Source organism: Mchenga conophoros, linkage group LG15 (genome assembly GCF_057382185.1).
Source record: "Mchenga conophoros isolate Kocher_MC1m ecotype Shallow Benthic linkage group LG15, M_conophoros_male_GT1.1, whole genome shotgun sequence".
NCBI classification, from domain to species: Eukaryota; Metazoa; Chordata; class Actinopteri; order Cichliformes; family Cichlidae; genus Mchenga; species Mchenga conophoros.
Window position 1 is genome coordinate 14,097,831 of NC_140540.1, and position 108,191 is coordinate 14,206,021.

The following is a 108,191-nucleotide window of genomic DNA, read 5'->3' on the forward strand; positions in this document are numbered from 1 at the left end:
AGGCCCATTAGAGTCCTATCTACCATGTGCATGTCATAAAGCACCTAATGCTTTGAGACGTGCTTTAATATATGCTGATAACAAACTTTAAGCAGGAGCACACTAGCAGCAGGCGATATAGGTTCACATGCTTGAGTCATCTATGAGGCAAAGGTGAGCGTATGTGAAGGCGTTCGCATACTTGCAGTACATCATAGTGCCACAATTGTGTTATAAGCTATATTTTGAATCGTATGAACGTTCATGCAGTCATAAGTTTGAAACAAAGAAATAATACTCAGAAAAACTTTATTAATCCCAAAGGAAATTCTGTAAAATCAAAACTGAAACCTTTCTCGTTTTGAACTGATTGCCTCTTAGAATAATGGCACACAGCGTTGAAATGAAAGTCAATAAAATCCTGATACTACCAAATGTTTTTGTGACCTGAGCTTTGAATGCAACATACAAACAAAGTTATTGATCCATGAGGATTAGTACTTACACAACACTGATGATGGTTATTAAAAATGTTAGCTAGCAAGAGTATATTAATGTTGTAATAAAATAGAATGATATATGATAACACATAAACATTAGTATTATCCTAGTACCACAAAATCTATGTTGTACTGCACTATATTACTTACTAACACATAAAGTAGTACAGCACTAAATAATAAATTATCTGCTAGATACAAATTGTCAGGGGGAGGGGGGGGGGGGTGTTTTTTGTTTTTTTAACAATAAGCATTAGCATTAGCATTCTATATTAATGACCTCAGGATGATCTCAAACCAGAAATAATAAAACAACAGTCATTTAGAATAATCACTGGCCACCCCCACCCAGTGCTGACAGACAGTCTTTTTACCTTTGACCTGCCACAAGGACTGCTCAGACTTTGGAACCAGGGCAACACATTTGCAAGTCCCTGCAATCACATACAGTATGTCGTGAAAGCTATAAAAGCCAAAAGGCGAAAGCACAAGAATTAGTCTTCAGAGAAAGAGGGGGACTCTTCTTACCTTAAGGCTTCCAGGAGCTCAACCCATGATGTTGGGTTACAAGCTCTGCCTTGTGCTGTTTCTGGGCACATGCACACTAGCCCGTGAGTACAATATTTTTTTCCATTTAAAGGCAGTGGATTTTTAAAACTTAGACCTGTATGTGAATTAAATCTGTTTGTTTAAAAATATGTAACGAATGCTTTTTTTTAGCTTTGTGAAAAGTTGGCAACTTGCTCTGAAATGGAACACATATTTTACAAATTTGAGACGATGATATTTGATACTGTTTATGTCTCTTACGTTTTTAAAATAGAGCAAAACAAATGTGTAGCTATTTAATTAGACTTCGACATGTAAAAATTTACAGTAAATATTGTTAGTTTGTGTTAAGTGTTTTGCAAGGCACTGACAAATAAAATTACTATGTTTTTTTTATTAGTAGTATTTATTACTGTATTTAACATGTAGCTTAAACATTCACCAAACAAAAATCCCCGGTTTCCCCTCGGGTTGGAGACTCAAATTCCTTAGGGCTTGCATAAGACAGCGTATTTGGCATAAAATCTGCCAAATCAAATGCGCAGAGACTCACGCTTGGAATAAGAGAGCGGCCAAATGTGGCATAATTACTGTATTCAATCATTTGCAATTGTGTTGTTGCACTGTAATGGCAGCTTGTGCGTTTGTTTGGGGTTTTTTTGTTTTTCAGAGCAAGATGTTGGAAGTGTTGAGGAACCATCTCCAGCCTGCTTTTGTGAGTGTCTTTGTTGTCATTGTTTAAAAGTAAATATTTTACAATGTGTAATTTAATATTATAAAACGGGAAAATCAAAATGGGAAGCTTGAAATATTTAATTTCCATTATACCTAGAACGTATATAGAGAACTACGCATTAAATATTTGGCTTCAGTTCCATAAGTCCTGGATGTAAAACTTTGGTTTGAGTGGAGCTAGCCTTGAAGTTTTTATTTTAGTTTAGCATTTGATAAACTGGCTGTTGTTGTTCTAACTATTGCTGTAAATGCTTTAAATACTTTTCAGTGGCCAAAAGATACAGGCACTTCAGAAGATTTGTGTATGACTACGAAGCTGAGACCTTTAACACTGTGAATGGAGCTACAGACAATAAAAGCGGCCCCAAAGTCTCCTGCACAGTAAGTCTTCGAGCTTAGATCATTGCTGAGGAAAAATAACAGCAATCTCATGACCCTGAATGTAAAACAAGAAGTCCAAACAAACTGTTTATTCTGCTGCACAGGTTGAGGTTGATGTGCCCCAGACCTGTAGCTTCATCCTCCGCACAACAGACTGCTCTCTGAGCGAGGTTGTTGGCGTTGACGATGAGGGGAATCCACTGTATCGTCCTGCTGCTGGAGCTGAGGCTTTCAAAGCTGCCATGGAGAAGTGAGTCATCTTGTTTGTAGGAAAGATTTATGTATTTTGTTAATTGCTCTCAGAAATTAGGATCCAGGGTAACTGAGGAAATCAAAGAGTGACCTGAATGGCAGGCTGTAAATGATGATCTGTCCACGTCAACAGAAACACTCTAAAGATCACAGTTGAAGGACAGACAGATGTCAGGCTGTACCCTGAGGACAATGAGCCCGTCAACATCCTCAACATCAAGAGAGGAATTGTCTCAGCTCTCATGGTGCCTGTGATGGAAGAGGAGAAGAACAATGAAATGGTAGCTCCCCTCACTTGTTTATTACTTGATTTTTTCTTTTTTGGGAAAATTTTCATAGCTTCATAGTTGGCAATTAAATCACACCAAGTAGAGCCTGATTCAGTTTGTTGTTTAGTCATGCATAGATAAGTTGCACAAGGTGCAGATAAGCTGGCCCAGTCAAAGGAGATAAATACACTGTTGTAACAGCATGTTCCAACAATGACAATTTTCAGCAACAGGTCAAAGTCCTAGATAACTTTATCTTGTTATTGACATGCGCTGCTCTCATAATGGAGGTAATCTTTAAGAATGATTGATTACCTGATTTAAGAGATAAGTTAAAGGAAGGAATGCACGTCCATAGGTCCAGTTCTTACAGCTTGAATATTGAATTGTTTTGAACATCCTAATCATTTCCAGCCCACCGTGCACGGAGTGTGCTCCACCGACTTCACCGTCAACAACAAACAGGACATTGCTACTGATGTGACAGTCAGCAGGGATCTGTCCAGATGTGACTGGTTCACTGCCCGCAGACAGGACACCAGTCCCCTGGCTCTCGTCTCTGGGATGGTAAGAGTTCAACAAAAATCTGACACTGCCATCACAAACTCAGGCCAAGAGTCAAAATATCAGCACTCAATCATCAGGAAAAAAATATGGTCTAATTGCATTATTAAATGAACCCAAGCTATATTTCCATAGTATAAAACCACAAAGCAAACATCCATCCCTTTTTTCTTCCAACGTCAAGCCACAAAGTACATCTACATTTCCCAGCATTCTACATTCTCCAAACTTCTGACAAAACATTAATTTTTATTTATTTATTTATTTATTGCCTGTCAGAAATACGGCCTGTCCAAGCTGATCAGGAGCACTCAGAGCTGTAACTACAGGTTTGACAACCAGAAGAAACACATGACCAGTGGAACCTGCACAGAGAAACACATCTTCCTGCCCTTGTCCCATGAGTAAGTTTTATTTTGACTTTTTGTAGATTTTTCATGAATAATTTTGTGAATTCTCTTTGAAATCTAACGCACATTTGGGGATTTCTCTCTTCTGAAAAAAGAAACCAATATGGAATTTCTGCTATGGTGAAGCAGACTGTGACTCTGAGAGCGACTGCCAAGATCAATGACAGAATCTTTGATCACAGTGAGTGCTTCTGTTGTGTGAAAACAAATTTAGTAAAAAATAGGGGGGAAAAAACAATATAAATATTTTACGTGTGTCTCTAACATCCAGATTCTAATAGATTTTCCACTGCTTGTGATTTATTTCTGTACAGATGAGGACAATGTCAGGTACTTGCCCATGGATGTTGTTGACGACAAATCCCCAGTGCAAACCATGGATGCTGTCGCTGCCACGATGCAGAAGCTGAACTCTCTGTCAGAGACCAACGAGGGCGAGAAGCGCGCCGGCCTTTTCCGCCAGCTGGTGTCAGAGTTTCGTGGCCTGAAGGGGGACACCCTGAACTCGGCTATTGTTGAGATGACAGACATTTCACCCTCTCTGACGTGGCAAGCTCTGGCTCAGTGTGGTACACCAGAATGCACTAGCGCCATGCTCAAGCTTCTCAGGACCTTTCATGAAGCTGCTGTTGAGGTTGATGCTGTTGTCTACGCCCTGGGGCTGCTGCCCAACCCTTCACAGCAGATGGTGAAAGACTTGTTGGCAATGGCTCAGTACAAGCAGAGCAAACCCATCATGTATGCTTTGAGCAATGCAGCCAGGAAGTAAGTGAACATAAATATATGACATTCTGAAGGACGCTCTCCTCGATGCAGTAACACTGAATTGTGGTACCTGTTGTAAATTAATACATAATCCCTAATGTCTGTCTTTTCCTCTAGACTGTATAAATCTGAGGGAGTCACTCCAGAGATCACAGCTGTCTACAACTATATTGCTTCTCTTCTGGGTGCAGACTGCGCTGGTGACAAAGACCTGACTTTCCTGACTTTAAGGGTAGGTAACAAGACGTGAATAAGACTACATTTTCATTCAAGAAACTTTATTATATCAAGACAATACAGAGGGGAAAAAACACATGATCCCACATTTCCTGAGGACAAAGATAGAAAAGTTTTAAAGGGAACATTTAATTGCATGATTTATGATTTGCTTTCATATTCTGTCCAGGTTGTTGGCAACATGGGAGACGCAATGGAGGCCACCGATCCTGCTATTAAGACCACCCTGCTCAAGTGCATGAGACAGCCCGCAACCACTTTGTCCGTGCAGCTGGCCGCCATCCAGGCTTTCAGGCGCATGTCTGTGACAGATGAGGTAACTAACCACATTCCTCTTCTACATGAGGAGTCTCCTTGCTTCCCGGTTTTATAGTGGAGACAAACTGCAGCTACAAAGACCATTAAGTCACTGTTTTTTCAAATTGTTTTCCTGTCCAGATTCGTGCCAACCTCCAGAGGGTCAGCCAGTATCCCAAGGGCGCTGTGCAGAAACGTCTGGCAGCTTATCTGATACTGATGAGAAACCCCGAGGACAGCGACATTGAGGTGGTGAAGAAGCTGCTTAACCAAGAGCAGAACGAGCAGATCAGGGCTTTTGTGTCCTCCCACATCTACAACATCATTTCCTCAACTGATTCAGAGACCAAAAAGTAAGAATGAAGCATTTTTCAGCTTAATGTGTTGTTCTATACTAATATAGCGCCGATTTGGGCACCCATCTATTTACACTCAGCTAATAGTTTTACTTTTAATCTTCACTCCAGGCTTGGGGAGAAAATAATGGATGCCCTGCAGGACACAGAAGTTTCTACACACAGCGACTACACCACAAAATCTCGCAACTATGAGCTGGGAATGGCACATGAGAGCATGGCGGCCAAAATTCAAGGCAATGTCATTTTCGATCCCAGCAGCACGTTGCCAAGAGAAGTCTTGCTGGAAACTACCCTGAATGCTTTTGGTTACAGCATGGATATTTGGGAGGTATGTACAGTGCTTCTCACGCACAATTATTTATGCCATTTTTACACCTTTAACGCTGAACTTTATTCATGGGGATTCATTTTATTTGATGGGACCTAACCCCAACAACTCCTGGTTCATTTTTGTATTCATATTATTAAATTCTTTTTGGCAGGTTGGCATGGAAGGAAAAGGCTTTGAGCCAACCATTGAGGCTCTGTTTGGCAAGAATGGATTCTTCCCTGACACAGTGTCCAAGGCTCTGTACTGGGCTGAAGAACAGATGTCACCAAAGATCAAGGAAGTTCTGGAGAAATGGGTTGCTCCACTGAAAATAGAGGGGCAAAAGGTATATCACTCGCATAACTGTTTCTGTTAAACACTCTTATTCTTAATGAACGTATCATTGTCACTCACACCAACGTATCTAACATATTGGTCCCTTTTTCTTAAGGCTCCTGAAAACCTTGCAACAGAAATTGTCCGCAACCTCAACAAGCTGGTAAAAGACCTGCAGAACCGAGAGTCCCCAGAGGCCATGGCCTACCTGAGGCTAATGGGAGCTGAGCTTGGCTACATCAAGAGCAATGAACTGAAGTCTATTGCTGAAAATGCAATGATGTATGCAAACATTTTCATGAGGATAGTACCTACAAAGGTAGTGTTCTGCAGTCATTAATATAGTGTCTATATAGATTTATTTTTATTTGCAGCTGAAAAACTCTATTTGTTAACTGTATTTCTCCCTGTCAGGTCATGTCTAACCTGATTTCAAGCACTCGCAATGAGATTTTTGCCCATTACATCTTCATGGACAACAAATTCATGATGTCAACAGCATCTGGCTTGCCTCTGACATTTGCTCTGTCTGGCACCTTTGCTCCTGGTGCAAAAGGAGGTCTTCGCATGACTCCAAACATGGTAAGGTTTCCATCTACTGTATTTAACCTGTGTTTAGCACCATACTAAAACAGCAATTGTTATTACAATGTTGCTGTTTTAATTGTTTGTTTCTGTGACATGTACGTAGAATTCTCAGTCATATTAATCCTGACTGTTGGTCATTTTTTCCCCACACACTTCAATTTTTCTGTGATCCCCTTTGTTTCCAGGAGCTGGTGTTCATGCCCGCAATTGGAATTGAGTTCATGACTCAGATGGGAATCCATGTGCCTGAATTTGTTGTCTCTTCAGTTGAGATGCACACCAACATGTACCATGAGAGCTCTTTCAATGCCAAGATCACCATGGAGCAAAACCAGGTCAAACTTTCCATCCCTGCTCCACAGGGCACCATGAAATTCTTAAGAATCAGGTAAAAAAAAAATCTGATAACTTACTTTGTGTAATACAAGTAAATGGTATTAATTGATATTGATTATTCAATCAATATCATATAAATATTAATTATAAAGAACACTACCAACAGGGAGCGTATTGCATTTCATATATTCTGTGTTTTTAATAATGTTGTTAGAAGTTGTAAAGTAATTTTGCTGTTCTTTGTTTGAAATAGCAACAAAGTTATGATTGTGGGTGCTGGACACGCTACAGTGATCCCACACAGACTAGCCGACTCCAGCTGCAGCCCTCTCTTCTCTGGAGTCAAATACTGCACAAAAACACTTCATGGTGACGCTCCTGGCAAAACGGCTGCTCCTTACTTCCCTCTGAACGGAGAGACTGAGTAAGATGTCCTTTAAAAAGTCAGGTTTTGCTTTGTTTCTTTGTTAAATAAGAAATGGAAATGCCTTAAATATGATCATGTAACATATTTCCATTTAATGCTAAATATTGTTTAGTATATGGTGGTACAGTTGAAAAGAAGATGGTTAGATACAGATAAGAATAGGTCAAGATGAAAAGATTTTAGCTCATCTCAGATGGTGGTTTTAGCTGGATATATGCACATGAGATTATAGATTTTATTGCTGCACAGTACCAAATTGCATTAGAAGAAATAAAAATGTACTAAAGACTTTATTTTTACCCAAGGTTTGCTCTGGACATCGAGCCTACTAAAGAGGTCTCTGAGTACACAGCCAGTATCACCTATGGCGAAGAAAAGGACGGACGCCACAAGGTTAATTCTGTGAAGATGACCCTGAGAGCCGAAGGTATGAATATTGCTTTTTTTTAATCAAGAATTTTATTACATGTGCTGCCTCTTTCTTTTCTTTTTCTTTTTTTGAGTTATACAGATAAGTGATTAACCTTTTTCTGACTCTGTGACGTCAGGTGCTCAGCCTACTGAGGCTACAGTCACCATGACATACAACAGGAACAGAAATGTCTTCAGCACTCAGATCAACATACCTGACTTTGATGTTGAGGCGGGCGTCAAGCTCGGCATGACAGATAGCAATGCCGGAGGCAAATCTATTACCCTCGAGATCTCCAACAAGAACGTGCCTCAACTCACTCTGACTGGCCGTGCCAAGTGAGTAAACCCAGCAAAATATTTTCCTAAACCGTTCCGTTACTTTACTATAATTCCACTGACCTCATTGCAGAAATTAACTGCTTTTTTTATTATTAATTATAGGCTTCAGGCTATGACTGATGGCATGCTGCAGCTTCAGCTGTTAGTCCCCTCACTCAGGACAGATGCCACAGTCACTGCTACCATGAGCAAAGCCGACGGACTCACCATGGAGATCAGAAGTGATGTCAAGCTCCCAGAGATCTCCTCCATTCAGGCAGTCACCTTCAAATATGGTAATTTTGCTCAAGAAGAGTGGCAATGGAGCTCAAAGAATGGTCATGTCAGGCACAGTTTAAAACACTGTCTTTTTACTGTCACAGGCGAAGAGCAGGCTGAGGTTCAGCTGATGTCCAACATGAATGCTGAAACAAAAGTCCCAGTGCATTACACTAAGGTCGTCCAGGCCTGGCTGAGGAAGACTGCAGAGGATGTTATGGACCAGCGGGTTATCGAGACTGATATGAAACTACGACACATCCTCAACAAAGGAATTGAGGTAAAAAGAATTTTATACTAACTGAATGTTTATTTCGTAGTTTTTAGTCTGTCCAGACTGAATCATAAGAAATATGATGTGTTTTAATCAGGCCAGCAATATCTGGATGGACAAAGTCTCAGCTGATTGTCCCTATATGGCGAGACTGAGGAACAGCTTAGCTATGATGGAAATGCCATCTGTGCCTGAAAACCTGTTCATGAACCTGTAAGTGAAGCAAAAACATTAACTAGTATCTTCACAATTGTTATTATAATAAAAAAAAAACCTTTCAAACCTTATACTGAATAAATACAACATTTTAACAAGTTCCCTACTCTCACCATTTCAACAGTGAAAGCACACTGATATACCAGTTCAACCAGGACCGTCTGACTATCACCATCCCAGTTCCTTTTGGGGGCAAATCATCTGAGGAGCTGAGGATACCTCAAATGGTCACCACTCCACACATTTCCATGCCGAAGTTGGGCATAGATTTTGCCTCACGAGGAATCCAAATCCCAACTTTTAACATCCCATCTGACTATGATCTCACCCTGCCTCTGATGGGCATGGTGGAAATGGCTGCCAAGGTCGACACCAACTATTATAAGTGGGAGGCAACAGCGTCTGCTGGTAACAACACTGCAGAGTCTCCTAACTATGTGGCCAAATTCAACATTGTGGCTGACAGTCCAATCAAATTCCTCTCATTTTCAGCTGAGGGTAATTCTTTATTCTTTATTCTTATAAACTATACATTTGTTATTGAACAGTGCAGAAAAAACATAGACGCTGAGACGAATTGTTAATTTTTTTTATTTGTCTGTTCTAAAGGAGCAACCAAAATCACTGACACAGAAGTGGAAACTATGGAATTCACTCTTGATGGTTCCCTGAAACACATGCTGATCACCACAGGTTTTAATGTTCAGGAAACCATTGCAGTCACAGACAGTTTGATGTCAACTGGCCGCTACAACGTGCATGCTGTTGCCCCTGTGGGTCTGGACACCTCCCTGACTATTACTACCCAGATGACCCTTGACTCTAAAAAGTTTTTTGGAAATGTTAACACAAATGGAAGTGTCACTGTTGGACCCATGACCGCTTCCACCACCTATCTCTACACCTTCTCGGTCGACCCAGCGAAGAAAGAAGCAATAATGCAGAGTTCACTGAATGTGAAGTCTGAAGACCTGAAGCTTGAAAACAAGATGAAGGCATCATATGCAGAGGAAGAGCTTCTGTTTGACTCTAACACTAAAGTGAACAGCGACCCCATTGTGCACAACACCAAAATTAACCTTAGGTACAAGGATCTCAAGTTTACCATCCAGTCCAGCTCTGAGACACAGGCTGACGAGAGGATGCTTCGGAGCCAGATAGATTTTGCTGCCTCTAGAGGACAGGCCAGTCTCAGAATAGAGAATCTAGCCGATGATACAAGCAACCGTATCTACTCACTGCTTACCGGTTCCCTTAATCCCTCTGGCATGGAGGTCAACACTGAGGCCTCCATGAACATCTTTTCAAGCATCGCCTCTCACAAGGCCGCCTTTTCCCTGAACACCAATGGCCTGACCACCAGCTGTACAACAACCGCCCAGCACAGTCCATTCACATTTGAGAATATTTTCCATGGTACAGTTGACACTTCAAGTGCCACCATGTCTCTCACAACAAAAGGAGGCATTAAAGAAAACAAAGCAGAGCTCACCATTGGAGGCAAGATTGCAACCACAGAAGTCTACTTTAACAGCAACTTTGAGGCTAACCTCTTTGATATTAACAGCAGGAACAGAGTGAACTTCAGAGTGAATGAAGATGGCTTGACTCTCTCTAACAACATGGTTGGATCTTTCAAGGAGATGAGGACTGAAAACACAAATGCACTGTCTCTTACACTGAGATCTTTTACCCTGCAGTCCAAGACTGACAACTTGCTTGACAGCAGCAACTCTTACAAGCATGACATCACAGTCAACATGGGCCGTTCTGCTGCCTCAGTTATTGTGAAAAATGACCTGAAGATAATGGAGGTTAGCTTCGTGAATGATGCCCAGTTCAAGGCAGAGCCCTACAACCTGGAGCTGACTGGAACAGTGATGGGAGCTTTCTCAGAGGAAGAGCTCAGACACACCTATGAAATCAAGTTTATTGACATGGTCCTGTCTGCAAAGTATAACACCAACGGTAAACTCCTGGGAACTCAAATGACGCATACCACTGATATCGAGGTTGCTGGCCTGACCATGAAGTTCAACAATGTGGCTAACTTCAACTCCCCATCTCTTCATCTGGACAGCAAAGTTGCAACTGTGGCTGCACCCTTCACCCTGAACATTGATTCCATTTTCAATTCAAATGGTGCAGTGAATCTGTATGGAAAGCAGAGTGGCGAATTATACAGCAAATTCCTCCTGAGAGCACAACCCATGTTTTTCACACAGTCATTTGAGTACAGAGCTTCAACCACACATGAACTAGAGGGCAGACCAACCATTACAACAAATATGGACAACAAGTTCAGCAGCATGCTGAACCTCCAAGAGCAAAGTGTCGCACTGAAGGTGACATCTAAAGTAAATGAGCACGCCTTTGAACAGGAAATGAGTGCCTACAACAATGCAGAAAGAATGGGTGTTGAAATGGCAGGAGCAGTCTCCACTCTCCTCTTCAGTGAGTCCAGTCAAAATTATGCCATCTCTGGATTTGTGAAATATGACAAGAGCAGTGACAGTCACTCTCTCCAGATCCCATTTATTGAGCATCTGCCTGCATTCATTGAAAAGATGAAGAGCACAGTGGTGGTACTGATGGACAACAGCATTGAGATGCTAAAAGACATCAACAACAGGTATGAGATCAGTGCCAAGTTCCAGCTCAAGGTGGCAGAACTAAAGGAGGCCATTAACAACTTTGACTTCAACCTGTTTGTCCAAGACCTGAGAAAATTCATCAGCTCAATGGAAAACTACATCACCAACCTGACACCCAAGCTCCCAACTGAAAAAGTTATGAACATACTGAAATCTATCAAAGACACCATAATGGTTTGGATGAAGAAACATGACATTGAAAACAAGTTCCAAGTGATTTATACCAAAATTGAAGAGATTCTCTCCAGCTTTGAAGTTGAAAAAACGATTGGAGCCTTCATGGATGAGATTGTTAAAATGATGAAGCAGTATCAGGTCAGAGAAAAGATTCAGCGTGCATTTGATGCTCTCAGGTCAATTGACATTCAGCCTGTGATGAAAAACATAATGGTACCTGTTCAGGAGCTGTTGAATGAGCTATATGCCTTTGACTTCAAACAGCTAATTGATGACATGAGTGACTATTTCATCAGAATGATCCAGAAAGTAAGGTCCTTTGATTATGACACCCTCACCATGGAGCTGAAAGAGAAAGTGGCAGAAATGAGCAAGATCCCCTGTTTTGGAAAACTTTATGGAGAGTTCAGAGTTATTTCACCTCATTATAAACTCACAACCACTGCTGACCTGGAGAACACCACAACAATTTCTGATACACCAGAGTTCAAAATGAACCTCATCTCAAAGACTACATCTACTTTGCGAATCCTTGACTTCGCTGTGGAAGCCAGTGCACATTTATCTGTGCCCAAGATGAGTCATGTGTCCATCTCTGAGCTCATCAAGGTTGATCAGTCGTCTTTTGAACTTGACCACAAGGGTCAAATGACCTTCTATGGTCTGACAGCTGAAGCTTCTGCTGATACTATTGCAGCAGCAAAAACTGAGCTCTACTCTGCAACCCTTGTTAACAATGCAGTCTTCAACATGGAAAATGGAATTTCAACCACCGTAGTCACTACGTACGTACATGGCATCAACATGCCTGCCCTTAACATCTTTAGTGAAATGGAGATTAAAGAAAATGTAGTTTTCCTGCTTAAAGATGGCTCCATCCAACTGACCTTTAACAATGTGGCCAGAGAAAAATATGCAATTCGGGACTTCTCAGATGAGGCACGCCACAAGAGCGACTTGTCAGTGGTCATGGATTTCCATAAAGCCAAAGTGAGTTTCACTGGAACAACAGACAGCAACTTTGTGAAAATGAATCAGAATGTTGGTGCTGAAATATGCATTTTCAGCCACGTAGTTGTTGATGCCAAGGCTGAGACTGAAACACCTTTCATTAAAAACAGCGTTGCAGAACTCAAGTTCGAGGCAAAGGTTGAAGACATGAAAATTGATTTCTCTGCCTCTCACAGTGCACAGCTGGTTGGTCAGGTTGAAGGAACTCTCTCAAACTCAGCCCTTGCTCTGGTCACACCTAATGAGCTTAAGCTTGATACCAAGAACACAGCAAATACCAAAATTGCCCTTCCATTAAAGCTGTCTGGAAAGATAGATCTCCAGAATGACATTGCTTTCACCGTGAACACCGAAGTGCAGCAGGCTAGTTGGACAGGTCTGGCTAGATTCAACCAGTACAAATACTCCCATTACTTTGCTGTGGACAACAGAGAAACAGAAATTAACCTGTATTCCCAAATCAAAGGAGATGCCAATCTTGATGTATTGAAGCAGCCTATCACCATTCCTGAAATTACCTTGCCATTTGTTGACATGAAGACACCAAAAGTGGAGGACTACTCACTGTGGGAAGACACTGGTCTGGGCAATCTACTAATCACAACAGAGCAAACATTTGATATGAGCTCCAAGCTGAAGTACACTAAGAACCATGAGTTGATCGCCATTAACATCAATATGGATCCAGTCATCAATGCGTTTAACACCAATTTCAAGACACTGCACAAGAAAATGATGAATGGCAAGGATAAGGCTGCTGCCATACTCGCTACATCATATGACAAAGCAAAGGAAGAGTATGAAAAATATAGCACTGAGTTGCCTAAAACTATTACTGTCCCTGCCTATAAGGTTCCCATGATGAACATTGAGACATCAACATTCACAATTCCCCTGCCTGACTTCACCCTCATCACAATGCCCACTCTGCGTGTGCCCTCTGCCCTGCGCAAGGTAACTCTTCCAAAAATCACCCTGCCCAAAATTCAGAGCATCAAGATCCCAGTTATGGGTGATATGACCTATGAGATCTCCATGAAGACACCAATGATCACTCTCAAGACTAACGCAAGCATCCTAAAGCAGGACAGCATCGCCATCAAACTAGATGCTTCTTCAACATCTGAATTTGAGATCCTGAATGGAATGATTGAGGGCAACACCAATGTGAACGTGATGGGTGGATTTAAAATGGCCTCTCTCCTCAATGTGAAACATTCAATGCTAGAGGGACATCATGACAGCACCATCTTCTTAACTACTGAAAATGTAGCTATCGCCATCACAAACACAGCAAAGGTCAACATTCTTGACCTGACCATGGAAATCTATGAGGAGATTACTGGAAATCCAGAAGAAGGCCTTATTGTCTCAGTTTCCAATCCATCTGCAGGACTCATTGCAGTTCAGATGCAGGCTAAGCGACCGGCACAAGTGAAAGCAAGACTCTATGGTCGTTACCCGGTAAGATGATAGTCTACTATCGATGCACTTTCTAATAAAAGCTGATTTTTTTCCAACCTAAATGATGTATTATTTAAATAATTAACTTATTGGTTTTTATGTGTCCTGTTTAGTCTGAGCCATCCACAGACATTGATATCTTGGGTCTGAAGATGTCTGTGATCAACTCTGAGAAGCTGAACCTTCAAACAACCTGGAATATGGAAATACCATACGAGATGATGCTCGGAGCAAAGAAACAGGTGCCTGCGGTCATGGAAATAGTGTCTGAATCTGCTGTCATAACATACAAGGCGGTCAACAAACAAGTTAGAAGACTCGAAGGTTCCTTTGCACAGGCTAAAAAGCAGGGTAATGTGATGTTCAAGAGGGCTATTAACAGTCTTGAATCAGTAAAATCTTGCAAGATTGTGACCACTGTCACAGATAATACTGTTTTAATCCTCGAAAACTACCAGAAGAAAGTTGAAAAGTTCCTTGATGCTGTTGTTAAATTTCTGAGAGCGACTAGGTTCCAGATTCCTGGCTATAAAGAGAAGCTGTCTGGGCTTGAGGTCTATCAGAAATGTACTGCTTTTGTTGCTGATGTATCTGAAGAAGCAATCCATAAGATTCCAGAGTACCTTTCTTCCATGTTTGCAACGGCACTTGATTATTTCCAAGCCACTGAATTCACCTTCCCAGGTTCTAATCGCATCGTCAGTGGAAAGGAAATTCTTGACGATATGTTGGTAGCTTTAAAGAAAATCCAGGACCAAGTGGTTGTTACTGTGAGAAAATTTAGAGATATCCGGCTGGAGGACATTGTAAAGAAATTATCAGCAATCATGCAGTTTACCATCCAACAGAGTGAGAAGCTTCTCCAAACTCTGAAATCCCAGAATCTGGAGACACTTTCTGACTTTGTGAGTACTGCATACAACGATGCCATGAACTCTCCTGTTATGGCTGGCGTTATCAAGCCGGTTGAAGAGGTCTGCAGAGTTGTAATGGAATATCTAAAAGCTGTGACTGCTAAACTCCAAAATATTTTGGCTGACATATCTAGTAAACAACTCACAGCTGACATCCAGTCCTGGATTAATTCAATGGTGAAAGGCATTAATACTCTGCACAACAATGCCATTACATCCCTGAAGGAAAAAAGCAAAAATGTTGAAAAATATGTTAGAGTAAGTGACCAAAAAGTAGAGGTTGACATCCCTTTGCCATTTGTTGCCAAATTCAACTAAGCAACCATAGCTAACAATGATATAGGATATAGTGTCTGTATTGACTTTCTGTGTTTTGTAACCAACGGTGTAATAGTGAATCTATTTTCATAACAGCAAACCAAACTGAGCAATAAAAATTATGCCTGTATAATGTTTGTTCCTTTGTTTATTATTTCACAACAGACGCCCAGTGCTCCCTTTGTGTCTTGTACTATTTAAAACAAAAGCCCTGTCTGGGTATCAATAAATACAGTTTGTACTGCATTCATGTCTGTGCATTCTTTACATAAAGTTTACCTTGACTGGTTAAAAAGATTGGAAGCTAATGGACTATAAATATTTCTTCATGTAGTTTTATGTTTTCCTGTACAGATTTAAAACAATAAAAAGCTTACTCCCTAAAGATCACAGCAATACACCCTTGCTAGTAATTTTTATCCTCTGGTCTAATTTTAGATCGGACACAAATAGTTTCTGTGATACACACACACACACACACACACACACACACACACACACACACACACACACACACACACACACACACACATTTCTTATAATAAAACAATCACAATATAGAAACAGAGTCATTTTGACCAGGGTTATAACAATAGTTAGAAGTCAAGTCTCAAAATGTACTGCCCCTTTGGAATAATAGGATTATTTTGTCTGGGGACAGCTACAGGCTATGTGTCATCATGAGAAGTGGTGAAATAAGTATACAGCTTATTGACTCGTATAACGTGATAAATAAGTCATTAGAAGTATAAACAAACTTAAATCTTTAAAGGGTTTGCAAATAATATGAGAACGAGTAAACTATGAGACTCTTAAAAGTAAACATATTCATAATAATGGGAACGACGACAAATTTATCAGACTGTCTGTCATAAAAACAAGAAAATGCAAATATTTTTTAAATCTATCAAAAATATATTTATAACTAAAACAAATGATGCTGTTATTTATTATTTATTAGGCAAATGAAAAACTGAATCCAATGTTTTCTTACCCAAATATGAACAAGTACACTGGACTTCTCTGAGATCTCAAATATGAACCAAACATAACATTCAAACACTAAAATTGATTTTTCTATTCAGGAATGTTTGTAAATAACTGTAGTAAAAATAATAATAATGTGCTTTAAATATTTTTTCAGCTTTTCTGTAAAATGGTAAAAGTGGAAATTCATGGCTAACAACAATAATTATATTTTAGCAGTTAAAATATTTATTTTTAACATATTGTAATATTAACAAAAAAGGATTTTTACAATTACCAGTACTGTTCATTTTGGGCATTTAGGTCATAAATCTGTATAGTGGGGTAGAATTATTCATTTTCGTATAAGTGTTATTTAATGTTGTCACTTGTTGAAGAGCAGGTATTTTGAACTAGCATAAATTTCTTTCAGCAAAACATACAAAAGTTAACTGCAAATACACAAGTACATTAGAGTTACTCTTGTTTCAAAGGCCTGAATCAAAGTGATGGTTCAGTGGATCCTGATTAAAGCAAATAAAGAAAGAAATACTAATAGAGTGAATTTTCTAAATTTACCAGCAGGTTCCAACTATTTTATCAGTATACGTAATGTTTCTTTGTACGATAAAAGGAAAGAAAGCTGTGTGTCAGGAAAATGCGACAAGAGTGGAAAAAAGTGCAGTTAGTGAAACACATTGATTTTTTTTTTATTGACTTTCCCAGAACAGTACCACTTGTTCCCTTACATTCTGTTTTTTTTCCCCCTCTTTTAATTGTACCATTCTTCCACAGAAAGCATTGTGTAATTACACCAATGGCATCAAATAAACTCTTACAAAGAGATATGTTTGGCATATTCCACAATTTCCTTTTGTATGAGGAGACGCAAACTGTACCATCTTATCACAAATACTAACCTAAAATCATTGCAAATCAGAGGCACATGAGGGGGGCCGGTGTGGGAAATTAACCAGTCCAGCACAATGCATTCCTGTGCTGTATGTCAGCAAAAAAAAAAAAAAAAAGACAGCAACAGACAGCAGACAGGAGGAATGTGACTTTTAAATGCCACTGTAACTTCGGCTGGAAAGTATTTTTAAACACAGATGTGCCTGCAGCGCAGTTTCTTAGTAAAACACAAAGTAAGTGTTTAAAGCAAAAAAAATCCATCTTTTTTTGTTTCCAATAACAAGTAAAAAGAGCAAAACATGAACAGTAAGAGTTTCACCCTTAACAACAGTCTCTGTAACTGATGTTCACAGTCATATGAACAAACACTCCCACTATCAAGCAAGAGGACAGTTACACAACACTTATGTTGACACTGAAAGAAAAAAAGAAAATCTGAATCCTTTTCACAAGAATGAAAAAAAAAAAAAAAAAGTCAGCTCAAAATACACTGATTTTAGCTTTCAGTAACATTTTTTGACAACATAAATTTAAGGTACATTCACTGTCATAATGGAAGACATTGAGATTTTAAGAAAAAGGGAAAAAAAAAACAAAACTCTTTCTCAATTGTATTTAATTCAGTTTAACAGCTCTATAATCATTAGTACTTCACATTTACCGTTTTCTCATGTTTTAATAATCAAAGGGAAGCCCTTTAGTTTAAGTGTGTGTCACTATTACATAAGTGTTCTACTAATAGAATTGCATGAAACACTTTCAATAAAGTGTTGCCATCAGATGGCTTAATCCCACATGAGCGTGTGCTGTTGGGTCATAAACAGCAGTTTCATGACACTTTGAGAAAACGCCCTTCACCGAGCAAGACCATCACATGCCACACCGTCTCAAGTGCTTAATTGTGTCTGGGAAATATCCTCCGTGCCACTCTAAATGATGCTGTGCCCAAACAGAAAACTTCAAGCTGTTCCCCCCCCCCATGTGTTTGATAGAACAGAGACAGCTGGATGGAAATGGGACTATATACTGTATGTGCTTCAAAAGATGCTGTTCAGATGTGCTGTACAGAAGACAATGTGTTTGTATAAATTAGCCAAAATGAGTTAAAACTTGTGTAAAAGCATGCTTAGCAACATAAAAAAAACTAAAGTTGTAAAACATGACTCCCACTTAATACTGACAGAGTTTCTGTCTGAAAACCTGCAAAACTACAGGACATTGTGGTTAGCCCTTTTCAAGACTGGTCCAGGTGTAGTCTTGTCAACCTTGAATCAAATCTAACCTGCTGCATAATTTGAAAGGGAAAAAGACATTTAATACTGTGGAATCAAAATTATACGTTATTTTTAGCTGTGCTCCAAACTAACAAACTCTAAAAACATAAATAACCAATTACAACCTTTAACTATGAAATGTCTTTGCAAAAGTGCCCTAAAATATCACAACCCCCCCCCCCCCCAAAAAAAACAACAAAAAACCAACAACAACAAGTTGGCAATACTTGTAGTTTTAACAAGCTTTCTTTCTATGAGTTGCTGTAGCATCCTGGTCTTGTGCAAGATCAAACTTCAATTACCTCATATTAAAAATTACAGTGCATTTGTTCTTTTTGCTTTACTTGTTACACAGTATAACCTTGGCAATAAAGCTTGTGGCCTATGCAAACTTTAAAACACAAAAAAAGAGAGCAGAGTCATCTCGACTCTCCAGCAGGCCTTCTCGTCTACACGAGAAGATGCAGAAGGGGATTGAAAAGTCGCCCACTGAAATCAAACGCTTTGTGATTTTTTTTTCCAGTCAGACTGGGATCATGTGACCCCAAAAAGAACATGCCAACATGCCATAACCAGTGTATTTCCCCCCCACATTACACCCGCCATCAGATATTCGTGTGTGTTCCAATCAGCTCCGTTTGCAGTCATCGGTTTTGGTTCAAGCAAAGGCATCCGACTTCGAGGGAGTGTCCGAACAATGGTCACTGCCCTCACATGCCCAGACACAGACCCCAACGCAGGAAACGTCTGTTCTTGCGCGTCCCAGTAGCCCCCCGCCCAAGCCAGAGTCAGTTCACATTAAAACACAGCATTTGAAACAGCCACCTGTGGTTGTTTGTCGTTTCTGTAAAGCTGCCCGTGTTGCCGTTTCAAATACTTCCCAGATCCCCTCCTTGGTTTTAGCTGAGCACTCCAAATAGTCATATGCGCCAATGCGCGTGGCCATGGCCCGGCCATCCTCTGTTTTCACTGGCTCCAGCTTCAACCGAGACAGCTCATTCTTCACGTTCTCGTCGTTGCGGAGATCCCTCTTGTTGGCCACTAATATGATGGGTACGTTCGGGCAAAAGTGTTTCACTTCAGGGACCCACTTTTCAGGGATGTTTTCCAACGAGTCCGGGCTGTCCACCGAGAAGCACATCAGAATGACGTCGGTGTCCGGATAGGAGAGCGGCCGCAGCCGGTCGTAGTCCTCTTGTCCGGCTGTGTCCCACAAAGCCAGCTGGACTTGCTTGTTATCCACTTCTATGTCCGCCACGTACGTCTCAAACACAGTCGGGACATACACTTCTGGAAATTCGTCTTTGCTGAATACTATCAGTAGACATGTTTTCCCACATGCACCGTCGCCCACCACGACAAGTTTCTTTCGTATGTCTGCCATTGCTGCCTCTCCCAGTTCTCGCTCTCAAACGCGGCTCAGTCCAAAGTCGGCAGTTGTAAATATTTAGTCGTGTCAAGTCCAGTAGCTTTTAAACTCTAAGCAGATACTGGTCAAACTCGTCCCTCAAGTCAGTCCTTTCCACTAACTCCGGAGCCTTTTGCCACAAACTACAGCAATCTCTTTATAAAGCGTAAGGCGTTTTCCTAAATATAGCAATCCAATCGGAAATGGGGAGGTGAGATCACCGTCTGTAAAGGAAAAGGTGATTGGGTCCCGTCGGGTTTTTCTCGCGTTGGAGGAGGGAGGGGTCACTGACCACGAGGATCCACCCGACTGAGAATCAGGCGAAATCAACTAAAATCACAGCACGATGACGATAAATATACACGTACTTCTTCTTTGAAACCTCCCTTTCAAATAAGCTTCCCGGACACATTGGCTTGCTACTTTTATTACTGAGTCAGCATTTTGTTCACAAAATGACATGAGCCGGCTGTCTAATGAGGATTCATTCAGACTAAGCCAGTTTATCCTATGAAATGTGAGAGTGATTTTGGGTGGGGAAGTGTCTCTGAGACTAATTTCTATGATACCACATATTAGGTTGCCTAACACAGGGGGGTTTGGTGCTCAAAAGGCACGCTGGGAAGGCAAATTGATACTGACATTGTTATACGCATGTCTACGTAGTTCACGCTATTTACAGGGAGGGGGCACTAGCGTAGACAAACTGTTAGCTTTGACTACCAAGCTTTGCTAAATCACCGCTCTCTCTCCAAGGAAACAAAACAATATAGAATCGGGTTGACGGCGTGCAACAAGCACAGATCCTCTCTCGACACGACAACGCGTGAGTATGCCCTCACATCTGTTCACAACCGAATCCAAAGCTGTGTAAGGGGACTGCTTTGGAAGCGGTTGCCGCCGTGCGAGTATTTCCCCTTTTGTTTAGCGGTTAAGGCCCCTCTGTTTGGAACTTGAAGGGGGGCCATGTTGTTTAGCCACTCAGTGTTTGGCTGATGTTTTAGCTAACAACAGCAACATGGCTATTAGCGTTTGTTAGCTCTCGGAGATGGCCGTAACGTGTTGTGTACAGTGAATATCGGATAATAAGTCGAGAAAATGTGTTCTATTTAACATGCAAAGCCAACCGCTGACTATAAAACAGCAGTGAATTAAGCGAATTTCTTTGATGTCTCACCAATAATAAACACAACAGGCCCTTTGCGGTTAGCACTAGCTAGTTAGCTCCAGAGAACCAATGGTTAGCTTTAATCATGTTCGATTTCCGCTAGCAGAAATACATGAGGGGGAAAAAGTAAACAATAAAAAGAAGCGAGGCAACAAACCACAAAGCAAACACAATCTAATAAATAAATAAATAAACATTTACGCAAATCCCCGCTGAAAGTCGTTAAGGTAGCTTCCTTATTATTACAGCGGCTTGCTTGCTGCTGGCTAGGCTAGGCTAGCTAGCCAAGCTGCTAATTGGTGTGCCACAATGAACAGTTTCAAATTTGAATACGTTGTTGCAAGCTCGTTACATCATCTCAGGAATCAGTCGTGGCTATCGCTGAATATTTGCATTTATGCGTGTATGTCTGTGTGGTAGTCGAAGCTTTATTGCTGGTATCCCCAGTCGTATGGTCACCAGCTAGAATTTGGCTAACGACAACGTTACCGAGCGGTGTTGCTCTTATAAGCCACCAACATCGATGTCAGTCGCTTGTTTCGTTCTTGGCCCGATCTTTTTAATTTAACAAAACATTACTAACCTGTTGTAGCACAAATAGTTAAGCAGAATTAGACAACTATATCCCTGGCGTGTTGTTAGCAGCTCGGGAATTAGTCTTGTCCCAGCGAGGAAAATTAAAAGCATTAGTTATCATTTTATTATTCTTTTGGATGAACATCTTTAATGGGATGTAAAAGCTGATTTTTGTCTGAAGGCTCAAGGAGGATTTAATAAGTCCACGATGGTCGCATTATAATAGCATGGGCTTTCATAAAAGCCAATTATGATGCCGTAAACACCAAATTGTAATGGGTGCTACATTACATTGTATAATGAAATTAAAATTACATCTGAGTCTTTTATAGCCTAGTGTTTCTTATTGGTCATTTATATGTAATTGTACAGGACACACAGAGATACTATATCCTCTAATAAGATTTCTTTCAATTTTATGCAAGTGAAATTGAAATAAGAAAATATACATTTCAGTGAGTAAATCTTACTTTGTCTGTTTTTTTTTTTTGTTGTTGTTGTTTTTTAGGCTTTCCCGTGGAATGAGCATTCCATGCAGCATCCTAGGTATGAATGACGTGGCCTGGCAGGAGACGAGAGGTGGGATGCTGCATGCAAATGGTGCTCCTGAGTCTGGGGGTGTCCGAGTTCATGGCGGAGGGCCCCTAGCCACAGTTGGCGGAGCTGGTCAGGCTCCTGGAGGGCCACACATACAGGGCATGGACAGGGTTCCTAACCCTACCCCAGGTACCCCACAGCCCCCGCTGAGCGGGAGGTCTCAGGATGACGCCACAGTAGGGTACTTCTTTCAGAGGCAGCCTGGGGAGCAGCTTGTAAGTTGCACACCTAGCAAGCATCGCTGGCCTACTGGGGATGCCAATCATATCGATCAGGTAAAGAGTTGGTTTGTTTTTTGTTTTACTGAGCTAAGGCATGCGGTGATGTGCAGTTTAGTATAATTACCAGACAGAACAAGTCCTCAATTTTCACTGATTGTTATATTGGTATAAACAGCAAGTAAACAATCTGTTGTTTAAATGTAGTACTTTGTCATTATTGGAGTTACAGACAGGTCTGTCCACAGCCGTTTGCCCAGTCAAACGTGAGGTGAAGGTTGGAGTGCAGATTTCAGAGATCACCAGTCTGTTACTACAAGTATTAAAAAGCCATAGCACTGCTTCTGATTTACAACAGACATCAGCAAGATTATAGTTTTGGCCATTGTGTCAGCACAACAGGGGTGTGAGTCTCACCATGTTGACTGAGCCAGAGTTGTAATAGAAAGTGTGGTTATTAAATAATGAAATAAATGCTGCAATTAAACTTTAATGAAGAAAGCTTGTCTTTTAATTCTGTTCCCCTTCAAATTATTCCCCTTCTGCACCTACAGACTGCTGCACTCGGGGCTTTCAGTGATCAAAGCAGCGTAGTAAGTCTTCTTCCATTAGTGGTCTAAGAGGCTTCATGGTTTTATTCTACACTGTTGGATCAGACTTGGAAGTGCTTCTCTTAAACGCAAATGTGATTTTGAAGGAAAATAAATAAAGTTGCGTGGTACTTGGATCAGATTAATAAGGAGGATTGACATGTAGTTGGCCAGAAATGGCTTCACTAGGATAGCTCAGCATACTGATATGGATGGAGATATTTTCCCACAGCTGTGGCTTCTTTTTTGCTGACCATATATTGAGAAATGTCTATAATCTGTCTGTAGTAATGTTAAGCCAATGGTGCACTGGAAACCAATCCTCTTTTAATTTCAAAACCTGTCTTTGTGTTGTCATTTAATAGCCACACCTCACATTCTGTCTCAACAGTAGTTTAAGCTGCTCTGCAGCTTTTTTTGTTGCTACATACAAAGCCCCGTCTCGTGTTTAGGTTATTTCATTTTTTTTTTTCTTTCAAACTTCATTCAAACTATTCTGTTTCATACAAGCAAGTTATTGTGCCCTGCAGAAGAACGAGTGTAATCGCCTCTCTTTATAAATCATCATGTGTAGTCTGTGCAGATGTTTTTTTTGTATTTAGCTCTGCATAGGTCCTAGTCTAAAAATGTTTTTTTAAAAAGGTCCTTCTCAGATTTTTATTTTCATTTTCATTTTTCCTTAACACATCGTGTATAGTGGGCCGGGGGGCGGTCATGCAATAACCAAAGCTAAATGATCGTGTCAGATACCTTAACATAAGTCGAACAGTCAGGACTATTTGCTTTGGGATTTCATGTAAGAGAATTAAACAACATTCTCTTATTGGCTTAACAGCATATTCAAAATGCTGTATAAGTCATAATTCATGTCTGGCTTATTTCACAAAACCAGAATGTTATGTAATGTAAAAACAATTGCACAGATTAAAGAATAAATGTTAGTTTTTTGCTATGAATGTTTATGTATTCTATTGAATTGTCACATATTCTTACAACAAGCACTCTTTAGCATTGCAGGTACAATTTTACAGTTTACATTTTGTTAAATCATTGCTGTTTAATTTAAAATGTTCATGAAAAACCTTTTTTTTTTTTTTAAATCTGTCTCAGGTCCGTGCAGTGGATGAAATGAACTATGATTTTCAAGCTCTTGCTTTGGAGTCGAGGGGGATGGGAGAGGTAAGAACAGTTTTTGTCTGCATATCGTTCACTCTCCTCACTCTTATACAGTTTTCTGTGATTATTATTTAATTATTTTCTTCTTTCCCCGCCGCTCTAGAATTGAAAAGTGACTGTACACATCCGCAGGTTGCTATTTTACAGAAACTATAGAAATGCTGAATTAGTTTTAAAGCTTCAATGTTTGCACCACCACCACCACCACAGAGTCTTTAAAATACAGATTTATTGTAAACTAGTTCATCTTACCTTTGATTGAAATCCATTAAACCCTCACCTGTCCCTGTTTTATTGTTAGCAAGCATATGCACAATACAGAAACAACTGAACAACAATAAATGTTTGTTTTCCTAATAAAGGGTTTTCTGAAAGCTTTTTGACTTAACGCTATTACAAATAATTTTTTATAAACGATAAACACCTTGTGCTCCTCTGTGTGCTACACTGATGTAGTTACATTTTCTCATATTTTATGTCTCAGACCCCCCCACCCCCCAGGCTGCTGCATGTAAATCTATGTGCAGTGTACAGTGATGGTAAAACTGTGTTGTATAGGAGTGTTTTTCTCATTTTATGAAACAAGAAGACTAAAATAGCCGGTTCGCTTAAGCAAATAAATTGTTTACTTGGTGTTTGGTTAAAGCATCAATTGCAGCATTGACTTTCTTACTAATGACAAATCTTGTTAACAATGGTCATAAAACTTGGCACGACTTTCCTAGAAATCTTCAAGCTCAACCAGCCTTTTTTCCTGGCAGTGTGGATTGGGTCATTGACTTGTTTGCCTCGCCAGAGCACTCTAGGGGGAAAAAGATTCCAGTTAGAATTTAATCTGTTTTAAGAGGAGTCTGAAGCAGAAAACCTGTACGGATTCTTTAGAAAAGCATTATTGAACTGACTTGAAGTTAACTGAGAGTTGCTCAAAGGTCTTGAGTGTAATAGCCCCAATTATAGGTAATTAGTGTCTATAATAGGTAATTAGTCCAACTTACACTAAATAATAAACATTTGAATCCTATGTCAATAAAAAATTCTTATGAATTAGTAGTCAGTGACTCCCCATGTCTGTGTACAAATACAGTCTAATTGAAGCTTAGATTGTTCAATTAAGTGATTTCTCCTGATATCTTCCAATTATGCCAATTAATTATTAGTGAGTTTAACTTGTCCTCAAAACATTCTGTTCTCAAACATCTCATTCACATATGGAGTCGAAAATACGTCTCCCTTTGCACTCGCAGTTTGGAATCATAAATGCAAATGGTTTTCTACACCATTCAGAAACGCTGTTTATGTTTTTTCTTAGCTTTTGCCAGCAAAAAAGCTCTGGGATTCTGATGAGCTGGCCAAAGATGGCAGGAAAGGAATGCTTCTTGGAGAAGAGTGGAGAGACAATGCATGGGGATCATCTCGTGAGTCTTCTAAAATGTCTTTTCTCTAATTAATTAATTAATTATTACATATGTGGTTAAGATATCTGTTCCAGTCATGTGTTTGGGAATGGAATATCTCAGTTTTCACAGGTGCCTGCCAGCTATAACGTTTTGATATAAATACTATTAGAATGATATAAATACAGTGGCAAGAAAAAGCAAGTGAACCCTTTGGAATTTGTCTTAAAATCAGGTCAGATCTTCATCTGAGTTACAATTATAAACAAACCAGGGTTTTTTTTTTTTCTGCTTTTTTATTTTTTGTTGAAATTGCACACACACACACAATTATTTTCAATTATATATCATGGTGCATTTTGACTAGGCTATGTTAGAAAATGGTAAACATCTCCCTTCACGAATACCATCTATAAATCATTCCTGGTTAGGACAGTAAGGACTGATTCTGATCTGCAGTGAGTGTTTGTAGAGCCTGTGGTGTAGCCTGTGTAAGTGCCTGACTTCATTGGCGGCATTTACACTTGTGCAAAATACATTCTGTGCGGATTACCTCATGGTTATGTCCTAGTCATTTATATGCGGAGTCATCCAATAGAAACCAATAAAATGGTGGGGCTTTTTGTCCCGTCTTTAATTCCCACTCAAGTTTTTTTTTTGTTTTTTTTTTTTTTCACCTGCTGCATTCCCTCACATCTATTCTGATAGGTTCAACAACCTGCCTGCAGGAATTTGCAGACATTTGTGAATCCTTACATTGATGCTATGATCATTATTCCTTATATTGAAGTGATGACAGTTATTCTCTCACTGATGAATTAAGAAACTACAGCAAAAAAGCAGCTGGACATGCACAGGAAGAATCGGCAGTACTGAACAGGCCAATCACAATCGTTGCGTGGACATGATGGGTAGTTAAATCGCTGGTTAGAACGCCACTGCTGTCCATAAAACCTTGCCTGATATTTGCTAAAGGAGTACTTTGATCCTTTACAGCACTACTGCAGTACTGAATGATGTAGCTAAACTGCAAAGTAAAGCCTGCGCTTCCTTTGCCTGAGTTCAAATTATTCTTCATTTATCTCATTTGTCCCTTTTTATCCAACATTTATCTGATTGGTTGTCCCTCGTAAACGGATGGTTAGAACAGCAGGTGAGTGGAGCTGCTGAGCTTGCAGCCAGATATGTGTGCATGAGATGACCATATTAAGCACATCTGCTCTAAGTGACCTCACACAGAGCTAAGAGTGGGGGGAAAATGAAATTAACCATTTAGAACAGTCTGAATCCTGAGCGTATGGCATTAAGGGATTACTTACTAACCGTAGCTGATTATTTGAAATAGGCATGTTTATTATGAGCACTGACCATTGTGCCCATTCACATATGGCTGAAAATGAGCTAAAGTATAATAGGTTCCTTTTACAAGAAGAAGGTCTAACGGTTCAGTCAGAGCCCAGTTTCTTAATCTAATAGAGGTGCTGAAGAATGACCTCGAGGATAATTCACGCTAGAGATTCATTCCTGACAACATGGCTGAAGTGAGACAATTCTAGAAGAATGACTCAAACTTCCTCCTGATTGTGGCTGCAGAAAACCTTTGAAATCACTGCTGCCACAGGAGGTTCAGTCACTTGTCAAATCCAAGGGTTCCCTTACTTTTTCTACCAGCAATCTAAAGTTTTAATAGAATAGAATAGAATGCCTTTATTGTCACTATACAGTTGTACAATGAGATACAGAGCATCTCCTACTCACTGTAAACATGCTGGGGGGGGTGGTACAGTTCTGCAGCGCTATGTACATATGGACAGTATTAACATAGGGAAAAACCTCTTATGTCCTTCTAAGAAGGACATAAGAGATTGTTTGGGTCAAACATCACGTTTGTGTTTACTTGTGACTCAGATGAAGATCAAATCAGATTTTCTGACCAGTGAACGCAGAAGAACATGTAATTCCACGGGTTCACTTCGCTTGCCACTGTATTTGATTACGACTTTTCGTTCAGATCATTCAGTGTCTCAGCCAATCATGGTGCAGCGACGGCCAGGCCAGGGTTTCCATGGCAATGGTGATGCCAATTCTGTGCTTTCACCTCGCTCAGAAGGCGGAGGTCTCGGCGTGAGCATGGTGGAGTACGTCCTGAGTTCGTCCCCTGGTGACAAGATGGATGGCCGCTACAGGAATGGAGGCTATGTAAGCCAAACTCATGCATCTCATCGATCTTACCAAAAGTGGAGATTGCATTTCTTTGTCTAAATGTTTTTCTGTCTTTCGTATTTACACAGGGTGCAGGAGATGCTGACCAAGATGGGAGAGAGAAAAGTGATGCGCAAGAGAAGGTGTCGCCTTTTGAAGACGACAAAAGCCCTGAGATGAAGGTGGGAGAGGAGAGTGATCCTACTAAAGCCAATGGAAGAGGTCTGCTGAACGGCATGGACAGAGACTGTAAAGACTTCAAGTAGGTTTTCCTTTTACAATGGTACAAGTTAACATTTTTTCCATTTTCTACTGGTTATCTCTAATATAGTGTATATAGCTTTTCAGTTAAAAACTAAATATAAAATATCAGACTGTGTAAATATGAACATTTATAAGTTGATTTGAGGGTTTTTAGACTTTTGTTTCGCCCCCAAATAACAGTTGTGTATAAATATGGTGGTCCTTTTTAAACTCGTTTTTTGTTTTTGTTTTTTTGTTCTTTTAGCCCAACTCCTGGAAGCCGTCAAGCTTCTCCCACTGAGGCTGTGGAGAGGATGGGTCCCAGTCAGACAGGTTTGGAGATGATGGGGCAGCACCACCACCCTCATGCTCTCCAACAGCAGAACCCCTCCCAAAACAAGGTCCAAGCTGAGGATTTCCAGAACCAGGAGGCCCAGAACATGGGCGGTATGGAGCAGCAAGCTGGTGTGGAGTCCTTACAATTTGACTATGCTGGTAATCAGATTCAGGTGGACTCTTCAGGGACTCCAGTTGGATTGTTTGACTACAACTCTCAGCAGCAGGTCTGTTAAATGCACAAAGTCTGTTTGGTAGTTTGCTCTGCAGGTTGTGAGCAGTTTGTTGATTTTTATTTATTTATTTTTTTCCAGTTGTTCCAGAGGTCTAATCCATTGACTGTTCAACAGCTCACTGCAGCTCAGCAGCAACAATATGCACTGGCTGCAGCCCAGCAGCAGCATCTTGGTGAGACAGATTCTTTTGCAGTATTGTTTAACTGCTTTGTCTCTCAGGTTGTCTCTGTTTGAGTTGCGTAGACTTTTGAATGAGAATTATATTGTTGTTCTTCCTCATGTTACTCAGCTGGCCTTGCTCCTGCGTTTGTGCCAAACCCTTACATCATTAATGCTGCCCCACCTGGAGCTGATCCCTACACTGCTGCTGGGTTGGCAGCAGCAGCAACGCTTGCAGGTGATCACATGGCACATGTTCATCCGCAAGTTCTCATTGAAATCCAACAGATCATTATTATTTTATTTCTTTTACTCTTGATTATCTTCTGCCCAGATCCAATGTATAACTTCAGATGTGTTTTTTTTTTTTTTTTTTTTTTTTTTTTTCTCTCCCCTCCTCCAGGCCCCACAGTTGTTCCACCACAGTACTACGGCGTCCCTTGGGGTGTGTACCCAGCTAATCTTTTCCAGCAGCAGCCTGCATCTACTGCCAATCACTCGGCCAATCAGCAAGCATCCAGTCAAGGGCCAGGGCCAGGGCAACCACAGGTAGGAATAATTTCTCTAACCAGTATTAATTCCCTACTTCATTGGCCTCGTATGATTGTATGAAAAATGTGCGTCAGGATTTGGTTTCAGTCATCTGTCTGTGACCAGTTATCATGTGCAGAATGTTTATGATGACAGGATGACCCTGAAAATGAGTCATCCATGAAGACCTGCTGTTAAAATTTAGAAAAGTTAAAAGTGGGCGGGGCTTCTGCGGCGTAGATCCATCAGTTGTGCATTTGATTCAGAACTGTCCTGGGGTTGGTTGTATATGTTTCCAAGCAACTCGTGACGTCTGATCAAACCACACAGTCGTGGTAAAACACGTTAGCTATATTTTAGCTGTTCCTCATTTAGTCACTTGTTTATTTTTTGTCGTGACAACAAGTTGAGATTGCTTCCCTTTCAGTACAAAGCCAGTAACAGTATTTTTAACCGTTTCTGCCAGGTGATGCGCACTGGAACCAACCAGCGACCTCTTACACCTGGGCAAGGCCAGCAAAGCCAGCAGGAATCCCTAGCTGCAGCAGCTGCTGCAAACCCTGCGTTGGCATACACAGGAATGCCTGGTTGGTCTACCATTTCATACTTATGCTATACTGCAATGTAGCCAAAGACACTCACAAGCAAATACTTTTTTTTTTTTTCCCTTATTGGTTCACATTAAGTGTATACAGTGTGTGAGTAGTAGTTACAAAATACTGAAACACTGTTTCTAACAACACTCCAAGTATGTTGTGTAGTAGTAGTAAACTGTAATTACTAACTCTCTCCTCTTTGTGTGTCTTGTTTCTTCCTCAGGTTATCAGGTTTTGGCCCCTGCAGCTTACTATGACCAGACTGGAGCTTTGGTAATGGGCCCTGGTGCCCGCACCGGTCTGGGTGGGCCTGTTCGTCTAGTCCAAACCCCACTTCTTATCAACCATGCAGCGGCACAAGCTGGTAGGAATTTTTTAAAACATTTGTTTTAATTAAGGAATTCTTTCCTCTCCTGTGTCACCAACTGTTTGCTCAGAGGGGATCTGTGGATGGTTTGTTGTAGGGTTTTTACATTGCATTCAAGTGCCTTGGGGTAACTGTTGTGATTTGGCACTATATAACTCACATTTAGCTAATCTAATTGCATTAGAGATGATTATTTGGAATTCGGTGACTGTATTTTATCTGATTCAAATCTCTAAAAAGATCACTCTCCATCTCCTGTGGACTATGTCTCCTATTTTGTCCACTGACACCTTCACAAAACCAAATGTGACGTTGATCAGATAAGCAGATCACATAGTTTGGTTTAAATTTGGTCTGTTCGCAGTGTTTGTCTCCTGCAGTTACCACTGCTGTCTCTACTCTGCGTGTGGGGAGGACACACACCGAGCAATGTTTCATTTAGCTATTTTAGTGAATAAATTCATTACTTTAATATGTTCCCAAGCCTCTTACCCCGAGTTTAATCACCACACATAAGCAGTAACCTTTAAATATAGGTGGAAAAAATGATTCAGCCAAGAAGTCCCAGCTTCTACAAAGTGTGTTCACGCTGATGGTTTAAAATGCAAAAGTGGCTCTCCCAAAAATAGCTGAATATGTTTATGTTTAATTCTGCTTTTTATTATTTGTTTATATTTGAGCTTGTCATTTGTGTTTATCTATGGTAAAACGACTTCACCCACTTAGCAGTTCTCTAGCAATCTGCCAGATCTGCTGTTTTGAGTAGGCACAGTTGCATGCACACATGTAGCGATCTGATTTGTATAGATGTCCTCTTCTCAAAATGATAACTTAATGAGCGCTTCTGTGTGGTGTGTTGTGCAAATGATGTGTGTGTGTATTATTAATAGAGATGGGATTTTTTTTTTCTTCTTAGATATGCCTACTATAATGTCTGTCCCGCACACCCACTTCTTTCTATTCTTACTTGATTAGTACCACTCATGTGATCTTTCCTCACTTTTGACCTCTCACAATAATCTCTCTCCATCAGCAGCAGCAGTGTCTGCATCTGGCTCCGGTAACAACATGTCTGGTCCTCCAGCCAACGGACTGTACCGCTCCATGCCTCAGCCTCAACCTCAGCCACAGCAGCAGCAGGCTCCTCCACCCAGCAGCGGCCTGCCCTCCAGCTCATTCTACGGATCTGGATCAGTCCCCAACACCTCTCAGAGCAGCTCTCTTTTCTCTCACACCTCTGCTGCCCCACCACCCCCAAGCTCCTCCCTGGGCTTCAGCAGCACCGGCGGATCTCTTGGCGTTGGCCTGGGCTCTGCTCTTGGGGGTTTCGGCTCTTCTGGTCAGTGGCTAAACAACGTGCTGCTTGGAGAGGAAAATGGTCTTGTGTTAAATTTAAGTTTTGTGTTCTAAAAGTGCTTTGTTTATGATTTTTTTCAGTATCCAGCTCGACCAGTAGCAGTGTATCCCGCAGGGATTCCCTGTTGGCAAGTTCTGACCTATACAAACGAGGTGGCAGCAGTTTAACTCCCATTGGGCAGCCGTTTTATAACAGCCTGGGTTACTCCTCTTCACCCAGCCCCATTGGCCTTACACCAGGTCATTCCCCACTCACTCCTCCGCCATCTTTGCCCTCTTCCCATGGATCCTCTTCAAGCCTTCACCTAGGTAAGCCTAAAGAAGGGATGTTTACCTTTTGGTCGACTGTTGCTTTTGAGGTAGAAAATAAAGAAGCATTTGATCCTGTTCGTAAGTGAGGATGTGACTTAAATAGAATAGAACTTTAAGTTGTCATCCCCTGTTAGGGGCACCTTCAGTGAAATTGATGCTTGTAAATGAAATATTAAAAATTGTCTTATTTAATCCTAGGTGGCCTGACAAATGGCAGTGGCCGTTACATTTCTGCAGCTCCCGGAGCCGAGGCCAAATACCGGAGCACAGGCAGCACGTCCAGTCTGTTCAATTCCAGCAGCCAGTTGTTCCCTCCCTCACGGCCCCGCTACAGCCGCTCTGATGTCATGCCATCTGGACGCAGCCGCCTATTGGAAGACTTCAGGAACAACCGTTTTCCAAACCTCCAGCTCCGTGACTTGCCTGGACACATGGTGGAGTTCTCTCAAGACCAGCACGGATCCAGGTGACGGACCTAATTTAATGCTTGAAAATGCCACCGCACAATTAAATATATAGGCTTTTGGGAAATAATGCATTTCTTTTAGGTCTCGTAAATTTAAGCCTTAGCCAAAAAAGAAAACGTGCAAAAAACTACATTGCAGTGTTACACTTTTTATAATGAGTCCACTCTTTGAAGTGTCTTTTTAATCGTTCCCTGCTTTCTCCAATCTAGATTTATCCAGCAGAAGCTAGAGAGGGCCACTCCTGCTGAGAGACAGATGGTGTTTGGAGAGATTTTGCAAGCAGCATACCAACTGATGACTGATGTATTTGGGAATTATGTCATCCAAAAGTTCTTTGAGGTTGGGAGTGTTAAAGTTCATCCATGTGTCTTTTGAGTAACTGCACAGTATAAACTAAACTCGATTCCATTTATAATAAATTACTCTCATATTGTAATAGATTCCGGCATATATATAATATATTTTTTATGTTGTCTCAGTTTGGAAGTGCAGAACAGAAACTTGCTTTAGCGACCCGTATCCGCGGACACGTCCTTCCCCTGGCGTTGCAGATGTATGGTTGCAGGGTCATTCAGAAAGCCCTGGAGTCAATTTCCTCAGACCAGCAGGTAATTGTAAGTGAGATTTCACTTCTTTATAACAGTTTTATTTTCTATTGAAAAGCATTTTATTCGTCCTTCATATTAAAGGCTTTGATTTAATTTGATATCATTTTCTTCCATTTAGAGCGACATTGTCCGTGAGCTTGACGGCCATGTGCTGAAGTGTGTGAAAGACCAGAATGGGAACCATGTGGTACAGAAGTGCATTGAATGTGTCCAGCCTCAGGCTCTTCAGTTCATTATTGATGCCTTCCAAGGACAGGTGGGTTTTTATTTTTTTGTTTTTTAGTGTTTGTTGTTTTTGTTTTTTAGAATAGCTGCCATACAATAAGCTGCCTTATAACGTAACTACCATTCAGTATAATTTATTTTTTGTAGACTCATGTGAGCTGTAGGGTTGCATTAATATCTAAATCCTCTGATGTTCTTTCACTACATGGTACAATAAGCACTGTTTTTATTTTCTAGGTTTTTGTACTTTCCACACACCCCTATGGCTGCAGAGTTATCCAAAGGATCTTGGAGCACTGCACCCAGGAGCAAACTCTGCCCATCCTGGAAGAGCTTCATCAGCACTCTGAACAGCTGGGCCAGGTGTGCACATCAGTTTCCTCTCTGTCCCATTTTAAACTTCACGCTGACTACCTTATTTTTGCTAGCTGCGACTGATCGTTGTTGACATTTATCATTTTATGTCGCGTATTTGCATGCGTCCTTCATGTTTGAACATTTCATATTTTTAGCCTGTCATTGTTCCTGTGTAGTTGTGGTCTGCTAAGTGTAAGGATGAATGTAATTGTGCTGTTAGCTGACATTACATCTGACATATGTGATTATTTAAACATCCACCTGCCCCCCTCACTTATTCCATCTAGAAATATCAAGGCGTTTCATTGGAGATGACACCCAAAACATATTATACAGTGTCCCGTGATGCACTGTTCAAGGTCAGAGCAATTTGCCTCTATCGCGGATGTCCCTGTGCTCACTTCCTTTTTCCCTCTTTATTTTTTTAATCTTTTCTTCTGTAAAGAATCTAATTTAACATTTAAATAGTTTTCCAACTCCCAACCCTTATGGTCCTTTCCTAACCCACTGAGCTGCCTGTTCTTCCTTTTTCCTCCCTTCTTGCTTTATGCCAGAGGATTTAGGGACATGCTAATCTGCTGTCTGATGATCCCTCTTTTGCCTACAGCATTTTTTGATCAGTCTGTTTTTCCCTTTTTTCTTTTTTTTTCTTTTTTTTTAATTCTCATTTTGCTAAAATTATAATTGTTTGATTCAAATCTAGGAGTTTGAAACTCTTATAACCAAATAGTTCACAAATGGTGTTTTAAAACCAACATAATGCAAGTTCATGTTAAAACAGATTGACAGAAAATGGTTTGGGAGGCAAATACTTCAAATTTAAAGGTGGAGTTCGCATTACCTACTCAACAAATTACCACTTTAACAAGCTTGGCAGTTGAGTGGTGTTATTTGTTGTTTGGTCAGTTCATTTTTTGTCTCCATCTTGCCGCACTAAAATTACACCCGTAACTGTCTATCACCCGTTTCTGAAGGGGCAAAGATGCTATTGGTTGTGTTACCTGGTCAGCAACACAAACCAGCAGCATCTGTTTTGTCTGACCTTCCGCAGTGATGACGTAAGGGTATTCGAAATACTACAAATGGAGGTGTCGCTCATTCATCGGCCAATCATTGTAGAGTTGCATGATTACCCTATCAATCGAGGCCAATGGGGGTGAAAAAGTAGTGCATGAGTATCAATCATGTTCAGTTGTATCTCACAGTTTGTTTGTTTTTTGTTGTTGTGATTAATCTTGTTGGGATGACTTTGCCTTGCCCTTACACCTCTGTTGCCTCCTGCAGGATCAGTACGGTAACTACGTCATTCAGCATGTTTTGGAGCATGGCAGACCAGAAGATAAGAGCAAGATAGTGGCAGAGGTGCGCGGGAAGGTTCTTGTCCTGAGCCAGCATAAATTTGCAAGGTAAGCTAAGCAGTCTGTATGGATTAAGAGTGGGCTGTATATTGTTTGCGGATTTTGACATTAACAGGGCAGACCGTGAATATTCTAAAGTTCATTTCGTGAAATGATTGTGAAAATAAATAAATATTCTGTTGTGGGAGGGAAAGCACTCACATTACTGTCAATATTAGAGCAGCTGTGTTTCTTCACACCTCTGCTGGTGTGAGGACAGAGATGTGAGTGATTTGCACTAGCATAACTAAGGAACATAAGTTGATGCATATCATCTGAAGATCAGTCGATACGCTGTTGTTGTTCTGCTACATCTTTCGAGTGTTTACATTTGTAAAAACCGGTTAATAGTAGGTTTATAACATGCAGTTTAACGACTCACGTTTGGACCTGATAAGAGATAATTTATCAGTAACCATGTGGTAACAATAGCAGGAAGTTCATAACCTAGATCTTTCTTGAGTCGAGTAGGATGGGAATGCTGAATTTTAGGTTTCTTTGTTTTCAAAGCAGAGATTGTCCAGGGCAAGTGTCCATTTGCTTAGCTTGGAGTAAATTCTTTTGTAATGTATAGGCGGTGGCATGATGGTACAGTGGTTACTGCTATCACCTCACAACAAGTGAATCTCCGGTTTGGCTCAGGCCTTGCTGTATGGAGTTTGTAAGTTCACCTTGTGCTTACATGGGTTTCCTCGAGCTTCCTCTCACACTCTGAAGATATTCATTTTAGGCAGGTACAGTGCTTGAAGTGTATAGTATAAAATTATGATTGAATGCTTGGTTAAGATGAGATATGCAGTGAAGTGCCTTGAGTGGTCCATAAGAATAGAAAAGTGCTTTCTTAATGTGAGTACATTAGGCAAGTAGATATTTTAAAAGACAAGTCTATGTTGAACTAAATGTGTCTGCACGAGTTGTTATGGCGGTCATGTTGGTTTTCGCTCTTGTGGATGTGATGTGTTTGTCAGTGAGCAAACATGACTTTAGGCCGACTTTGGACCTTTAATTTATATTAGTTTGAGTAATTTAATTACATGGCTCACGATAATTGTGAATATGCGGGGCAAAGGATGTTGGCTAAGTAGGCGAGATGGAGGCAGATGATCCACTGTGGGGATCTTTAAAGGGAGGTGCCAAAAGATGAGGGCAAATCCTCTACTGGTAGCCAGTACTACAAAATGACTTCCACGTTCAGTTCCTGTAGTTAAACAAAAGTGGTTGTCTACTTGTTTCGTAATACAAGGTTTTCCAGTCTTGCTACCATTAAAAATGGTGGTGTGTGCCGCCAATTTGTAAAAATACATGTCTGCTGGCAGCAGAGTGGTATATTTTATACATTTAAAAGATGAGCTGTAATATTAGGAAAAAATAAGATGCTCACAAACTTAACATAACTGCTGCAATTAAACAGCACTATACAAGTGTATGAGTGTTTGATGGGAAAAATGATCCTTGTAACTTGTAGAAAAGTGCTGTAAGAATGTGTAAATGACTAATATCCTCTTTAGTGTAACATGGAGCAGTGGGTAAGACTGACTCAGTGGGCCATCATTGCATATGTTTAGAGTTTTGTGTTTCATGTTTCATTTCTTTGGAAAAAGTTTGGAATTCTAATCAATAAATGTTCTCAGCTTTAGGAATAAATTGCTGTGTAAAACTGATCCTGTTAGCCAACAGGGGAAAAAAAAATTAAGCTTGGAATAGTGGTCCCCTCTCCTAAAAACCTGTCTCTGGTAGATTGTAAGCTGATAGACAAAGGGCTTAGACACTCTAACAACTAGATGCTGTTATTGGGATGGTCCAGTGGAGGATTAACTGGAATTTTCTATAGTCAGTAGGTGGTAATGTTGTACATGTTGTTTTCTTATCAAACATAACCTGTTCCTGCACGTGTCAGGTGTAAAACTAGGTCATAGTAATCCTCCTTTATATTTCCCAAATTCAAGTTTACCCCATTAACAACCAGCCCTTGCCTCACAGTTGGGGTCAGCAAAACCTTAAACGAATTGAGCTGTTTGAACACTTATCCAGTCCACTGTGCCCAATAATTACAGTTTGCTAACACACATGCATACATACCACGTGATGCCAAAAACAAAAGAAAATGATTCTAATATGCTGGCATCTCTCTGCTTCCATCTGTTCAGTTATAAACTTGAGTAACAGTAGCTTATTTTTCCCCCAGTAATGTGGTGGAGAAGTGTGTGATCCACTCCTCGCGTGCAGAGAGAGCTCTGCTGATAGATGAAGTGTGCTGCCAGAAAGACGGGCCCCACAGCGCTTTGTACACCATGATGAAAGACCAGTACGCCAACTACGTTGTCCAAAGAATGATCGACATGGCAGAACCTGCTCAGCGTAAAATCATCATGCACAAGGTGAGTCGCCTACTAAATGTGCTCATGTTAGTGTTAATGATAGTGGGTGGATCGTGGTCCATTTGATCCAGTGAATTCTATCAGTGTTCTGTAAGGTTTAGCAAAGCTTAAAAAGTCTAATCTGTTTCTGACAAGTGGTCAAATCGACTTGGCTGGTAAAAGTTTAGCTGTGAAGTTTTATCAGTGGTATCCAGGGGGTTGACAGCTCATTCAGATCATGAAACAGCCCAAGTTCAAACAAGTGCCTGTGTTGGTGCTTTCAAGGACCCTTGATATGTGAAATATGACCAGAAAGACCTGTTTTTAGTCATGTTATCAGTGCCATTATGTGTACAGCGATTGTATTTTGCATGAAAACAAAGTAATAACTAGGGTGTGCACTTCCGTATCTATCTGCCAGCATTGTGTCCATTGTTTACATATTTTACATTACTCTTTGTGTACATCAGTGCAGGCTTTTGTCAAGGCTCTTGTGTTGACATCAAACTAGTTAATGCTGTTTTTGTTTTTTAAAGAACAATATAGCTTGGGTGCCAAAAATTTGCCAAAATATCTGCATTCTTTCTGCTGGCCAACAGGTGGCGACTCCTGTGGTTCCAAAATTAAGAAATTTTTGTAGATTACTGCAAGAAAATCACTTAACTCATGAATTCAGTAACCCTTTTACATACACAATCTCCATCAGCAGTTTCAAGACTTACTTAATGTAACATGATATGCATTTTGTAAATTATGCTACCCATTATTAAAAAGCATGCCCATTCTTTACCCCTACTTCCAGATTTAAACTCATTTGAGCTTCTTCAGATTTTAAATGCCTTTATCTTCTTCTCTTCTTTATTTAGATCCGGCCTCACATTGCCACTTTGCGTAAGTACACCTACGGGAAGCACATTCTAGCTAAGCTAGAGAAGTACTACATGAAGAGTGGATCTGAACTGGGTCCAATCGGCGGTCCCGCGAATGGTCTGCTGTAGTCACGTACACATCCCAGGTCCCCTGAACAAGTGGAGGAGTAGGAGCCCCAAACCCCCTGTTCTGTCTGAGATGTGCTCCTTAGCCATAGGGGTTAGCCTTTGACACCCTCTGTTATCCCATCAAGTGGGGGGGCAAGTTACCAAAAAAAACAAGACAAGTCAACTTCACCTAAGAACGCTGTGACAACTGACCCCTGCCACTCTGCCACCCCTGGTGCAGGTCCCCAGCATGGCCCCCAGGGGGTGCACAGTCAGCAGGCTGTTTATTCTTTTTGTTTTTCTTTTGTTTTCCTCCTTTTTTTTTTTTCTTTTCTTTTTTTTCCCTGGGTAAAGCACAAGCCCACTGTTAATGATGTAATTGATGTATTTGACTGGTTTTCATATTATCTTGTACATTTAGTTTTTTACCTTGTAAATTCTCTGTAGAAAAAGAAATTATTACACATTTGCTGAAATTTACAGTTCTTACAATTAACACCAGCAAGTGACTTTATAAAGGCTAAACTGAGTGATCCTTTTAAAACACGATTCCATTTGTTTTTGTAAACAGACAGCTGTTCTTATTAAGCTTAGGCAATTTATTATAATATTTGTATATTATCCCACACACAGTTTAAAGAAAAAAGAAAAAGGAAAAAAAAGTGTTTTCCCATGCCAAAGCAGCTGATGGATTAGTTTTCAAATAGCATCACATAGTATGGATGGACAGAAATCCTTCCATCCACAAGCGAGTACTATGCGTCACGTGCCACAGTCACCCAGAGGTCTTTGAGGCCGCTTTGCCAGCTCGGGGTTTGGAGATTGGTGCTTTACTCTAGGGTAGCGTTTGCCAGTGGTGTTTTTTTTTGTTTGTTTTTTTTCTTGCCTCGTTTTTTCTTTTGTTTGTTTCTTTTGTTTTTTCCCCACCCTTTGCGGGAGTGTGTGCGTGTTTGGTTACTCCAGCAGCTCGTGGCCTGCATTATGTTTTGGTACTGACAGACTGAGCTGCTACATCCACCGAGCACCATTTGAGCCGTCTTACTCTCCCCTCATGCAGGCGATCACTTGATTTATTTTTTTTTATGCAGGAGGAAGTAAAACGCTACCATTTAACTTAAAGAAGCAGAGCATGAGGTTTGGTTGTACAGCGGGCGTATGACCTGGTTTAATATTAACATAAAATGACCATAGCTTTGGGTGGGGTGGGGTGGGGCTTTTTGCAGGGATAGCAGGGTGGGAGTGGGGTACGCGTTGGCATGCTGTAATAGGTTTTAATCCTTAGAATGATTTTTTTTTTTCCTTTATGTTTTGTGTAACATCTTATCTGTCTTGTAGTTTGAGATGAACACTGCCCTAGAAAACAGTACCTTTATGTACTGAATAATCATCTCGTGTGTGTAGAAGTAGTTGAGCAATGTATAGCATCTTTATGTATGAGAAAATTGTTGCTCTTTTTTTGGTTGAGGGGCTTGCAGCAGTGATGGGAACCCCCACCGCCTGAAGGTCAGAGCAGTCCAAAAGATTATTATTATTTTATTTCTGGAATTTGGTCAGTTTTGTACATTTGAGGTGAAATAAATTAGACGTAGCTGAAGAAAGGGATGCTTAAAGAACCTTTTTCTTTTTTTCTTTGGGTATGTAAGTGGATTGGCGGAGGCCGGTGGGGCCATCAAAAGCTATACAATTCACCTGTAACGCTCGTAGTGACGGCTTCTTTGCTTCATATGAATTGTAGAATAAATGTAGTATATGTGCAGTTAATAAGTGTAAGATTATTAGTTTCACTAAAAAAAAGTCTAGTTGTGGTGTTTGACAGGCCTTGCTCTAAATTTGTAGTGATGCTTTTATTTGTCTGTACAGTTGTACATTTGTAAACGTTTATGCTGTAAATGGGATGTCTTTTACACTTTTTCTTTTTTTTTTTTTTTCTTTTTTCTTTGGAGGGGGGAGAAAAAGGCTAATGTGCATTTAGATGTGTGTATATTCATCACTCCTTTCCCCTTGAATATAATGTATACAGGTTTTATTTGATCAAGTGTTATTTTAAAGGAAATGAAAACTTAATAGCTTCACAATCTGGCATGGTTTTTGTTTTTAAATCTGTTCTGGGCCAGCCTCTATTTGTACTGAAGCTGTAACATCCACTGTTGATAGTCTTTCTGATGTGTGACAGTTTAAAAAAAATAGAAAAAGGAAAAAAAGAAACACTCTGTACTAAAATCGAGGCTGCATTTAGTCCTCTCTGCTACCATGGAAACTTCACAGGATATGACGAGAATTATTTTTGTACAGAAGAGTGCTGTATTTTGAAACAGCTACTACCTTGTAAGCAAAAGCAATGTAAAATATTGTCAATTATATAAATATGAACATATGAGTTTTGTCACACTGTCAAAGTCATGTACATTTTCAGGTGGCCTTATGTACATTTCCAGATGTTAGATGAAGAAAACGAACTCCTTTTTCGAAGCAGAATTGTGACATTGTATGATTAAACTGTTCTTCTAACATTTGACCTTAATTATTGCCGAGTTGTTTTTTTCCTCCTTATATGTTAATGATTTTATAATCATTTCAAGACACTGGATTCTAAACTAATGGTGAAATAAGTGCCTAAAAGTTGGTTTACATCCATCCATCCATCCATTTGCTTCCGCTTATCCTTTTCAGGGTAGCGGGGGTTGCTGGAGCCTATCCCAGCTTTCATAGGGCGAGAGGCGGGGTACGTCCTCATCCACTTGTATCAGTATGTGCCAGACTGCGTTGGAAAGATTAACATTAATTTCTGCTTTCCAAAACAATTAAAAAGCCTTCACTTCACTGAAAACGCAGCAGCTGCAGAAGTTAAAAGGGAACTTGTACCTCTCCTGTATTGTTCTTCATCAGCTTTGTGGTAAATCAAAAGTTACATTTATATTCCTCCTCACGTATGAAATGCTGAATGACTTAAAGATATCTTGGCATTTATCTCAGTTTCCAGCCTTGGTCTTAGTTACTACAGTTACAAGTCTTCAGGTCCTTTTTATGTAGAACAGCTCCCACTCTGAATCCGGTGACCCTGAACAGTCCCTTAGTTATGCTGCTATAGTCTCAAATTGCTTATGGACTTCCTATGAAGCACTGAGCACTTCTTTTCTGAGGTGGATTGATGCTGGGGCAGCCGTAGCTAGGTAGATAAGAGACTACTATTTAGTGTCCTTGGGCTGGACACTCAATGCATTCATCATTTAAGAGCACATGAATGTTTGAGAAGGAGTTTAGGCATGAAATAACAGAATAAATGATGCGTGGAAGTACAACCCCAGGCCCCAAAATGTTTAGATGTTGTGTAAATTAAAGTAGAATGCAATGGTTTGTAAAACTCATAAAGCCATGTGTTATTAATAATCAAACAAAGAAAACATCAAATGTTTATAATGACACATTTTATTATTTCGTGAAAAATATTTGCTCATTTTGAATTTGACGGCAGGAACACATCTCAAAAAAGTTGGTTCGCGGTGCACAAAATGCTTGAAAAATACTGAAAAAGAGAACATTTTTCAACTAATTAGGTTAACTGGAAACATGTCAGTTACATGATTGAGTATAAAAATCAATCAACGGAGAGTTTCTCAGAAAGGAATCTGAGCCGAAACTCGGTGTAAAAAAAAGTCTAAGAAAATTTCAGGTAAAGTACAGGTATTACTGTAAAAGTCTTCTGAAAGCAGGTGACTCATAGTGTGTCATAGTATTTACAGCAAACATGTTTTTCAATGACTTATTAGGACTCATTGTAATCAATGTTTTTAACAAACAGACAGATAGGGAAAGTAGCGATGTTTCCCTTACATTTTTATTTCATTTTAGTTCGTTTTTCCAAGTTCAAAAAATCATTTTAGTTAATTTTTTTTTTCAGATTTCTTATTACTACCATTTTAGTTAACTAAAATGTTTTTTGTTTTTTCGTTTTTTACATCTAGTTTTAGTTTTAAGTTTAGTTTTGGTTAAATAGATATTTTATTTTTATACAAAGCCAACAGGATCCTCACGCGATATGATAGATAAAAAGATAGTTTTAAGGGTCAAACTACAGCACGAATAAACAAATTACAGTTTTGCTTTTATTTCCTCCTACGGTAGGTTAATTTATTAATTAACTTTTTATTCATTTATTTGCTCTTACCCAGGGGTCTGTCTTATGTACAGACTCCAGCGTATGAGCCCTGCCACCTGTTATCAGCTACAGTTAACGTGTGTTTTATTGGTGGGCGGGATTTGGACACAGTGACACCGGGAGAAGCTGGAAGTTCAATAAAAACACCTTCGCAGGCAGCTCCGGAGAAGAGCAAAGCGGACACCAGCTCAGCTAAAGCATGCGGCTATCTTTGGCAGCTTCTTTATTTCTCTCTCTGGGATTAATACATCCGGTGTGGACGTCGGTAAGTCATTTTTATCTTGTTCAACACTTTTAAAAAGCCATACGTGACGCTAAAGATCTCGCGCTCACCTTTCTCACTTCCTGAAGTTAACCGGGCTGCATTAGACTTTCGAGCAAGAGATGTTAATGTGTACATTTTCAGCTAAGAGTGTCTTGTGGTTTGTTTTTATTTTTAGGAAAAGTCAACTGAAGATAATACCAATTAAAGACCAGTTTCTGGCTGTTGTAGAGTCACGTGACTGCAAAAAACAATAACACACACCTATTATCCACCATATTGTTATCGGTAGCAGTGATGAAGTAGTCTAATTCTATTAATCAAAGCTGAAATTCTTAACTATAAAAAATAACATAGAAATAATCAAAAGTATTAGGAGGCTTCTCGCTTGTTTATAACGATGCATGGTGTAATGTAAAGGCCGTAAAATCAGATTATTGTATCTGGAAAGCAGGTTTCAATAAATTGTTCAAACCTAAGAATCCGAAAATATTAATTATTTATACAAGAAACCGTTTTTGAATCAGTCGAAATTTCTTTATGAGATATGGTTTGATCTTTTCATGTAAGCCTCGTTAAAAGGCAAACTTGTGTCTTCTTCAGGGTTTCGATTGGAGCCTTTAATCCTCCCTGAAACGTACATGATGTATGAGGCCTGTTATTACTAAGGCTATAAGCTTAAGTTGGGTTAGCGTCACGACTCTGATTTGGCCTCCATAGCATTAGTTTTCTTCTCGTTCAACCATTCTGTTGTTGATTTACTTGTGTTCATTATGTCTGGTTTCAACATCCAGCCTCTCCTTACCTCAGGGCATATACACCTGCTGTGACACATGACTGAAAAAATATTTTGATGCGGTCTTAAAGTTAATTATGATCTCAGTGACTGAAAGCCCTCCAGGCCCTGAGCACCTATAGCAGGATTGTAAGACTGGTTCTTATACAGTGCTTTCCTACTCCGGTTGAGCACTCAAAGCACTTCCTTCTATGTTTAGGTGTATGCAAGCGTCGGAGCACTTTAGGGTTCAGTATCTTGCCCGATCATGCAGACAGGGATCAAACCATTAACCTTCTGATTAGTAAACAGCTCCACTTCCTGAGCCACAGCCAGAAAAGATGTTATGTTGTTGTGGAGTCCCCCCCCCCCCCCCCCCTTCTCACTTTTTGCCAAAATGTTAAACTTTAGTGTCATTTCTTCATGAGCATTGTCATAATGGTGGTGTAGAGGCTTCAACAAGTATTTTTCTCATAACCTCGGGTTCTGTTTACCACCTTCTTGGAGGGCATCCACAATCTGGGAGAGCATCAAGGGTTCTGATTCCATCCATAATAATACTGTCTGTCATACTCAAGTCATTGAAAATGGTTTATTCAGTGAATGTTGTTCATGGTTCAACCAATTTTCTTGAGAAAAGCAAACTTTCCCAGTACAGACTCTGTATGGTGGGTCATGTTTACAACCCACGTTCCATATCTCATCTCTAAAACTGGAACACATGAATTCAAGTAGCTTTTGGAGGCTGTGCTATGACTCAGTGGAGCCTCTGTTTATTGGCTTAGTATGACTGTGTTTGCCTGTAACTGTAACAGAGCACATTTTATTTGTGATAATGCAGAATACCGGTCAAAGAGTACACAAACTCTTTCTTGCAGCTGTAGAATGGCTTCCTTATGAGGCCTGTATCTGTTCATTACACATAAACAACAGATTGTATATGTTTTATTGTACTTTGGGTTCTGAATTCACTGATTATGAGGACTAGACATTCCCATCTGATTCCCATCTGATTGTTCTAGCTAAAGATGTCACCTGTATTTATTATTACTCCCTGAAGTTGTATTTTGTTAAGTTTAATTACTTTCCAAATGGGTGGAGTTGTATTCCCGCTTAAAGTCATCTACTTGACACTACATGCCAGTAACAATCTAATCACTTGTGCCATTATGGGCTTGTCAGCCACAGTGTGTGTGTTTCAGGTTATTTATTTTGTTGTGGGACTTTGTATCCTGGACATGATTCATGTGTTTATTGGCTTCTTAAGGAAAGTACCTTCGTTAGCTTCCTTCACCTCTTGTATGTTTTCATATTTAACAATATAACAGGAAGCAGTCAGCATGTTTAAATACCCTCTTGTGTTTTTTTCCCCCCCATGATTAGCTTTCTGTCCCTCCAGAGGAATTGGAGGGATCAGGCTATGACCTGGATGGTTCTGGTTCCGGTTCTGGAGATGGGTCAGAGGAGGGTAATTCTTCATCTATAAAATGTTAATGACCCATTTTACATAATGTACATGACCACTGTATGTTTCATCCTCTCTAACTGCACTCTTGCCAGGTGTAACTGAAGATCAGCACAACAGCAAAGACGGCAGAATTCTGGCAGAAACCAGAGACGAGACCAAGATTACTTTCCATGTATGACTTACTTCAATCAGTCCCATGATTTCTTCACCTGTTGATGTTGGTGGTGTAACAGGAAGTGATCGTGTGTAACTGTCTTGTCTTTTGCTTTAGGGCTTTTCAGACAAGACGTTTGGCAACATGCACAGGTCAGCAGCAGACGATGACTCTGGATATGTTGCTATAGCAAACAGCAGGAGCTACTTTGAGAATAGTGAATTCCTTGCAGGTACTTTGCAATATGGCACAATGAGAAAGCTATAAGCTGCGACTTTCTAATATAGCTCACCTAGGTTTATGTTTACAGGTGTTATTGCAGGGGGAGTAACGGGATTGGCTCTCGCAGCAACTGTGGCAGGAATATTAATCTACAAATGGCAGAAGAAAGAGGAGGAGGACCGATACAGTCTGGGCCCAGAGAAGGCTTTAGATCATAATTATCAGAAACCAAACAGGGAAAAAGTATTCCTTGTTTAACCACACCTGCATCTGATAACTGTAAAGCTGTTGTTTGAAAAGTTGATGCTACTTGGCAATTTATGTACCTCAAAATCTACTGTAAATGCATACTTTACTCGTGGTCTCTGGAAGGAAGGTGGGGTTCATATTTCTTATGCACTTAAAGTGAAATATGCCTATTGTTGTTGAATGTATTTATATTTAAGATAAAACATGAAAGATTTTTGTAGTCGATGATCTTCCAGGTGTCCGTCTTTTAAAAATAATTGTGATTCCTTCGTCGTACACTGAGTAGCTGTAGCACTGGGGTCGTATCCTCTGAGTTTTGGGTGATGTGGGATTTTGTTACGATGTGTAATTTTAATTGCCTTCAGTGTGTTTGGTTGAATGAAGGTAAAGCAAAGATGCACCGTTTAATATGTAATTAGTTATCATTATATGAAAGTTTCTGTTTAATTGTTTTGAAGAGGTAGCTTATTGTAGCATTTATATTTGCCTTTAAATGGGCAAAAAAAAATATCTACTGCACTTCTAAAGAAAATGGAGTGAAGCAGGCCTGTCCACCAGACATTCTGACAAATCATAATGCAATAATAAAACACAAAAAAACAGGCAAATTAACATTTTTTGTAGAAACTTGGCTACTCTGTCATGTTTTACAGGGACGGGTGAATAAATGAGAATCATTGTTAAGTTGCCAGAGAGTGATAATCAAAATTTCTGTAATGTGGTGACCATTGATAGGCAGGAAAATCTCTGTCATTCACCATTACTTTAAGCTATGTGACCCATGTGATAGATATGAATTGAAGGGGCAGCTCATTTAAGAGTGCATAACACCGCTATAGCTGCTGTAATGCAACATGTTTTATGTTGCGTATATGTATGTCTATTTTTGCATGTAATAATCAATAATAAAATAACTTTGTAACAATTAAAATCTGATTTTTTTTTAATGTTTTCTGTGCAGAGGTGGTTTCTTTGAACCACACAGTTTGCTTATACGTGCATATGACTGAGAGTTTGTGCATTTTATTGCATGGCATGTGTTACTACTCAAAGATGATCAGAACTGCAGAGCCTTGTTTAAGTAGAAGGTGGTTTTATACACTGCATCCTGTAGGCTCAATATGAACTGAAAGGCTTTAAATTGTAATACCCTAATGGGTAAATATCATCTGTAAGATATTTTGTGTTAGTGAGCTTGATTATTTGCAGCATGGCATTATTATTATTTTTTTGTTATTATTATTATCATCGGAGATATAAGAGCGACAATGACAGTAGTGTGGTGTGCAGTAGTAGTGATTTAATTTACAATGGAGATGGACTGTGGACTATGATGTTTTCAGATGACATAGACCAGGTAAAAGAGAGCGTGGGAAGGTGGGGATTTGCTCAGGAGAAAAGAAGAATGACAGTAGAGGAAAGTCAGAATATGTCTTTGGAGGGGGAAGATGAAGGTAGATGAGTTTAAAAACCTGTGGTCAACCTTCCAAAGTGAAGAAAAGAACGCAGGCAGAATGGAGCGGATGAAGATGTGCGTTAGTGATAGCAGCAAGTCTAAAAGGTAAGGTTTACAAGATGTTAGTGAAACCCGCTATCATGTATGGTTTTGAGACAGTGGTAGGACTGACAAAAAACACGTGAGGTAGAGCTGGAGGTGGCAGAGTTGAACATGCTGAGAATTTCACTGTGAGTGACGAGGATGGGCAGGATCGGAAATATGCGCATCTGAGGGACAGCTCAGGTCGAGGAGTTTGGAGACAAAGTTAGAGAGGTAAGACTGAGATGGGTTGGAAATGTACAGAGGAAAGTTATTTGATCTTGAAGATAGAGCTGGTGGGTAGGAGGTTTATGGATGTAGTGAACGAGGATATGCAGGGGTTGGTATGGCAGAGGAGGATGCAAGGGGAAAAAGTGAGGTGTGTGCAGATGAAATACAAATAACAATTTATGAACATTTTTGCGTTGCGGAATATTCAGTAAAGTAAATCTATTTAGGCCTTTTTTTTATTATTTCTTTGCGGCCAATGGTTGAATCCTCTGTCAATCAAACCCTGGTGTCTCTGCCTTTTCCTGCCCGTCAGAGGGTTTGTTTTCATGCGCGCTGCGCGCAGGCCGTCAGGGAAGTGGTGGGCGTTCCTCTTCATTCGCTCGTTGACTGTTGATACTGAGAAGAATTTCTCCTCCGCAATCAGCTCTTCAGATGTTTCTCCCTACGCTTGTAGAGGACATGCATCATTTTAAACCCAGTCGAGACAGACTGTACACCACTAGGTGTTGCGGATGTTGCCACGTCCGAACGGGGACGATCATCCTGGGAACATGGTACATGGTACGTACTGTGGTTCGCAATGATAGGGGTCAGTAAGCTAACGTTAGCTAGCACTTTACCAGTTCCGTTAAGTTCCCCAAAGTAGGAAGTTATGCAACGAAGGATGTTAATACAAGGTGCAAATGGCTCTGAGAATTTGTTGCAGTAGTTTTTAGGGACTAAAATATGAAGTAGCTGTTACTCTGGACTCTTTATTCGTCGAGTTAATGTTAACAGAAAGCTAGGGTTAGCAATAACCCGCTACCGCTGTCATGTCGGATTTTGCTTTCTGTTAGTCTCAAACTCGCACAAGTTTGAAAAAAAAAATCGCTTAGTAAATTAAAACAGAGAAGACGTAGTGGTTCATCATTTTTTCGAAGTCATCAGCAGCTGGTTGGTTATTATGCGTATTAAAATACATGAAATTTGACTTGCGTAGCTGACATTTCGCTAACTTGCTAACATGGCGTTTATCAAATAGTGGCCATAATAGCAACCCAAAAAAGCAAAAACGCGCATTTAACACAATAACTAATTATTGTGTCTCACATATGTGGTGATGGCAGTTGTATTAAAGTAGTCAAAAGTAAAGTAATTGGGCATGCCCACGTAGCTAAGGTTAGCCAACTGTTTTTTGCGCATCTTGTTGCTGCAGCTCTGCTGGCTGGTTAGAGTTAAATCGCTCACTGAATTAATCCCCTTTTCCTTTGCCCACACCACGTAGCAGATGTTGCATGCTTTGGTTGCTTATGTAAATCCCGTTTTGCTTTTTTTTATCCCTCTGCAGCTGCACAAAATTTGCCTGGTTTAATCACGTGAACTGCGACTCCCAAATCACTCGGTCGTGTCCATAATGCTCTCTACTGCAGTCGGATAAATGAATAACAGTCGTAATCGACCGGGGTGTCATTTTTACATTATTAAATCCCACCGTTACAACGTATCAGATCAATGTCTGGTAGATAAATAAATACTAGCAGTTAAACACATTAAACCAAGCTTATTGTCTCAAATTAATATCCATAAATACTTCGATGGAGTTTATAAAGTTAAGCCCTCCACTCTTTCCTTTGTTGTTTTGTTATTGTTTTTTTGTTTTTGTTTTTTTAGCCCAGCTCAAGCCGTATATTTATATGTTTGGTATTGCTCACTATTTCGGGTGGGTGATATAGCCTCAATATTACGTCGCAGCATTTCAAGAAAATTTGCAATAATTATATTTCTGACAATATAGAAAAAAATACTAAACAGTGTGTTTTTTTATATTTGCAGGCGGCTGCATTTGTAAGTTGATGACCCAGTTCCTAATTTTAGGTGTGAATCAAATAAAACAAGACGCAAACAGCAGGATTATAGTTCAACAGTTGTAATATATCTAGTGACAGCATAAATCAAATGTCAGCACAAAAGTAGCTTAGGTAGTTTTCTCTTGGGATATTTCAAGTAAAAATAGAAAATGTCTGCTTAACACTTTAGTTTAGATAAAGTAGTTTAACCCTGTAATACTACAGGAGCTGTACAATATTGTCAGCAAAAAAAATCTACCTGAGATGTTGTATCTTGTGAGCTTTTTAACCAGCTGTTGAAGCCCTACTACAAGGTAACCACACGAGTAATTTCCAGCCACTGTTTGCTCTTCCTGTAATGTGTAGTGCATCTAACAAGTTGCAGTGCTGCTTGGTGGAGTCATTTGTTTATATTTACATTGAACTTCATCAGCTGTTAGTATCTCCTCCTTTCCAGAAATTTGATTCTGTTCATTTGGATTTTAGTAGGTGAACTGTTTAGTCACTCATCCAAGTGAGTGGATATTATTCATCCTTACCTGGATGATTAAGCTTGCATCAAGACATATATCCTGCCTTGTAGCCTGGTTGTACTCGACTGTGTATTTTTTATTTATTTTCTTTTTTTCTTTTGAAACAAGTGTGTTGTTTCCACCTTTAGCGGGACCATTTTTCTAGCATATTTTAGTACTGCAAGTACTGCACTTTGTTGGAGGATGTTGAAGTAGCTTCCTTTTTAAGTAATAAATTATCATTGGACCCGTGGCTCTTGCTTTCATGTTCAAGCTTGTATCCTTGTTGCACACTGGGGAACTTTAACACATGATGTTGCTGTAGCAGTGCTATTGTGATATGACACTTTTATAACACGTGGTAAAAATGATCATGGCTGTTATAATATGGCACAGCTCTACTCACTGTGCATTCAGACAGCGCTACACAACAGCAGGCTCTGTAATTTTCTATACAGAGTATGTACTAACATGGTCTTTAATGTGGTTTCGGCGTCTCAGGCTTGTTTGTTGTTACCATTAATGTAAAAAGCGGAAGTAGAGTTACTGAGAGAGGCGACATGAAGACGTACCTACTAGCTGGGGACTTTATTATAGTTGATGCAGCATAGTGGTGCAGCAGTTAACAGTGTTGCTTCAGCCAGAAAGTTCCTGTTCTGAATCTGCTGGCCAGCTGGGGCTTTTCTGTGTTTAGTCTGCAAGTTGTCCTTTTGCTCGTTTGGATTTTCTCCAGGTGTACAGACTTCCTCCTACAGTCATGCACGTTAGGTTAACGGATCCTAAATTGCATGCATGCTGGTGTCAGCAATGATAGAATGATTTAAACTAAATATTCACCTCTTTGTCAGTAATTTTGATCTAGAAAATTTAAATATTGTGTCTCAGATGTGTCGGAGTCACTTAGTCTTACCAATACATATGTGGTCACATTCAGTAAAGAAACATTAGCTGCAAGTAAAGATAGCTGGTAGTACTAATTGGTAAGCTAGTGTCATACATTACAGATTTTAATTATTGAAAGGTGTACTTAGTTTTTTGTAGTGTTTCTTTTTTAACAATTTTGAACTGTTTCTGCTTAAATTGTGCTACTTTAAAATGTTTGGGGATGTTTTGTTTACTTTCAAGCTACAGTTTTCTCAAGTGCTTATCCAGCTGGGGCTCCCAGTTGTCAAATAGCAGGTGGAGTCCATGGAGGTCCATGATAAAGTCAAACTAGTTGAAAGTGACTTTGATCACTTTAAGATAAGGAGAGTGTTTTCCTGTTTCACTGTCCACAAATGAGTCACCAAAAACATTTTTAAAATGGTGTTTGGTTTAACCTGTCAGTATGTGGGCTGGTTTTTCAAAGGCACCGGGTCAGAACTGGTCCCGTGGCTCATTTGTGGGAAGTCGATAATGGTGTGTAGCAGTGATTAATTCGGGCATCCACATTTGGCATAAAAATGATTTTTCAAGCAGATGATATCAAAGGAGAATTTGAAGGCTACATAACAGAGACCCAGTGTAGGTTTTATTTATGTCAGTGAGTAATTGGAGCATAAGTTGAAGGGCACAGGTGTAAGGGGGCTTCCAGATTGGGTTAAAATGGCCTGTATTTATATAGCGCTTTACTAGTCCCAAAAGACCCCAAAGCGTTTTACACATCCAGTCATCCACCCATTCACACACAGGTGATGGCAGCTACATTGTAGCCACAGCCACCCTGGGGCGCACTGACAGAGGCGAGGCTGCCGGACACTGGCGCCACCGGGCCCTCTGACCACCACCAGTAGGCAACGGGTGAAGTGTCTTGCCCAAGGACACAACGACCGAGACTGTCCAAGCCGGGGCTCGAACCGGCAACCTTCCGATTACAACTCTTGAGCCACGATCGCCCCACATTGTATGTTCATCTACTTCACTTAATATCTTTGGGCTTAAACAGTATGTGCTAGACTCCTAATTTTGAAAGCATTCAAAGAAAACAAAAACAGAACAGTTTCTGAAAGATATTGTTGTGCCTTCTTGAATCATGGAAAAAGACGAATACCCAGATAAGGCAAAGAAGGAGGTTTTGCAATCTTGTTGTGATCTTTATCTGATCATACAAGTTTACTTCTCTCCCTTTTACGTAACCAGTGGTTTCAGTTGATCTTTTTCAACAATATACTTGTTGCTGTGCCTTTCAGCTTCAGTGTTGGCATGTTTCTGGAATCTAAAATGTGTCCTGGTAATTGTATGTTCATCTACTTTTGGTGAAGGAATACATATCTATGTATTTTAAAGCCCATTTTAACCTTCTCTTTCCTCCACTCAGGTAGTGAACCTGTTGATGGGCATCCTGCTCACTGTCGCTGTGACCCACCCAGAGAACGTCCCCACTATCGACCTGCAGTATGAGGTCATTGACCACTATTTTGCTTCTGACCGGATGTCTGGTAAGTAAAAACAAATTGTCATAAAACTAATTTCATAACAAAAAAAACTGGATTGTATTCTGGTTAGTGGATCATACACCAGTATTAACTTTCAAAGGTTGGTCTTTGAATTGTACTGTGTCCTATGACAGTAAGGGCTTGTGCTCTGAGGTAGAATGAGTGAAACATTAGTTCACTCCATTGGAATAAATAGTGGAGCCATGCCTTTTCTTTTCAGTGCTTTTCACTAACTCATGAGTCGCTGTTATTCTGTGGTTGATCGTGTGATTCATTTTCCACTGGGAGATCAGCTCCACACTCACTGCAAAACAAAATTTACAAGGACAGCAGAACACTGTTAAGTTGTTTACGTGTCATCTTAAAATGTAGTTTGGGGTGTGGTGCCACTGGTGCTACTTCCTTTGTGATTCCTTGAGGATTTATGTTTGTTTAGATATTTGTGTGTGCGCGACGGGGCAGGGCTGGCAGGACTGAGTGCGTGTTCTGTTTAGCTGGCAGTTGTTTTGTTGGTTGGCTTGGTGAAGGCCTCTTCATTTTAATAAAACAGTGACTCAGCGAGAGAGGAGGGGCCACATCGGCCATGTGGTGACCTTCCCATAACAGGCTTGTGCCAGCACACAGGACATTGGAGGATGTCCACTGCTTGCAAAGGCAATCTTAATATTCAGATGGGTTAAGTTGTTAAAAGTCGTGGCCATTAGGGCAGCTTCATCAGCCTCCACTCATTCAGCAGTTGAAGTCATTTTAAAACGTTGTGCAGCTGATAGAAAGAAGGGGTGAAAGTGGCTCTGTGGGTTTGAGGTTAAGGTCATTTCTTTAAATACTCCTTTTAGATATGCTGGTATAAATAGGAAATCCTGTGTTAATAATATCAGAATTATGAGTTGATGAAATTTTAGCTGTTCGTCTTCCTGCTTTAAAAAATATATTATAATATATTATTGCGGTGTGTGCGTTTGCCCCTATCAAATTTATTTTTCTTGAGCGGCAGTCCCCTGTCAGGTTCATGCATCAGTGAACATGTTGTTCTGCCTGAGCTACTGAATAACGGAAGATTTTGTCTGGACCGCATTTCTGTAGTTGCTCACTCACAGGCATCTCCAGTGCAACAGGCAGAACAGTTCAGTATGAGAGAGACTGAGTAAGTGATGAGGAGAGAGGAGGAGGATATGAAAGGCAGACCTTTTAATTATCCCAGACTGAGTTTCATTACGTCTTTACTGACTGAAAGCGAGAGGCTTAATGCTCCCCAGAGCTGGAAAGAGAGAATCCCTGGAGACTGTTCACTTAACCCTGAATGCAGCTGCCTCAAAGACCACAGGCAAAATGTTTAACAATAAAGCCAGTGCTGTAGTAAAATGTAGTAAAATCTTTAACTGTATTCATTCAGTGTATTCCTTCTGTCTTTTTCTCATACAGAAAATGCCTGTGTTGGATTTGCCATCTCTCTCTTGATGCTCACTATCAGTGCCATGATGGTGTACGGAGCTATTACTGTAAGTGTGCACTGTAAATAAATTTTTTTTCTTTTTAAATCTCTTTGACAGCGTGTAATATATTTAAAGTGTTGTCGTGGTTTGTTTTTTTTGTTTTTTGTTTTTTAATGCAAAAATGTAATCCCAAATGTCGTGTTTAAAAGTGTGAAAGAAAAAGAAGCAGGATAAGAGGTAACCAAAGGAGAAAAACATGCCAAATAACCCTGATGTCATGGGGCTGAAGCACACAATACTGTGATCTTATTGCCTGTCGTCTTTACCTCACAGGCTTGCCTGATGGCATCAAGACTGACAGGTTTGATAGCGTTTTGACGTGGACCTGTATTTAGCTGCTAGTATGGATGACTGCACAGTAAAAAGTATGACACCCATCTGCAGGCTGGGTATACTGTGCATGCTGGTTACTGTGCAGGTAGAAACCCAGAGACAAATGTGGCAGATACCCTTTTCCACTGTAGTATACCAGGTACCCCTTTTAGATTCCACCCTCCCCATTGTAATAAGTATTTAATTATAGTGTACCAAATCCAAATTCCTACTTAATGTTAGCAGTGAAGAAGATTTTCGTCAGAACCTGAGTACACTGTGCTTTGGTAGAAAGAAAATGTATCAGAAAGGACTGTTTTGCTGATTTAAACCTTCTCTGTATATATTTATGATAATGCCTGTTTATATCCATGGGTGCTTATTGTTAGCTGTTTGTTTACCTCAAAGCACATCTGATATTTCAATCTGAGCAGTGGAAAATCTCAGAATCGTTACGTTTAGAACTTGGAAGAAGACTTCTTAAGAAATGAGTAGTGCACCCACAGCTGTAAGATTTGTAGATCTAAATAACATTAATATGTTTAGGGTTTATCTTAACTAAGACAAGTGTTTAGAGATAAGGTTTGAATCTGCACTATAGTTCTTCCAAAATTATAAAAGATCTGCCCAAGTGATTCATTCTTTTAATCATCTTTCTTTCTTTCTTTCTTTCTTTCTTTTTTTTTTTTTTTTTTTTTGTTTTAGCACCGTGAGGGCTGGCTCATCCCATTTTTCTGCTACCAGCTGTTTGACTTTGCTCTGAGCTGCCTGGTGGCCATCAGTTCTCTCACGTACCTACCCAGGATCAGAGACTACCTGGACCAGCTGGTCAGTTCAAAGTCCGATGTTATTTTTCACAATATCTCAATCTGACTACACCCTTTCCATGACAGTATCTTTACAACTTCTCACTTGGCCCTCATCCAGTATCGCCCTCTTTGCTCTCTCTAAAGATTTAGTGATTCACACCATGCCCAGTTGGAAACTGAGATTTCGGACACTTATTAGTCAACATTTTCCATAAGTGCTGTTGCATAAATGCAAAGGTTGTTAAGGAGGTAGTGTACTTTTGTGTCACACTGGAAGTCTCATGGACACTACAGCGTATAAATGTAACTGGCTCTCTTCCACAGTCTGTCTTTTAACCTGTCTTCCTCCCATCACCCCCAACCGGTCGCGGCAGATGGCTGTCGCTCCATGAGGGGAGGGAGTTTTCCTCCCCACTGTCGCCAAGTGCCTCTTCAAAGAGCGTTGTTCGATTTTCTCTCCATTATTGTAGCGTCTTTACCTTACCATATAAAGTGCCTTGAGGCATCTGTTTTTGTGATTTGGTGCTATATAAATAAAACTGAGTAAATGTGCACATTTATACATCAAACACTCAATTACTAAACAGTCAGTATTTATAGGGAGTCCTTTCAGATGCAGCCATGACCAATGAAGCAACAGTCAACAGTCGCCGTATCCACAACCTAAGCTTTTCATGCTTCTAACGATAATAAGAGAGAGAATTCTGATTTTACCATACGATTTATCTCTACACGTACAGAGATTATTTCCTAGAGGGAAAAAAAATGTAAGAAAACAGATGAGCTCATTGTTATTCTTTCAGTAAGGGTGCTTCCAGAAGAAAAAAAAGAAAACGATAGTAGTCTTTTTACATTTCGAGTGTGGAAATGCTGACAGTAAAGTGAGTAAGAATCAACATTTTGTCTCCTTTTCCTCCTCAGCCGGATTTCCCATACAAGGATAACCTCCTCTATATGAACTCCAGCTGCCTGCTGCTCGTTGTGCTGGTCTTCTTTGCCTTCCTCATCATCCTCAAGGTGAATCTATCAATTATTCACAGTCAGACACAGTTATATTAGGATGTTTGTTTGGTTTTGGCATATGTGTTCATTTAGGAGGAGGAGACAGGAAGCTGTCGACTGTAACGATACAAATATTTTTCCCTCTGCTTTCCAGGCTTATTTGATCAACTGTGTGTGGAACTGCTACAAGTATATTAACAACAGGAACATGCCAGAAATCGCTGTGTACCCTGCCTTTGAAACCCCTCCCCAGGTATGCAAGCCACCTCAGCATCTATGAACAGAAAGTATTGAGGCACTGGCACCGTGATGCTGTAGTTGAGGCAGCAGGCGACACGGTGTCTCCACACTGAAAGCTGACCTGCTGAGAGGATAGTCTCACTCCAGATATTCTTTACGCCATCTTTAAAGAAACATTTAATATTACCGGTAGTTATTATTTAGGTTGCACTAAAACATGCTTCTACTATGGTAAAATTAATTCATAACTCAGGCTAAAATCGACAATATAAATGATTTAGTTTGCCGGTTATCTTCTCAGTTATTAGACTGAAAATGTGTCTGTAGACAAACAGAAGTTGCCAGCATTCACATTTAAAAAGCTCCGATTCACTTTGTGCATTTTCCTTTATTTTTAATCGAGTTTCAGAATAATTTCAAACTAATTTTAACTTCACTGATGCTGCTCTGCTCAGAATGTGCTGAATACTGCAGATGGGCCAGAGTTCTGATGTCATCGCAGCTTAATTTCATTTATTGATGTTGAATTCAACAAAGGAACTGAGAGTCACAGAACATGACTCTCAATTCCTTTTTTCAGAGACATGCTTGGTTGGGTTTTTGGTTTCATGTTGTCTTTTTTCCCCCTCCCTGTACAATGAGCCCTCACTACTCTTTAAATGTTTCTCTCTCTTCTTTAGTACATCTTGCCTACTTACGAGATGGCCATGAAGATGCCAGAGAAGGAGCCGCCTCCTCCTTACATGCCAGCCTAAACACCAGCCCTGTTGCCAAAACACACACGCACACACAGCCATCATATGCATTCCTTCTTGCCCTCACCTGATCCCCGACCCCTCTGACCTGTTGTGTAAGTGTAAGACCCCTGAAGATGTTTAGTTCAACCCTCCCACCTGCCCTCAGCCGCTGTATTTCTATAGTGTCTATAGAGCGTTCTGGAGATGAGAGGAGAAAGGTGGCAAATGAGAGCATGACTGAAAATGAATGAATGAATGTGTTTAAAAAGAGGCACAAGTGTATCCCTGTCCCACCCCATCTTCTGCCAACATTTTTTTTTGTTGTCTTAGTAAAAGGGATATATGTGAAAGTTAAACTGCTTGAAATGCTCTTATCAATCCAGCACATCCCATTAATAGATTGATATATGAAGTTTAAAAGAAAAACAAACTGACAATCCACTTACTATAGCACTTATTGTTGCATTGTGTTACAGTTTTCCCCTCAATCATTAAGAAGTAAATGATTCTATCTCAGTCTTGAATGGAGTCTGTAGCATTTTTTGTCTGTTATTTATTTAGCTTCACTGTAATTAAGTTTTACCCCCACCTTAGACATCATCACCACTCTCTGCTGCCCCTATGTGTTGGCTAAGGTAGTAAACTGTGTTCCAGCTAAGATAAACGTGTGGGGGCAGAGGGCACTGATGGTGGATCATTTTCTCTGCTTTTTCTTTTTAACTTTTACCTGGTACCTGTAGAAAACGGCTAGTCTTGTGAAAATTAGTTGTTGCATGCTTATCGGCAAACCTTACCCTCGTTCCTATATTGGTCATATGATTTATCCTAGTAGAAATACATTTGACTTCAATAAACCTTTCAAAACTATTACATCTTAGTTCTCGTCTTTTTTTCTCATCATAAATAAACTGAAGGAAAATCGAGAGATATTAAAAAGGAGCTCTCACTACAAGTCTTGAAATAGCGTTAAGGACAAAAAAAACAACCACATGGTCTCATAGACTCATATGCTGGTGATTGATAATACTCATACGCCATCTAGTGTCAGCAGGTAGTAATACAGTGTTTAGGGACGTCCTCAACCCAGCCCTTATTTGTTTATTTTGTTTCCAAGTAGCCAGACTTTCTTTTAATTTTTGAAAGTGGTCTTAAACAGTAATTCTTCAGAATTTTTTAAGCTAATGTGTTATTGTCTATAGCTCCACAGGTTTTATAGTAAGTTATTCAAACTCTGGACTTTGTTGGTAGAGTGTATTTCAGACAGCATGTTTAGATCAACAAAATCACATATTTACCACTTTATTGTCCCAAATGTTTTTCATTATGCTAAAACAAGATTTGCATATTTGCAGCACTGTTGCAAAACATTGAAAAAGTAAGAACAAAGAAACATTTTTGGCTCTTCTATACACCTCCTGAAGTTCATGACCCACCTTTTTGGGGCAGACAGTTTGACGTGTCTCACTCAGGTCTCCTCCTACTCAGTGGCGGTTTGACCCCCTGATCCTCACAGACAAAGTGTTCAGAGAGGTCAGACCACAGAAGGCGCTCTGCACACTGAAAGGATGAAGGCTTTTCACTGGATCCTCCTGTACTGCGCTGCACCCCTGCTGTCTGATGTACAGGGCACATACCACCTCATGGCAGGGGATCCCGAGCTAATGGCTGCTCAGAGTTACGCTCAAACCAGAAATAATGGGCACCCACCGCTCAGGACCCTGAATCCAGCAAGTAAGTCTTTAATTTTTAGTATTCTGGTTTTACACAAAAGTCTAGCAGTGGTGGAATAGGTAGGCTAGGAAAACAAATACAGCAGCTTACAAACATGTAAGACATTTAAAATATCAGAGAGCAGAGCAACTAGAATTTGACTCCCAAGTTTAGTGGAGTTGACAAAGTACAAGATACTTGAGTGAGCATACTTTGTCCACCGCTCCTTTCTAGCAGTATTATTTTGCTTTTTTCCACAAAAGATTAATGCACATTTTTTGTAGTAAAAATCATTCATTTTTAATATTACAGATATTTCATTCATAAAAATTCATTCTAACAAATAAATTTTACACTCTTCTCAAACACATCCTGCATGAATTCTCAGATCTTGGCTGGGGGTTTCACAAGCTCTGTGCAGACTATAGTAGAGGCTTGTCTGAAACAGCCCGGATGGCTGAATGCACATACTAATAATTTGTCTGTGATCCAAAGTAAACAAAAGAGATTATTGCACAGTATGTTTTACTTACTACACAATGTCAACTTACACAACTTTCCTGTTTACCTTCTACCAACCTACTAATGTTCTCATCACTTTTCCTTTCTGGTGGCCTCGTAGTTCACAGAAGTGACTACACGTATAGAGAAAGGTATCACTACCACTACCAGCCACCAAGGATCCCTCCACCGGTAGTGTATCACCCCTTTCCTCTATCTCCACCAGTGACTTACCACAGACCCCCAGTCCCTATATCACCTTTTCACCACACATTCAAAGGCCCACATATGCATCACATACACAAAGCTCTCTCACCACCACTGGTTCGTCATCCCCAACATGGGATCAAAGACCCGTTCCCTTACAAAGTGAAAGGTCTCTGCCCCTCACCTGTGGTACGCCCTCCAACTGAACCAGAACCGGCAATTCTACCAACCCTGCCAGCGAGTACAGTGCCACCGGTGACCGCTGTGCCGCCAGGGAAGACCACCACTCCTGTGACGCTACCGGTCAGTACCCAAAGCGGCTTCATCACCACCGTCAGTCCTGTGCCGACAGGTAGAATATTACCAGTTAGGTTTGCTTTCCAAACCAACCAATGCTCTTTTTTCAGGTCAGATATTTTAGTTCCATTTCATCAGTGATGTTTATGTAAAGAGGTAAACACTCCAGAAATGATCTAGTTTAATGTATGTGTGTAAAACTGGACTGGCAGGGATTCTAACTGCCATTGACATGCCATTTTTCATGTGTTGGGCATCCTTTTCATTCAGGAAAATGACATGAAAGGATAAAGCATGTCTCTGATGGACTGTTGAATCCCTGAAATGATGCATAGTATGTAAAATAGCATACAATATCATTTTAGAGGAACCACCGCGGCGATGCTCAATTGTTTCATTGAGTGCATCCCAAAGTATTCTTTCTTCTTTTGTGGATGAATAACTACATAATGACCTCAGAGAAAGTACAAATGTTTGTCTGAATAACGAACTGAATTTTTTTTGTATTATATCGATTTAATCCTGCCATGGTTTGATCACAGAGACAGACTCTCAGTGCAGAAGCCGTTCCCTGGACCTGGTCTTCATCATTGACAGCTCTCGCAGCGTGCGTCGAGGAGAGTTTGAGAAGGTTAAAATCTTTCTGGCCAACATAGTCGACACCCTTGAAGTGGGCTCAGATTCCACCAGGGTGGCTGTGGTCAACTACGCCAGCACGGTCAAGACAGAGTTCCTGCTCAAAGACTATTTTAGCAAACTAGACTTGAAGAAAGCCATCTCCCGCATTGAGCCTTTGGCGACTGGCACCATGACCGGCCTCGCCATCAAAACTGCAGCGAATGAAGCTTTCACCGAGCAGTCTGGAGCCCGGCCTCGTTCTAGGAATATCTCCAAGGTGGCCATCATCGTGACAGACGGGAGACCTCAAGACCAGGTGGAAGAAGTGTCTGCTGCAGCCCGGGGAAAGGGTATCGAGATCTACGCTGTCGGGGTGGACCGTGCAGACATGCGATCCCTTCAGCTGATGGCCAGCACCCCTCTGGAGGACCACGTCTTCTACGTGGAGACCTACGGCGTCATCGAGAAGCTCACGTCCAAGTTCAGAGAGACCCTGTGTGGTAGGACAAAGCCGGCCTGCAAGACCTTTTTCCATCATTAAGTCTGGGGGAGGCTTTTATGGGTCATTGACAGTTATTGGTAAAAATGTGAAAAAAGTATTAGAACAGATGGTCTCAGCCCCCGTATGGACTGCAGATGTCGGCTCTAGAACGTGCTTGTAGTCGCCAATTTAAACCCACGGAAAGTCTTAAGACTGTCAGCTTCTCTTTAAAAAGCGAAACGTTTATATGGTGATCATAGATTAATTATTTTTGCAATCAAAGCGTCCCGGTTCTCTGAATTTTTCCTTAGTCTGTGTTGAAAATAATTAAAACGTAGAGTAAAACCTCTCTACAAAACTTTTAAACATTTGGAAAACTGATTAGAAAGCATTCAGATGAACATAACATGATAAGTGAAATCCATCCATATAAGCTGATTTTATTCTTTTTGAAACATAAGAAACATCGAATTTTCAAAGTAAATTTATCAGACACAATGATCAACTATCAAAAACAGTTTGCTAACTTGTGTGACTGCTCTTCAATTACATTCGTGTACTAAAAGACAGATGTTGAAGGTTTGAAATGGATGTTTTGCTGTATTGTTTCTCCATATGTGTGAATTTGTGTGCGTCTGTTCGTTAACTGTCCAAACTGATGTGCTTTGTTATGTTACCTCAGTTGTCCAACACACAGCAGTTCACAGATGCGGTGAAGGTGTTTCCGCCACATGTGTGGTCAACTACAAATATCTTCGAAAAGTTTCCAGTCATACTTTTTTAACTCGTGCATGCAGAAAAAAATCATAAAATTCCAAAATGTGAAGTAAAAAATAGCTTCTATCTTTTTTTAGCATAGTCTTACGTTTCACAAGCTACCCACCTTGCTTGCACGCAAAAAACTGTACCCATGCTGCCATCCCTTAATCCTGGCTTATTCTAGGTGTGGACCCCTGCTCCATGGGACACGACTGCGAACACATTTGTGTCAACAGCAACGCCTCGTATTACTGCAAGTGCCGGAAAGGTTATATCTTGAATGCGGACAAGAAAACATGTTCCCTGAAACGTAAGATCATACTGTGTGGATTCCTGCAGCTCTTTGGTGTCATACTAATGCTCCTCAACAGTTTAAAGACGTGTAGATACCCAGCTTGGATTCTGATCAGGGCTTCATAACACTACAAAAATCCTGAATCTGTAGCAGATGGTTTTTTTTTTTTGGACAGTTTACATGAAATTGGTACTTTTCTGCCTTAAAAAGCTTCCATTCATTTAAGCTTTGTTTTGTTCTCCATCAGCAGTCTAGTGGGGGAAAGTGGCGTGGGTGGTGCTCTGTGTGCTTTTTCACTCTCTGCGTGATCTGTTACCCTGATGTGAAATTTGCTTTCTCCCGGCAAAGAGGTGAAGGTCGAGGTGGTGGAGGATCCCTGCAAATGCGAGGCTAGACTGGCTTTCCAGAAGCAGATGCAGGCAGCCATCCAACAGCTCGCAGCCAAGCATATCCAGTCTGTTGTTTCAGATGGATGACAGTTTATTATAAACAGTCTCTGCAGCTGACAGCTGATGGTTTCTTCGTGTTATTATTGTTACTGGTGTTATTGCTCCATTGTATAATTGTCAAAAAAAAAGTCCTTGACTCCTCAAACTTGCTGACGTGACTGGGAGAATAGAGCGTCTTGAGAACACGGTGGGCCGTGCCTGAAACTTTGCACGTAAGTAAGAGTCAGCGGCTTTTTCCTCCATGATTGGTAGTAAAAGGTTCCCACCCACTGGGAGCAATCTGACCTCCTGATTATTTATATTCCGCAGAGCCAGATGACTTTTGTTGCTCCCACAGACTACTGCATCATGGGGAGGAACTTCCTGCGATCCACTCTAACTTCAACCACAGACTGAGAGAAGCAATGACTCACAAATCAACCCCCCAGGTTACTGACTGCTGAGCAACAATGTCTACAAATAAACTTTATTTTAACTTTTTATTGATGATTTTTTTCCCCCCAAATCTACTGTAAATGTTACTTAAACTAAACCCCCAGGAGCATATTAAAATATATAGTAATCTAACATTTCTTTAATCTTTTTTTTCTATTTTGTATAAATGAATATTGTATATATTAGCCTGGTGCTGAATTACACGTAGCCTTAATAAATGTGCAACTTGAATTCAACTAAAAATACGGAATAATGAATATTTTCCCATTTATCAGGTGGTGACACAAACATGTATCATACCATATATATAGTAAAAAATTCCATTAAAATCTAATCTCATATTTGTACATTTGTTGTTGTATTATTTTTGAAATAATATTACATGATGCACTCTATAAAATACATATTTAAAAAAATACAATTACTATCTAAAGATGTAACAGCGTTATAGTAAATTCTTTAAGTAGTAAAATTCTAGCTGATTGACTGAAAGATGGCATTTATTTTGTGAAAATATTTAGGATTATAACTCTGCATTCCAGAATTGTTACAGTTTTTGTAATATTTTTTTTAGTTTAGTTTAATTGTATTTACTTTTCAGTGTATTTTTCCTTGTTTAAGCGAAGCTTTTATTGTTTGGAAATGATTAGTTTCATTGGTTTTAATGTTAGTTTTAGTCTTTTGTAGATGTTACTGTATGGAGGAAATATGCTAGATGTAGGAAAATGAACACAAATGTTACCAAAAAAACCCAGAATTTCTTTGAAAGCAGGTATCTTAATTAAACATGTCTGTTTAAGCCTCACTGCTCACTGCTTACCCAAAAAGATTACTGTAAATGCAGCCTGGCGCTCAATGATTAAAAATCAAAATTAAAATTAAATGTATCAAACTGTCTCTGTAACTCTTCTAAAATTCATTCCAAGTCCTCTCAATGAACATCTATCTTCAAAAACTTGAAGGTATTTGGGAAAACATGTAGATACAAAAGAGTCTCTTACATAACTGTACATTTTTATGGCATACACATATTTCTATGTCAACTTAGAAAGGCAAATATGAAGGTAAAGCGCTAACATTTCTGTTTACAGTGCGCTGTAACACTGTTTGGCTTCACAGAACGGTAAAGATGTGTGGGGTCAGGGGGAAATTAGTTTTTAAACCTCTATTTTTTTTCACTCAGAAACATCTTTGATAGTAACATAACATATAGCAGGATTAAAGTCTACAGTTTACTTCTCTGACTGCCCTGAGTTGAAAACTTTCTGGTTTTGTACCCTGCTATCTTTTACGCTTTGGCTGGTGCCAGAAAAACAACAGACAGAGGTTACCGTGTCACCTCTGGAATGACTCTGCAGCACAGACAACAGAGCTTCTCTGTCTGCGCTGTCTGTGTGAGTCAACATGCCAACGTTTACCTCAGGTCTGCTCTGGATCCTCTCCCTCCCTCCTTTAAGCAGACAGCTGTTTTTGGTTTGTTTGGTATTTCAGTTCATAGTTACCCCCCCCCCCCCCACCCCCCACCCCACACACACACACACACACACACACACACACACACACACACAGGCACACAGAGGTGAGCCCACCAGTGTTTCGGGGGGAAAAGATGAATGGGACTCACATGCAACCGAGAAAAGGAAAAGACACTACAACGGATGTCTCTTCAGGAGGTTTAAATAGCAGAATCCTCTGCTTACATTCATTGATTACTCTGTTACTTTAACAGCTGCACATGTCCTCATTGAAATGCTTTTCTCGTGTCTCCTTATAATAAACCGTTTACCGTTTCTCACAAGTGTTAAGCTGGGGATGGTTTAAAGTAACCATATGTGCTCGTCAGAGGTGCAAAGCAGTGAACTCCCTGCTAGGTTTTTATTTTGGGAAGGGAAGTGTGAGGCCACTCTCATATCTACACACTAAATATTAAACAGCTTAGTATAAAACCTGGAAACAGGAAGAGAAGTGAAAATGACCATAATTTTCATGACCGAAAAAATTTGCCATCTGTCTCAGGCTCCAGAAATCAAATCAGCCTCATGGATCAGCCTCAGCCTCTTGTAATCACTAATCCAGACAATAACTGTTTTGTCATTAGAGCAATAACATAAAAAATGGACTTTGACTTGTGTAACAGCCAAATCTCATGATAAACAGTCTGTTCTGTAATTGCGATCGATGTATCTGAATGTATCACAGTGCAGACTGAGAGTTTTACATCAGTTGCACTTCACACGAGCTCCACATTGTCAGCGTTTTTCATCAGACAATTTATTTTAAATCTACATTTCTATATCATGTTTGTGTTGTATGATGCACGCACAGAAAGGTTTATTTTTATGTTGTTTGTTGCCACGGTTGCATTCATTTCTACTTAATTTAAAAATCTGCCAAAATACTCATAAAAGTGTAGACAGCTATATGTACGAATGGCACATATGTTTTACCTTCAGAGTGACTCTGTGCTGTAGTTCACCTTCAATAGGACCCTCTTATTGAAGGTGTGTCTTTCCTGGTTCTGTCAGTTCACAGTGATCTTGGATGTTTTGTGTTAATTCTCTCAGCAAACAGCAACATTTTGGGTGATGAGACTCGGCGGTGCTGAGATTTCTGAACATTATGTTTTCTTCATGATATCGCCGTCGAAATAAAACGGTTAAATCTTAAATAAAATGTGACAATTTAACACATAACCGCAAAGCCAACTTCTTCCTCTTGGATTCCTGTCATGTAATAATTTACAGTCACACTGACGTGAAAATTAGTATATTATATCCGTTTTCTCAGTAGTGTCAACAGACAGTGGCCTACATGCCCTTCCTCTGGTCCAAACTGTTTCTGTTTGATCCGTTTCAACTCGTCCACACAGTCTGGAGATAAATGGGCTGTAAAAGGGAAGTGCACAGCCTCTGAATGACCTTTAGCTCTTAGGGTGTAATTTGTTTTCAGCGGGACAGTTGACTTCTTCACCCTGGACATTCTTCCTTACAGAATTCCCTTCTTGTTGTTCACTGCAGTGAGAGTTCCCATTGTCTTGTTACTGGTGTTTGGGGTGATTAATAAGCAGTTTTTTTCTTTAAAATATATTAAAAAAACGTCTTTAAAGATATGAAGCCTCTTGTTGGATTTCCTACTCAGATGCTTTTTATAGATATAATCAATATTATTTGCACTAACTGCATCATTTACTTTTTAAATCAAATCTAAGTTGAGTCTGACACCTGCTGTTAGAAAAAGAAAGCACAGTTTGGTTTTCACTCACATGGTGTTTTGTCTTCTGTAACATCCATCCATTTTCCACAACATATCCAATTTAGGTTCACATTAGGGCTCGAGTCTATCCCAGCTGACATCACGGAAGAGGCGGGGTGTATCCAGGACAGGTTTCAAATCTATCGCAGAGCTAATACATAGAGACAGACAACCACTCACACCTACAGAAAGCCAGAGTTCCTGTAGAGAAGTCATGGAGACACAGAGAACATGGAAACTCCACACAGCCAGCTGGTGGATTCAAACCCAGGACCTTCTTGTTATTAGGTGATGGTGCAGGTAGATAGTTTGCCCCCTGAGAGGCACAGTAAAACAATAAGAAGATAATCTCTCTTCCACAAATGTGTGTACACATGAAAAATCAAGAAAAACAGAGAAAGATGTAGTTTAGTAGTTATTATGAGCAAAGAAAATAATATAGGAAAGGTGCATTTCTACGACAACTAAATGAAGAAAATGGGAGAGAGAGGAGAACAGATGGAGAAAGGTTAGTAAGGAGGGGGTGAGGGCATCTATGAAGAGGATGGAAAGGGGACAGGCAGGTGGTCCTGATGGCACACCAGTGGATTTTTAACAGGTTGTTTAATGCGATTATTGGGAGCGATCGGATGCCTGAGGAATGAGGAAGGTGTACTGGGACCAGTTTTCAAGAACAGGGATGATGTGTAGAGCTGTAGTAACAACAGAGGGATACATGAGCCATACCATGAAGACATGGCAAAGTATTATTAAAGGTATGTTAAGAGGACAGGTGACAATCAGTGAGCTGGTTTCATAATGTGAAAGAGCACTACGGATGCAACGTTTGCTTTGAGAATGTGATGGAGACATACAGAGATGGTGCTTCACTGTGGCTTTGTGGCTCTAAAGAAAGCATGTCATGGGGCGCCAAGAGATGAGCTGCGGTACTAGATGAGGAATTCAGGAGTGACAGATAAATATGTCAGAGTGGTACAGGACATGTATGAGGACAGCGAGACTGTGGTGGGGTGTGCAGTAGGACAGACAGGTTCAAGGTGGGGGTGGTATTACATGAGGGAGATGCTCTGAGAAGCTTCAGAAAGTGGTGACGGACAGGCTGATAGATGAGGTCAGGCAGGAGTCTCTGTGGACAATGCTGTTTGTAGATGTCAAATCTGTAGTGAGAGTAGGGAAGAAGAAGAGGAATGAAAGTCAAGCAGAAGACCTGTTTGTGAATGATAGAGTAGAGACAGCGAAAGTAAATGAGTTTCTATACCTTGGATCAACCGTCCAAAGCAATGATTAGTGCACAAGACAGACAAAGTTGATGGTTTGGACATGTATAGAAGATAGAGATTAGATGAAGGATGTTGGCTTTATAAGGAGCTGCCAGGCAGGAGGGAAAGAGGAAGAGCATAGAGAATGGTGCTTCGTAGTATTCAAAACAATAAAAACGATTTTTTATTTTATTTTTTCTTACTAATAAAGGTTTTAAAACTTTATTCGTGTTTAGTACCATGAACCCTCACTGATCTACGCCGACATGTGAACCACGCTATGATTGGACAGTTTGTAGTGCAACGTCACATCCGCAGGTGAAAAACAAGAAAACCTTTCGCACACATGGAGGAGAATAATTCCCAGATACTCGAAAACGCCCACGCTGAGTTTAAAAGGGAGAATTTTAAAATGGCAGAAGAGCTGTACACAAAGTTTATTTCTTCCTGCTTACAGTCCAGGTATCGTCATTTTATTCTGGAGACGCTAAAGGCTAGCTGTTGTCGTTTATAACATGGTGGTGTTACGACACATTCTGTTACACATTAAATTTTGTGACCCGTTGTCGCTAACTGCTAGCTAATTTCAGTTCCCTTCCTCTCTCTCATGTTCACATTTAACTGTAGCCATGATTTTAAAAGGGGGTTTTAACTGTGTTATATTTGAACAGGGAATGTGAAGCAAGCAGTTTAGCAACTGCTTATAACAACCGCGGGCAGATAAAGTACCTCCGGGTGGACTTTCGTGAAGCGGTGGATGACTACACCTCTGCGACACAAGCTGACAGCCAGTTTGAAGTGCCTTTCTACAACAGAGGACTAATTCATTATAGATTAGGTAAGAAGAAGCAACAATTAAGCGACAGACAGCTCGCAGCAGCAAGCCAGTTCACATCAACAGCCAAAAAACCCCACCTCAGCTTCCGCCCATTACCTTCAAAATAAATGTCTTTTTCTCTGCTTCGTTTTTATTAACCTCTGTAGGTCCTATTTGAAAACAGTCCACTAACATTGTATACCATATAAAGAAATATAAGCACACACTGTGTATTTATATGTGTGAGGTCAACATATAGGTTGAACATCTCCATTATAGCAGACTTGCCTGTGTTTCCTCATAATCATCATCTGAAACACAGATGACACTACGTCTATTAGAAGAATGACATTACTCCTTCCAATTGCGTTGAAAAGGTGTTTTAAACTATTTTGGCTAGACAGTATTTATGATACAAGTACAAGTCAGGTTTTTAGATCCAATCATAGCACAGAAACAGCTGTTATCAAAGACTCACAGAGAGTTTTGTGTTTCAGGTAGTACATTTAGATCTGCAAAAATAAAAGCTCGGAGGTTCCTCCGTTCTTGGTCCATTATTCTGACATGCTCCTGCTTGGTACTATCATGAAGGATCATTATATATCCTATCACTTTTATGCATATGATACACAGCTGTACCTACCTATTTATCACCCTTTTCTCTGAAACACTTTGAAAAAGACAGGAGCCATGTTATCATTTTGATCTCAGTTTCGATCGCTAATTAGCATAATGTGCTTTCTACGTTTAAATATATATCAATAGTTAGAAAAATATCATCTAAAACTGACTCTTAGAAATGGGTCCGTGCATTCATATCGAGTAGGTTAGACTACTATAACGCTCTATTTGTAGGATTATCCAAATCATTAGTAGGACAACATAAACTCTTTCAGAATCTGGCAGCCAGAACACTTACACGTATACACAAATTTTAACATATTGTCACAAAATGTGGCTTAAAAAGAGATGTGATGATCTGTGGATGGCTGCACCTCCACTGAAAACTAAAGATGATTACAAGAAAGGACAAAGACAGCAAAGGCAAAAGACATTGTATATAAGAATAAATGCAAGACAGTAGAAACAGTAAAGGCTTCTGAAATCGTCAACTGTTATCCTGTAACTGTTTGGTGCTTTCTTTTCTATGACACTAGATGGAGCTGTGTATTTGCACTTGCAAAGGGTTGTGGCAACTTGCCACAACCCTTGTGCTTTTACTGCTGACTCTTTAAAATCCAGCCTAGAAGTTTATTATAAAAGATACCCTTATATTTAATATGTATTTACAATTTTTATTATCTTACAGGCTTTTTTGACGATGCCAAGAGTGATTTCCAGCAGGCATTAAAGCTCAACCCGGATTTTGAAGATGCCAAAGTGAGCCTTCAACAGACACTTCTGGACCAGGAGCACAAGATAAACAGGGGATACTGACAGCTTCTGAACCTACATGTCACGTGTAACCTCTAATCCTGCTGATAACAAAATGTACACCAGTGCACTTAATATCACTAATTGTCCAACTGTTTTTATTCGCTTGTCATTTTTTTGTTTTTAAATATAAAATCATTTGCACAAAGAAAGACAGAGCTGAAAATCAGAGGATAATTGATCTGATGAAGCAGACGTCCCACTGGATCAGGGGTCACAGATGATGGATTTTTTTTTTAAGAAGAGCATTAATATTCCTTTTTCACACCGACTCAAGCTCCTCTCAGTTAGTGAAAAATTGATATCCCTTTATAAAGGGCCGTATAAGACTGAGACTGGACACTGCAGACTTATCGACCCATCAGGTGAAAGCTTGATAAATGTTGAAGCCCCCTGTTGAAGGTTGTAGGAGAGGCTTTGTGACTTTAAATGAACCCTAATCAGAAGCTGACATAAAATAATAATGAGGAATGTCTCAGCTGCATAAAGCACACTTTGTGTCCTAAATTGAAGCTCAGACACAGCTTAAGTTTTAATACAAGGTGATGTGGTTTTAAAGGAAGGAAGTCAGCAAATATAGAAACAACAAACATACACAGAAGACAATATAAATATAATATAGACAAATGTAAATAGAATCACAAATCAATGACAATAAATTTTTTAATGACACATGTCTGTCTCGCGCTTGCTTATTCACACAAATACAGATTTTGTGATGTCCTACGAGAAGCAAAGGCATCATAAGTGGAGCCTCCCCACAGTGAGTGAGGCAGGAAGCATCACTGATGCGTTTCACCTGTGCAGAGGTGATTACCTGCTGTATAAAACAGCTGCTGACGCCTGAATGAAGCAGTCAGCTCTTTTGCGTCAGAGCTGGTTTGTTGGTGGTAGGTCTTGCTTGGGGTTTCAATGCCAAGCTCTGGTTGTGGTTGGTTTCAGTAAATTTTTGTTTTTGCATGGTTACATTGACACTGCGACATGTGGCGGCTTAAAAACATGTAAGTTTAAGTTAAGTCTTGTTTAGTTTTCTGACAGTTACTCTAATTTTTCTAAAATGTGCATTTTTTTTCTCCCCCTTCAAGTTTATTATGGAACTTGATGGCTGCAGTAATTGTTTTAGGTCAAGCATGGCCAAATACGAAGCTCGCTTCACAGTCAAGTAAGACTAACTCGTTAAACTGCTCCAGATCAAATTGAGGCTACACTACCTGACCATCGTCTTCTTTCACAGGCAGTGGTTTAAAGGCAGACTGTTTAGGAAATCTAATGAGGCTGTCAATGGATGAGGCTTTAGCAGTGGGGAACCAGCTTGTAGTGGAAGCCATCAGTGAGTTAAAGGGCTAATTGGGAACAGGCTGTGTCATTGCTTTGAGAAGAGATCCCTCATGTTTGCATGTCATCTCCAGATGGCACCCAGTGTGTCTTGTTGACACCCACCTTGGCTGCTCAGTGTGGGTACAGCATGGAGTCTGACCCCTGGGGTAACACAAGAATCTACATGTCTCTGATGGGCTGCTTTGTGGACAACAAGGTATGTTGAGCTGAGGTGGAACTTTTTTCTTTCCAAACATTACAAATTTAAATATCACCTAGATTTTACTCCAACCTTCCATTTAATAGAAACCTTAAAAGTTTAGGTCTGCAAGTTTTGCAATTTTGCAAATGAGTACAGGTAATAGTGTATCAGGAACAGACTTTCAGGGGGAACTAACTGCTTACACTTCTCTTATAGGATGATGCAACATTTAAAATTGGCTTGAAACTCCAAATGTACAGCCAGAGGCCATCAGATGTGGTAACTCATGAAGTGAATCAAACGTGCAGCTACACTCGCTGGGCCCCTAAAGAGATTCTCTGTGACAGGAACTACATGGAAGTGGGTTACGTAACACTGCCAGGTTTACTTTAATACTTATGCCCTTCAAACTCTTCAATTAGCTTTGTCTTGTCTTCTAGGTGTCAAACTACTTGATGAAAGCTAATCCACAAACTAAGCGGCCGGCTCAGGATCAAAATGTTGACTCATATCTGCTTGAGGTGCCTAGATTATAGAGTTAAGAAAATTACTAAATGCAATCCAATGAAGGCTCAAAATGTTCCATTTTGCTGCAGGACTCTGGTGCATCGCATGGTATCTGGAAGATGACATTTTTCACCCCTGAACCAGTGGTAATGGTGCCAAGGGAGGCTGAACAAGCTGGCTACAGTGCAATGACTACCTCTAACAGACTGATTATGCGAAGCCCTTACAATACACCAGAGACCTTCTCAGAGGATGTAAGGATTACTTCATAATGGATAATTATTTCTGGTAATTAAAACTGACAGTAAAGTCCATATATTTTTTTTTTATTATTTTTCCTTAAGGTGGCTGGAATCCCCATGGAAATCTTCAAGGTGAGCGTCTACAACAAGGCAGAAAGTGGTCTGGGTATCGTGAACTTGGCAGCAGCTTGTCCCACAGGTGAGCATCAAACCTTCTTCACAGTAAGCATTAAAGTGTAGAATTGTCAAGAAGTTGCTTCCTCTCTTCTAGGGGGCGTACTCTTCACTGAGAGTGTGATCTCTTGGTACATCCCTCGCCGCATGACCCCTCTAATGGACGGCACATTCAGAATTGTAGAGATGCACATGGGCATCAATGGGCAGAGGCTGGATAGGTCTCAGATGGCTGCGAGAGGGTACACACTATCCACCACAGACTTTCACATTGTTGCCGAGATCCCAGTGGGCTCACCCGATGGTTACTACAAGGTCTGGAAATCTACCTCAACATGCGACTTGTGTGTTTGTATGTGCGTTTTATTAAAATGCTATAAATAATTGCAGAGTCATGCCCCAGAATATCAGTACTATGTCACCTACACTGTGGAGCCAATGCTCGAGGTACTCTGGAGGGCGGATGGGACCCAAGATGATATAAAATACAAGGTTTTGTTCCCCATTACAACGCCTCTGATGCCCAGACCTCCCCAAGTGGAAGATTGTAAGTCCCACTTAAAAGTAAAGAACTGAAAGTCGAGCCTGCAGAAAAAGCCTAAACGTGTGGCTTGTTCCTCAGATACGGTTCCAGAGGACGGTGTGTTTAGCGTCATGTTGGGGGGCTTCTTTCATGATGTGGAGCTGAAGAACATCACCTTTGTTACTGGTGTTCTCACTGTGGAGGAGAGCAATGCCAGAGGCCTGATTGTCCAGGAGCACATCTACACCAATGGCACAAAGGGCTTCTCTTTACAAGTGTCCTTCAATGCTGATGTTGTCCTGAAGACCGTATGTGGCCAACTATTGGAAATTGCACTAAAGATTGTATTCCAACTGCCAACATAACTTTTTTTTTTCTCCCCCCCTTAAGAATCCCGAACCCTTGGTTACAACCTACTCTCTCCCTTTGACCGTTGGGCTGATCATCCTGCCTGATGGAACTTCCTTTGCTCATGAGGTGACACTGCAGGCGTCTCTGCAGGATGTTGGTGAGACTCTTTTCTAGAATTGCACATTGAGCTTTGAACTCCAGATTGACTTTTCTTTCCCTTGCAGTGCTGCCTGCACTTACTGGCACCTGTGATCAGAAGCACTTTTACGTCAGGGTGAAATATGGCAGTCAAGACCGTAATTTTGAGACCGCGGTTGGAATGCGACAGCTAACCCCCGACCTGGCTAAAGCCTACAAGCTGCAGGAAAACCGCACACACTTGATCCTCAGAGTGCCCTACAATGCCCAAGACTCAAACTTTGAGGTGTATATAACATGACTCTTTGAAAACCTTCAAAGCACAGACCGGAAAAGCCCTGTAAATGCCAGTCTCCTTAGGATCTGAATTAAATGTGCTCTGAACATTTTCTTGCAGCTGGTTTCCTCAGTTTCCATCCAAGCCAGACTTGACATCGTGCTCTGGGAACCAAACAATCAGTGGGTGCTTGGTGACCTCTCCCTGGCCTGCAGCTTTCCCTTGATGACAACTAGTAAGATTTGATCACTTAAACTACTCATTAAAATAACAAACACAATCATAATAATGTCTACTTTCTTCAGAATGCTATCCTAATGGAACCATAACAGCAGTGGCTGTGAAGCTGGAATCTGTGCCCAGTCTCGTCCCGAGTCAGCTAACATTGAAGGACCGGTCTTGTAGACCAGTTTTCAGCAACGATCGCTTTGCCCACTTTTCTTTCTCTGCAGATTCATGTGGAACAAGTAGAACAGTACGTTTACAGACCTTTATCAGTTGAAAGTGCCTTTTGGGAAATGTGTTAATCAACTTGTGTTTTTTGTTTTAAGTTCTTTGACAACTACATGGTTTATCAAAATGAGATCAGCCTGTATCATAAGGTGACAGCAAAAACCTCACCTGCTGAACCTGGGTACAGGTAGGTAGACCTGACCAGTGAGTTATCCTGATGAACTGCTGATTCAAAGTTTAAAATGTGGTGGGTTTTTTTTTTTTCCCCCCCCCCATCCTGTTTAGGCAAACCATCTACTGCTACTACATGGTCAACAAAACACAAACTGTTGCATTCAGTCACAAACCAAGGAGCGATGATCCTAGAGCAGAAATTGGGACAGGGCTGCTAATGGTGCAAATGAGGCAAGCCCAGGGTAAGTCTGACAGTCGGTTTGCTACAAGGTGGAGAATTTGACATCTGTTCTCTTTAGGTGTATACACTGCCTTAGAGTTCTAATTGAGCTTCTCTTCCAGATGCTGCTTATCAGCACTTTTACAAAGCTGAAGATTATCCACTGAAGAAATACCTGAGAGACCCCCTGTTTTTTGAGGTGGTGCTGATGCAGTCAACAGACCCCCAGTTGGAGCTCATCGTGGAAAACTGCTGGGCTACTCTTCAAGAAGACAGGACATCTGTACCCCAATGGGACATCATTGTGAACAGGTGATGGCATAAGTAAATGCCAAAGTGGAAAATCTCCACTACAACTATGTAGTCCAGCTAACTTTGCCATAGTCTAGAGTGGGTGGTTAATTCACTTGGAAAATGAGTCTTCATGGTACATTTAAATTATATATTCTTCTCACTAGTTGTGAGAATCACGATGACACCCATGTGACAGTCTTCCATCCAGTTAAGGATAATATTGCCATGCCATCCCACATCAAACGCTTCTCTATGAGGATGTTCACCTTCACCAATAACAACGAAGTTCTGAGAGATCAGGTGATTCAGGCAATCTAGTCATAGGGCTGTCTAATGCAATACTGTATCAATGTGTGCTTAACCTTCCAGTCTCCCCACAGATCTATGTGCACTGTGATGCAGTGATTTGTAATACAAATGGCCCACCAGATGGCATCTGCAGAGGCCAGTGTGTGCATCCCACAGGCACAAAGGGCACTAAATTTCAAGGACTCAAAGGTGCTAAAAGGGGTAAGTGTTAATGGTGTAAGACTGGGACAAACTTGAAGTTTGAAGTGCAGTTGGTGACTTTTTTCTTTCCCATTTGCAGAGCAAAGAAGTACAGAGTCAACCCACCAATGGCAGCTCTCCTCTGGACCCATCCTACTTTCAAATTGATATTTCAATAAAAATAAATCTTAAGCTATATGGTGTCTAAGCTTTTCAATTTGTAAGCTGGGTCATGACTGTTGTAGATGCAGGCCTCAAGTTCTAAACTGGTCTGACATCTTTAACTGGCTATAACAAGGCCTCAAATGTAAACGTATCAGTTTAATTAAAACGATGCCGCTTGAATTTGCATATTGCACTTGTCTGAACTCAGTGTTCAGACAAAAGGGCATTGAAATGTGAAGTAAACTGCATGGTGTAGTGTCATGGGCTGAGCTTCACATGAAGCATTAGGCTTAAATTACTTGTACAGCATTGCTAAAACTTTCCTAAGGGTGTAGTAACTGTTCATAAATGCAATACTCTGTGGATGGGGTGCTCAATTCACAACCCAGTGTGGCGGAGTCAACTTCGTCTTTCTAGCTGACATCTTGCTGTTTCCCATGGCTCGTAAATGCTGAGTGATTCTTAGTGACTGTGAAAATGGTACAGACTGTGGTTAATGCAGAACAAAGTATTCAATTGTGCTACTATGGCATATTACAGAATTTCTGTAGTTGAGCAAGTTCATCTAACAGAATTGCTTCTCATCATAATCATATTTTAGTGACAATGCATTTGTGCACCTTCATAGCTTTTAATTTGTCTGTGCAAACTTCTATACTTTAAACTAATCGCCTGTAAATTATGATGGCAATTAAGCTACAATTTTGTGGTTTGATAATTCTGTTTAATCCTATAGTTTAAGTGGCTTGGAGGGGTAAAAAGTCTTTAATCAGATCTTAATGAAATAAAATTGCTCTTGATATTCACTAATTTGAGAATCAACTCGTCAAGGGTTAAAATTGCACCGCAAATCAAATTGGTTTCATTTTTATAATCCAGTTTTCACAAAAGGCAGCTTATGGTTGCCACAGATCAGATGTTGTCATAGTCCTTTAATTTATGTAGTCTTGTATAGATGCGCCATAAAATCACACCCTCACCCATAAACTTCTAATTGAAATGTAAGTGTATAGAGCACAACTCAAAATGCATGTGGAATAAGGACAATCACTGGCTACAGGGAAAGCCATAAATTGCTTTGACAAAACTTTTATGGACAAACTAAAGTACTTTGCTTGCTCTGACTGCCAGAAAGTGGAGTCAGCATCCATCTTGTGCTTCCAGGGAAGAAGGAGACGACACATTTACAGCAACACCGGCTCAGACGCCCCCGCACAGAAGTGGCTTGAGCAGATGGAGATAAGATAAGATAACCTTTATTAGTCCCACACGTGGGAAATTTGTTTTGTCACAGCAGGAAGTGGACAGTGCAAAAGTTATGAGGCAAAAATTAGAATACAATAAGAATAAATACAGTACACAACTGTACAGAATAGAATAAAATAAAATACTATATACAGTAGAATAAAATAAAATAAATATACAATAAGATAAAAATAGAATACAAATACAAATAATAATGAATGAGTGCTGACGGAAAGCATCTTCTTTAACCTCTCACTAAGGCAGGCAGCCGTTCTCACCTGGCTAAGTCGGCCACGATTGTCCCAATTCCCAAGAAAACTGCAGTCAGATGGATAAATACTAATAACCCAGTCCGCCCATCATCGCCAAGTGTTTTCCATACTCCTTCAAACTCATATCAAGGCTGCTACTACTCTACTGCATATCAGACTAACAGGTCATGCAGTTATAACACCCCTCCATACATCTCTTACACACCTGGATCAACTAGAAAGCATATGTAATGCTGTGATTTATGTTATGATGTTACAGTAGCTCTACATTCCCTAAGAAACAGACTGCCAAATGTCAGACCTCAACATGGTGTCTAACCAGATATTTTCTCTGGATGACATTACCTTGGCCTCTAGTAACACTGAGGAATCTTTTAACCAGATATGTCCTTCAACATGCATATCAAACAAATATGTAGGACTGCTTTCTTGCATTTGTGCAATATCTCTAAAATTAGAAACATTTATGACAGTAGGCGGGACTACTGTAATTGATATTATAAGGCTAAAAACTAACAGAAAAGCCTTTGGTTGATTCCAAATGCTTCTGTGAGAGCATATTTCTCTCATATTAGCTCTTATTAATTGATCCTTCAGCTTTCCAGCTTTTCTCTTCTGTGGAATGCTCTCTCTACTTTTAAGATTGGGTTTAAAACTTTCTTTTAAAGCATATAGTTAGGATGGGTTCAGGTGACCCCGAATCCTCCATTAGTTACACTGCTAATGACCTGGGCTTCTGGGGGCATCCCATGATGCTCTGAGTATTTGTTCTTCGCTCTGTGTGTTTAAGATAAGATAAGATAACTCTTTATTGTCATTGCACAGTCATACATAGTACAATAGTACAATGAAATTGGAAAACTGTCCTTTGTCGGCACTACATGTAACACAACACGACACGATACGACACATCACAACGCAACACAAACAACACAACACAGTATAATAACTTAGTAATAAAAAAGAAGAAGAAGTGTATGTGCATTGCACACTGTTATTATTGCACATTAATTATTATTGCACCTTGTTATAAATATAAATATTATTATTATTATTATTAACCCTAACCCCCCCCCCCCAAAAAGTCCAGGGAGGTATCCAGTCAGGTCAGCTATTTACATTGATCAGGGCTATTGCCCTGTTGTAAAAGCTGTCCTTGAGTCTATTTGTTCGGGACCTCAGCAGCCTGAACCTCCTGCCAGACGGCAGCAGCTTAAACACCCGGTGTCCTGGGTGTGTGCAGTCCCGTAGGATGCTGCGTGCCCTCTTGAGACAGCGAGTGCTGTACAGGTCCTTCAGGGAGGGAAGAGGATGTCCAATGATTTTTTGGGCCATGTTGATGACCCTCTGGAGTGCCTTTCTGTGTGCTGTGGTGCAGCTGGAGAACCACACACCGATGCAATATGTCAGTACACTTTCAATGGAGCAGTGGTAGAAGACGGTCAGCAGCTCCTTCTTCAGGTCCATTTTTCTGAGGATTCTCAGAAAGTGGAGACGCTGTTGGGCTTTCTTTAAAACCGCAGAGGTGTTAGAGCTCCATTGGAGGTCTGTGTCTATGTGCACACCCAGAAACTTGAAACTGGAGACCCTTTCCATGCACTCCCCGTTGATGCTGACAGGCTGCAGCTCAGACTTCCTCCTTCTGAAATCAACTACCAGTTCTTTTGTCTTGTTGGTATTGAGGTGTAGGTTGTTATCGACACACCAATCTGACAGCCTCTGAACTTCAGCTCTGTACGCCGTCTCATCTCCCCCTGAGATGAGCCCCACCACAGTGGTATCATCTGCAAACTTGATGACTGTGTTGTCTGGGTGGGAACTAACACAGTCATGTGTGTACAGAGTGTACAGTAGGGGACTCAGTACACAGCCTTGTGGAGAGCCGGTGTTGAGGCTGAGGGCTGAGGAAAGATGAGGCCCCACTCTAACTCTCTGTACACGGTCTGAGAGGAAGTCTCTGATCCAGCGGCAGGTGGTAGAAGGAAGTCCAATTTCCAGCAGTTTAACTATTAGTCTGTCCGAGAGTATTGTATTGAAAGCAGAGCTAAAGTCAACAAAGCGCAGCCTGGCGTAACGGCCCTGCACTTCCAGGTGAGAGATGGTGGTGTGGAGCGTTGTAGCAATGGCATCTTCAGTTGATGTGTTAGCTCTGTATGCAAACTGGAGCGGGTCGAGGTTGGGTGGCAAGCAGGACATGATGTGACGTCGGACCAGTTTCTCGAAGCACTTCATTATAACAGGTGTTAGAGCAACTGGTCGGTAGTTCAGGCTGCTAATGTTAGTACGCTTTGGCAGTGGGACAATTGTGGCTGACTTTAGGCACGGCGGGATGCAGGACTGGGACAGTGAAGTGTTGAAGATCTATACAACATCTATACGACACTTTGCATTTAATCATTAGTTATTAATCTCTGGCCCTCTTCCACAGTGCGTCTTTCATCCCATCTCCCTCCCCTCTGACCCCCCTGGTAACGACAGATGGCTGCCACTCCCCTAAGGCTGGTTCTGCCAGGGGTTTCTTCCAGTTAAAAGGGGATTGTTTGACTGTTGGGTTTTCTCTGTATTGTTGTAGGTCTTTACCTTACAATATACAGCACCTTAAGGCTACTGTTGTGATTTGGCACTGTATCAATAACACTGAATTAACTCCAATCCTGTTGTTCCACCATTGAGAGCCTCCTGATAGCACAAGATCAGAAAGATGTGCAGAGGATGGCGAAAGTGGCCTCATTGGAACTACACTACTATGGAAAGATGCACTGGTTGACTGCTCAAGAAAGCAGAGTACTCCGTTTGATTTAATTAGCTTCATTTACCATTCAGGAGCTGCTGAATGTCATTTAAAAAAATAAATAAATTCCAGAGTATCTATTTATGAAGAAATATTTTGAAGTGGAAAAATGCACCCACCACACTACAGAAATCCTAGTTAATGCCTCTGAAAATATGTGTGGAAATTGTTCCTGTGGGCTGTAAAATGAGTCACTTTATACTGATGCATTTCGAAGACAACTACAAATATTTATTGGGCTTTCTAAAGTACAAAAGCAACTTTAAATTATTAAGATTCTAATCAGTCTTTTGGCTACTTTAGGCACCACGTTAGATCTTTCATTTGCATCCTCTGTCATACACTAACATTCTGGTCTTCCTCCTGCCTGACAGAGCAATTTGTCTCCAAGCTAAGCTGTCCTCCAATCATGTCTCGTCTGGCACCCCCCAATGAAAATATTGGCACCTTCATTTCTCCAGCTTTGACTGGAGTTTTCGTGAGTGCCACCATCTCAAAACCACACGTCTCTCCATATCATAAACCTTTCATTTGTCTTTTAAGACACATGGTCACTAGTATTCCTCTTGTGAATGCACACTCACCTCTGCAAGAGTCCTTAACCCAAAGAGGTACATTGAATTATGACTTTTCACATAATTTGATAGGTGAGGCAACACAACTGACTACATACTCAGAATTACAGGTGGAAAATCAAATTTCCACATGTAGCAAAGCATAGGAAAGAACAGACAATAAAGGTGAATTTAAAAAAAATCTTTATTGTATCAACTCATAATTACTGGTCCAAATGTCACAAATGATTTTGAACTTTGTTCCTCTGAGATATGTCTTTTACCTGTGGAGAGAAGAGAATGAGGAAAGTTAACAGTAACCAATTTCAGCAGGCTGAGAAGAAAATTAGTCTGAGACAGAAGTACTATGGCACACCATGTTCTCTTCTTTTTCTGGGTCAAACCCTTGAAACAAAAGGTTCCATTATAAAAGACCTCATACTATACCTCTTCTGTACTCTGGGTCTGAACATTGCCCATTACAAATGCCACCTAATGGATTTCTGGTATCACAGATCACAACGTCACAGTGGACAAAGACCTAGAAGATGCAAGTGTTTTTATGAGTACAGATTTGCATGTGCAGTTTTCTGAACCATGGATTTTTTTATATATATATTTTTTTAACAGGCCGAGTTACCTGAGGACTTAGATCCTCTTCATTTTCAGTAAAGGCAAACATCTGGACCTCAAAGCGCTTTAAGTGAGAGGGATACTGAACCCTAGCATCAGTCCACACTGGATGGAAGACCACATGGTGTGGGTCTGTGTGTGGACAGCTGGACAATTTCAAAGATACATTAAAAAGTTAAATTTTGTCCCCCTACCCCATCCTTGCATCAGTATGAAGGAAGAGCTTATGCTAATACGCAAACACCAGCCTGAGCGTTACCCGTTTATGATCAGATCCCATCTGGGTTGGGACATCTTGTCCTCATCCAATGTCGCCCAGCAGTTCTCCAGCTCCAGTGATACTTGAGGATTTATTGCACTCATGAGCTCCACCTCAAAATACAGCGGCTGCTGGAGATGTTTCATGATGGGAGAGTCCTCGAGTCTGTAAAACTCTCTGAAGGAGTCGTCTAAGTGCAGAGAGACAGCATGAAATGACATAATGACAGGAGGCTTTGAACAATATAATCAGCTCAGGACATTGAGGTTTTTCCTCTCACAAATGCTGCATATACACCCGCCAATTATGGCCATGCACGGACCTACTTACTTGGGAGCTGCCAGCTCCCAGAACAAATTCCTGATTTGCTTCTTGCATAAAGCTCAATATCCAAATTTTCTGGGATGTTAGAATAAAAACTAAGATTAGTTAAGGCTTAGCTACTTTAATGAGAGCTGCGCCTAGGGATAAATTCAAAGTAGAATGACGAAAACTAATACCAACTCCTTACACGCAATAGACAAGGCATTTTAGATTATAGGAGCTCCTGGAGTAAAAACCATTGAAGCTGATTGTCAACATTAAGCAGGAAAAATTAGCCACATGCTGATGACAGCAACCTTTAAAGTCTGAACCATCTAGTTGCCAGAAATTTTAAAATGTTTTCAAAAACTATTAGATCTTCTAGAGATAAAGCAGTAAGGTTTAGTTAGTAAAGGCAGTTAAAGATTAATTTAAAATTGCTTAATGATTTGAGGATGACTTCCAGTTTAAGGGAGAAGAATCTTAAATCTCTCCAGTGCTGGAGTTGTATTTGTGTTGTGGAAAAATGAAATTATGCCAACTTCATACCCAAAGAAAGTCTCATTGCCACTTGCAGCTGGCCTTTTGCATTTTCAGCATATGGTTCACTCCTGCGAGGTCTGGTGTGGAAGGACACAGCGTGGGTTGTGTTGAGGTCGTAGTAACATGAAACCCTTAGCCTAGAAGACAAGCCATGAGATTTGAATGCAGTCAGAAGTGCAAAGACCAGAGAGAAAAATTCCTACAGACACTCATCTTTGTCTCAGGATCAAAGATTGAATAAGGGATAACGCAAAGCTGAAGGAGTCCATTTAATCCAGAGATTCAAGTTACTTTTAAAAACTTTAGTCTCCTAATAACAATCAGCCACTCACGCAAATTCTGCTTCCTCAGAGTCTGATGTACTTTTTGTTTCGAGGTCATGTGGCACAGAGATGTCATTTTCATAGAGCATCGCATTGGGCAAAAACTAAGGGAACAAAGTTAAAGACAATACATCAGATCAGCCTCACCATTAATAGTCTGTATTAGTCATGAAGTTGTGCAGTGACAGTACCTTTCTGGTAGTCCCACAGGAGTTAGCAGTGAAGACAAAGTAAGCGTAGCGGTCATCACTGTAGACTGGACCGCAGGTGGGGTCGAGCAGCGTGAGCTCACTGGGGTTCAGGCTGGGAACAGACTCCATTTTCACAGCCAGAGTGGTTATGGTACCATTAGGGAAACACTCTGAAAAGAAAAGTTTAAAAACTCGACTCGAACTCTCCAATGAAATTTAAACAACAAGAAACCCAAACCAACCAGTAAGCGATGAGAAGAAATTGCAAGCCATCGAGAAGTCACTGATGGGCACGTTAGATTCTGGATCCTTCAGGATCACGTCAATTCTGGTCCTAATGGAAGTTGGTGTAATAGCCTGAAACATTGTTCAAGTTAGAGCAAGCAGGACATTAAACAGAAGATTCTCATCTACAGCAAAGCACAAAATACCTCAAACTCAACATCAGGGGCTGCAAACGGCACAACAAGATTGAAGTGAGTTCCATTCTCCATGTAGCCATACTGCTGAGCCAAACCTGGTGTCAGCAGTCGCTTTCCCACCATGGTATGAAAGTTGAAGTCTGAGGTTCCATGTTCCACAAGGACATAAAAGTTCTGGTAATCACAGCTTCCAGAGACGGAAGGAGGAACTGCAGGTAGATTAAAAAAGGCATCAAGAACCCTGGCCTGCAGCTGGTGCAAGGTCATGACAAACATTTCAGGCTTGTGTGTTTACATTTGTATATAAACAGCCATACAGACCCTTTTCTTCCAGTGTGGCTTCCAGGTAAACCGTGTGAGAAAATGGAGCAAACTCATTCAGCACCAGCAAACCAAAGGTCAGGTGAAGAGAGTAGACTATAAATCCCATTCCTCTCTGTAGGGAAATGGAAAGATTAGCAGTCAAATTAAATATGCATTAATATTCTGCCCCCACAAGCAGAAATTACATCTTACCGATTGTAGCACGGCAGGGTCTGTGAAGGGCACTTCAAGTGTAAAGACTTTCAAGCTGCTGTTAGGGGACACATGCTCTCTGATGTTAAAGCCTCTGGCATGGCACTGTGCTATAGTCAAAACCTCAGAGGGGAAGGTGATGTTCATCAGCGCCACGTCAGGAGCAAAATGCCCAAGCACCAGCTTAAACACTTGCTGTTTCGGAACAGTCTCTGTAGGGACGAGAGAAGAGGAATTCAGTGAGCTTGCACTTTACACAAATAATCATAATATATGATAAGTGGAATGGAGAGACTCGCCGTCAAAAACTTGAAGATTCAGTGACAACAAAGGCGTCGTGATGGGAAACAAGACTTTGTATCTTGTGTCTTCTCCATCTTCAGTCCAGAGCAACTCCAGCATGGGTTCGATTGTATAGGAGAGGAGATACCGATTTCCCTGGATATGGCTCTGTTTATCATTTTAAAACCAAGAATTTGTCATTATAACTACTCCTAATGGAACATATTTAAAAGCAGAACAAAAGCTGTAATAATTCTTTATAAGATTCCTGCTTTAATGCTTGTAGAGCAACTCTTTTGGAGGCTCAGCTTTGGAAATGGGCCCTCATTTCACAGTGAGAAGTGGCTTTTACTACTTTGCCATCTTAAAAGGCCAAGGAAGCCATTTATCAGTATATACTTGATGCAAATCTTGATTTCTTATAAAAACAACTGCCTTTCACCTTAAAGTATCCACCGTCGGCCCCAACAGGAAGCTGAACAATGATGTACGAGTCGTCGGTAGACAGCTTGGCCGGCATCTGAGTAGGATCAAGCGTCTGACCGTTGATTCCTAAGTACACCTCCAAGAGCTGAACCCGCCCAGAGGACATTAAGGGGTCAATGCGTTGGGGCAGGCGCCAAGTGATCATGGTGGGCGTGAAGGAAACACTATGACCTGCACATAAGGCATAATATGAGGCCAAAACAGACACTACTATAGAGGATTTAGAGGCTACAAGGTCTGCTGGCAGACAACTTTGCTAACAGCTTAGCATTTCTAAACCACACATGCATACAAGTCTTCATATTAAACCTGGGACAGACAGCAAGTTAATATTTCTAAACGTCCAAATGCATCACCACCCTAGGAATAATGAAGACTAGAAAAAACAAATTTGCAGATTTAACTGCTAAAGCCTTCAGGTTTTAAACACAAGATGACACAGGCTCCCTGCAGCTTTCACATGGTTAGAGTTTAATTACCGTCCAGCACTGGACAAGCAGCTACAGCATCAACTCGAGCAGTCAGCCACTGCTTCTCAAAGATAGTCGAGGTTTTGAACACCTTCATGGGCACCCCTGCTACCTGCAGGGTGAGATAACATTTAATACATTGAAGATAAAGCATGTGTGCAAAAGAGCAGTTCGTTAGAACATGGAAATGTAGGCTAATGGGCCATATGTACTTTATCTTGTCAAATGTCAGACCGTAACAAGTTTAAAAAGGTAGTCTGATCATATAATGAATCTAAATCCAATTGGTTACTGACTGCAAGTGTGAGCCAGCTAATGGGCTACAAGTACTTTAACCAGAGTCTGTCTGTAGAACAAGATGCCAGGTCATGTCAGGCATGTGTGAAAAGCATGCGATCTGCAGTTTACTCACAGTCTGGGTGTACGTTGCCAGTGCAGACTTTGAACTCCGGAGAATCACCCTGGTGGGAGTGTTTCCTACCCCGTACCCCCTTTGGTGGGCCTCAGTCGCCTTCATGAGCCTCTCCTCAGGTGTGAAGAACACAACTGTTGTGATTATGTATCCTGCGTCTATGGGGCGTTTCTGTAAGGAAAACACCAAATCGTGACTTTACATGCAGAGATGGGGTCTGAGAATAGACTAGAGGCCAAACGAGCTCCTCCAACCTTTGCGGCTTGTCGAGTAGAAGCAAACTCTGGACTGCCCTGTTGCTCTGAATATGCAGGAAGGCCATAATCATCTGCAGCTGCCCTCTTCACGGACACCTAGAAACAAGACCCTTCGAGTCAATGATAAACCATCTCTCACCTCTCTAGGAACTGTTTTAGCCTTGATGCTCTTATGGGCTATAGCACCACTGTCATATAGATGGGAACATGACCACAGAAGGTTTTGCTGCAGTCACTTGCCTCCATATAGCTGTGGTCACAGACGATTTCCCTGAAGGCCCAGGGAGTGTAGCGGCAAGTTTTAACCACCTGGTACACCTCGTCTTCAAACAACTGGTTTCCATGCAGTCGAACATGCAAAGCAGTGGTGAATTCTTTATCGTCCTACAAAAAAATAAATATTTTTTTAAAAAAAGAAGTTAATACTAGAAGCATAGGACACATTGGGTGCTTTGAAAAAAAGAACAAAAAAAACAAACAAACAACCTCTAATAATTCTGTCTTTATCTTTGTTACGTTACCACATTGTGAGCAAAACAGTTTTGAAGAGAGGCATAAATCAAGGCGTTTCCCAGCAGATCAATCTTCACACTGATGCCACACTGCGAGGCTAAACTTGGCGTAAGAGGAATTGCAGTGTTATCTGAGGAGAGGATAAGGAACACAAAAAAAAAAAAAAAAAAAAAAGTGGGAAAAATTAAGCTTTAAGAGGCAAGAAGCCAAAGAAAAAAAATTTTTTTTTTTTTTTTTAAAAAGCTTACTCATGACGGCAGTAATTTTCATAAGATTTCCTCCAAGTGGACCAACATCCACACGCATCACATTCCCCAGACACTGAGCGGTGATATCTGGAAATAAACATTGACGTGAGTAAGTAGGCAGTAGTTTGATTAAGTGACATTTTTAGGAAAAATTAAAAAAATAAATAAAACTTACTTAAAGGGGGCCTCTTTTGAGCCTGTGTGTTCATAACAACTACCAAAAGAATGAACCACCTGAAAAAAACTTAGTCAGTTAAAGACAAAAATCTGAAAGTTTGACTAAAAAGGTTCTTAGAAAAATAAAGCTACAAACCCCAATCCTAATGAGTGACCCATGGCACAAGAGGTGGGGAAGTGGTAATCTTAGCGTCTCTGTTTTTGCCGTTTTTAAAGAAGTTTGTAGGGGACCTAAAGGCACCTCTTTGGGTAAGATGAGGGAGGTTGCAGCCACACACAGGTGGATCTCGTTGGAGCCTGATGAGGTTGATTGGGTGGAAGTGAGTTTTAACCAGAGCTGCAAAAATGCTGACGGCACTTGTACTGGAATTAAATTCAAATATGCTTGTCCAACCAAATGAACTGTTGTAAAGTAAATAATTAATAAAATGAAGCATGTGTGTTTGTTTTGTTTTCTTATATACTGAGAATTCATCCAAACTCTGAACAGCATTTAAAAATTAAAAGTTATAGTACAAAACCAAAGCAGAAATTAATTTTAAAAAGGCAGCAGTGTTTTGTACTATTGCTAATAATTGCTGGTTTTACGTTCTTCAGTTGAGGGAGCAAGTCTATGTGAATAAAGTAAAATAAAAATGAAGGTGTGAGATTTTTCATACAATCTTCCAATAACCTGCCGAAGTTGAAATGAGTGGTGCAAATTCAAAAATGTCACAAATTCATTTTGACTTTTTCTAAAACCAATTAGAAAAAGTCTAAATGAAGTTGGGGTCTTGAGAGGTGCCACTGAGGTCAGAAGATTGTCCTTGTGCAGGTTGTGAGTTCATGATGGTTGCGCCACAGAAGAGCAGAATAACTATAAACTTCTGTAGCCCTGAACTGTTGTAAACAAATTTATTCAGAAAGCATGGATATTAAAATGGCAAATTAAGTTTTTAAGTCCTAAAGAGCAGGAAGCACTCAGGAAATCCCCTGTGCTTTTAGGAAGTGAAGAAATTGATTTTATGGTTATGATTTCACTGCTAAAAATCAAAAATTAAAACAAACAAAGATACTTCAGACAAATTATCATCAAATGCACCATAAAATATTATTATAGTTAATTTAGAAAGCATGAAGTAATTTCATATTTCTGTATTATTTAGGTTTTCATCAATCCCCCTATTTATTGTTTAGTTCATTTTATTTTATTATTTATTTTCCTCCACTAAAACATTATTAATTAAATTTAAAAAAAAAAACCTTAAGTAAATACTTATACAATCCAGCAATAAAAGCAAACAAAATAAATTATATCAGTTTTTTTTAATGCCTGCATTAATTTATTTTAATTTTTTTTTTTTTTTATAGCATATGCATTTATTGTGTCAAATTTTTTGTGCTTCTTAACCTTGGCCGTTTTGGTCTTCCGTATCGCACACAGAAGTTGTGGGAGATGCTGAGGTTTCTTTCTTTGAGGGGATAAAAAACACGGAGTTTGGTAAGTTATAAAACCTGATTTATAAACGTTGAACAGCAGCTGTTTGATGAGTAGCGTTTTAGAGTCTGGTTTCTCAAAGTGGATTCAAATGTCATTTATTAGTTACTTCGCTCTCTGCAGCCAGTGCGCTGTCTCCGCGTTGGTTCAACTGCAGCTGTTTCACTCAAATACAGAACAAGTGGGGTTTGTAAGGGACATTGAGAACATCTGAAGTGACATTTAAAGAGTGAGTAAGTGATAGCCCAGGACAGAAACATAATAATTTTGGAGGCTCTTTTAAAATAAAGCGACTAGGTTACATACGTTATAAATTTCTCAAGAGGTGTTCCCAGTCTCTCGCTGCCCTCTCCTCTCCTCCCTCGCCCCTCCCTGTTCCCTAGAAAAGGGAACAAACTGCCTCCGTGCTTCTGTCCCGCCTCCAGCTCTTCTTGTCCCGTCCGGGGAGCAGCGGCGCCTCACTCCCTCGCTGACCTGCTCTGTGCGGCATTTCAGGAGAAGATGAAAAGCAAAACGGCAGGATAAAAGTTCTTTTTCATGGAAAGAAACGCTCCGAATACAGGTATGTTTTTCTACCTTTGCATTAAGACCCTATAATTAACAGACTTATCAGGTCCTTATTAACCAATTTAAAAAAACAAAAAACTTTAATTTGAAAAACTCAGCTTCGCTTAAGTGTCTAGAATTCAACTGTTTAAAAATATCTACACAAAAATGTAGACGAGGGCTGGAAATCAGTTTGTAAAATGATATTTTTCTAGTGGTAATCCTGTACATGTGACAGCACCTCATGCCTCTCTGCTCTCTCAGTATAAGCCATTTCCTGTGTGTGCTGTATTGATCCCCCTCCCTCCTTCCGAAGACTAATGTATTCTACAAACAGTGCAGTCAAATGTGTCTTGATAGAAACCATCCATTTAAACGTTACAGTTAGTCTTCACTGGGGAATCCTTGTGGGCATTTTAGTTGTCATAAAAAAAAGACACAAAAAGTCTGCTAGAATGAACTGACTTCACTGTAAATGTCTTTTCAGGATCATGGGGTATGGGCAAATCCTCCACCGGCGAGGGGATGAGGAGGACCAGGTCCACCTCAATGTGGGAGGGGTACGGCATGAACTGGATCCTGATATGGTGCTCCGCTTTCCTCACACGCGTTTGGCTCGTCTGCTGTGCTGCCAGAGCGAGGCGGCAATCCTGGAGCTGTGTGACGACTACAGCCCGGCTGAGAAGGAGTACTACTTTGACAGGAATCCTCGGGTTTTCCTGTGCGTGCTTAACTTTTACCACACGGGACAAATCCACATGATGGAGGAGTTGTGCGTTTTTTCTTTCTGTCAAGAGATTGAGTACTGGGGTATCAAGGAGCTCCACCTCAGCCCCTGCTGCAGCAACTGGTACCACGAGAGGAAGGAGTACATCGAGGACAGAGACTGGGACATCAGGAGCGAAGACCAGCAGGAGCCGAGCTTCGACTCCTCGTTTGAGGAGCTCTCTGCTCTCGATAAAGACCTCGCCAAGTTCAAAGGGGCCTGGTGTGCAGAAATTCGCAGCTACATGTGGCTCAGACTGGAGGATCCGGGTCACTCGAGAGCCTCGAAGATCATTGCTGTGGCTTCCCTCAGCGTGGTGTTGACCTCCATCGTTGCCATGTGTGTTCACAGCATGCCAGAGTTTCAGCGTGTGGATGACAGTGACAGGCCCATCGAGGACCCCGTGCTCACTAGACTGGAGGCGGTTTGCATCGTCTGCTTCTCCGCAGAGTTCATAATCAGGTTAATTGTCGCGCCCTCCCGACGGAAGTTTCTCGGAAACCCCTTGAACATAATCGACGCCGCTTCGATTTTGCCGTTTTATGCCACTTTAGCTCTGGAGACCGCCGACGAGGATAGCGTAGAGGAGAACGAGGACATAGAAAACGTGGGGAAAGTGGTGCAGGTTCTGCGCCTCATGCGGATTCTCAGAATCCTCAAACTGGCTCGCCACTCCATCGGACTGCGAGCACTGGGGGCCACCGTCCGCCACAGCTACCAGGAGGTGGGCCTGCTCCTTCTCTTCCTCTCAGTGGGAATCTCCATCTTTTCTGCTCTCATCTACTTCGCAGAGAAGGAAGAGGACACCGATTTGGGGACAATACCTTCAGGTTGGTGGTGGGCCACAATCACCATGACCACAGTCGGCTACGGGGACACCTGCCCCGTGACGGTGGCGGGGAAGATTGTGGCCACCGTGTGTATCATCTGTGGCCTGCTAGTGGTGGCTCTTCCCATCACCATCATCTTTAACAAGTTTTCAAAGTACTATCAAAGAAACAAAGCCATGGAGGGACAGTGCATCACCAAGCCCGAAAGACAAGACCCAGAACTCCCTCATTACAACATCAGGGAACTGTTAACGGGAAGCGTGTACCCCTTTATAGGAAGCATCGCCTTTAGGAACAGTGGGAGCAGCGGAGGGGACGATACGGACGCCTCCAGTCTCCAGGACATCGAGGTGTACGATAATGACGCTTGTGAAAATGGAGCAGCCAAATGAGATTCCTGCCATTTCACCGAGCATCACTCCCTTTATGACTGCGAGTCAGTCTCTGCCTCTCTGGGCAGAGTGCTCCATCACTGACCCTGCCTTCCTGCACTGTCTTCCCCCTGCAATTTGACAGAGAAATATTGTGGCCATGAAGTTTTTTCCCTCCTCTATCTCTCTCTCTCTCTCTCTCTCTCTCTCCCGCTCTCTGTCTACAGGGGAATAGCTGTGGCTGAAATATACAGCGTCGCTAAAACCGGGAAATCTAAAGGGAATTATCTGAACCTTGCTCAGAGGTTTGAAAGCCCATTTTCTGCTTGAGAAAACTGCAATGATGCATGTAGGAGGCCATAATGTTAATGTTTTTCAAAGTAATGTCCTTTATTGATTTCCTGCTTGCTGAAAAGTTCAGACAGAGAGTTTTCCAAATGCAAAAGTCTAGGATGACAACAGCACAGTTTGATGTTTAAAAATGGCGTTATAGATCTCAACGTTGGCTGCATGACCAAAAATAAGTGCATTTTGAAAGAGAGTAATAAAAATAGTAGAATTAGGCACAAAAATTGATGAAGAGAGGTGTCACATTCCTCTCAGAGCACCGTGGAAGTCGCTGATGTGCCGGGTTTTTATTTCGTTTTTGTTCCTTTTGGACAGTTCTGGCATCTCGGTGAAAGGGGAACTCATGTGGACATGAAATAAAACTCACAAGACAGGTGCTGCTCATTTGTGCCTGTTCAGATAAGCTTAAGATTCAGGCGTTTGCATTTATTTCTTCTCGCGAGTTTAAACTCACATCAGGTAATCAATGTGTCGAATTTAATTTTTGAGGAGTGCAACACTTTGAAAATGCAAAGAAACCTTCTTTTTTGTGGTATTCTTCAGCCTTATCTCTCCCTGAATGTATTGATCTCCTGTCCCCTGTTATAATTTCTGCTTGGATGGACGCTGCCCTACCAAACTTTTCTCTGCAGGCGTCTAAAGGTGCTCATGCAGCTGAACGGAAACAATTCAAACATGAATTTGATGGTGGTTGAGGAAAAAACATTTAAAAGCACCTTAAAAGGCTGCACGAGAAGCCGGTTTCTGTTCAAACACACAGACTAACTGAGGCTTAACCTGAACAGATAAACGCCATTACCGTCTGATTATTCCTTAGAAGTAACAAATGAGTTTCGATCACTTGGTTTCGTGTATCAGGTGTGCTCAGTAACCAGATTAGCATATTGCTTATTCCACACTTTGGGTTTATTGCCTTTGTCAGTTGCATTTTATTGTAATGACAGAACTGGCGCAGACACCTACTGATTATCAATAAATTTACATGCACAAGTGAAGAGCACAGTTGATGGCATACAGTACGTGACAGTGATTTTGCAGGCATGCATGCAGTGTGCATCCTTCCATAGGCACGACTGTCCGTATTTGTCAGGATATCTTTCTAAAAAACAAACAAAAAAAACCATGTGAGGAGTCACCACATGAATAAAGGGAAATATTGGACGATTTCTGCTCTCCGTTCAATTCTTGTTTGAACTGCTCACACCTCATGCCCTTCACTGAGAGGTCACAGTTAAACATCATTCACGTTAAAGCCCCGAAGCATCCGCTGCAACAAAATGAAAGGAAGTAACGATCTCATACATTTGAGGCACTGTTAGAATAATGGTTACAATAAAATGGTAGTGCTGCTTTTCTGAAATGTAGATTGCTGTGAATATTGCGCAGTGATAATAATAAGGCACAACACCTCTCAACAGAGTAAAATACTAAAGTCGAGGTTCCGTTATTCGGCCACGATACAATTTCTTATGACTTCTTGATGCAGACAAAAATAAACATCAAAAGAACACTAAAAGTTTTTGTAAAAAAGACTTTTTATACGACTGAAAAACCTGTACACACTCATATATGTCTTTACACTTAGTCGGTGAGGACAATATTTAATTGAAAACCAAATCTGTAATCTTTATTCAATGTATGTGTGAGCATGTATATCTCTGTATGTGTTAAGAAATCTGCCCCAGGACATTCAGCTGACAATGCAACACAGTTGGCAACAGATAACTGCACAGATATCTGTTCCTCACCATTACTCACAGCCCTGTGGCTTCTTGGGCTTTGGTTTTGAAGAGGGAAGTGGATTTCAATATCTTGTATAGGCTTCCTATATAGCCCATTTCCCATAGCAGGTGGTGTCTCTTATCTATTTATTAAGTTTGCACTGTAGCATGACAACAGTTGCACCTAGGTTCAAATGTTTAGTTGATGTTGCTCTTAGGTTGCACATATTTCTGCAAGCATTTCCATTTCCAGTCCTCAAATAATTCAAATATTACAGTTTTTTATTTTAGTGTAAATGCCTGGATGCCAGAAAGTTTCACAAGAAAGAACCGGCTGCCAGAAGCCAAACAGTTTATTATTCAGCACCTGTCTCATAACTGTTTGCAGATGCTTCCATTTTTTTATGCAGACCTTTATACTTCTGTATTACTATTTGGACTCCTTCCCTCAAAGGTCAACACAGTAAAGATGAATAGTTATAGAGACAGAGTGCAGTGGAGTCATGGCTTCTACTGGAGGAGAAAATTGCATGTGCTCGTAAAAATGATGGATACCTCAAAACTTCTGTGTGGTGAGATCAACTGGAATTAATTGTTTATAAGCTGAAAAATGAAGCCTTTCATGAGGTGACATCGGGTGATTTTCAGGTGGGATTCAGAGGGATTCTGATCTACTGGATTGCTACTGATTGTGTAGCAGAAAGCATTTTATCCTCAATAAGCCAAAAATGAAAATTTGTTAAAAGTGCCTTAGTTAACTACAGTAGTAATAATAGGTTTCATATATATAGTTGGATGTCAGCTAACTATATATGAAGGGTGTAAACAGAGTGGCAGCAATGTGGTGATGAGAAATTTCAATGAAATTCAGCAACTTATAGCAATGACAGACAAAACAACTGACCGACAGACTTAGTATAAGGTGGATATATCAGCCATCGGTTAGTGCAGACCTGTCATGAAGCCCTGACCTGAGTGCTTTAGATGTTTTGAAACCAAAGGATGGATTAATGAGCGCTAACCCTGGCTATTCCTCCTTTCTGACTCGTCATGATTTACAAAATGAACATCATGGTTTATTCAGTATGACCTGAAGGTAGCGACTGAGCCTGTAAAGTTATATCACAGAGCAAGAGAGCTGCAGACGTCTATACAAGTGGAAGTCTTTCTGCAATCAGAGCAGTTAAACTCTTCTGGCCATTGTTAGGTGGTTGCTCAGCAACGTGATGATAATACGTCGTGCATATTTCAAATTTTGTGGATATAAATTAGATGTTAGTGTTATGACTATAGTACATGCTTAGAAGCTACAAATGGGTCATTTTAGCCTGTTGGTTGGTGGTCGTTTATGCTGCCTATACTGTGAGGTGAGCTGGTGAAACTACTAGCACTGGGAGTAAGGAGAACCATTGATTGACATATGATGGCGTGCTGAACATTAGAGTTGAAGTTGATGTTCATTAGTGGCTTTATGATATATGATGATGAGCACTTTAAAAATGGACAGAGCTATAGGCTGACAACGCAAAACATATTTTTTAGCCTGTTAAAAGGTTTGTTTGGGGGGGGGGGGGTTTGGTTAGAATATGAGCCCTCATTTCTGAAACTTGCGGCTCTCACTCTGTCTGTTTTGTTAGTTAATCTTCGGCTGTGATTCGATCCCTGCGTGCTCTAGTCGGTGTGCCAAAGTATTCTTGGGCAAGATACTGAACCCAATGCTTTCATTACATTGCGTGAATGCGTGTGAATGTTAGATAGAAAGCACTTAGGCATAGGGGGAAAGTGCTTGTATGAATATGTGTGTGTAAGTGGGTGAATAAGACATGTTGCATAGAGTCCTTTAAGTGATCAAGCAGGGTACAAAAAACTACAGAAGAAGCAGTCCATTTACCATTTACAGGAACAATCTATGGTGATCTGTTTTTCTCATGGAATCAAATAAATCAATACAACTTTATTTTGGTATTTAAATATGCCTACAGCTCATTTATTTTAAACCGCCTCGGCAGTTTTTTTTATAACTGGCACTGCATCCAGCCATTAAGTAAACCTTGAATAGATGTAACTGTGTTACTTTCACTCCAGCAGAACTCTCTAACAGGTACTGAAATTCTCCACTGCATGTAAATGCATTTACTACAGGAACATGTCATTTTGCAGGACAGGGTGACGTTGGGCAGGGTGTTGCTGGTGTAAATAATAAATGCACTTACCTGTTAAGGTCACATCGAATGTGTCAGCAGAAATGTCACAGTGAGTTTCAGGGAGTTCCAGACTTTCCCGTTAGGCTTTTCTTTTTTTAATTTTAAATGAAACAACCACCTTCATTACATTAAGGCTGAAGTGAAACTGCTTACTACAATACTTCTGTTGGGCCAAAGAAAATCTTAATCCGAGTTAATGTAGAGTATTAAAGTACTGGGATAAAAGGTGTCACTGGACAATTGAACTCCTGTCAGAAACTCTGTGACTACTTTCATTAGCTGAAAAATAAAAGCAAATCAATAAAATGTATTTAAGGAGCTTCCCCCCCTCCTCTGGATTTATGTCCATAATCGCCAGTCAGCACTTTGATGTTAATTTGAAGTGAGTTGTTTGTGCGCAGTAGAGACAGTGATGTCTTTCAGCTGGCAGTGCTGTCAGGAGGGGATACTTCAGCAGCGTCTGGTGGACATTAATGTTAAACAAAAGTCACCGAAAAGAATGATGGAGGGCGGAAAGAAGTATTGCAGGCTTTCACACTTATCCATCTGTGTGGCTTCAGTGTGTTTTGATATTTCAAAGAGAAAAACAGAAATCTACACTTGAAATATCTGACATTTGTTTTTAGGTATGAGTTTAAATCTGTATATTTAAAAACCCTCTGGGTCTATAACAGCATCTGTCAGTGAACCTCTCACATGAGGAAAAGGTCACTGCATGCAGTGATGAATGTGCAAGAGGCAAAGGGGACTTTTTATGTGGTGTGAAATTCTGCTGAGGCATGCTGCACCAGCCCACCATGCATTAAAGTTAGCCTAGTATAGAAGTGTTATAATATATATAACAGTGTTATAATATAAATAACAGTGAGTTAAGACTTAATGAAAGATGGTAGACGTGCATGTGGGCTCCAAATGAAAAAGAAAGTCCAGATTTGTAGATCCTAACATGTTCACAGGTGATGTCCTTAAAAAATTAAGTACATCCTGTAATTCAGTAGTTCATAGAACCACCTTTAACAGGAATAACTTGAAGTAATCATTTTCTGTATGATAATAACAAAACACGAGCTGCTTATTTGGCTGATATAAGTCCCAAAATACAAATACAAAACAGAGACAAAGAGATCCCCGAAATACAGAGTAACAAAATCCAGGTGGCTCATGAAACACACGAGGAAACAGTACAATGCAATAAAGAAAACAAATAAAAACTGAAGTTTTAAATACACATAGAAACACAGAGGGCAATCAGAGAGGAGTGGAAACACCTAGATAACAGAAAACAGCTAAAACTAATCGAAAACAGTGAGCTAGGGGAAGTAAAACTACATGACACAGTGACTGTCAAAATAAAACGGGAAGAGACGAATACTTAAAATTTTGTGGAAGACACTGGGACGACTATTAAAGTACAAGGGATCAAAAATATAAACAATATCAAACACTAACGGAAACCAGGTAAAAAAACAAAACAAACCATAGTAATAGGTGCCAGCTGAACTACCTCCAGATCAACACTAATAAAACCAAGGAGCTGGTGGTAGACTTCCACAGGCACAAACATCCTCCACTGCAACCACTGAACATCCAAGGTATGGACATTGATGCTGTGGACAGCTACAGGTACCTTGGTGTTCATCTGAACAACAAACTGGATTGGACTCATAATTCAGACGCCCTCTACAGGAAAGGGCAGAGGAGACTGCACCTGCTGCGGAGACTCAGGTCTTTTGGAGTGAAGGGCCCACTCCTGAAGACCTTCTATGGCTGTATCCCAATTCAGGGTCTGCAGCCCTAAAGTGCGCAGCCTCAACGATCCTCAAGGGCCGCGTACTTAAAGACCGCTAGGGCCGGAAGTGCGAGGCTTGTGAAATGGGACGGTCTAGCCTCTGTTGCGCTGCCCAGGTTGCCTAGCAACCACGATACTAACAGCTGGAAACGTTTCATACAGCATTGCTTGACAGAAATGAAGGAGGAAATCTTTTGTTCATTTGTTTGTTTGTTTCTACATGAGCTTTGATCATTCTCTGTAAGATTAAGGTCAGCTATTGAACGGCGTATATTTTAAAGTAAAGGCTTTAAAACCAAGTTAGTACAAACGTCACTAATGTCTCTAATGTCACTAATGTTCTTCGTTATTAAACATTTGCACATAAATAAGTGACGTAATATTCAGTACTTACTTAAAGTTTACTCTTCGGGCGGCAAAATTATCCACACCCACCGCTGCGCTATGCATTCTGGGATATGTTGGGCCACGAAGTCTACACCGCCACGTCCTTAAAATTCAGGGAAATGAAGGACGCATTTGAGGGCCGCATTTCGAGCAGCCTTCGAATTGGGACAGCCTTCGTCGTGTCGCTGTGACGTAATCGGCCTTAAAATGCGGCCTTTAAGGCTGCAGACCCTGAATTGGGATACAGCCTTTGACTCTGTGGTGGCCTCAGCCATCTTTTATGATGTGGTCTGCTGGAGCGGCAACATCTCTGCCGGGGACAGGAAGAGACAGAACAGGCTGATCCACTCTGTTCTAGGATGCCCTCTGGACCCAGTGGAGGTGGTGAGTGACAGGAGAATGGTGGCTAAGCTGTCATCCCTGTTGGACAACATCTCCCACCCCATGCAGGAGACTCTGACAGCACTGAGCAGCTCCTTCAGTAGCAGGCTGCAGCACCCACGCTGTGGGACAGAGAGATTTCACAGGACTTTCCTTCCCACTGCTGTCAGACTCTTCAACAAAGACTTTTGCAGCTGATCAAACACACACAAACTCACACATGTGCAATAAGACTAAGTGCAATACGTGCAAAGTTGTATTTTTACTCAGTTGTATATAGCATTTGTATTCTATTTATATCCTATTGTATATATTTTATTTTATTTTGATGTATATATTATTTTATTTTATTATATTATATTCTGTACAGTTGTGTACAGTATATTATTATTATTGTATTCCAGTGTTCTCTAATTTTTGCTACATAACTTTGCACTGTCCACTTTCTGCTGTGACAAAACAAATTTCCCACGTGTGGGACTAAAAAAGGTTATCTTATCTTATCTTATCGTATCTTAAGAAGACTAAATATGGAGAAATTATTAAATTAAAGAAAAGCCTGAAAGTAAAAAACTAGAAAATTCTAAAGAAACTTTTCAGTGACCTGTTCCTGTAGGGATCTAACTGGATTCTAATCACGGCAGCAAAATGTCCCTCAAAGCATAAAAGAGCCACTGAATTTCCTCAGTGTAGGCGTCGAGGGTTCTTGCTTTCCCATTTGTCATCCCTTCTTTATTTTGTCACTTTACCAAAGTGCTGCTCGTAGCAAGGTTAACAATGACTTTACACTACAATTCACAGGGAAATAAAAGTAGTGCACAAACTGTAATCATTATGGTTGTAGCTATTAGATAAATTCATCAAGTTGCTATTATATTTCATGGTCCCAGGGCTTGTTCTTGTCTTCCAGAAACTTTTTTAATATTATTGATTGTTTTGTTGTAGTTATTCTAGTTCTGAGCTTGTTTTTCTATGATATAATTGTTTCTTGATTTTATTATTTTCTTCCTATCCCAACTGCCATAAGGCAACAGGTCGCCAGTTTGTCTTAGGGCTAACATAGAGAGACAGACAACCAGTCATACTCACAATTAAGAATCACCAGTTAACCTAACTCCGCTGTCTTTGGAAACCTTAGTATCAACCAGGCCAGTTGGTGGATTTGAATCCAAGATCTTCTTACCCTCCCTGACATTATGACATTATATATATATATTATATTAATGCACACAAATGGGGTCTTTTGTAGAGGTTAGGAGTCCTGTGGTAGGAATGTTAACTGTTGTGCAGCTAATATCAGTAAATTATTTATTCATATCGAGTCAGTTTAGTTATAAGCACATTAATAAACCTTATATAGTGACAAAATGCTCTGACAATGTGACAGAACATCCATTATGTCACGTTCCTGGGTCTGTTGACCCAGCGTTTTAAGTTTTAGTTTATTTGGATGTTTATGTTTATGTTTAACTTCTTTAGGTTAGCTAATCTTATTTGTTTATTAGATTCCCATTTGTCTTTTCTACCCCTGTATTTAAGTTTCCCTCACCTTTTATGTGTTTCATGCTGCGTGTCTTATGCTGTCAAGTTTGTGTTGTCATGTCTGCATTCCATTCTGTTTCCTGTTTTATTGTGAAATTCCCTGTCCTATGTGCAGTGTGTCTAGTTTTGCTTCCCCTTGTCTCATTAGGTCTGATTTGTCCCAGCTGTGTTCCCACCTGTTCCCAATCCCCTCATTATCTCTCGGTGTACTTAAGTCCTCTGTCCTCCTTTGCTTAGTGTCATGTCGTCTGTTGTCCTTTGTGCCACGGTTCCATGGTCCCACATCAGGTTTCATGTTTTGGGTCTTTTTTATGTTTACCTTCAGTTTCCCCAGTTTAGGTTATTTTTTAAGCTTCACCTCTGCCTTTTGTTTTGTAATGTTTTTACCAGCCTTAATAAACGGCTCGCTTTCTGTTAACATTCAAGTTTTGTTCCACGTTCCTTGGTGTCTGCATTTTGGGTCCTCTTCGTCACTCTATACAGTCTACCTCCTCCAGACTGTGACACATTCATCCATGCATTATCTTATCTGACCCATCTAAAGTGTTAAAATAGTCAACAAAAATAGTTTTTATATTGATCTTACATTAATTTTGTGTCTCTCATATAAAGGTCTTACACCTGTTGTACCTTATATAAAAATTCAAGCCAAGCTTTAGTTTCCAAAGCTTTATAAATTGTGCCAAAAGATGGGCTACATAGGGGGAAAGGGGTTTTATTTCTGGTCCTCCATATTCATTCAATGTTCTATCAAACAGCTTAAATTTCAAATTGCAGGTTTATGTTGGCTGATTTAGCCAAAAGTGATCTGTAATACATTTGATTACACTCTCATACATGAATTTTTTTAATTTGAATGGGAGTGTACTAAAAGAAATTAAAATTTAAGAAAAACAATTGCAGTGATAAACCATGTCCCAAAGTTACAACGAATTATCCACTTAGGTTGTTACTGGCCTTCTAAAACCGAGGAACAGCTCTTCACAAACTGGATTCACTGATACATTTCTGCATTTACTGACGAAAACATTACGTTTAAATCTGTTTAAGAACATTTGTAATTGGTAGTGTTTACTAACAAAAAATCAGCTTGAATGCTGTTTACCCTGCAGGTCGATGGCCAATTATAAAAATCTATATTGGGAAAGAGATATTAGAGAGGCAAAGCTGAGGTGGTTGGGACATGTGCAGAGGAGAGATGGTGAATACATTGGAGAAAGAGTGTTGACGATGGAGCTGTAAGGCAGGAGTAAAAGAGAAAGACCACAAGTGGACATGCAGAGAGGGATGGAGTGAAAGCCAGCGATAGGATGAAATGGAGGCAGGTGATCCACCGTGGCGAGAGAAGCCGAGAGAAGAAGAATTCGGCGGTATAGTTTAATGCAGTAACTTGGGCAACAACACCATAATGAGCCAACTCTAAAATAAATATATAACTTTAATGTTTCCACATTTGTGAAATGTTAATGAGCCGGAACATGATTTTGTCAAGTGAGAAATGAAGAGAGAAGTAGAAGAGTCTTTTTTCTTTTTCAGTTCCTCGTGTGAATCAGAAACTGCAGAGACGACAGCTTGGAGAAACTGTTTTAATACTTCCATTAGCCCTTGCACTTAAATGTATATATAATGTTTTGATCAATCATTACATAGTACAGCCAGCCACAGAGTACAGCCACATCACATTCACTCTGCGGCAGCAGTGGTTTCTGCTAAGGTCACAGAAACAATTTTGTTTATATTTCTCTCCTGCTTTTCCCCTCTTGTGCAGAGATACTGAGACTGAGTGAAAGTTGTTATTATGTAAGTCTATAATCATTTATTACACTGACAGAGGTTTAGTTTTTAACACCAAGACCCATAAATCTTCAGCAGTTTATTCAAAAAACAACTGAGGGTTTTTTGGGTTTTTTTAAAAAAAATTTTATCTTCAGTTACATAAATAACCATAGTTTCCTAAAACCACTTAATTCCAGAGTTAGAAAACCTTTATTGTAAACCACAAAAACAAACATTTTTACTTGATTATTATTTAAAGAGTTTCCATAGCATGTCTCTTTTCCATCTTTTATTATAAATTTATTAGTCACCACCTGACAAATCTCTTTTAAATAAAGTGTAAAATAATCCAAGCGATTTGGGTTACAGATTCTTTCTGCTGATCTCCTGATTAGTTTTAAAAAATGAATTCTTCGACACATTCCCTCAGCCAATAGTTAGATTCATGCTTTATTCACTTAGTGCTGCAGTTCCTCGAAGCAATCAGTGCTGTTATGTTAATACCATTGGCGGATGCAGTTTGCTAAGCTGACATGAAGATGATGACTTTGAGGTCAGTCATTATTAATTTAGTCGCCATTAATAATTCAGCCTAATGTCCATATTCAAACCCTACATGAATTTGAAATTGTTGAGCATTATAAATACTTTGAGCTCTGTCTGAATACTAGACTCGGTTTGAGACCAATGTGGAGTAATGTTATGGGCAGCTGAAAGTATATACTGGGCTCTCTGCAAAGCTGACATTTTCCTCAGTCAGCTCTTCTTTTGGTGACAAGTAAACTCACCTGTCACGTCATAAGTTTCCACATAGACTTAGACATTTCTCTATCATACCTTCTTGTTGCTGTTTCTCACATGTATAGGGTACGTGTTATTTATCGATGCCATTTGCACTATTGTTTGTTAAAATTCTCTTTTGCACAAGTGGCACCTCTTACACTGGGTTCAAATAGTTTCCTGTCTAAATATAGAATGAGTGCTTTTTTATTATTTCACTGGAAGGTTTTATAAGTAAGTAAGTGAGTACTGTTTACATAAACCTAGCATAAAATGTAAAGAAATTAGTGTTTGGTCGATTTTTTCTTTGTTGTTACAATGCTTCCTGGCAATAAATCTTATTTTGTTAAAAAAGCCTATTTATTTCCCCTCAAATAGTACCACATTTGTAAGGAAATGCATTTGTGGGTTGAGCAGCAGAATTGAGTATGTGGGTTCCATCCATGAAAAACTTCAAATCTTCTTCCAGTGCTTTGAAAATGATAAGAGTTTCTGTTTTGTCAGAGTGTAGAACATTTGCATTCAACCAAGACTAGATGCCAGTCAAACAGAAAGCTGAACGTCATCTGCATAAAAATAGTAAAACATGTTTTTTTACAAAAAGGGAAAAAAAAGCAATTGAAAGTTAAAGATATACGATATCTAGGTTAAAGTTTATGGGTCCCAAAATTGTTCCCTGTGGAACTCCACAGGACTAGACAGCTTCTGACAAGAAATACTACTGCTACTACTAACAATAATAATAATGCTAAGGAAGCTGCAAATGGTGAAGTAGAAGATCTTCATGACTCAACAAGCTACCTTAACAGCTATATTAAACTTGTAAGCAAATGTGAACAAAACTTATTTTTTAATCATCAGGCATGTAAAATTGTATTTCACATGGTTCTGGGTTCTTGTTTAGTTTCTCTTTAAATTTTATTGATATTTTCTTTAATGTTTTTAACGTTTTCTTGTTCCTGGTATTCCTGTCTTGTTTATGTCTGCATGTCCCAGTGTTACTATTTTGTCTTCTGGCTAACTTCTGTTTCTGTTTCAATTCAATTCAATTAAAATTTATTTATATAGCTCCAAATCAGAACAACAGTTATCTCAAGATGCTTTATATTTTAAGGTAAAGACCCTCCAATAATACAAGGAAAACAGAGAAAAACCTGACAATCATATGATCCCCTATGAGTAAGCACTTTGGCAACACTGGGAAGGAAAAACTCTCTTTTAACACGAAGAACCTCCAGAAGAACCAGGTTCAGGGATGGGCGGCCATCTGCTGTGACCAGTTGGAGAGAGGGAAGCAGACAGGACAAAGACACGCTATGGAATAGAGCCAGAGATTAATAATGACTAATAGCTAATTGATTGTTGGTTTTCTGATGTGTTGTTTTTGTTTAACCCTTTTCTTTGTCTTTGTCTGTCACATCCACTGTCTTCTCATCTGCTATTAATAGTTTCCATCTGTGTCCTCTCCCCAGCTCTTTGTCACATCTACTGTTTGTACTCTCCTGAGAGGTATGATGAAATAAGTTCTGCATAAGTCTATCAATGCTTAAAACCCCAGTCAGAGATAATGGGTATCATGATAGTGGTTCTCACCTGTCTTTGTTAACTCAGGCGTTCTGCTTCAGACTCTGTGCTCTCATGAAAGGGGGTGCTGAACATGCCATTTGACTCTTCTTAAACAGGAAATGGATCAATTGAGCAATCCTTACTTAAGTCCGAAACATTATTAGATGACCAGGTGAGAAAGATCTTTAGAGAGCATAAAGAAAAATATTGCAGTATAATGTATTACTTTTGCTGCCAAGAAGACAAGAGCAGTTCTGTAGAAAATCATTAATCTTGTGAATTCATGATCATCACAAGCACAGCAAGAAAAAAAAAGAAAGATATTATCTCACGTTACATTTTTTTAGGGCTTTGGGCACTCTCTGTGCGGCTTCACATTAGAGATCTGAAACATTTTGATACATTTAAACATTAAAAATTACTCAGTGTGTTAAGGTGTGACACTCACATAGCCTAATAAAGGAGATGTGGACATCACTTAAGTTTGTCACCAGATCAAAGTGGAATTAATCATAATGATTAACTGATTAAGTGTTTAATCCAATACAGTAGCTGCAATTGCAGTCATATAAAAACAGGGTGTTTGGCAGAAGAAGGGAGCCGAACAAAAACTTTTATTTTACAGACCATTTGAGTACATTCCTGTGACAATGTGCGCATAGTTTGTGCTGCTGTAACTTTACAGCATTCATTTGATGTTTTTTATGGTTGATTATTTTAAAGCAAAATTCGGAACATAACCTGCTCTTGATGTAATATACCACTTCAGATCAATTCATGCTTATTTTGGGCTCCTGTCCCATTTTATTGATTTATGTTTTATATACGAACGTTCAATAAGGAAAATCTGCAATCAGCCATCTGCCTGCTTTCCTGGGTGTTAGGTTGCTATTCTGTTCTTTACATCACTACCACTTTCCCACGCTGTCAATCTCAATGCTGTCATCGTTACTCTAGTCCAATAATCTTCCTGCACCCCTTCTTTGAGCCAAAAAGCCTCCACTTTGTGTGGTTTAAATCTGTGCTTGCTGACATTCTCCATTTCAAATACTCATTCGTGAAACTCAACCTCGCAGACACCTCAGTTAGAGCTCCATCCAAGCTTCAATCTTTACCTTCACCACCACCAGCTTTTAGACTCCGGGGTGTCCTGTCCTAAATCTTAAAAATGCCTGGAGTCTAATTGCCAAATACATGGATTTCTGTATCTCAATAAGTAATTTTCAATTCTTCCAAGTAATTTATCCTTATTAAAATATAGTATATCCAATGTAGGCTTGCTTTGTCTGTTATACTTGTTTCCTGTGTTCTACATTTGGGTTCTACACTATCATTAGGATGCTTTTCCCACTCTGTTCACTACTTTTTCCTGTTTCTTTTTTACATTGTGGATGGCGAATCTATCCAAAACCTAATGTGTTGTTTCCTCATTTTCTAATATAGATTTTTTAAACTTACAATACTTTGATATTGGCTGAGCTTTGGAGGAAAATCACTCAATATAGAGCTTTTACACACCAGCAGACTTGTAACTTGTATGCAAACAGAAGCATCTGTAGCATTTTGTATCACAAAACAGAACTTTTATTATTGCACTCAGCATGACCTAATATCAATAAGAAGAATATTGAGTTAAATATAAAACAAGTGACTAAGATATTATCTTCCTGTGTCATGACTGAACTGAATTTAATCATTAAAAAAATATATGGATTCTTAGCCACAGCCAAACTCCCCTTCACCTCATCTCAGTCACTGCAGTGTGACTTATCCTATTTAGAGGTCGAGGAGACTGAAGCATTTCAGTAAGCCTTTTTGGTCATGCCTCGACTTCTCTACCCTTTCACTCATACCCAGGAAACCCTCAGTAATTACGAATGCAGAGATAAGCAGATAATCCAGAGTCCCATGTGCAGCCTGCTGTTCGTCTCAGAGGGGCCTGACCTCAGTCCTCAGCTCCAGTTTAGCCCTCGCAGTGACAGTATTTGCTCCTCCAGGACCTGTGGTATTTGTCTTTGCACGCAGATACAATTTCTGTTTGTTTAGACGAGTTACCTGAGGTCAAAACCTAAACGCTGCAGGGTTGCTCCATAGCTTGAATCACCGTGATGCTCAGATGCACAGAACAGATTGCAATTTCAATCTAACCATAGGTTGCAGATTTCCCTTTTTTATTTCAACTTTTGAGATTTCAAGACTGTTCAAGTAATCTTGTTCCACATTGTCTGCCAATGTAATACATTTATTCTGCATTTGGCTTGTTTAGGTCCTTTGATAAGAGAATATAATTATAACAGAGCACAATATTTTAGACCAACACTTGACCTCATGTGACTGATAAAGGTTTGTCCGCACAGCATAAGGTTGTAATGCTGATTATTATACTAAGTTTTTCTTTAGCCAAAATCGAGTTGAGAAAATTGTTACTCATCTAAAATGCAGTTTTACTCTCACTGTGCTTTGCATTTTGTCATCCTCCCAATCAGCTACTCTGCCTTGCTTCTGCTTAGGGTTTAAACGACTGGTCGGTGTGCTCATGAATGTCCCACCGCTAATCACTCACAGCAGTTGAAACTAGCTCTGCAACAATGCACAATTACTCCTGAATTTGTTTTTATGGGGCACTATTACCAGTGGTCTAACTTCATTAATTACTCTAGTAAAAAAAAAAAAAGTGCCCTTTTAAACAAATATTTCTTTCTCTGATTTTCTTCTACTGCAGGAAAAACGGGCGTACTTATGAGTTTAGGACATAGTGTATTTCTTGTGCTGTTAATCACGGGCTCACGAGCATTATAAGAATTAAATTTACATTCCATTTATGCGCTCCAGCGCGACAGAGAGCCGAGCCGGGACGAGCTGGGCCAGGCCCCAGCAAAGATAAAGTGAGGATGAAAATGTCAACAACGTGGCTGCAGCGCTTTGCCTGGATGATGAAGTGATCCACTCGCGATCGGTGGAGAGCTGCAATGAGGAGAGTGAGGATTTATTGGAGGCAGTAAAAGAAAGCAGGTGAGAGTTATGGTAATGAATCAGTGGAAGAGAGAGGGAGAGAAGAGCAGCATTTTCACCCGAAATACCCAGAACTTTTAGTTTCATGTGATGAAAGACATGAAAGCAAGTTCTGCAGAGATGAACTGATCCTCAGTCTACTACAATCTGGTACAAAAAGCCAGAGTTTGTATATTTGTACAAAACTTACCTGTTTAAACTGTTTTCCAGCTGTGTGTCCACACAGGAAATGATTTGTTCTTTCATTTTGTTGCTGATCTTTGGTTCCCAGTGTTTGACTCATTACTCAATGAAAGAAATATACTACTACTGTAGAAACATGTACAGCTAGATGTGGAGGCTGAAATGCTCCAAGTCTGTGTCCCTTGCATTCCCATTCTTGTATCCCATTGCATATCACAGTGACTATTTCTGCAAGGACACCCGATTCATTAAAGTCTACACTACAATTTCTTCCTCAGTATTAATTGTATGCAACCGGTACGGCAATGCGTTTACAGTTTAGTGCTTTGTTTTAGTTTTATGCATATTCACCCAACTTGATAAATTTAAGTTCCAGCTGTGAAACTTTGCTCAGATTTTCTGAACAAATACATATAAACAGCATTTAAAACACAGAAAATCCACAGTACCAATTTCACATGATATAAAAATAAATCCAGCTAAAGTACTGAGGAATCTGCCCACACATGAATTTATAATTTTATTACTTGTAGCCCATAATCATAAAACGCAACGATGCACTACTAAAATCTCTCAGGACTGAGGCTGAAAGTTACTGCAGTGTGATATTCTTTCCCATGACTGTTGAAGCCAGCTGCCTGGACTTATACAATGCAAGTGCTATATAATTATGTCTACTCAGCCTTTCAGCACATCAATAAATGTCTGAAAATTAAAAATCAATGGAAACCTATACCTTAATAGAATTCTATTGTAGCTTTTGCTGAGTTTAGAGTTAAGTTTAATCTCTTTCTAATCACCTGTGTTATTTATTGAGCTCTATATTTGCATTTGTATTTGTCTGTATTGCAGCAGCATCCTTGGCAAATGTCTTTGGAACCTTTTTGGCAGTTGTACAGCTGTTACAGCTTCCAAACAAAGTCTTAACAATTCTTTAACTTTTTAATAAAGGCAGTTAACCTGATGGATTTTAACATTTAGCCTATTAACGTTTAGTACTTAGCAACTGCCCTCACTGAAAAGAAAATCTAAAAGATTAGTTTTGAATGGAGGCAAAGTTAAATTATACATATCTGTTCAGTTTCTTGTTAATGCAAGTATCTGATCAGCCAATCACATAGCAGGATGTCTGTGCATTTAGGCATGTTGAAGTGGCCGAGATGACCTGGTGAAGTTTAAGATATGGCAGTTGGTGCCAATGGGTTGGTCTGAGTATTTCAGAAACTGCTCATGTACTCTGATTTTCTTATATTTAGCATTTACAAAGAATGAAGAAGACAAAATATTGTCTATATTCTTCACTAATCCCCATCCAGGATTACTCCAAAAACAAGAAAGGCAAAATAATAAACGGGTGCCTGAAGGAAGAACTTAAAAAGCTCAGATGGACACTCACCTAACTTAGCTGGGAAGGTGTATTTCCTTTCTTCTCAAAAGGGAACATGACCGCTACAGAAAAGCAAAAAAAACAAAAAACAAACGCCACTAATTCCAAACTCCCTTCTCAATCATCCCGGACAAGCCCCCACTGGTTACGTTCCCCTGAAAGGGTCCAGGAGATGAGGGAAAGTAACATGTTACCAACATGGCTCTCTGGCACTAGAGCTCACCTTTCTCTGGCCTTAAATACCTTTAACAGAAACTCAAATAACCTCTTGTTACAACCAAGACATGCGGAGGAGCATCTCTGAACACACAAATTACTTCCAGCCTTGAAGCAGATGGGCTGCAGGAGCAGAAGACCACACAGGTTGCGACTCCTGTTAGCTAAGAACAGGAAACTGAGGCTATAAGTCACACAAACTCACCAAATTAGACAACAGAACGCTGTGAAAATGTTGCCTCGTCTGATGGGGCTTCATTCTTGCTGCCACATTTGGATGGTAGAGTAATTTGATGTGAAGAACATAAAAACATGGATCCATCCTGCCTTGTATCAATGACTCAGGTTGCCGGTGGTGGTGTAATGGTGTGGGGGATATTTTCTTGGCACACTGAGGGCCTTTAAGTACCAGCTGAGCATTATTCAATTGCCTGAGCCTACACGAGTATTGTTGCTGACCATGTCCATCCCTTTTTAACCACAGTGTATTCATCTTCTGAAAAACATCATATCACAAAGCTCAAGTTTCTTGAATGTGACAATGAGTTTACTGTGCCTAAATGGCCCTACAGTCACTAGATCTCAATCCAATAAATACCTTTGGGAGTTGGTGTAACAGGAGATTTGCATCCATCAAATGTGCAGGAACTCTGTGATGCTATCATGTGAATATGGACCAACACCCTGACGAATGTTTCCAGAAGCCTTTTTAGTCAGTCCATGAAGAATTAAGGCAGTAATAGCAAGGCATAGCTAAAAAAGAAAAAAGTGGCTGACAAGTGTACGGTAAGTTTATTCCATGGAAAAACACAGCTCTACTGTTACTGAATGATAAATGTTGCACAATGAAAAAAACACCCTACAAATTACACAGCACCAATGCAAAAGTTCATTTACCTGACCATTTTAATGGTGACAAACTATATGATACATCTGCTGCATCGCCCCATGCACTTACCACATTAAAAAAAAGGGTGAATGGGGGTGAAATGTCCCATCATTTCCAAAAAGTTTAGAATCAGATTAGCCTCTGAATTACAATCTCCTTTCCTCTCGCTTCCTTTTGTGCTGATTGTTACCACACAGCCCTTTGCTCGTTTCAGGTTTCGGTGTGTCAGTAGTATCAGTATCTTTGTGTTGTCAATTTGGCATTAAAATGGAAATCGATTGTGCCGTGCTGTGAGACCCAAAGCACTTACCAAACACGGAAGACATTATTCAGCGAATAATTGGCT

The 108,191-nt window shown here is 40.3% G+C and overlaps 10 protein-coding genes across 19 annotated transcripts; 8 read left to right on the plus strand and 2 right to left on the minus strand.

Annotated features, from left to right (window-relative positions):
* Nucleotides 1-949: 949 nt before the first annotated feature.
* LOC146558031 (apolipoprotein B-100-like) lies at nt 950-15,579 on the plus strand. The gene is made up of 26 exons (XM_085245823.1): nt 950-1,090; nt 1,699-1,743; nt 2,032-2,144; nt 2,249-2,394; nt 2,530-2,677; nt 3,080-3,232; nt 3,509-3,633; nt 3,735-3,820; nt 3,954-4,404; nt 4,522-4,636; nt 4,811-4,957; nt 5,080-5,291; nt 5,406-5,625; nt 5,780-5,953; nt 6,059-6,262; nt 6,358-6,525; nt 6,717-6,919; nt 7,121-7,291; nt 7,600-7,721; nt 7,843-8,044; nt 8,150-8,322; nt 8,410-8,585; nt 8,677-8,792; nt 8,920-9,293; nt 9,405-14,101; nt 14,215-15,579. Exons 1-26 carry the CDS (start codon nt 1,033-1,035, stop codon nt 15,331-15,333), a joined length of 9,918 nt encoding a protein of 3,305 aa, XP_085101949.1. The 5' UTR covers nt 950-1,032; the 3' UTR covers nt 15,334-15,579.
* Nucleotides 15,580-16,993: 1,414 nt separating this feature from the next.
* Nucleotides 16,994-20,077, minus strand: LOC146558032 (rho-related GTP-binding protein RhoB). The gene has a single exon (XM_085245834.1). It carries the CDS (start codon nt 19,867-19,869, stop codon nt 19,279-19,281), a length of 591 nt encoding a protein of 196 aa, XP_085101960.1. The 5' UTR covers nt 19,870-20,077; the 3' UTR covers nt 16,994-19,278.
* A 429-nt stretch (nt 20,078-20,506) lies between these two features.
* On the plus strand, nt 20,507-38,970 carry pum2 (pumilio RNA-binding family member 2). 10 transcript variants are annotated; one of them, XM_085245824.1, is made up of 24 exons: nt 20,507-20,719; nt 22,146-22,509; nt 23,007-23,045; nt 24,153-24,221; nt 25,528-25,633; nt 27,624-27,811; nt 27,904-28,076; nt 28,323-28,620; nt 28,708-28,801; nt 28,919-29,026; nt 29,192-29,337; nt 29,786-29,906; nt 30,139-30,279; nt 31,316-31,621; nt 31,720-31,947; nt 32,149-32,416; nt 32,627-32,756; nt 32,897-33,031; nt 33,144-33,281; nt 33,488-33,613; nt 33,895-33,966; nt 34,892-35,013; nt 37,190-37,382; nt 38,228-38,970. In XM_085245824.1, exons 2-24 carry the CDS (start codon nt 22,159-22,161, stop codon nt 38,357-38,359), a joined length of 3,684 nt encoding a protein of 1,227 aa, XP_085101950.1. In that variant the 5' UTR covers nt 20,507-20,719; nt 22,146-22,158; the 3' UTR covers nt 38,360-38,970. The 10 variants fall into 10 exon arrangements, with proteins under 10 accessions (XP_085101950.1, XP_085101952.1, XP_085101951.1 ...); XM_085245826.1 differs by having other exon boundaries at nt 32,897-33,025; XM_085245825.1 differs by having other exon boundaries at nt 31,319-31,621.
* A 3,624-nt stretch (nt 38,971-42,594) lies between these two features.
* Nucleotides 42,595-46,555, plus strand: LOC146558034 (uncharacterized). The gene is made up of 5 exons (XM_085246798.1): nt 42,595-42,759; nt 44,915-44,999; nt 45,092-45,171; nt 45,271-45,385; nt 45,464-46,555. The coding sequence occupies exons 1-5, from the start codon at nt 42,694-42,696 to the stop codon at nt 45,631-45,633; spliced, it is 516 nt and encodes a 171-aa protein (XP_085102924.1). The 5' UTR covers nt 42,595-42,693; the 3' UTR covers nt 45,634-46,555.
* A 1,170-nt stretch (nt 46,556-47,725) lies between these two features.
* Nucleotides 47,726-57,604, plus strand: laptm4a (lysosomal protein transmembrane 4 alpha). Its single transcript, XM_085247222.1, has 7 exons — nt 47,726-47,953; nt 52,027-52,147; nt 53,567-53,643; nt 54,655-54,777; nt 55,680-55,775; nt 55,915-56,013; nt 56,681-57,604. The coding sequence occupies exons 1-7, from the start codon at nt 47,825-47,827 to the stop codon at nt 56,753-56,755; spliced, it is 720 nt and encodes a 239-aa protein (XP_085103348.1). The 5' UTR covers nt 47,726-47,824; the 3' UTR covers nt 56,756-57,604.
* A 698-nt stretch (nt 57,605-58,302) lies between these two features.
* On the plus strand, nt 58,303-63,333 carry LOC146558036 (uncharacterized). The gene is made up of 7 exons (XM_085246752.1): nt 58,303-58,468; nt 59,070-59,507; nt 59,995-60,570; nt 61,495-61,620; nt 61,954-62,051; nt 62,200-62,266; nt 62,364-63,333. Exons 1-6 carry the CDS (start codon nt 58,303-58,305, stop codon nt 62,254-62,256), a joined length of 1,461 nt encoding a protein of 486 aa, XP_085102878.1. The 3' UTR covers nt 62,257-62,266; nt 62,364-63,333.
* A 3,960-nt stretch (nt 63,334-67,293) lies between these two features.
* On the plus strand, nt 67,294-69,919 carry ttc32 (tetratricopeptide repeat domain 32). Its single transcript, XM_085246928.1, has 3 exons — nt 67,294-67,462; nt 67,672-67,838; nt 69,127-69,919. Exons 1-3 carry the CDS (start codon nt 67,347-67,349, stop codon nt 69,252-69,254), a joined length of 411 nt encoding a protein of 136 aa, XP_085103054.1. The 5' UTR covers nt 67,294-67,346; the 3' UTR covers nt 69,255-69,919.
* A 175-nt stretch (nt 69,920-70,094) lies between these two features.
* On the plus strand, nt 70,095-74,808 carry zpax1 (zona pellucida protein AX 1). Its single transcript, XM_085246909.1, has 21 exons — nt 70,095-70,252; nt 70,337-70,413; nt 70,486-70,581; nt 70,661-70,785; nt 70,987-71,130; nt 71,211-71,291; nt 71,367-71,531; nt 71,622-71,718; nt 71,791-72,008; nt 72,084-72,240; nt 72,316-72,524; nt 72,607-72,724; nt 72,792-72,991; nt 73,103-73,217; nt 73,288-73,457; nt 73,534-73,622; nt 73,721-73,851; nt 73,952-74,141; nt 74,288-74,423; nt 74,504-74,633; nt 74,713-74,808. The coding sequence occupies exons 1-21, from the start codon at nt 70,233-70,235 to the stop codon at nt 74,778-74,780; spliced, it is 2,736 nt and encodes a 911-aa protein (XP_085103035.1). The 5' UTR covers nt 70,095-70,232; the 3' UTR covers nt 74,781-74,808.
* Nucleotides 74,809-79,833: 5,025 nt separating this feature from the next.
* LOC146558039 (uncharacterized) lies at nt 79,834-85,937 on the minus strand. Its single transcript, XM_085246911.1, has 21 exons — nt 85,811-85,937; nt 85,673-85,731; nt 85,498-85,584; nt 85,258-85,379; nt 84,977-85,120; nt 84,734-84,832; nt 84,480-84,650; nt 84,077-84,179; nt 83,554-83,768; nt 83,129-83,279; nt 82,830-83,041; nt 82,635-82,749; nt 82,323-82,522; nt 82,134-82,248; nt 81,892-82,061; nt 81,710-81,804; nt 81,384-81,514; nt 80,532-80,721; nt 80,280-80,418; nt 80,087-80,180; nt 79,834-79,923 (listed from the first exon to the last, which is right to left on the minus strand). The coding sequence occupies exons 1-21, from the start codon at nt 85,831-85,833 to the stop codon at nt 79,853-79,855; spliced, it is 2,706 nt and encodes a 901-aa protein (XP_085103037.1). The 5' UTR covers nt 85,834-85,937; the 3' UTR covers nt 79,834-79,852.
* Nucleotides 85,938-87,597: 1,660 nt separating this feature from the next.
* kcns3b (potassium voltage-gated channel, delayed-rectifier, subfamily S, member 3b) lies at nt 87,598-91,158 on the plus strand. Its single transcript, XM_085246917.1, has 2 exons — nt 87,598-87,713; nt 88,185-91,158. Exon 2 carries the CDS (start codon nt 88,189-88,191, stop codon nt 89,683-89,685), a length of 1,497 nt encoding a protein of 498 aa, XP_085103043.1. The 5' UTR covers nt 87,598-87,713; nt 88,185-88,188; the 3' UTR covers nt 89,686-91,158.
* The last annotated feature ends 17,033 nt before the right edge of the window (nt 91,159-108,191 follow it).

What these genes read in the sequence shown, in the direction of transcription:
- LOC146558031 (XM_085245823.1), top strand. Translation starts at nt 1,033, where the DNA reads ATGATGTTGGGTTACAAGCTCTGCCTTGTGCTGTTTCTGGGCACATGC. An exon ending in TGACTTTCCTGACTTTAAGG is followed by an intron (nt 4,637 to 4,810) that starts GTAGGTAACAAG and finishes TATTCTGTCCAG; the next exon opens with GTTGTTGGCAACATGGGAGA. An exon ending in ACTCTGACTGGCCGTGCCAA is followed by an intron (nt 8,045 to 8,149) that starts GTGAGTAAACCC and finishes TATTAATTATAG; the next exon opens with GCTTCAGGCTATGACTGATG.
- LOC146558032 (XM_085245834.1), bottom strand. Translation starts at nt 19,869, where the DNA reads ATGGCAGACATACGAAAGAAACTTGTCGTGGTGGGCGACGGTGCATGT.
- pum2 (XM_085245824.1), top strand. Translation starts at nt 22,159, where the DNA reads ATGAGCATTCCATGCAGCATCCTAGGTATGAATGACGTGGCCTGGCAG. An exon ending in CAATGCATGGGGATCATCTC is followed by an intron (nt 25,634 to 27,623) that starts GTGAGTCTTCTA and finishes CTTTTCGTTCAG; the next exon opens with ATCATTCAGTGTCTCAGCCA. An exon ending in AGCCCAGCAGCAGCATCTTG is followed by an intron (nt 28,802 to 28,918) that starts GTGAGACAGATT and finishes CATGTTACTCAG; the next exon opens with CTGGCCTTGCTCCTGCGTTT.
- LOC146558034 (XM_085246798.1), top strand. Translation starts at nt 42,694, where the DNA reads ATGCGGCTATCTTTGGCAGCTTCTTTATTTCTCTCTCTGGGATTAATA. An exon ending in TACATCCGGTGTGGACGTCG is followed by an intron (nt 42,760 to 44,914) that starts GTAAGTCATTTT and finishes CCCCATGATTAG; the next exon opens with CTTTCTGTCCCTCCAGAGGA. An exon ending in TGGAGATGGGTCAGAGGAGG is followed by an intron (nt 45,000 to 45,091) that starts GTAATTCTTCAT and finishes CACTCTTGCCAG; the next exon opens with GTGTAACTGAAGATCAGCAC.
- laptm4a (XM_085247222.1), top strand. Translation starts at nt 47,825, where the DNA reads ATGTTTCTCCCTACGCTTGTAGAGGACATGCATCATTTTAAACCCAGT. An exon ending in GAGACTACCTGGACCAGCTG is followed by an intron (nt 54,778 to 55,679) that starts GTCAGTTCAAAG and finishes TTTCCTCCTCAG; the next exon opens with CCGGATTTCCCATACAAGGA. An exon ending in CCTTCCTCATCATCCTCAAG is followed by an intron (nt 55,776 to 55,914) that starts GTGAATCTATCA and finishes TCTGCTTTCCAG; the next exon opens with GCTTATTTGATCAACTGTGT.
- LOC146558036 (XM_085246752.1), top strand. Translation starts at nt 58,303, where the DNA reads ATGAAGGCTTTTCACTGGATCCTCCTGTACTGCGCTGCACCCCTGCTG. An exon ending in CGTCAGTCCTGTGCCGACAG is followed by an intron (nt 59,508 to 59,994) that starts GTAGAATATTAC and finishes GTTTGATCACAG; the next exon opens with AGACAGACTCTCAGTGCAGA. An exon ending in TCCAACAGCTCGCAGCCAAG is followed by an intron (nt 62,052 to 62,199) that starts CATATCCAGTCT and finishes TGACTCCTCAAA; the next exon opens with CTTGCTGACGTGACTGGGAG.
- ttc32 (XM_085246928.1), top strand. Translation starts at nt 67,347, where the DNA reads ATGGAGGAGAATAATTCCCAGATACTCGAAAACGCCCACGCTGAGTTT. An exon ending in TCTTCCTGCTTACAGTCCAG is followed by an intron (nt 67,463 to 67,671) that starts GTATCGTCATTT and finishes ATATTTGAACAG; the next exon opens with GGAATGTGAAGCAAGCAGTT. An exon ending in ACTAATTCATTATAGATTAG is followed by an intron (nt 67,839 to 69,126) that starts GTAAGAAGAAGC and finishes ATTATCTTACAG; the next exon opens with GCTTTTTTGACGATGCCAAG.
- zpax1 (XM_085246909.1), top strand. Translation starts at nt 70,233, where the DNA reads ATGTGGCGGCTTAAAAACAT. An exon ending in GCTTGTAGTGGAAGCCATCA is followed by an intron (nt 70,582 to 70,660) that starts GTGAGTTAAAGG and finishes TGTCATCTCCAG; the next exon opens with ATGGCACCCAGTGTGTCTTG. An exon ending in GCAAATGAGGCAAGCCCAGG is followed by an intron (nt 73,852 to 73,951) that starts GTAAGTCTGACA and finishes CTTCTCTTCCAG; the next exon opens with ATGCTGCTTATCAGCACTTT.
- LOC146558039 (XM_085246911.1), bottom strand. Translation starts at nt 85,833, where the DNA reads ATGGGTCACTCATTAGGATTGGG. An exon ending in TCTGAGGAAGCAGAATTTGC is followed by an intron (nt 81,515 to 81,709) that starts GTGAGTGGCTGA and finishes CTTGTCTTCTAG; the next exon opens with GCTAAGGGTTTCATGTTACT. An exon ending in TGGGATCTGATCATAAACGG is followed by an intron (nt 80,419 to 80,531) that starts GTAACGCTCAGG and finishes GAAATTGTCCAG; the next exon opens with CTGTCCACACACAGACCCAC.
- kcns3b (XM_085246917.1), top strand. Translation starts at nt 88,189, where the DNA reads ATGGGGTATGGGCAAATCCTCCACCGGCGAGGGGATGAGGAGGACCAG.